A 124635-nucleotide genomic window follows, 5' to 3' on the forward strand; every position below is an offset into this window, starting at 1 on the left:
GGTAGAGGTATCTTATGAAGTAATGAAACCCAACTGGCATATCACAAAAATCTGTGACGGCAATCGTCCCAAACATTATGGTGTCCTGAAATGGGGAGCTGATATGGAAGGCACTGTATAAATTTCAAGAAAGAATGCTGAAGAAGCCAGAACATCTGGTGTACTGCCGCTTCTTTTTTTCCAGTTCAACCACTGGTTTGTACTCACAAAAGATGGAAATAAGCAGACCACTAAGGCAAAGTTAAGGAATTAGACAAATAAACCAAATAAAAATGAAATAGTCATTGTCAATAAGCATTTTCTGAAGTCTAAATACCAAGAGAATTTCACCAAAATATACATGAGAATCCATTCTGCTTATTCACAATTTTTTTTGGACACCGCTTAGTGTGCATCTTTTATGTGTTGCCACCACCTGTGGCATCACTTGTGGGAACTGAGCGCCCCATAACAGAAAGTCATGTCATTGTAATACAAATCTAAAATGGTAGTATCAAAGAAAAACAAAATGTCAGTGCTGAAAGAGCAAAAAATATCAAGAAACAAAACACAAAGAAAACAGATGTAAAATCTTATTCATTGAGGGTTGAAACACCAAAAATATTACATTAGAAGGACAACAAAAATGTATAATGGTCAAGAAAAAATTATTAAAGCCACCTAAATTGTGGCACAGTTAAATATTTCCAGGTACTGTTTACAATAACTATATATAACACGATTTTCATAAATGTAATCAAGTGAAATCCTTATGTGCTCTAAATTACCACAATATTCTGAAAAATCTAAATCAGCTGCAGTGGCAATTCCTGATCATCTCTTGAAACGTTTCTCAGATACTTTTTAAAATAGACATTTTTTAACTTTGTTTGCTTTTTGTCTCCTCGGTGTAATGTCAGCAATCTTGAATAGCTCAGTCCATCGTCAGTAAATCGTTTTTAGGCCAATGATGGAACCACTAATGATGTAATGGGATTGTGAGAATAGAATGGAAAAGTTCTATAACTGAATTCATAAACCAAACTAGGACTGAGGCAAAATGTTGTTCAAAAGGAGTGGTGACTCTGTAGCTAAGTAGCTGGTGTTTGGAAGGTTGCCGGTTCAAAACCTTTTACTCCCGGAATGGATCCTACTTCTTTGGGCCCTTGAACAAGACCCTTAATCTGACAATTGCTCCAGTACATACATAGCTGACTCGGCGCTTGGGACCCCCCAAAAGGTCATGCGAAAAAAGACAATTACACTTCTGGTATTAACAAAGTATATCAAATCAAAAAAGGATGCATTGATTTTAAGAATTTTACTAGAATTAATAAATTACAAGCTACCTACAACATACGTTGTATCATTGAAAACAGATCAGTTATTGCTCATTTGGAAATCAGGAAAAGGAATGCCCTCAATATGAAGAAATCACTCAGAGATATTGAAATATCACAAAGGCAGGCAATGTTGCAGTATGTTTAACTGATTAAAAATAAAACTGAATAGACATCTACCAAATTATATAACAATGTTTTTTTTTAACTGTTTCTCCCAAAGCAATTTGTATGCACTATTTGAAAACGAACAGCGTCAGGTTGGGTGTGAAGTTATACTGGCGCTGTTTGAGTCAGATCAGAAGCTGAATAAGCTGAAAAAGCTCCTGTTCTGACAGAAATCAAGTGCATGTGTGTACTGTATAATATTAACAAAAAGAGCAGCTTACTACTGAAAACGGCAAATATAGGAGTGAGTGGGGATCGAACCAGTACTCTTGATTACACTTGATTTGCGTCTGTACTTGCACTGTTACTTAGAGAGCCAGATCGGGGGGAGGGGTGATGTTAGAGCGGGTGAGCTCATTCAGTGCTGCAGAAACAACGCGCATGTTGATTTTTTTTTTCTTTCAGTACATGTGCCTTCCCTGTTTGTTTGTATATCTCTGCCTGTCTGTCTCTGTATTACGCAGTGCTCTGTCTGTCTGTGTGTTATGGATCTTGAAAAAAATAAGTTATAAGGACAGTTGTTCATGTTAATTGCAGTCTCAATTGTTAAAAAAATATTTTAAAAGGAGCATCCCACATGAAAATATAACAATCTCATTACCTGACAGTCCATACCAATTTACAAATTTTATGTCCGTTTGAGGTAAAAAAAGAAGTAACACTTTATCCCTAGCGGGGAATTGAACTCATGTTTGTGAGGCAGAGAAAAGCTACTTGGTCTGAGAGGCAAATCTTAGCACGCTACACCACGGAAGCTGTTATATGGGGTGTGAAGCTTTTGTGGAAGTGTTTATTTGATCTTAGGAACTCGGGCTTTACACATTCTATAGTTTATGCCTACATTTTGTAACATTTATTACTAAAATATGAAAAAGTTTCTGTTTTAGCAATGTATTTACACAGATTACTGTAGAAACGGAACACGCATGAAATGCATGTATTCCAAATAGCGATCTATTATTTCTATTCTAAAACTCCAGCAGTTCAGTCACTCCCAGGTAATCAAACAAGGCATGAGCTGGGAAAACTTAGTGAACGTTCTGCGACGGTGGGGGATGGAATAGACGGCTGCTCGCTGCTCCTCTTAATCGCCACATTTAGAAGACAAAAGAGAGGTGAGAACGGTTTTAAGGTGGGCCGGATCTACGAGTTTTTTCGTAGACTCTGGTAATTCTAGTGTTAACCTAGCTTCCACTACTCTTTCCCATAACTTCATGCTGTGGCTCATCAATTTCATTCCCCTGTTATTAATGAATGTCAGAAACCTTTGCAGTCATGTCAGGAGGCCAGATAGTGGGCAAAGTGAACAACAAAATGTACTGAAAGATGACTAAGAGATGTTTAAGTAATCAGCAGATGTCCTGTAAACAACCAGAATGGCCAAGTGTTATATGCACAGATATTTCAAGGGTGATGGCTCAACTCAAAAGAAGAACCAGAATATAATGTAATAGACCTTTATTTTATACAAGTCATTTGGGTGTAAACCAACGAACCAACCAGAGTAAATGTATGCATTGAATGACGCTGTATGTAAATTCAATCTCTCTCTCTCTCTCTCTTTATATATATATATATATATATATATATATATATATATATATATATATATATATACAATCCAACGTCTGTCCATCTGTATGTCTGTCCAACTTTTACCAGAGAACTACTTACCGGATTTAGATCGGGTTTTTTTCTATAATTTGCATGAACATTCCAGTTGATGTTGTGACTTCTGTCATCACGTTTAGTATCATAGTTCGCTTACAGGAGTGATTTATTCACACTAATCCAAGACTGAGGCTGCGGGCAGAGGGGAGGGGGAAGTGTGACGTCAGGAGTAGGGAGCCGGTCAGGGCCCTCATCACTCATGAGCCAGCCTCCATTCAAGTCGGTCAACAGTACCGCTCACCACGTTTTGGACCATACCCTCACCTCTGATTAGCTAGTGATACCAGTTTGTTTATTGATTTTTAAAGTTTGTCCTTTTTCACTACTACACGGGCGGAAGGGACAACTAGTAGTTTATAAAATGAACCTCTATTCTTTTTTTCATCGATCTTCCTCTAAGGCATTTTACTGAGGTGTATTTAAAAGATACAATGAACAGCTTTTCTCTTCCCTGATTACTGATTTGTCCTGTTAGAGGATGTTTCTTTCTTTAATAAGATGTTAAATTTCTACCACAATTTTTACCTTGCTGTTTGGCTTTGTTGTTGAAGCAGTAATAGATTTGCCATTTTTGATTCTTTTCAGTTCTTCTCTCCTGGTTTCCCAACATAACAGATATAACCTACTTAGGAATAAAGTTAGCTATGCTAAAGATTTGAAGGATGTTGTTTATCCACCAAAGTATAGAACAAACTGAAATCACCACTGTATTTATAGGATCATTTAATTTGATGTTATTGAAATGATGATAGTGGTCACCAGCCACACCCAAAAAGCGTAACATAAAAAATGAAAAACAAAAAGGAATGAAAAAATAAATGAAATGAATTGAATAAGGCAGGGACTAAGAGATGAGAACATAAAGCAAAGACAGCAGTCAGAATCAGGGTAACCTGAAAGAACTTGCACTAAATCCTGATCACTGTATATGCATAATTCAGTGTCGATTACTAAATTCAAAACCCAAAAGATTCCTATACGGTATCGTTTACACAAACCCTAATATGTAACCTTAAGTTGGAATCAAAATAATGCTTCACAGTTTACAAACACTAAAAGTCAGAAACAAAAGAAAGCATTTGCTATTTGTTTTGGTGTTTATCTACAATCTTGGACACTGGTAACATGTATGCCGGCTTTTGAATCATTGCCTTGATGATGTCATGTAGCTCATCCACGACTGTGTCCTTAGCAATGGGCCATCTTGTCATGGCAATTGAATAATGGAGCCCATAAGCAACAAAAGAAAAAACATGAAAATAAAAAATGAAAAGACTTAAAACAAAGCCAAAAATGAAAAGTGATGACAAATGACAAATCAATAATAATAAAAAAGTAAAATTCATAATAATAATAAAACATGATAAAACCAGAGTACTAGGAAACAACAAAAGATTAGCGTAAAATAAAAAGAACGAAACACATTAATAACAGTGTATCATTGACATGAATTGAAAAGTAAGTGACAGAGAAGGAATCTTTAGTATGGTAAAGCATTTTAAAAGTGAACATCAGCTTGCATACCTGGTCCAAACAGTACTGATACTACCCACTGCCCGCCTGCCCACTTTGATTCAGTTCAGTAAGATACTTACGGTACACTGTGAGGATAATGATGACAACCACCAGAACAGCACATGGGAGCAGCAGCAGCAGCTTACACAGGCAGCGTATGTTAACTGGATTGTCAGAAGGTTCTGGAGCTGTTGAGATAAGGATGGGTTGAAAATAAGAGATCTGCAGGGAAACACTTCACTATATCTAATATGGAGAGCCATGATCTGCTGTGCTTTCATTGGATTATCCAGCTCATTCACAGTATTCACTAGTTATCTGGATAATTAGAAGTATTTTCTCAGATGTGGATGAGACATATATTGGAGTGATTCACTTCCATTTGGTTCTTTAAAAAGTTATAGTTATAATTACGAACTATGACACATTCCCAATAGTTGCCAACTTTAATTTTCATATCAATAATCAGTGAGACCCAAAAGCAAAAGAATTCATGAACCTCTTGCACTCTTTTGATCTCAGCCAACATGCTAGTCAGCCAACACACAAAGCAGGGCACACTTTGGATTTACTGATTACTAAAGGACTAAAAGTTGATGTGATGCAGATCATTGATATTGATTTATCAGACCATTTTCTCTTACTATTTAATATAGAAACAATGATAGAAAAAAATTAATAGGGAGCATATTGTTAAAAAAAAAACTTCTTTGATTCATCTGCAGCTTCAAAGATTACAAACATTTTAAACAACCAGTCTGTTTGTAGGTGCTTACTACAATAGTGAAAATAATGTAAATAGTAAGGTGGAAAATTTTAATACTAAGGTGAGAGCTGCTGCTAACATAGTCGTTCCTGAAAAGACAGTTAAAAAATCTTCTAGCACTATTGTACTATGGAAGACCCAAAGAGTGTCTGATCTAAAGAGAACATGCTGGAGAGCTGAGCGTAAATGGAGAAAAACTAAACTGATTATACAGTCTGAGATATTGAAGGCTAAAATAACAGAATACAACAACATAGTTCGTCTTGAAAGGCGGTGCTGTTTCTCTAAGATTATAAATAACAATGCTAGTAATCCGAGAGTCTTATTCTCTACAATTGATCGTCTGCTAAACCCAGGTCACTCAATGCCTCCATAAAACTACTAGTTAAATCTGTGAGGCTTTTGCTATATTTTTTAATCACAAAATTAATGATATAAGAAATAATATAGTACATCTCCCCAATACTAAACCTCTTAAACCTCCATTTTAAACAAATTAAATTCTCTATTCACCAGAATAGACTTACCTGATTTACATAAAATAATTTCTCAACTGAGACCCTCAATCTGCGTCCTTGACCCAATACCAACAAGATTTTTCAGAAAAGTATCCGGCATGCTAATTGATAGTATTCTTGACGTAGTAAACTCATCATTAGATACGGGGGGTCTTCCCAGACTGTCTTAAGAATGTTGTAGTTAAACCCTTGCTCAAGAAAAATAATCTTGACTCCTCTGCTTTTGAAAATTTTAGAACTATTTCTAACCTACCTTTCTTAAGTAAAATCCTAGAGAAGACAGTCATTATACATCTCAATGATCACCTCAATAAATGTGCTATTGTTTATAAGTTTCAATTAGGTTTCAGAACAAATCACAGTACAGAAACTGCACTCGTTAAAGTAGTAAACGACTTGTGGGTAAATGCAGAAAGAGGCCGTTTATCTGTTCTCATCCTCTTAGATCTGAGTGCCGCATTTGACACCATTGATCACAATGTTCTTAGAAATTGCCTTAGTCAATGGGTGGGCCTCTCTGGCAGTGTCTTAAATTGGTTTGAGTCTTACCTGGCAGGTAGAAAATTCTTTGTTAGTTGTGGTAATTATACTTCAGAGATATATGATATTCTATATGGTGTTCCACAAGGATCTCTCCTGGGTCTGCTGCTCTTTTCTATCTCCATGCTTCCATTAGGTCAGATTATCTCAAGGCATAAAGTGAGTTACCACAGCTATGCTGATGACACACAAATGCATTTATCAATAGCACCTGATGACCCCAACTCTCTTGATTCACTGACACAATGTCTTACTTGTGTTGCGGAGTGGATGAGTAGTAATTTTCTCAAACTAAATAAAGAGAAAACAGAAATCTTAGTGATTGGAAAAAATAGATATAATGAGGGTATTAGAAATAAACTTGATTCATTAAGATTAGAAGTCAAGACAGATGTAATGAATTTAGGGGTAATTATTGACTGACATAAATTTTAAATCGCATATTAATCAGATTACAAGGCAGCATATTTTCACTTAAGAAATATAGCAAAAGTTAGATCCCTTATAACTTTTCAAGATGCTGAAAAATGAGTTCATGCTTTTGTTGTTAGTCAACTAGATTATTGCAACACACTCCTCTCAGGACAACCCAAAAAAGACTTCAATCGGTTACAATGAGTGCAAAATGCAGATGCCAGAATCTAAACTAGGAAAAGAAAATCCGCGCACATCTCTCCAGTTTTGATGTCACTACACTGGTTACCTGTGCCATTTACAATTGACTGTAAAATACTGCTTATGGTTTACAAAGCCTTAAATAATCTGCTCCATCCTATATTTCAGAATGTCTGACACCTTACACTCCAAATCGTAACCTTAGACCTTCAAATGAGTGTCTGCTTAGAATTCCAAGAGCTAAACTTAAAAGAAGTGGTGAGGCAGCCTTCTGCTGTTATGCACCTAAAATCTGATAGAAATTCACCAGGCTAATACAGTGGAGCACTTTAAAACACTGCTAAAAACCTCATTATTTTAACATGGCTTTCTCATAGCTTTATTTTAGTTTAACCCTGATATTCTGTATATGTATTTAAGTATCTTTTTTTTGTGGCTCCTCAATCCGTACTAATCCCTACTTTCTCTACTGTTCTCTTTCCGTTTTTCTGTGGTAGTGGTCAGCGCCACCACCACCCAATCAAAGCACCATGTAGTCCCTACACTGATGGATTGAAGGCCAGAGGTCCACATGACCATCATCATCTATTTCTTCCACATGAAGCCTAAAAAACAATCTTATTTTTATATTTTTCTTTTTTATTTCCTCATCTTGTAAAGCAGTTTGAGCTACGTCATTTGAATGAAAATGTGCTATATACAATAAATAAATGTTTTTATTGTTGTTGTAGTTGCAACTGCCAAATTTTATATGATGGTGTTGTGCATACATGCCAGTCAGTGCCACCCCTAGCCAAAATGGGGTCTTAAGTGGCCAGGTGTTTTTACTGTGTTATTTGGTATTTAGAGTAGTATCACCAGAGCACTTGATAGTGGCTGCTGTTTGCAAGCTTAAAGCGATAATGCCTGCCATTGCCATATTAAAAAACATGCTAAATATTACTTACATTTCTCAAATCTTAGATAACCATTTCTAAAACTGAACTGACTGATTTGTGTTGTGGACTTTGCTTTCTGGTTCTTTCTAAATAAATCTTTAAAAGTGTTTCCCACTTGACCCTGATATGCTTCTATTTGAAAACCTTTTTTACACATTTGACCCCTCTTCTGTATCATTTTTTTTTAATTTTACAATTTTGAAAGACTCACCAATTTAGTATTTTCATATTTTCTTTGCAGTTTTTAGCCTATCAGGTGGTGTTTGGTGTTGTTAAAATGAATACTTTCCAGATTAGGAAGTATAATTAGCTTTTGTTTATTGCCTGATGCGTCTCAGTATCTGTTCCCCTGTGACCACCTGCACAAACCGAGAGGAGCGTTAAGGGCATCGGTCCAACATTTTCATTTCAAGTGGGTTAGTAAACAAGTTTTTCTTTCCCTCTATTTCAGTTACACATTATTATTTTTGCTATTTATTTGGTGAAAGTGATTAAATGTTTATTGATTTGGGGAAGGCCTATGATAGCGTGCCATGTCAAGAAGTCTGGAGGAGCATGAGAGAGAATGGAGTACCTGAGAAGTATGTGAGGATTGTCCAGGATATGTTTGAGGGAGTGAGGACTCGAGTTAAAATCAGTGTTGGGGTAACAGACAAGATCCAGATAGAGAAGGTCTGCACCAGGGATCTTCTTTAAGTCCTTACCTCTTTGATCTGGTTATGGATGCACTAAGTCATGGGATAGAAAACTAATCTCCTGGTGCAGGCTTTTTGCTGAAGACAATGAGTTGTGGAGCACCAGAAAAGAGGAAGTAGACAGGAAATTGGAAGAATGGAGAAGGGTTTAGAAGATAAATAGGAATATATGACGTTTAATGAGGATCAGTACTCAGACGTTAGCCTGCAGGGAGAGCTATCAAAAAGAGTGGATACATTTGAATATCTAGGATAAGTGGTAGAAAAAAGATGGAGAATTAGATACAGAGATAACCCATAGAGTGCAGGGTGGATGGAACAATTGTAAGAAGGTATGAAAGTACTGTGTAATTGCATAATTATGGCAATAGTTAAAGGTAAGGTTTTTAAGACAGTTGTAAGAGCAAAAATGATGTACACAGTTGAGACATGGGCAGTAAAGGAAGCGCAGGAGAAGAACATGGATATGAAAGAAATGCGAATGTGGAAATGGATGTGTGAAGTTACAAAAAGGACAGAATAAGAAATGAGACAATCAGAGGAAAAACAAAAGTGGGGGCAATACAGTTAGGTCCATAAATATTTGGACAGAGACAACTTTTTTCTAATTTTGGTTCTGTACATTACCACAATGAATTTTAAATGAAACAACTCAGATGCAGTTGAAGTGCAGACTTTCAGCTTTAATTCAGTGGGGTGAACAAAACGATTGCATAAAAATGTGAGGCAACTTAAGCATTTTTTAACACAATCCCTTCATTTCAGGGGCTCAAAAGTAATTGGACAATTGACTCAAAGGCTATTTCATGGGCAGATGTGGGCAAGTCCGTCGTTATGTCATTATCAATTAAGCAGATAAAGGCCTGATGTGCCTTTCAAACAATCGTCAAATAGCTGCCATGATTGTCGGACAGTATAGGAAGTGGCTCCACCTGGGGACTTTTTTTGTAAGGCTGAAGCCCGAAATTCGAAATTACGCACCTATGTTGTAATCGCATGAACAGACGGGACACGATTATGACGTTGTAACTGGTAATGATGCCTAAATTCCCTTTGTGCAGCAGTCACACTATCACCATTCTTATAAAAGGTTTTTACAGCAAATGCTCATTGCGCACCACTCCACTGCTCCTTTATAACTACTGGCAAGGGGTTCTAAATGAGGTCGCATTGGTCCCAAGCAACTGCTGACACCCCAGGGTCGCCAACATCTAGTTCCAAAATTACCCATTCCCCCGCGCCACCTTACAAGGAAAGGAGGTTGAAGTGGTTTGGACATGGGATGAAGAGAGACAAGGAATATGTGAACAAAAGAGTGAGGGAAATGGAAGTACAGGGGAAGAGAACGTGAAGGAAGCCAGAGTGGAGGTGGATGGATACAGTAAAAGAAGATCTGAAGGAAAAGAGTTTGAATGGGGATGAGGTGCAGGACTGAGATGTTTGGGGAAAGTTGATCAAGCACATCAACCCCACATAGAGGTGGGCAAAAGATAAAAAGAAAGAAGAAAATTTGATGTAAGTGATTATTAGTTCCCTGCAATGGACTGTCACCCTGTCCACATTTAGTTCTTGCTGCTGGGGTAGACTCTGGCTCCCCAACCTTTAATCGGAATATGTACTTATGAGAACATAATATAATGCATTATATTATTTGGTGCTGCAGAAGTAAAAGTAAGTAAAACTATTAATTAACAAACGAAGATGTTTAATAACCTATGTCATGATTCACATCTTTACTAGAAATGAGTACACTTGTGAAATAAATAAATAAATAAATATAGGAGCCCCCCCCCCCAACTACCTTACGTTTCTATTCTAGCATTTGTAAGAATGTTGAATCCAAATTTCCTGATTACCAGTTCTTTTTAACAATGGATGATTTTTATTCAAATTCGAAAGAAAATGTTATTTCATGAAGCAATACAATAAGATATTTGTATGTCCTTAAAGAAACTAACTTAACACATTCCAATTCAAAAACATGAGCTTTAAATAGGTACAGAGAAGAATGAAGGTGCTAATGATCACTGACATCATGTGAAGGCTGAACTGAACCACAAAACAGCCGTATAGAGGGAATAAAACTGGCAAAGGAACAACCATACTCAAAAGAAGACCTGGTGATAGATGTGATGGTTTAACCTTCTCTTCTTACACAATGATTAGACACAAGGTGCTCATCCTTTACCATCCAAGTGTCTCCTAAGCAGACAGGGCTTTCCAGAAGAGCTTGATTATAAACTACAGTATGTTGATCTAAATAAGCTGTTGATCCAAATTAAATTAACTTACCGGTATCCTTCTGTTGTCCTCCAGGCTTTTTCTGACAGGGATAGTCCAGATTTGCAGAGATGTCTTCATCATCTTCGGCCATGTTGCAGTTATCCGTCTGCGTAACCACTGCTATCTAAATAAAGCCCACCACCAGTGGTGGGGAAAGTGGAAGTCTCTGTTCTGTGTTTGTTTCCGTTCTGTCTTCCATTATTATCATCATTATCATTATTTATATAGAAATTAAAGTTTCAGACACCTATGCAGAAACATTGCTCTCAACTTCATTTAAAGTTGCTGGAATCTGTTTCAGAAATGCAGAATAAAGTTGCCAGTTTACTTTCACTGACTATCGCTACCAAAATAAAATGTTCAATAATTTCTGTTATTCTCCACAATAACAAGGATTTCATACATATAATCAGAGTTACTCACTTGCTTGTTCTATCATTCAATTTTCTCAGTTCAGTTGTGTCAGACAGTCTCCTTCCTCTTTTCTTTAAATTCCAACCGGTGCCTTCAAGATTCAGATTTAGGTTTCCAAAAGAGCAACAGATGTAATAACTCTTTAATTTGTGGAGCTACAAGCATTTAATTTCTGTTACTTGTAGGGATGCTGCTGAATGTTAACTTCTGCATTATTATTTTGTGAACTCTTGAAAGTAATTATTCTTTATTTTGGTCTTGAGTGTGTGTTTATACAATAACATTGGTTGTTAAATGTTGTGTCTTTGTTTTACTTATTGGATCTCTGGAACAATGTCTTCTGTTTTGTACTTCCTGCTGCAAACAAATTTCCCTCTGGGATAAGTAGTACTAGGGTGTTGTACCGTGTTAGTCATTATGAATATAGTGAGCAGTCAAGCAAAATGACACCTTTTATTGGCTAACTAAATACTGTAGATTACAATATGCAAGCTTTCGAGGCAACTCAGGCCCCTTCTTCATGTACATCTTGCCTGAAGAAGGGGCCCGAGTTGCCTCGAAAGCTTGCATATTGTAATCTTTTTAGTTAGCCAATAAAAGATGTAATTTTGCTTGACCTCTGGGATAATAAAGTCTACCTAATCCTAAACCTATTCTGAAGACTTTTTGCCAAACTGTCCTCACTCCTGTCAAGCTCTACTGCTCCAGTGTTTATAGGCTCAGGCACTGGACTTTATACAACACTCAACAGTCTGGTTGCTCTGTTCTGCACCTTCTCTTGTGCTGTTAAGTTCTTCTTATATTATGAGGACCACATCTGTGCTCAGCATTCTGGATGGGGTTAATTCTTGATTCACGCTGCACTGATTGCATCATCCAGTTTTTGTCTTTGTTCATCTCTGTACAATTCTTGCTTGTGAAAAGTGATGACAGCACAGATACTCAAAAGTCTTTTCTGACAACTCTCCATTAGGTGGCTCTATTCAATATTTTTATAATTCTTTTATATTGTATAGGCATTGATATTTATTTATATTATACCACATCTGCCACAAATCTACCAAACTCTGAATTTTGCCCATCTCCTTATGACTTAGCTGACATTATGACACCTGCAAATTAGCCTACTTTAGTATCATGCATACATTTAACTGTAAGAAATTTAAAAACCTTTGTAACAAAGGCGCTATATAGGCGCCCAACCCGACACAGATAGACACGGAGGCACGTATAAAATGCACAAAGACTTGTGACCCACAGGCAATACACAGTCCACAAGCACAAGTACCACAAAACCAACAGTTTCTCCCTTTTACCACCACTCCTCCTCAAGGTTCGTCTCCTTGCTCCCAACTCTGGCTCCTCGAGTGATGGTGGCTGGCCCTTTTTATAGCCCACCCAGAAGCATTCCAGGTGCTTGACCACCTGGTCCTAATTGCACTTCCGGGTGGGGCTGAAGATTCGTCCAGCCAGGCTGTTGAAACCAGACAGCCCCCCCTAGCAGCCACCCCGGGCCCCAACCAGGCTGTGGAGGACTCCATCTCCCATGGAGCCCTGCGGGAGGTTGGGGAATCACCGTTGGTCAGGGAGGCTGCCACCAAGCGACCTGGGGGAGGTACATAAGCAGCAGGGGCGTCCCTGCCGGGCATGGGACTCGGCTGTCCGCCACACCTTATATATAAAGTATATATATATATATATATATAAAGTATATATATATATATATATATATATATATATATATGGGGGATGGGGGAACGGAAATATTTGGGACAATACCTCCCCAGGAACATGAGAGAGCGACCCCCTTGAATTACTTTGGGGTCACAGGATTGGAGCTTGGAAGTTCAACCCTGCTGGGGGCCATGGCCGCCACCAGGGTGCGCCTGGACAGTGGCGGAACCCTGGACTGCAACACTTCCGACATACCTAGAAGTGCTGCTGGATGATCGTCAGAGGGTACCTGGAGTGCTTCCGGGTACAGTATAAAGGAAGCCCCCTCACCCTTTTCAGGAAGCCAGGAAGACTTGCCGAGGAGGAGTGGAGGAGAGAAAGAAAGAGAGAAAAAGTAGAAAAGTATTGTGCTGTGCTTAATTGGACTGTGTTATACCTGTGGGAAATGTGTTTCCGACAAGTGGAAGAAAAATAAGTGTGCCTCTTGTGTCTGTCTATGTTGGATTGGGTGGCTCGTACGCCCCCAGCTAGAGTCACTATATATATATATATATATATTGTAATAAAAAACAAACCACAGCATAAAGGTTTGAGGTTGTTTAGGCCCCGTATACTATAAAGAAAAAAAGGTTTTGCAGTCAGTGTTTTCAACAAGTACAACAGACGGAACAAAGATGGCTGTACGGACAATTTATAAGGGGGGACTGCCAGTGAAGTAAAGTGATGCTGGGAGAACCGTGGTGATGGATGGAAAGATGACGTCATCAGGAGGGGACCAAAGGTTAGAAGGGAATCTGGAAATGATTGGTTTCAGTAGTCGTCTGGGGGAAGTTATGGCGGTGGTGCTTCATTCTTTCTGCAGAAATATAAAGAGAGAGGTTAGTACCCCGCCGTTGTCCCCTGGTATGACTTATCACGGTGCGTGTCGGGTCCTTAAGCTGCTCCCCATGTGCTTGTGCATGACAATATATATGTATATATATGTATATATATATATATATACAGTAATCCCTCCTCCATCGTGGGGGTTGCGTTCCAGAGCCACCCGCAATATAAGAAAGAGAGAGAGAGAGAGAGAGAAACAAAAGTACGTTGGGTAGCTTCTCAGCCATCTGCCAATAGCGTCCCTTGTATGAAATCAACAGGGCAAACCAACTGAGGAAGCATGTACCAATGATTGAACGTATAAAAAGGCGAAGCAAGGATATTAAAACATTCGCTCAATTGAGGTCGCCCTTTTGAAGCTCACCTTTTTGTGCGCACCTTTATTGAAGGATACCCTGATGAGATCACCGCCAAGATTGACTGAAAAAGAGCTTTAAGTAGCGCTTTAGTGCCAATTTGCAGGAGTTCAGTTTTGTTGCAATTTAATTTATAAGAGTTCTGCTTCAGACCCGGGTTCGCTTCCCGGGTCCTTCCTGCGTGGAGTTTGCATGTTCTCCCCGTGTCTGTGTGGGTTTCCTCCGGGTACTCCGGTTGCCACCCACAGTCCAAAGACATGCAAGTTAGGTGCATTGGCAATCCTAAATTGGCCCTAGTGTGTGCTTGGTGTGTGGGTGTTTGTGTGTGTGTGTGTGTGTACACACTGCAGTGGGCTTGGCGCCTTGCTCCAGCAGACTCCCATGACCCTGTAGTTAGTATATAGTGGGTTGGATAATAGATGGATGGATGGAGTTCTCCTCCATCCAGGTTTTAATTTCACTGAGGCAAGTTGTGAGCTGAGAAAACTCTGATGAAGTTGCACTTTTGACATTTAAATAGGGTTGAGTATCATCTACATAAAAATGATAACCCAGTCCATAGCTACAAATAATATGGCCAAGGGGAAGCATATAAATACAGAAGAGAAGAGGGCAGAGGACAGAGCCCTGAGGAACTCCTTGTGTGACTGGCGCCGAGCTGGGTCTGCTGTTGAGTCCACTACAACTCCTAAATTCTTCTCATAAGGTGTGCTCTCGTTTTTTCAGACCTCCCATTGTGTATTCAATCCTAACTTTTACTTCATACATGTAATACTTTACATTTACTGACATTAAATTTCATCTGCCACAAATCTGACCAAGCCTGTATGCTGTCAAAGTCCTTCTGTAATGATATAACGGATTCCAAATTATCTGCCAATTCACATCCCTTAGTATCATCTGCAAACTTAACCAGCTTGTTGCTTATATCCCTATCCAAATCATTTATATATATTAAAAATAGCAGCGGCCCTAGCACTGACCCCTTCTGGACACCACTCTTAACATCGGCCAGTTCTGATGAGGTTCCTCGCACCATCACCCTCTGCTTCCTGTGTCTGAGTCAATTCTGCACCCATCTAAAAACATCACCCTGAACTCCCACTTCTTTTAATTTGATGCCCAATCTCTCATGTGGCACCTTATCAAATGCTTTCTGAAAGTCCAGATAAATAATATCATATGCTCCACTTTGATCGTATCCTTTTGTTGCCTCCTCATAGAATTCCAGCATGTTAGTAAAACACGACCTCCCTCTTCTGAACTCATGCTGATCATTTAGAATAACCCCTGTCCTTGCCAGGTGTTGCTCAATCTTATTTGTAATATTTCCTTCCATTAATTTTTCTGTGATACACATTAAGCTTACTGGCCTATAGTTGCTTATCTGCACTGTCACCCTTTTTATATAATGGGAGATATTTGCCATTTTCCAGTCCTACAGAATCTCTCCAGTGCACAGTGACTTCCTAAAAATATGTGTCAAGGGTTTATATATGTACTCACTAGCCTCCTTAAGAACTCGAGGGTAAGAATTATATGGTCCGGGTGATTTGTTCGGTTTCAGGCTATTTAAGCTGAGCAGCACTTCTCCCTCTACAATTTTAAAATCCCTCAGTACCTCCTCAGTAGTCCTGGTTACCTCTGGGAGGTTATCCGCTTTCTCACTTGTGAAGACCTCAGAAAAACACATGTTTAGGGCATCCACTATTTCACTTTCTGTATCTTTTAATTCCCCTTCACTATTTCTGATGCACTTGACCTCCTCCTTGATTGTTCTTTTACCACTAAAATACTGAAAGAATCTCTTAGGGTCGTCTTTCACCTTATCTGCTATATTCTTCTTCAACTTTCTTTTAGCCTACCTGATATCCTCATACGCCTTACGATTCACGTTGGAGTTATGAGTTGTGTACGCTTTATACAGCTCTTTTTTTACTTTGCAGCTTCTTTTATAACTCATTAACAACCCACTGCAGAGTTTTTTTTTTAATTTACTATTTATTCCAAATTTAGGTATGTACCTGTCGTGCATTACATGTAAAACATTATATGTAAACCTGTTCCACTGCTCCTCGACTGTCTCCACACTTAAAAGATTATCCCAGTGTATCCTCCTTAGACTTTGTGGCATCTGCTCAAAATTTAAATTTGAACAATTTCAGTCTTTGCATCTGCACGGTTATAAAACACTGTGAACTGTATTATATTATGGTCACTTGACCCTAGTGGTTCAATCACCTCTACACCCTCAATGCTATCCTGATTATTACAAAATACTAAATCCAGACAGGCTTCACCCTGCATTGGTGCTTTAACATAATGTGTTAAAAAGCAGTCATTGATTACTTCTAAAAACTCTTGTGCTCCGTCATTTGCAACGTTATGCCAGTTAACATTTGGATAGTTAAAAGGCTCTCATGACTATAATATCCCCCATGTAAATTTACCTTTTCAATATTACTTAAAGATGTGTGTTTAAATTACTGTCTGCATTGGGTGGTCTATAACAAACTGCTAAAATAAAACCTCTTTCCCTAATGCTTTCCAGGCAAAGCCATGCGTCCTCTCTGAGATGTGGCTCATCGTCCAAGTGAAGAGGACTTGCATTTAAATTCTGTTTGATATAAACAGCAACCCCCACCTCCTTTTCTGTTCTTTCTATCCTTCCTAAAAATGTGTATCCCTCTGTTATACTCATCCCCATCTTTATGTTATTGCTATAATATCATAATTATGCTCTGCTACATACAACTCCAACTCACTTATCTTATTTTTGATACTTCTAGTATTAAGACAAGCTATTTTTAATGTGTTACTCCTTTTACATTGTAAACTGGAAGGCTGATCGCACCCTCAGAGGACACAGATGCCCTTGGGAAAACCCCTGAAACAGCTGACAGTATACCTTCACATTGCTCCTTATCCTTCTTACTTGCGCTATAACGCGCGGTACTCCGCTTACTTAAAAGCCTTGTACAGTGCCTGTCAGTTTTGAAATTGATTGTTTGCTTTTCTCTAGGGATGCCAATACGAGTAAACATCCCGCACAGAGCTTTGGCTACAGTGGAGGAGTTGGCCTTTTTTAAAGCAGCCACCTCTGGATATCGTGTTGCATAGTCAACCAACACCAGCATATATTGATACCCACTTTCAGTCTTAGGCAAAGTATCTATCTATCTATCTATCTATCTATCTATCTATCTATCTATCTATCTATCTATCTATCTATCTATCTATCTATCTATCTATCTATCTATCTATCTATCTATCTACAATATCTAATCCCACCCTCTGAAAGGGGATTTCCAAAATAGGCATAGGACAAAGGAGAGCCCAAGGATGCTTATAAGCGGAGATGATCTGGCAGTCAGGACATGAAGTACTGAACCGTTCAACATCTTTTCTTATATTCAGCCAATAAAATCGTTTTGATAACCGATCTCTGGCCTTATCAGCCCCCAGGTGTCCTCCCAAGATGTGAGAGTGGGCCAGCTGCAAAAGAATTTCCCTATGCACTTCAGGTACAACTAGTTGTTCAATAAATTCCCCCATTAAATGGTCTGAAATCACTCTGAAAAGGCAACTGTCTTTTTGTAGAAAGTGTGGAGTTTTCAAGCCCCCGGTACCGCGCTCTTGGTATAGGAGTCACTAGCAGTGCGAGCCTGTTTAAATGCATATTCTAATGAGCCATCAGCATGCTGCAAGCGCACAAAATCTGACTGCTCGCTAGTACTTGGTTTGAGTTTGGAGGCATTTGCAATCTGGGAGGATGTAGAAGGGCCTCCCTGCCACTCTAGGAAATTGGGGGGGGGGGGTGTCTCCCTTAGTCTCGCTGGAGAGATCAGGTTCAATATCTAATTGGGGCTCTAGATTATCCCCAGCAACCACAAGTTCTCCTTCTTCTTCCCCCCAACTAAGCTCAACAGGCAACTCGATGATCGGTGCGCGACATTCAGCAATTAGTCTAGGAAAAAGGACATTTCTTCTGCCTATCAGTAATGGCCAGGGGCAGGTGTTCGAAACAGCAGACCAAACTTTAAAGTGACAACCCTTATAAGTCAAAGGAAGAAGCAATGTCTGATAGTCTTTAACATCTCCATGTACACAATGAATCTTTACAGTCTCAGTGTTACTAAGGCATCCGTCCTGAAGACAGTCCCATCTGACAACACAAAGGTCACTGCCTGAGTCCAATAACGCCGACAGCTTGCGGCCCCCCAACTTCACCGATGTCAATAACCCATCTTTTTTTTTAGATGAATAAGGAATATGTGAGCAACAAACCTCCGCCAATCCAATTTCTATCGATTGTGCTAGAAACAGGTGACATTCCTTTGCCAAGTGACCGGGTTGATCACACCGGAAACATCTTCGTTGAGCTCCACTGCCGATATATTCTCGGCGACGTCCATGGCCTCGGCCACCTCCCGCCTCTCCTGAAACGGGCACTTCATTAATAACTGCGTTCCCCGGAGGCCTTCCTGATGACATCCGATTGTCAGGTCCTGAAGCTTGGCGATGTTCTAGTCTTCGGTCAAATTGACGAGAATGCCCTGGGCACTCTCTTGAAGGTTGTGACATAGTATACGGGGCACCACTGCACCGCTTTTTCTCCAAGCGGTCTGAGAACCTTCTAAACGTTGAGACACAATCGTCAATGATTCAACAATATGACGAAGAAACTCATCTCGGAGAAGTGCAGGTATCCCGGCCAGTACTATGTTCATGACAACCTTTTCTATGACTCGCTCCATCTCGTCCCCCTCAAACCAGCAATGTACTTTATGAATCAAAATCTTGTATTTGCGCCCGGATGGGACTGTCCATATCCAGTTTCCAGTCATTAAGTGCAAAACCTTTAGCCAAAAAGGAAGTGGTCTTACGCAAAAGAACTTGGTCTTTCTGGAAATTATAATTGCCAAGCTTATCACGAGGTACATTCCATAAGGAAAGTAAGGCGTCCCCAGACAAAAAAGGGGTGATGATAACAGCCCACTGTTGTTTTTCCCATCCCAACAAAGTCACCACTTGCTCAAAAGCCAAAAGAAACATCTCTGGGTCATCGGAAGGACCCATCTTCGTCAGCACATTCTTAGAATTTTCAGGAAGTGGAGGCAGAAGAATATTCTGACTATTATTATGAAGTGGGACATTCTGATGAGGAATTGGATCATCCTCTGGATCGTAAGGAAGCGCAACATTCTGAGTGATTTGAAATAACTCCTCGGCATCCATCTGTGCACCCACTCCTGGTAGCACTTGTCACGCTTGGGTCATAGATTTGCACAGAAACACAGGAGGTTGTAGAAAAAAACAGGAACTTTATTCAAACACTGCAAACAAACATTTGTCTCTTTTTCAAAAGTTTAAATGTTGCTCCATGACAAGTCAGAGATGACAGTTCCGCCTGGAGCACAGAATGTCAGTGAGAGAGAGAGAGAGAGAGAAAAGCAAACAATCAATCAATTCTAAAACTGACAGGCACTGTACAAGGCTTTTAAGTAAGCGGAGTACAGTGTGAGAGGTTTATTGCACGTTATAGCGCAAGTAAGAAGTGTAAGGAGCAATGTGAAGGTAGACTGTCAGCTGTTTCAGGGGTTTTCCTAGGGGCGTCTGTGTCCTCTGAGGGTATGATCAGCCCTCCAGCTTACAACATTTAAACATTGGATGTCAGAATTTGCATTACTATGCATTTTTATTTTTACACTATTGTTTGTTCCACCATGTATAAACATGGCCTATCCTAAACTCCCTGCCCCCCCACCCATTCCCTAGTTTAAATAATCCTTGACTAACCTACTCATACACCTCCCCAATACATTGGTGCCACTCTAGGTTAGATGAATCTTGCTGCGGCAGAACAGGTCCCATCTATTCCCAAAGGAGTTCCAGTGCTCCATAAACCTATACCCTTCTACTTAGAACCAAGATTTGAGCCATGCCTTAAGCCTTCTAATCTCCTCAGTCTTACCTGGACTGGCACGTGGCACAGGTAAAACTTCATTGAAGACTACCTTGTCAGATCTGTTCCTCAGCCTGGCACCTAACTCTTTGAATTTGGATCGCAGAACTGACAGACTATCCTTATGTATTTCATTTGTCCCAACATGGTCAATGACAACTAGATCCACTTCGGCTCTGGCCAAGAGCCTATCCACCCTTCCAGGAAGGTTCTCCATCTGTGTGCCCAGAAAGCAACACAAAGGGTGAGACTCTCTGTCTCTGGAGCAAACCTTTGCTTCGATCCCCCTAATGATTCAGTCCCCAACTATCGCTACCACTGTCCTTCTGGGAACTGATTTGGAGGTGGCCTGTTGGGGCTCCTCATCCCTGCCTACCACTTCAGAATCATCAGAGACACTGTCCAGGTCCACAAGGACCTGAAAATGGTTTGACACTTCCAATTCTGGGGTTGAAGCTCCAGACAATATACACCCTTTACCTTGTGACTGTGACCCACTTATCTCTGTCTGTCTGATCCGGAATCTCCTCCCGTGCCATTTTAGGGGTGCATGCTATCTCTCTAAAGGACACCTGGGCCAGGTTCATCAATTCTCTACTACAACACAGGCCAGCTAGCTCTTCCTCCAGTTCAGCGACCCTGAGCTCGAGATGCTGGATCAGCTGTTATCTCTTGCAGATGTAGGCCTTATAGACGACTGGCTCCTCAAAGCCGTCATCTAAATAGTCCAACAGGACTGGCCTCGTTATTAAACTTTGATTTAGGATTACAAACACTGCCTTAACGTTTTCCTTTTTTTAATTAAAATTAAATTATTTAAGTTTAAATAGTAAAACTAAAAATATTTAAGCCAAAGAAATTGGATTATAGAACTGCTACCACTATTGTACTCCTTCTGGCCCCTTAAGTTTCTGTACTATTCTGTATATTTTGTCTGCATAGACTCTCTAAATTGAAACACTGTAGCTTGTAACTCTTTCAGAGTTCTCAGAGGTCTGTTGGTGGCCTCCCTCACTAGTCTTCTTCAGTTTTTGTGGATAGCCTGGTCTAGGAGATTTACAGCTGTGCCATGTTCTTTCAGTTTCTTAATAAAGAATTTACCTGGATATTCAGTGGCTTGGAGACCTTCTTGCTTCCATCCACTGACCTATGATGTTCAATCACCTTTATACACAGTTGCTTGGAGTCTTCTTTTATCCTCATTGTGTAGGTTAGGCCACCCTACTGAATCACCATGAGTTGCTCTTTCACATACAGTCAGGTGCAGACAATTAAAACTCCAAACAGGTGATCTCCATCGAACTAACAATGGAACTTCTAAAACCAAAGGCCTGCACCAGTGATGATTTAGGGGTGTCAAATTAAAGGGGCTGAATACTTATGTGATCAATTATTTTGTAGACGATTTTTCATCTGAATCAGTCCCACTCCCATGTGGTGTCCCCCAGGGTTCCATTTTGGGGCCACTACTTTTTTCAATTTACATCCTGCCTTTAGGTGCAATTTTTAGAAAACATGCAATCTCGTATCACCTATATGCTGATGACTGCCAAATTTATTTCTCCCTCAAGTCAACTGACTCTAAACCTCTTCTCAACTGCTTATCTGACATTAAGGACTGGCTGGCTGTAAACTTCCTTCACCTGAACGATTCAAAAACCGAGGTCATTGTTTTTAGTCCCGACCGCAAACAGACCCTACCCCTTGGCCTCGACTTTCTTCCCATTCCAGTAACTTCGTCTGTTTCCAATCTTGGAATCAAAATGGATATGGTCCTGAAAATGGATGCTCAAGTCAACAGCACAGTAAAATCCTGCTTTTTTCCATCTCAGGCGAATTGCCAAACTCAAACCAATTCTGCCTTACCACCTCCTGGAATCAGTAATCCATGCATTCATTACGTCCCGGCTCGACTATTCTAATTCCTGCCTATATGGTATTAGTAAAGCCACTCTTTCGAGACTCCAATTGGTTCAAAATGTGGCTGCAAGGCTTTTAACTGGAAGCAGCAGAAGCCAACACATTACACCGATTTTAAAAACCCTACACTGGCTGCCGGTTAGCTTCAGAATTGATTTTAAGATATTCCTCTTAACCTATAAGGCACTAAATGGTCTAGCCCCTGCCTACTTGAGTGTCTTGCTCCATCGTCACAATCCCCCTCATGTTCTTAGATCCGCAGATCAGCTGCCCCTAACCGTTCCCAAGGCACATTTTAAAGCTCGTGGTGAAAGGGCTTTTTCTGTCTGTGCACCCAGACTCTGGAACTCCTTACCTTTAGTGGTTAGGCAAGCCGCTTCAGTCGCCACTTTCAAATCAAACCTAAAAACACACTTCTTCACATTGGCTTTTAATTCTTAACCTGTCTTATTTCCACTTGCTTTTTGCTATTTCTCTGTTTTATTGGGTCCCCTGACCTGTTTTTTAGTGTCTCTGTTTTAATTCTCTCTTAATGTTTGTTTTTAATATTTTGCTTTTAGTCTTGCTTGTTTTAACTGTACAGCGCTTCGGTCAGTTGTAATGCTGTGTTTTTAAGCGCTTAACAAATAAAAATGGTATGGTATGGTGTTTATATTTGTAATTAATTTAGAGCATTAATTTATGTTTCTTTATATTACACAGTGGACTTTAAAATGTGAACATGGCATGATGTTTGTTTTATGATATCACCTTTTTCCAAAGATACTGTTTAAATGAAGATCAAATCTTGATATGTCCATATGTTTTAAAAGAGAAAAAGTTACTCTTTCAACATGACTGTATGTGATACAGTAAATAAGTTTAACTCTTTACTTTGACTTGTTCTTGAAACTTGTGCAGAAACCCCTACATTATACAGTAAGTGGCAAATACTAACAATAAAAGGCATATTTAGGAAACTTCTTTGCAATTTGAAATGAAAATGCTTCTCTCTGTTAACATTTTAGGTAAATAATGATACTTAATTGTAAAGCTCTTTACCCTAACTATAATTAACCACCAAATAATCAAATTACATACACATAGTGTATATTACAAATATGAAATTGCAAGAACACCATAAACAATAACTATAGTTTAAACATTTTATAAAGAATATACTCATTAACTAATTAAAGTGAAACAAGAGAAATAATTAAGTGATTGAAATGCATAATAAAATCAAGCACACCTGTAAAGAAATCTTAGATGTAACTAGTATAAAAAAAAAAGAATTACCAATTTTCTGTAAATATAAAATAAAGTAAATAAAAAAGTGCATCTTGGTTTGTCATTTTATGAAATTTAAAATTAAAAGTGTTCTTCCGTACTGAATTGATCTGCCATACTCTTTCATGTTGTCGTTCTCTGCTATAACTAGAACGAATACAAGTAATTTTAGTGTTGAAGTCGAAACACTAAATTATTTTTGGTTAATGTTATTTTTTAAGCATAGCCTTCATGCTACTGGAATGGTTAACTCAACAATGAAACATCCAGAGGTGGCGCTGGAATCCAAATATTGGAATCTCCTTTAAGCATCAATGCTTGCCATCTTTAGCTTCTGGCCGTGGACATCTGCTTGACAAGAGAAGAAATACAAAAAGTATGAAATAATACCATACTGTAAGTTAATGTCATAACTGAAACACTGAAATGGATAAAGATAAATAGTTGATGAGCAAAGGAAGTATTTGACAACACCTCTACAACAATTGTCATTCATCTGTCCAGAGGTTTCCTAAGGGCAAAAAGGAATCCCAACAACCAGAAACAATTTAAGTTTCATATTTCAGCAGACACATAGGAGTAGCACTACTACTACTAAATCTAATAATATATAACTAATAATATTAAAAATAATGAGAAGTAGTAAGAAAAAAACAAGTTATTGAGAAAAAAACTGTTAGAGAACAGGATTTGACTGGAATTCTTTAGCATTTCTTAGCCTTAAAAAGGGAGCAGAAATGATGGCCTCATTAAAACACCTTACTGCAAATGGTCCCATGTAAATGTGTACGAAAATATTCCCAAGTGCTAAAAATGAAGACCTCAGATATAATAAATGCTCAATAATGTTAAAACGTGTGAGCAAAATGATCAAGCAAGGAAAACAAATGCTCTGGAGGGCAAAAGCAAAAGTTGTAAAAAAAAAAAAAAAAGATGTCTTGACTGTTACAGTAAGTCTTTTTTAAAGGAAATATAGCTATCAAGACATCACTCACCAACAAACAAAAACACACACTCATACCAGATAAGGTGAAAAAGTAGAGCAATCACTGTAGTGGTGTCAAATTAGAAACCAATAGACCACATGACAAAATAATAATAATAATAATAATACATAATAATAATAATAATTTTTTTTTAATAGGTGCCTTTCTTAACCCTCAAGGTCACCTTACAATGAAATTAAACAACTTTAATAAAATAAAAACAAAGAACGATAAAATAAAAAAGCAATAAGGTACAGAGGTAGTAGCAAACATACAAAGATAACAGGCAGTAACAGCTTTAAATTCATAGTTCATATGCCAATTTGAAAAGATAAGTTTTGATAAAATGTGTTATTGAGTCAAGTTGACGGATATGAGAGGGAAGAGAATTCCAGAGTTGAGGAGCACAATGAGAGACGCTCGAGCTCCCATAGAACAGAGTTTGATGTGCGGTACAGAAAGTAGAGCTGCAGATGAGGATCTGAGTGAGCGAGAGGAGTGCAAGTCTGTAGGAGATCAGTGAGGTTGTGGAGAGCTTTAAATGTTAAGAGCGGTATTGTGTATTGTATTCTGTAGTTAACAAGGAGCCAGTGAAGTTGAGAGAGAATATGTGTAATATGTTCAGTGGATTTAGAACAGCAGGTTATTATCCTGGCAGCAGAATTTTGAAGAAGTTGTAAGCGATGGATACGTTTTTGTGGGATGTCAGATAGAATAGCATTACAGTAATCTATACGTGAGATGACTCGGGCATTAAACAATACTTCAGTACTGTGTTGCGTAAGAACAGGACAAAGTCTGGAAATGCTTCAGAGGTGGAAGAAGGCAGTCTGAGAAATGTTACTTATATGGGAAGATAAAGAGACAGTACTGTTTAGAATGACGCCTGGGCTCTTAACCTGGGAAGAGATGTTTGTGTTAATATTGTTAAATAAAATAGAAGACTGGTTAACCTTAGCACGAGTGGATTTAGAACCAATGAGGAGCACCTCAGTTTTATTGCTATTTAATCGGAGAAAATTGTGAGACATGCCATAAGAGTATCTGGAGGGAAAACAGAAGGGGATTTAATGGATACAAATAGCTGTGTGTTATCAGCATAGCAATGAAATTTAATGCCATGGTGCCGAAAGATATTACCTATTGGGAAAATATAAATGAGAAAAAGAAGTGGCCCTCAAACAGAACCCTTTGGACAAAGTGGTTCACTTAAGAAATATAGCAAAAACTTACATCCCTTATAACTTTGCAAGATGTTGAAAAATTAGTTCACGCTTTTGTTTTTAGTCGACTAGATTACTGTAACGCACTCCTCTCAGGACCACCCAAAAAAACACATCAATCGGTTGCAACTATTGCAGAATGCAGCTGCCAGAAACTTATCTAGGAAAAGAAAATCCGAGCACATCTCTCCATTTTTAAGGTCACTATACTGGTTACCTGTGCCATTCAGAATTGACTTTAAAATACTGCTTATGGTTTACAAAGCCTTAAATAATTTTGCTCCATCTTATATTTCGGAATGCCTTTCACCTTAAACTCCAAATCATAACCTTAGATCTTCAAATAAGTGTCTGCTTATTTTTCCAAGAACTAAACTTAAAATAAGAGGTGAGGCAGCCTTCTGCTGTTATGCACCTAAAATCTGGAACAGCTTACCAATAGAAATTTGCCAGGCTAATACAGTGGAGCACTTTAAAAAACTGCTAAAAACTCATTATTTTAATATGGCTTTCTCATAGCTTCATTTTAGTGTAACCCTGAAATTCTGTATATGCATTTAATTATCATTTTTATCATATATGCACAATTTGTACTATCCCCTACTTTCTCTGCTGCTCTTTTTCTGGTTTTCTGTGGTCGCGATCTGCACCACCATCACCTGATCAAAGCACCATACAGTCCCTACATTGAAAGATTGAAGGCCAGAGGTCCACATGACCATCATCATCTAATTTCTTCCACGTAAAGCCTGAAAACCATGAAGACTGATTGAGATCATTTATGTTAGGTAGAATGCCCAGTGGGGGCTGGGTGGTCTCGAAACTTCTGCAGATTGTTTTTTTTTTTTATCTCCAGCCCTCTAGAGTTTTGTTTTTTTTCTGTTGTCCTGGCCATCAGACCTTACTTTATTACTTTGTTACTTAGTATTTCCAAATCTTATTTTTATATTTTTCTTTTTTTTTCTTCATTTTGTAAAGCACTTTGAGCCACATCATTTGTATGAAAATGTGCTATATAAATAAATGAAGTTGTTGTTAAAACGCACAATAAAGAAACTATAAAAACACAGTATGTAAATAATCAGCAGCAAAGCATGACAATAATGCCCTAATTAAATAGTTTAAAGGTACTGAGGTTTAGGATGCCAGTAAAAAACTATTGTAGGTATCACCAAAGGGTAACAAGTTTGTTAGGCACAGTGGAAGCGCTAGCAGTAGGCTTACAGGAACACAGGGTTAAAAGAGTGATGAGGGTCTGGCATGGTGCTAGCCTTAGCCATTGTTCTTTTAGGGGTAAATCAGTTGTGATGGCCACCTAGCCTTTTTAAAAACATGCAACAATTTTCAGGGCCATTGTGTAGCATGTCTTACTGTACCCTCAAGTCTTTCATAATATATAATAACCAGGTTACCTGAGAAGTGAATATGTGTAAAAATTCACTGACAGGGAAAACAGACAGCCAATGCTTACAGAAGAAAGCTTGTAATAGTGGGCAGCCACCAAATGGCGTTTTACCTCAAATTGTGCTAACAGTAAACTGAACAACATATTTTGTGTCTGTTTTGTAATCCTCCCTTGTGTGCAATTAAAACATTTACATATGTGGAGATCTGAATCTATTTTTATCACTTCCAATAGGAAGTTTCAACATGAGCCGCTGTCATAACAATAGCTTGGTATTTTTCAAGATGATAGTACATGATGATGATGATGGTATATTGTCACTGGAACATTCACAGTAAGTTGCACTTAATATGAGCAGGGTACTCACTTTGGAGATTTCATTTCTTTGTAGGCAGACAAACTGGCACAGATGTTTCCTGTTGAAGCCGCAGTCAGACTGTCAGTCTTTATCCTTAAATGGAAGAAAAGAGCTTTCACATTAAGGTTGGTCTCTTACACCAAATTAATTAAAGCAAACTTACTGTATATTAAGCATTTGAGCTCGCATAAATGACCTAAAGTACCATGGCACATTTTATGACAAAGTACATAAATACACCCCAAATTAATTGTTACTGTAAGTAAATGGAGTGAGGGTCCATTATTAAAGGGTAATTTTTAGGGAATATTATGTTAGTCACTGGTAACTCCACATACTATTTGTCTTTAAGGAGGTGGAATACCAGATAATAATGAACAAAAGTTTAGAAAATAAGTATAAACATGAAATTCTGTGTGCATTCTGTTTCACACTGCCACAATTCAGAAGAGAACTTAATTCAGAAAAGTGCAACATCCTTCACAATAGGTTGGGTGAATGAGACTGACTACAGGGTGCTGCATGATGAATGTTACACCAGATTATCTAGAAACACAGGGTGATCTACCACAGCAGTGCAGTGACATGCAGCTTTACTTATTTATTGCACCTGATGACCCTGACACACTGGACTCTCTGATCCAATGTCTGTCTTGCATTTCTGAATTAATGAGTAATCATTCCTCAATCTAAATAAGAAGAAAACAAAAATCTTTGTTGTTGTTAAAAATGGAAATAGTGAGGGTAATCAAAATAAACCTGATACCTTAGCATTAAAAATAAAGGTGGAAATAAAAAATGTAGGTGTTATCATGGACTCTGACCTAAACATCAAATCACACTTTAACCATATTACTACAACTGTGATTTTACATTTAAGAAACATTGCAAAAAATGACATCTCTTATAATATTATTAGACACTTAACAGGATGACCTAAGAAAGACATTAATTGGTTGTTAAGTACAGTAGTTCAGAATGGAGCAGCAAGAAATTGAATCACATAAAGAAGACCTGAACACATTTCACCAGTCTTTTCATTGTTACATTTCTTACCTATGTCTTTTAGAATTGATATTAAAATACTACTAATGGTATATACAGCTTTAAATAATCTTGTTCCTTCCTGTATTTTGGAAGAACCCCCCACCCACCCCCCCTCATTCCTAGTCATAATCTTAAATCTTCAAATGGTGGTTTTCTTATTATTCCAACAGCTAAAAATAAGAGAAGTGGTGAGGTGGCATTTTGCGGATATGGTAAAAATCTGGAATACTTTACCAATAGAGATATGCAAGGTTAATACTGTAGAACATTTAAAAATACTTCTAAAAATCTATTTTTTATAATTTGTCTTTACCATAGCTGCTTATACTGTAGTTGCACTTCTAATAGATTAAATATGCATTGAAATATCATATACTACATGAATTTGCAGCCATTGTTAATTTCTACTTTTCTCTGCTTTCTTGTCCATTTTTTCAAAATGAATCCACCACCTGTTTAAAGCACTGCACTGCTACATGTGATGTTGAAGTAAAAGCAGATCCTTCAACTGTAAACAAGACACACAGCACAAATCTTACAGGATGATGCTTAAAAAACATTGCAAACTACTACAGTACTTTTATGTTAGGTAGAATACCCAGTTAGGGGTGGGAGATCTTTGGGCCTTGAACCACAACTGATTGCGCTTTTTTCATCTTGCCAACTGGAGTTTTTATTTTTCTGTCTTCCTTATCTGACGACAGCATTGGACTTGTCATTAAAGACTTAAAACTGCATCTACAAATAAAAACTAAATCTTTTCTATCACACCTGTCTGTATTATTTATTCTTACCTACTATTTTTTGTATGTTATTTATTCATTCTTATTCTTATCTATTTTGTTTTCAATTTTTTCTTTGACATCTTGTAAACTACTCTGAGCACAGGCAATTAAAAACAGGTTTAAGAACGACTTGTACTTAAGAATGGGCTGACATAAAGTCCATTACATCAAAAATTTGCAAATTGGTTTGCAATAACGAATGCACGCAATGCAGTAATTTGTGATACATATGAAAACACTGAGCAGCTTCTGGCTTCAGCAGTTCGTCAGCTCAATGGAGAAAGTCATTTCTATAACATTGTGTTAAGTGTGTAACTTAGTATTTGGCCTAAATGTTTCACTTATTTAAACTTATGACCATGCCACCAAAGTGTAAATCTGATGCAACAGCTGGCGATCTATCAAAAAAAAGGAAAACCGTCTTGTCTGAAAATAAAGTGGAAATAATAAAGCGATTGGAAAGAGGGGAAATGCCATCAGTCATTTGAAAAGTGTTTGGCCATAGCTGATCAACAATTGGAACAATTTTAGAGGATAAAGATTTTCTCGTTTTCTCATCAGCACAGTACCAAATGTGCTTACTTTTATTACTATTATTATTATCCATCCATTTATCCATTATCCAATCCGCTATATCCTAACTACAGGGTCACGGGGGTCTGCTGGAGCCAATCCCAGCCAACACAGGGCGCAAGGCAGGAAACAATCCCCAGGCAGGGCGCCAGCCCACCACAGATTACTATTATTATGTATTTCATTATTATATTTAAATTTTTTATTATATTTGGAAGTGTTTCTTAAGTATTTTATATGCAAAGAAAGGTAAAATATACTAAGAGAATTATTTGACTAATAAAAACTGTACATACCTAACCCGATTTACCTATAAATTCGATTTAAAAGCAGACTTAGGAACCAGTCTTATTTATAACCCAAGGACTGCCCTTATCTCAATAACAGAATTATGTTTTCCTTAACATTACTTGATGCACAAATATTTAAATGTTATTCTAACTTATTAGTTTGTCTTATAAAAGATTTTTATTGCTTATCTTAGCTTGCCTTTTATATTACTGAATAAACTAATTAGACTGAAATTGCTGGATTTCAAAATTCTAATAAAGGCAACATTTTGGTTGTAGTTGTGATAATTACATATTCTTATGATGAAAATTAAGCAACCTTTGACTCCATTGTTGGTTTTAAGTCATGGCACAGGTGAGTCACAACCAAATTCACTAGATTAAAACATAATAAAGCACACTTGGCTAAAGATCTTTATGCTGACAATACGTTTGCATGCTCTAAACAATCACACCTCAAACACATTCTTCCAAGCAACACAACACTTCCACTAAGTAAAAGTTAGCAAATAAGTTGAAAGAAGCCTGTTGAACTTCCAGAATCACCCATTAATATCTTAGGTTGAAAACACCCCAACTACTAACAATGACAACATCTAAGGCAACATGGGGAATGGGACCTCTAATTAAGAATCTCCAAAAATGAATAGAGATCAGTCATCAACAATTAAGCTAACAAATGTAAATTGCACATATCTAACTAAAATAAAACAATTTAAGGTATATATAGGACAAAGCCGAAACTGTGAACAATGTCATCAAGCACCTGCTTATCTAGGTCATATAGAGTAGTTAGTTAATGCAAAATATTTCAGTAAAATAGCTTTGCTAATTAATGAGATAGCTTTGGATTTGAGATTTGACCTTATAGTTCAAAACTCTCACAAAAAAATGTACTGTGATATTTTATATCCCATTACTCTCTTATCATCTCATTTTACTCACTACAAAAAATCCTTGCCTACTCTAAAATCTTTGCTTTAAATTTCACATTCATCGGCCACATCTCACTCCCAATTCACTAAACTATTCCCCACAAAGCTTTCAGAAGAAAGTTTAAAAATTTCAAGTGATCTAAACAGCAGAACTTCCCTACTTTCTCCAAAACTCTCCATGCTAATATCTAAATTTACGCTTACCACATCAGTATTCTGGACCCCTGTCACACACTTTTTACAAAGGCTGCACTCACCCTCTGCAGCATGCCCTTCACACTGCTACATCTTTTATGAACCCACTTCTGACAATCCACACAGCAGATAACTTTTCTCTCGACACCTCTACCACGCATGCTATGCTGCATGGTTATGCATCCATATCTCCTACCCCATTGCCTCTAACCATCACCTTAGTTTGTCCTGCATTTACCTTGAGGCATTTTTCTTCCAAAATACCTTTCCATCCTTTCTTTTCTCTAGTTATCACCTCAATCAAAAAGCAAAATATTCAGAATATATCCCTGGTGAAGCCCCACTTTCAACTCTAAACTTTCACTATATACTCATAATAATAATACATTGCATTTATATAGCGCTTTTCTCACTACTCAAAGCACTTAGCAATTGCAGGTTAAGGGCCTTGCTCAAGGGCCCAACAGAGCAGAGTCCCCTTTGGCATTTACAGGATTCGAACCGGCAACCTTCTGATTGCCAGTGCAGATCCCTAGCCTCAGAGCCACCACTCCTCCACCACTCATGTGTTTTCTAACCAACAATTACACTTTTTCAACCAATGCCATTACTGCAAACAGCAACCATTCATCTACAGTTAATTTTGTTAATTTCGGCTGCACTATCTTTCACAACACCCTGCTAAGTTAATTTTTCAGGTCTATCAATGTACTATGTAGCTCCTTTCTCTTTGTCTGGTGCTTCATCTGAATTCTATAAAAATGAGATCCATTGTTCCTATCCCTGACACGAAACCAAGCTCCACTTTTCCAACTTTCACCTGATCCATAATACTTTTTTTATTAGCACTTATCTCCTTCATTACCTGTCCAGGCATTTAATTTCTGGAGTGATCCACACTTTAATGTATCATCATTTTCATTCTTTACATATATATCTTTTAGAATTTTACCCTCACACACAATCATACAGCATAAGTCTGTCAACTATTCAGCTTTAAGACCTTCTATTGCCTTCAATATTTCCAACACCTCTCCAGCTGGATCTACTACTTTACATATCTTCATCTTCTCCAGTGCCTTTATAACCTTCTTTTTCAAAGGCATACACCTCTTTTCTCACAACAAAATTATTATGTTATCATTCACTAATTTTTCACATAATTCTTCCTTAATCCCTACATTCGTTTAAAGAAGTGATTTGTGTATTATTCACTAATGTAGTTAATAAACTTAAAAAAAATATATGTTCAAGCCATATTGGCCAAAATGTACTGGTTTAGTTAAAGGCCCACTACTGAATGAAATATAGCAGTGAGAACATTAGAAAAATATCTGACAACAGGCCATTCAGCCCAACAAACCTCACCAGTCCTATTCGCCTAATTTCCACAAAATAACAGCAAGTCAAGTTCTGAAAGTCCCTAAAGTACTACTCTCTACCACACTCCTTGTTAATTTAATCCATGTGTCTATGTTTCTGTGTGAAGAATTACTTTCTCACATTTTGCCAAAATAGCCCCTTACAAGTTTTGAGCTGTGGCAAATATTCATGAGCTCGTTTTAAAGTAACAGCCGGGATGCATGGTACCAATTCCTTTCATAATTTTAAACTAAAAAGTTTCAACTGCTTTAATCTTTCCTCATAACTCATACCCTGAAGTACTGGAATCAGTCTAGTCGTTCATCTATGGACTTGTTGTGATTCGTTCTGTAGTTGGGTGGCCTCAGTAATGACTTGTAGAGCTTATGCATAACCTCCCTTGTCTTTTATTCTACAAATCATATATAACTGCACACATTAGGGTGCTATATAATCAAACATTCTGTTAGCCATTTTAATGGTTTCTGAACACTGTCTGGAGTTTTATAGTGAGAAGTCCACTGCGACTCCTATATCCTTCTCCTTTTTACTTGTTACGTATATACTTTACATTTACTTACTTTAAATTTCATCTGCTACAAATCTATGCAAGCCTATGTGCTGTGTCCAAGTACCTCTGTAATGATTCAATGGATTCCAGATTATATGCCAGAACTCCTAGCTTGGTTGTCATCAGCAAACTTAACCAACTTGTTGTTTATATTCCTATCCAGATCATTTATACATATTAAAATTAACAGCAGCCCTAGCACTAAAGCCAGAGGGATATCAGTTAACATCTTTTCTAACAACAGTCCTAAACATACATGAATTTTTATTGATGTTAGCAAAATACAAACTTAGAAAAATAAGCACTGATGCTAGTTCATTAGTTCAATATGAACAGCAACCTTGTTATTGATTAAGGTGGATTACCATATAGGAGTGTCTGCGCTGCTTTATACAGGTTAAGCACTATTCAATTGATTTTATTTAATGTAAGTAAGCTTTTATCTTATACATATAGTAAATATTAAATATACAGTTATCTGTAATTATGATAGCATATTAGGAAGTATGCACTTCGGCATATCCTTGCTTATGTGGTGTATGCAATATTACAGTCAGATACTCCTTTAATATGAATCTGAAATATGAGGAATAATAAGCCTGTAGCTTGCAATACCAAAAAATTAGTGCGTGAGTGAGTGAGTGAAAGAGACTTACCTCAGACATTTTGGTATGTAATCTTGATTTTTCAACATGTCAATAAAGTCAATTATTGACTCTTCACCAAGCATTCCAGACAAATATATCTCTGTAGGTTTATATGTTGGTATTATCACTTTAGATATTCCCAAAAGAATATATTCAGAGATATCAGAGAGCAAAAGTCTTAAGAAAAAAACAAACAAAAAAGGTCAAATTTGCAAAGATCTCTACCACAATTTCATAGTAAATTAACTTTGTTTCTTTAGAAACCTCATGCCATCCATCTAATACAAATAGTTACATAACAAAAAATAATAAAGTGACCTTCAGTGAAAAGACTTTTTAAACATTAGAAATTCTTATTTATGTAAATGACTAAAATGGCTGCTAGAATGAAATTAGAGCCCAGTTATGCATCACCTATATGAAATAAGCAAGAAAAACAGCAAATCCTGAAAATGACAGTAACAAGACCAGAATATCAGCTACCTGATTTGGATGTTGACAGACCTGGATGATTATACATTACATACAGGAATTCTGAAAGATGAAGGTATTGACCTGGTATACAAGTTGAATGCCATGTTTAATTATATTGTGTTAAACCAAACTACTCAAGTGTTCTGTCTTGTTTACAAATAAAACCTCATACTGTACATTAATAAAACTAAGATGTAAAAGATAATTAATGTTTCTGGTTTTTCCAAAATAGATAGATTATTACCACAGCTCATCCATAAATTAAAAAATGTAACATGAGATTCTCAAACCCATTTAATTCAATTCAGGGCTGCAGGGATGGCCGGACTAACCCCAAGACCCCAATGTTTCCTATGAAGAAAATTTTTAAAAGTGTATTTTTTAATGTTTTACAAATGAACAAATGTATAGTCATATCTGTTTGTTATTACAGAACAAAGGATTTCTTCCAGTTTCACCTAATTGATGACATAGGTTTGAACGTATGAAAAGTTGAGAAGGTTCTAACTGTCCTAGTAACTAACTCTTCACAGTCTATAGGATGATTTGCTACTTTTTACTTTTTTTGCTACCTGTTTCGCACAATGGCTCAAGCACAATAAGAAATGGATTCAAATAAAAAATATATATGTTGAGTATATATTTATACGGGGCGGCACGGTGGCGCAGTGGGTAGCGCTGCTGCCTCGCAGTTGGGAGACCTGGGGACCTGGGTTCGCTTCCCGGGTCCGCCCTGCGTGGAGTTTGCATGTTCTCCCCGTGTCTGCGTGGGTTTCCTCCGGGCGCTCCGGTTTCCTCCCACAGTCCAAAGACATGCAGGTTAGGTGGATTGGCGATTCTAAATTGGCCCTAGTGTGTGCTTGGTGTGTGGGTGTGTTTGTGTGTGTCCTGCGGTGGGTTGGCACCCTGCCCGGGATTGTTTCCTGCCTTGTGCCCTGTGTTGGCTGGGATTGGCTCCAGCAGACCCCTGTGTTCGGATTCAGCGGGTTGGAAAATGGATGGATGGATATATTTATACTGAATTTTTTGCTGAGTGACTTTAAAAGAAATGCACAACCATACAAACAGGGCACTAGGCACACACCCCATTCACATGTGGTTAATATGGTGTGACTAATCAACCTAACCTTGCATGTCTTTAGGGATGTTAATAAATGTACTTAACAAATTGCTTGAGCAGGCCTATAATTTTCATCTACTCTGGAATAACTTGCAGCATTTCAATAATCTATAATGTATGTGGGGAAACCTAGAAACAACTATTAAAATATCCATAAGTGATGAAGTTCACTTTAGTATGGTTGGCACTTTTGAAGTTGCCAAATTTACTTTACTGCATTTTTATTCCAGAACTTCAGGAAATTTGAAACTTGGCTTGTGTCAAGTATATACAATACTACATTTGAATATATTGTATGAAAAAATGGAAAAAAAGTCTTAATTGGCATAAGCCATCCTAATTTGGGGTGTTTATAAGAAATGTAAAGGGTTACTCCATGAGGCATAAGTACATAACAAACAAGAGTAGCTGCTTCAAATATTTGAAATACTAAAATGTGTGCTTCAATATAAAGTCTAAATATTCTTGATTGTAATAGAAATGTGTCATTTTACATCCTCTCATAGAGGTGCACAAAGGGCTAGATCCTAAGTAAAGGATTAAAAATCTAAAAATGATCATATTCATAATAACTGGCCTTGGAATAGTCTAAAATTATACCCCACATGCTTTATGTTTGAGATGTGTTATTTTTAACCTTCTAGGAGTAACTCTAAGAAGACTAGGGCCACTGGTAAAGAAATATCAAAAATACTACAGTACACCACATTTGTGATCAGCAACCTTGAAATATCATTAGATGACACTTCACAATCCTTACTATCAATCCTCGTAGTTTTATCAAAAGGAGAAACATTAGCCATTCATATTCTATTAGGCTGTTAACCCCTGGGCTTGGTTGATGTGAAATGCACAACTTCAAGTCTGATCACTGCCAAACACACCTATTGATTTACTTTTCAATCATAGGGGTGTAATTTCCTGTGCAAGACATGGTTGAAAAATGTCCTAAAAATTAGGGTTTTTTGGGTCTAGAGGGACAAAAATAGAGGGGAACCCTAAAGAGATCAATTTCCTGCAAAACTAGACATCAAGACAAGTTGAATGGTATATCATATGTGGGATTTTTCTCATACCGGTGAGTACGGAGTTGAAGACAAAAAGAACTGAAGTGATTCTAAAGTGTTCAAAGTAAAGTAAAGTAATTTATATGACCAGAAAAAATTTGGTCTATTATGGTGCTGCCACAAATCACGCTGCTGGGATGTTGCAAGGCCCTGGGTAACTGATAGAAACAGGCCAGATATAGCACAAATTTAATGCAGCATACCTATTAATTTTCTTATAAATGTCATATTGGTTTTATATCTGGTCACACAGTGTTTTTCTGTGACCATACTATATTCATCACTATTGATTTTAGTGCTGTACAGTTGTATTAACTATTTTACATTTCCTTTAAACAATATTAATTGCATGAATTATACATTTGTCCTTTCCTTTACATTAAAATTACTTATAAAATGAAAATTTGTATATCTGTATCATACCATCTCCGGTTTCCTCCCACAGTCCAAAGACATGCAGGTTAGGTGGATTGGTGATTCTAAATTGGCCCTAGTGTGTGCTTGGTGTGTGGGTGTGTTTGTGTGTGTCCTGCGGTGGGTTGGCACCCTGCCCGGGATTGGTTCCTGCCTTGTGCCCTGTGTTGGCTGGGATTGGCTCCAGCAGACCCCCATGACCCTGTGTTTGGATTCAGCGGGTTGGACAATGGATTGATGGATGTATCATACCATATCACTCCACATACTATTAGACCATCATATAAAAATGAGCTATATTGGTTTTATGGTTGAAGATTTGTGGCATGTTTGCTGTGCATCTGTACGACACTTTCATTCAGGAAAATGGAGACAAGTTACATTATGATTTTTTAAGAAAAGATAATGCAGAGAAATTTTATATTGAAAAAGTGATACTTTATACATAGCGTGATGAATGAAATATAAGGATGATGTGAACTTAATACAATTTTGAATGTTTAAAAATATTCAGCCTAACTGATAAAAAAGTGATCTACAGTCATTATTTTTTATTTCATAAATGCATGTATTCTGAAGCTTTGTTGACTTGAATTGGTATGTGTGAACATTTCTACCTCACTTTATTTACTTATGCAACAGAACAGGTCCTTCAACCGATCTGAAAAAATATGATTTACTAACTAATTAAATAAAGGTTTTACAAATACCAAATTTGTTATATTTGTACCATGCCAATCATTTTTAAAGAAAAGTGTAGATTAGTGTTTTGGTTTGATAAAATATGCCACATGAAGCAACAGTATTTGTTTATAAAAGTTTCATTACAAGGAGAAATTTTGTATTGACAAATTTACTATTATAAATTCAATAAATGTAATGACAATGGTTTCTGTTACAGCAGAATATACCCAAGCTATGGAAAAATATCACTGTTGACTCAGCACGAATAATAACTTTTTCTTCATTCCTCCTTACCTTATTGAAGAACCATGATCCTCCTGTTTCAAAGAAATCCAGTTTTTCTTGTCAAAATCCTCCTCATCACCAAAACGGTGAAATAATTCCCAGCTCATAGTTTTCATTTCACTGTCTGAGGTCAGGAAAGTGCACATATTTTGCAGTGTTGCATTATTTAGAATCCTGCAGCCTATGCTAATGCAAGAGAACAATGGTGTTGTTAAAGCAAACAAAAAAAAATCTTGCAAAATGTCTCCTTATAATTTCACCTTGTAGTACATTCTGTAGAAATGATAGCTTCAGTCAGACATGAATGTAAGACTCTGATCTGTAATTATGTATTTTTAAAATGTTTTGATGAGTTTATATCAAAAGCAATATATACTGAATTGTGTTTGTTCTTTAACTTATTACATAGAGCATTGATGTCTACAAGCTGCATACAATTATAAGGTCCAGGCAATAAATTGAATGTTAAAGCAATGTACAGAAAAGAACAGGTGAACAGAAATAATATTGTCAACTTTATATAATGTTCACCTCCTGTATATTTTGTCCATGGGGGATCCTTTTACCGAGCTATGCAAATGTTTGGACTGACTAAGGAATGCTGTCACTCCTGGCTTGCTTTGCACATACGGCTTGAAATGGGCCAGTATGCTGTATCAGCAATTCATTGTTTCTGCTTTGGTGACTGGAGTATTGTGGCACATCACTATCTGACTTCCAAAAGGACACCCCAGTTCTTTGCCATACTGCATGTATTTTACCACTGAATCAAAAAAAAAAAAAAAAAATCAACCACCCACCAACCACACCTGGCTCTTTGAAATTTCTACACTGTATATAAGTGCACTCATTAATCCAATCTGGTTTGAACTTGCATGTATTTTATACCACATCACAAGGAGTAAGAAGAAGCTGAGAGAATCAGGAGCACTGTGTATACACAAAAGGGGGCCATTTGCTAATCATGGTTTCTGTCAGTTTCGTCTAACTTTCCTTCATACACTTCAAAGCTCTTTTTCCACGCAGCTCACCACCTTGTCTCTTTTTCCTGTGCAAGGCAGCTGCCCTTGTTCACTCAGTGCTGGCCACATTTCTTAGCACGATTAAAGTTATAGTTTGATTTGTGGACTGCTGAGCCAAAAACAAACAATGCAGTGGAAAAGCATAGCCTACTTGACACAGCATTATTTCAAAAAGTGTTTATTACTATAAGCACAAGTTGGCTAATTTTCTTTTTTGTACGTCACCAAATTTCAGTCACATCAGTCAAAGTTTTTGAGATTTTGAGGTACATAGTTTTCCAATTTGGGAAGTGGGGGGTTTACGCCTATATATTAATATGTATTGAAATATCCTTTCTTAGTAGATTCCTGTGTCCTTGATGTGCCATCCTGCTAAATTGCAGCTTTTTAATTAAACGGGAAATAGTGTTTTTGTTGATGAGTGAGTAAATGAATTTTGTATTATATACTGTCACACACATATGCATGAAGGACAGCTTAAAGGCTCATGTGATGGTAATTTCCCACTGGAGCACAGGACAGTGCTGTTTACTAGCTTCCTCCCTCTACAGACTATAATATATATATAATTTGTCAAGATCAAAAAAAAAAAAAACCAGCCTTCAGTTATCTGTATATCAATTACCAACTTATCCAAGGAACAAATTAATGTCGTCTACTAATATTTAGCTACTTCATTGCATAGCCGAAAGAATATTTGGGAACAGTAAACAACAAATGCTTACATCAAATTATTTCTGGCAAAGGGACAACAGTCAGTACTGAAGAAAGGGTACACTTAACTTTACCATATTACTTGATTTGTGCAAAATTTGAAACCAAAACCGCATTTCATTGATGTAAGTAACTTTAGGTGATCTACATCCATTAATAATACTAAAATTAGAGATTAGGGACTAGAGGGAGATTAGAGATTTTAATTATCATGCACACTGCAAGAGGATAAAATGCTGTAGGATAAAATGTGCAGAATTGTTAAAGGGAATGGACATCCTTACAGTACTTCATAAATACCAAGTCCAAAGACAGAAACATAACATGTACCAACCTTAGGTATTTTGGAACGTGGTTTTCATTCTTTAGAATTTGAAAAAAATCATTCAATGTCTTTTCACCAAGTGCTCCAGAAAGAATGATGTTTTGGGGTCTATATTTAATGATTTTGTTATGGCACTTGTCCATCACCTCAGGTGAATACATGCTAATGACTGATAAACTAAGGCAAAGAGAAAAAAAAGAGAAGAAATGGACAAGGTCATATTTTCCTTTTATTCAATTATACATTGAGTAATTTCCAAATTAGATTCAACTGCCTTAACTGAGAAAAGCAACAAAAATAATACTCAGACTTTTTCTTCTTCTTTCTTCGGGCTCTGCGGTTAGGGGTTACCACAGTAGATCGTGTTTTTCCATATCTTTTGTCCTCTGCATCTTGCTCTGTTACACCCATCACCTGCATGTCCACTCTCACCATATCCATAAACCTTCCCTTAGGCCTTCCTCTTTTCCTCTTGCATGGTAGCTTTATTCTTAGCATCCTTCTCCCAATATACTCAGCATCTCTCCTCTGCACATGTCCAAACCAACACAATCTCGCCTCTCTGACTTTGTCTCCCAATCGTCCAACCTGAGCTGACCCTCTAATGTACTCATTTCTAATCCTGTCCATCCTTGTCACACACAATGCAAATCTTAAAATCTTTAACACTGCCACCTCCAGCTCTGTCTCCTGCTTTACGGTCAGTGCCACCATCTCCAACTCATATAACAAAGCTGGTCTCACAACAGTCCTGTGTATACTCTCTTTCACTCTTGATGATACCCGCCTGTCACTAATTACTCCTGACAGTCTTCTCCACCCATTCCACCCTGCCTGCACTCTCTTCTTCACCTCTCTTCCACAATCCTTGTTACTCTGTAATGTGGACCCCAAACTCATCCACCTTCTCCAATACCCTGCATCCTCACCATTCCACTGAATTTCCTCTCATTCACATTTTTTCTGTCTAGTTCCTAATGACCTTCATTCCTCTTCTCTCAAGAGCATATCTCCACCTCTCCAGTGTCTTCTCAACCTGCTCCCTACTATCACTACTGATCACAATGTCATCAGCAAACATTATAGTCCAAAGGGACTCCTGTCTAATCTCATCTGTCAGCCTGTCCATCACCTTTGCAAATAAGAAAGTGCTCAGAGCTGATCCCTGATAATCCCACCTCCACATTGAATGCATCTGTCACTCCTACTGCAGACCTCACCACTGTCACATTTCCCTCATACATATCCTGTACAACTCTTACATACTTCTGTGCCACTCCTGACTTCCTCATACAATACCACAACTCCTCTCTAGTCACCCTGTCATATGCTTTCTCCAGGTCCACAAAGACACAATGCAATTCCTTCTATACTTCTCCATCAACACCCTCAGAGAAAACATTGCATCTGTGGTGCTCTTTCCTGGCATGAAACCCTACTATTGCTCACCAATAATCACCTCACTTCTTAACCTAGCTTCCACTACTCTTTCCCATAACTTCATGCTGTGGCGCATCAATTTTATCCCCCTGTAGTTACTATAGTTGTGCACATCCCCCTTATTCTTAAAAATCAGTACCCAGTATGCTTCTTCCCCACTCCTAAGGCATCCTCTCACTTTCCAAGATTGCATTAAACAATCTGTTGAGAACTTCCACTGCCAACTGTCCTAAACTCCTCCATGCTTCCACATAGGTATGTCATCTGGACCAATGGCCTTTCCATTCTTCATTCGCTTCATAGCTGTCCTTACTTCCTCCTTGCTAATCCATTGCACTTCCTGATTCACTATCAAATACTCAGACTGCTCAATCAAAAAAGCATCAGGTTTCATAATTGCAGGGACTGGAATTTGTGTACATTTTTTTAACTTTTTTTTTCATTTTTGGAATCTGTGAGATATTTGAATAATTTCTATTTTATTAGTACTAGTCATATTGTTCATGTTGTTATGCCGGTGATGATTATGAGACTTACTTGACATATTAGACTTGGAACATTGGCGCAAATCTGAATGAGCAGCCAATAATGGGAGTGCATAACCTGATAATATATAATTTAATCTATATTTTATTTTAATCCATTAATATAAGAGGGTGTGATAATAAAATGTATGGAGCATTGTGTTGCATTATTTTGCAAATTCACATCTGTTTTTCATTGGTTCTTCATGTTGTATGCTTATTATAACTTAAGTGTGCACATTCTTCCAGGAATCACAGGTGACCTAATGGACTGGCAACTGTGACAAGCTTTGTAAAACTATGTGTCATTATTATGATTTACTTTATGGTAAGACAGAATTTCTGACATAATTAAAATGTTAATGTTAGACTAAGAGTTTCAGAAACATCCATCCATCCATCCATTTTCCAACCCGCTGAATCTGAACACAGGGTCACGGGGGTCTGCTGGAGCCAATCCCAGCCAACACAGGGCACAAGGCAGGAATCAATCCCGGGCAGGGTGCCAACCCACCGCAGAGTTTCAGAAACAGAAGAATATAATTTTGTTTTTGACCTTTGTTACTTGTTTAGAATTTTGCAATGTTCTTTGGCATTTATTAAACTCCTAATTTAACTGTGACAATGGTTTTCATGGTCAAATCAGTAATTAGAATAGTAACTGTAGCTTAAGGCTGAGAGTGTGATCCTAGTGTTTTACTTAAAATAAGAAAATCCCTTTTTATTTAACATGGCATGGTGAATTGCCTCTACATTCTCAAGACTTGTGACTATCAGCCCACATCTATTGCCAGCCTCTAAGTTAAAGCAAAATAATTTGTTATAAACTTGACAGGAATCAAATCTGAACAGTCTTGGTTTATTCCCAGTAGATTTTGACTCACTTTTAACAGTTTATTTCAAATAAAGATAGTTGAAGAATACATGGATGGTGAAAATTCCATTTGAGATGGGACATTGTCAAACTCCAAATGTATTTTTGTCATATTAGCATGACTCTTGCAAAAGTAAAAGTATCCTTGGGTGGCATTTCAAAATAGTCCATAGTACTAGGGTGTTGTACTGTGTTAGCCATTATGAATGTAGTGAAATGTCAAGCAAAATGACACCTTTTATTGGCTAACTAAAAAGGTTACAATATGCAAGCTTTTGAGGCAACTCAGGCCCTTTCTTCAGGCAAGATGTAATACAGAAATTGGAGTTCCCTGTGTTTATATACACACTAGGACAAGAAACAACATTGGTAAATCTTTATAGAATAGAATAGAATGCCTTTTATTGTCACTATACACATGTACAATGAGATTAAAGCAGCTCCTTTCAGTGAAGACATATATGTAGAACACAACAAGTAAATAAAATAAACAAATGGTGCAAAAAGTTGCAAAAAAAAGTTCTGCAACGCTATATACAAATGGAAAGAATAATAACTAAATCGACTTATTGCACATAATTTAAATATTGCACAATAATGATGATCATGTTCAGTGAGTAGTAGATATTGGACCTGAGAGTAATGATATTGTACAGTATGCAGATATTACACAGTGTGGTGCCCGGCGGGTGTCCATGCCTGGCCGGGACGCCTAGGAGGAGTGGAGGAGGGCTTGTGCCTCCTCCAGGACATGAGGGGGCGTCCTCCCTGGTGGCTTTGGGGACCACGGGTACGGAGCTTAGAAGCTCAACCCTGTAGGGGCCCGTGGTCACCGCCAGGGGGCGCCCCGATGCCTTGGGAACATTGGCCCTCAGTACTTCCGCCACACCGGGAAGTGCTGGGGGGAAGAGACTTGAGGGCACCTGGTGGACTTCCGGCTTCTCCTTGGGAGCTTCCGCCACACAGGGGTGTGGCTACGGAAGTCCTGAGGATGCACCTGGAGCCCATCCGGGGCACATAAAAGGGGCCGCCTCCCTCCAGTCAGGAGCGAGAGTCGGGAGGAAGAAGATGAAGCGTGGTGGAGAGGAGTGGAGGCGGACCAGAGACTTGAAAGGCATTGTGTTGTGGCCAGGACTTTGAAGGGGTGATTGGTGCTTTGTGCACTGGGTTTGTGCACTTTATTGAATTATTATGTTTAATAAACGTGTGGTGGACTATAATATGGTGTCCGTCTGTGTGTGTCCGGGGTTCTTATCACAACAGTTATTATCAGTACCATTTAGATATTGGATATTGCACAGTTGATGGATAGAAGGAAGTCCAGGGGTTGGGGGTTAGACTGTGTAATCAGTGCAAGTGTGAGTTTAGAATGGTTATGGCTTTTGGGAAAAAACTGTTCTTGAGTCTGTTTGTCCTTGTTGTGATGCACCTATAGCGCCTCCCTGAGGGCAGCAGGTCAAATAGATCACAGCCAGGGTGGGAGCTGTCCTTAATGATGTTTTTTGCTCTGCTGAGGCATCGGGAGATGTAAATGTCCATCAAGGAGGGGAGAGGGCAGCCTATGATCTTCTGTGCTGCCTTTACTACTCGCTGAAGCCTCTCACTGTCTGCCATGGTGCAGCTGCCGTACCATACTGTGATACAGTACGTCAGCAGGCTCTCGATGGACGAGCGGTAGAAGGTCAGTAGCAGGTTGGAGTCCAGGTTGTGCTTTCTGAGGACCCTCAGGAAGTGTAACCACTGCTGAGCCTTCTTGATGACTGCTGTGATGTTGTCTGTCCAGGAGATGTCAGCGGAGATAAGGACACTAAGAAACCGGAAGGTATGGACCCTCTCCACACACTCGCCATTGATGTAGAGGGGGGCTAGGTCGTTGCTGTGCCTCCTGAAGTCGACAAGATCTCCTTGGTTTTTCTGGTGTTCAGAGCCAGATTGTTCTTCGAACACCAGGCTGCCAACTTCAGGACCTCCTCTCTGTAAGCTGTCTTGTCTCCCTTTGAGATGAGTCCGACCACTGTGGTGTCATCAGCAAACTTGATGATGAGGTTGTTGTTGTGGGCCGGACTGCAGTCGTAGGTGTAGAGACAGTACAGATGGGGGCTCGGCACACAGCCTTGCGGGGTACCGGTGTTTAGTGTGCGAATGGAGGAGTGGTGGGGGCCGAGTCTCACAGTCTGGAGCCGGTTGGTAAGAAAGTCTTTTATCCAGACACATGTGAGAGGGGGGATGCCAAGAGTGACCAGTTTGGTGATGAGAATGTCAGGAATGATTGTATTAAAAGCTGAGCTGTAATCTACAAACAGCATCCGGACATAGCTCTGCTGCTGCTCCAGATGGCTCAGCACAGAGTGGAGAGCTACAGTAATGGCGTCTTCTGTGGATCGGTTCATGCGATATGCGAATTGGTAGGGATCGAAGTCTTGGGGGAGATAGTCCTTGATGTGCTGGAGAACCAGTCTCTCGAAGCACTTCATGATTACCGGAGTGAGGGCCACAGGGAGATAATCATTTAGGCTAGTGATGGGAGACTTCTTCAGCACTGGAATAATTCTGGCTGATTTAAGGCAGGATGGAATGACTGCCTGGGCTAGGGAGAGGTTGAAGATTTTGGTAAAGATAAAGGTGAGCTGGTGGGCACACGCTCTGAGCACCCTACCAGGCACTCCATCTGGGCCAGCAGCCTTCTTGGGGTTCACTGCCAGGAGCACCCGTCTGACATCGTGCTCCTTTACAGTGAGTGGAGTAGTGCAGGAACCCGGTGAGGGTGGCAGCAGGGCTGGAGCAGGTGAGTGCTGCTGTTGTGATGATTCAAAGCGAGCAAAGAAGCAGTTTAGCTCCTCTGCTAGCTGCGCACTCATGAGACATATGACAGTGATTTCCCTGTGAAGTGTGAGCTAAGGAAGAACAAAAAAGTAAAAGACCTGACATTACAGACACCAGCAGAAGTCATTCAAGCATTTAAAGATGGAGAAAAGGCAGCAGTCTACTTGTTTAGAAATTTTCAAAATAAAAATGAAATAGTTGTCGCAATTAAGGACAACTGTCTAGAGCTAGTTGGACAGGACAATGTGAGGAAAGGGCAGGGCATCTTAAAAACAATTATAAGATATGTTAAAGTATGTGAGTGCTTTCATCACCAATTCAACAAGTCAACAGAGTAGACAGATATAGTACAATGATGCTTATTCATTAGAATTTTTTCTGCTGACATGAGCTGAGAACAATAATTGCAAAATATGCTTTCCTTGAAAGACCATTTGCTTGGTTTTGTTACCTATCAAAGTTTTTGTAGCAAGCCTGAAATAATAATTTCCAAACTTATACTCCAGATTGAGCACCTACTACGGTTTGGAGTACTAGTAGATTAATTTCATTGTGCAAATAAAATTATGCTTTTCCAGTCATTTTTTGTTATCACTGTATTATTATTAGGTACTATGCTTTGTATAGTTAGAATGACTAACTATGATTGTGAGACTGCCTTTTGTGTTAAGTCTCAAAAAATGATAGTAAAGATCGCATTAGCGCAAACAAAATGGAAATTATTACTTGGTGAAATAACGGAACAGCGAAAAGAGATCGAATATATTGTTCGGATTTAACACTAGAATTACCAGAGCCTACGAAAAAACTCGTAAATCCGTCCCACCTTAAATCGCGTCTTAAATCCGTTTGCACCTCTCCGCCAGAGTCCTTTGTCATCTAAATGTGCTGATAAAGCTACTAGCAGCCAGCTATTCCATCCCCCCACCGACTTAGAATGAACTTCTCCTAGCTCAAGCCTTGCCTTGATTTGATTACCTGGGATTGAAGTGGAGTTTTACAGTGGAAATAATTCTAGCGTTATTTGGAATACACGCATTTCATGTGTGTTCCATTTCTATAGTTGGCTGTGCAAACACATTTTTAAAACAGAAACGTTTTTCATATTCTAATAGTAAATGACAAAATGTAGGCATAAACTATATAACGTATGAAGCCTGAAGTCCATATATCAAAGAAACACTTTCACAAAAGGTACAAATAAAAGAACACGTGCGCCTTCATTCAAAAAAAAAAAAAAAAAAAAAGCCGCGTTAGCATACCACATTGACACACTTATTACAACCGCAGCAGTGGTGTAATGGTATCAGCGCCTGACTGGGAATCAGAGGGTGGCGAGTTCGATTCCGCACGGCTCCACTTCGAGAAATTAACTGCTCTTATTCTTACAATTTTAGAGTAACAATATAAATTTGATTTCAGTCTGTAACAGGCGGTGTAACTTATGATACTGGTAAAGGTTAGCTTTTTTTTTTTTTTTTTTTAATTCACTTTTCATTCTCGCAGTCACATTCAGAATCAATCCATACAACCCCATCTGACACAGCTGGTTTCACATAAATAAAAGTGTACTTTTATTCAAGACTATAACCGAAGAATAAAGAAAGCAAGTTACAGTTGGTGGTTGATACGACAGCGTGCGTGGTGCAATGTTAAGAACTGCTGATTTCCAATCCGTGCTATATAAAATCATCACATTCAAATATTAACAGTTCCCACACACCCAAGGTCCGCCATTCCTACATTTACAACATGTGTACTTGTTGCAGTGTACACACCTCTCTGTGCTATGGTTCCTATTACAGTGAATGAGCACCTGACACTGTACTTTCTTCCCTGGGGGAAGCTGAGGTCTTAGAACGGAAGTTTGTTGACGCTGTATCATCTTTTCTTTTTCCATCGCCTTTTCCTGTAAGAAGCGACGACGAAGTTCCTCTGCAAGGTGAGCCATGAACACTCTTCTTTCCTCAGCGGACCCCGTGCATGCCTTATACAGTACGTGTGCGTTCATCGCTGCTAGGTCAAGGATGTTGTACAACACAGCAACCGGCCACCTGCGTGTTCCTGTGCGCACTGAACAAGCACGCGCCTTCTGGTCCATGATGTCAACGCCACGCTGGGGAAAAAAGAAAGACAAATATATGTGACATTTTGAAGAAATCATTTTATCACCAGAAGAGCACCAGAATACTTCGTCACACTAATATTTTTTTCATTAGCATACCTTCATGTGGTTGTAGTCTGTGACCGTGTTTGTTTTTTTTTTTTTTTATCTTGCCCAATCTCCACATCATGGTGCATTGTGCTGAGAATGCAGACAGACTTCATCTTTTTGGGCACATACACTGTCAGCATGGCACTGGGAGATCTAAACACCAGCGTGGAGAATTGTTCGTGTACTGAACTGACTTTAGCTGCAGGTGGAAGTTCCCGTCGCACTTTATTCATGGTGCCAAGCAGAGTTGTATTGCGGTGCAGCAGTCTATTAGCCAGCGAAAGTGACGTGAAGAAGTTGTCTGTTGTTACGGTTCTGCCTTTGTCCAGAAATGGCTCCATAAACTTTATGACCACAGACTCGGAAAGTCTTTCTCCCGTGGGACGACTGGGATCTTTTCCTAAATAAGGAGTGGCATTGCACATGTACTTTGTCTCCAAATCTGCCGCAATCCAAAAAGGCAGAACCGTAACAACAGACAACTTCTTCACGTCACTTTCGCTGGCTAATAGACTGCTGCACCGCAATACAACTCTGCTTGGCACCATGAATAAAGTGCGACGGGAACGTCCACCTGCAGCTAAAGTCAGTTCAGTACACAAACAATTCTCCACGCTGGTGTTTAGATCTCCCAGTGCCATGCTGACAGTGTATGTGCCCAAAAAGATGAAGTCTGTCTGCATTCTCAGCACAATGCACCATGATGTGGAGATTGGGCAAGATAAAAAAAAAAAAAAAACAAACACGGTCACAGACTACAACCACATGAAGGTATGCTAATGAAAAAAATATTAGTGTGACGAAGTATTCTGGTGCTCTTCTGGTGATAAAATGATTTCTTCAAAATGTCGCATATATTTGTCTTTGTTTTTTCCCCAGCGTGGCGTTGACATCATGGACCAGAAGGCGCGTGCTTGTTCAGTGCGCACAGGAACACGCAGGTGGCCGGTTGCTGTGTTGTACAACATCCTTGACCTAGCAGCGATGAACGCACACGTACTGTATAAGGCATGCACGGGGTCCGCTGAGAAAAGAAGAGTGTTCATGGCTCACCTTGCAGAGGAACTTCGTCGTCGCTTCTTACAGGAAAAGGCGATGGAAAAAGAAAAGATGATACAGCATCAACAAGCTTCCGTTCTAAGACCTCAGCTTCCCCCAGGGAAGAAAGTACAGTGTCAGGTGCTCATTCACTGTAATAGGAACCATAGCACAGAGAGGTGTGTACACTGCAACAAGTACACATGTTGTAAATGTAGGAATGGCGGACCTTGGGTGTGTGGGAACTGTTAATATTTGAATGTGATGATTTTATATAACACGGATTGGAAATCAGCAGTTCTTAACATTGCACCACGCAAGCTGTCGTATCAACCACCAACTGTAACTTGCTTTCTTTATTCTTCGGTTATAGTCTTGAATAAAAGTGCACTTTTATTTATGTGAAACCAGCTGTGTCAGATGGGGTTGTATGGATTGATTCTGAATGTGACTGCGAGAATGAAAAGTGAATTAAAAAAAAAAAAAAAAAAAAAAAGCTAACCTTTACCAGTATCATAAGTTACACCGCCTGTTACAGACTGAAATCAAATTTATATTGTTATTCTAAAATTGTAAGAATAAGAGCAGTTAATTTCTCGAAGTGGAGCCGTGCGGAGTCGAACTCGCCACCCTCTGATTCCCAGTTAGGCGCTGATACCATTACACCACTGCGGCAGTTGTAGTAAGAGTGTCAATGTGGCATGCTAACGCGGCTTTTTTTTTTTTTTTTTTTTTTTTTGAATGAAGGCGCATGTGTTCTTTTATTTGTACCTTTTGTGAAAGTGTTTCTTTGATATATGGACTTCAGGCTTCATACGTTATATAGTTTATGCCTACATTTTGTCATTTACTATTAGAATATGAAAAACGTTTCTGTTTTAAAAATGTGTTTGCACAGCCAACTATAGAAATGGAACACACATGAAATGCGTGTATTCCAAATAACGCTAGAATTATTTCCACTGTAAAACTCCACTTCAATCCCAGGTAATCAAATCAAGGCAAGGCTTGAGCTAGGAGAGAAGTTCATTCTAAGTCGGTGGGGGGATGGAATAGCTGGCTGCTAGTAGCTTTATCAGCACATTTAGATGACAAAGGACTCTGGCGGAGAGGTGCAAACGGATTTAAGACGCGATTTAAGGTGGGACGGATTTACGAGTTTTTTCGTAGGCTCTGGTAATTCTAGTGTTAAATTTTATGTCGGAGTCTTCTAGATCATCTAATTCTTGTTGCCATCAGGGAAAAGTAGTGTTTCTTGCCAATGAAAAGGCGTATCCGCGAGAATTAAAAGATTTGTTGTTTGGTGAAAGTGAAATCCACATACGCTAGTGGCAGAGACGGGAAGTGGCTGGTGCATAGCGCAGGCTGGGGGAGTTGGCAAACGAAGTGAGCAGGGGGCAAAGCCCCCTAGTTGTATAACAATAAAATACGATAACTTCCTCATAGGCACTGTATCTAACATTTCAGTTTTTACTATGTTCAGTGACATCTTGTAGTTGCTGATGCAGCACCATATTGCTGGTGCAGAAAATGGTATTTGGCTGTGAATAGTATTTTATTTTGAATTCAAATTCAGTTTTGTCTTGTTTCTAAGTGTATCAGCTCTGTTACTGACCTTGATAACTTTTCTGCTTTATCATACAAAGAACATAGTTTAAAATCTTTGCTGCTCTTTATGACATTTGATCAACAGGGTATTTCTGTCTTCCTACATTAAGAAATGCGAGAAACCAAAAACCAAATATCAAGTCCACAAGCAAATCAAACAAATCACACTGGGCAAAACTGTTTTCAAAGGTTTTGCTTCATGAAGGGTTTTTGGCGATGATACACAGCTCCAAGTTGAACACAAATATATTTTCATATTGACTATTTGATGTAGGAAACATCAAATTAACTTTGATTTTAGCATGCTTAACTGATTAATGATGCTGACACTCTGTATTCATTCAAATAAGCTAAACATGTTTTGCTGCTAAATCTCATTTGTACTCAGCATTTAATGTTTCTTGTTTTAGTATCCACCAATAGACACCTCGTGCCTGCAAGTTTCTTCATCAAGCTCACTCTGATCTTCGCTCTAGTCTGGTTCTTGTGTTGCTGGTTTTTCAAGGATAGCCTGTGATCCACAATGACCCCAAGGTACATCGGGGAATCAGTAGCCTGAGTCTCATCAAGATGGTATATGTTGTGTTCTTTTCATTGACCTTCACACCCTCCATTTCCTGGATGGCTTTCTGGTGTCTATAGTTTGCTGTTGTGATGTATTCCTCACTGCACCAGATTGCAAAGTCATCACCACAAATCGAACTTTTGCACAACTTTTAACAAAAACAAGGAAATGTTTGGGGAAAAGCACTGCTCCATGATAAATATTCACTCCTCCAAGTTAAACATACATTATGTCTAATATAAACACCATACACTATTAGTAACATCTACTTTTACAGAATATTAAAATTGAAAATGAGTTTTACAATAGTACTTTCCATTACCAAAATTAATTTCTCCTCAACAGCAGGCTTAACAAAAACACTTAGCAAAATAGATACTCAATAAACAAAATTGTGGTAACTGCTTCTTTAAATTTACAAAGAAATCGGTTAACTCAATACCCAAAAGCTTCTGAATATTATGCCATTTTTAACAAACTTTTCATTGTTGTTTACATTTTTGTAATTGTTCTTATTAATGACAATAGCACTGATTGGCATGCAACTCAATTTTAAATAGCTAGTCAACTTGACAAAACATGTCAAGATTCTCATTCCTTGCAACATTCAGCATCACAGCACGAAAATGGTGGAGGACAATGGCATCCCTGATAAAAATGGGAAAAGAAATTAAGAATAAAATGTTATTTCCTAATCCCTGCTGATAATGAGTACACTATGTCATTGGTTCACAGAGCTTGTTTATGTGCTGCCATTTTTAAAATACTGTATATCTAATAAAATATACAACTTCTACTAAGTCATACCTTGTCTCAGAACTTTCAGCTTCATATTTAAGAATAATCTGGTTATGCTCATCAGATAGCTCATCATCATATTCAGTATAATCTTCAAAAAATTTCCAGCTCACATATTTCATTTTAATATCTGTATGCAAAAATTTGTAGATATTTTCCACTGATTCTTCAGTCAGGTTCCGAATCTGTAATCTAAGCATTGAGAACACAGACCTCATTCAAACTATTATATCTCACAAAATACAGGGTGTCCTATAATTATGTAATCATTTGGAAATAAAGTGAATATGCATTTGCTGTATCTTTATAGCCTCAAACTGTTTTCTGAGCAATGAAGTACAATGCCAGATTATTCTCCTATGAAACAGAAGTCAAGAGTTGGCTGCAGAATTTAACCATGAGCTAAGATTTGCTTTCTTATTTTTCTTATGATTCCATAATTATGGGACACTCTGTATAGTTAAAAATGTTCTGGTTTAAAGTTATGAATTTGGAAAAATACAGAATTTAAAACATAAAGAAAAACAATTCAATATAATGTCATAATTACCTGACATTTTTAGGAGTGTAATCTTCATTTTTCAGAATTTCAAAAAATGATTTCATTGTTTCTTCACCAAATTCACCAGAAAGACTGAAATCTGCAGGTTTATTTTTTGGAACTATTATTTTACAGAGATTTATCATATTCAGTTCATTGAGACCAGACAACGACAACCTAGCATTGAAAAATATACAAAAAACAGTATATTGGGTATTTGTATAGCAAATGATGAAATCTATCAAAAGGATTTACTTAAAGCTCGTCAGGATGCCTTCTGAGCTGAACAAAGAAAGCAGTTGATGGAGCAGGAAAGGACAACCAACTAGTAAAATCTATACTGGACAGCTGTGCTCAATCCTAGCAGAACCTCTTATACAATTTCCCACTTCTTATATATAAACATCTATGCATGTAAGTCTGTGTGTCTGTCTGTCCAGCCTGAATGTGCGAGGCTACAGCATGAAGCTCAAAGAGCCGGCAAGGTGGCCCCAAGTTAACAAAGTCGGAAGAAGATGTACGAGGCTACAGTATGAAGCTTAAAGAAAGTGCCAAAGTGAAACAGCCAAGGAAAGACAAACGAGAGGGAAACTTGCTTAGCCGCTGACAGACGAAGGGGGGGCAGGCATGTCTGCAAAACGAAGCTGCCGACTCTGCATTTCAATTTTTTTTTCTGACGATTTCAATAGTTTTTAGGAGTCTGGGCTTTTTACAGCACAGGCTTACACATCTGCTAGGATATAAAGTCTCATTTAAATTAACAAAAATAAAACAAAAAAGTAGACCAGTTTCCTGTACTAGTACCAACTTACCATATACAACATGTTTTCATGACAGTTTTTTTCATGTGTTTCCACTCTGAAAGTTTACACTGAACATCTTTTAAAGAACAAAGTATATGGTAACTAATGACAACATACTAAAGTCTCTCTGCATGAAATAATGAAGCAAAGCCAGTTGTACTGGAAGGGATTTTTTAGCTGCAACAGATTGAGAGACTCTGAAAACAAGCAAATTTAACCCACAAAGAAATACTGTGGAAAAGTGTGGTCCGTGGCGAGCCTTTTAAATAAATAATCGCCAGACTCGCATCTTTGTGTGGGAGGTGTGGTAGCGTGGCAAGAGCAGTTCCTGTGCACAATGTAAGACTGGACAGCCCTGGACTTAGTGCACAGGTGCAGGATCACCCACGACCCTAATTGGCGTCGAGACCTGCTGATTACCACAGCTGTGCCATGTTCCCGTTTAAAAAGAGAAGTGCCAGCACAAGTTGGGGGAGAAAAAAAACAGAGGTTAAAGGGAGAAGGAGAGAAAGAGAGACAAAGGCAGGAGGTGGAAGGAGCTGGTATGGGCGTTTGATAGCGAGCTAAAAACAGCGGGCTCAAGAGAAAGAAAGCAGGCAGTTGGGGAGTGAGTCCCTGGAGAAGAGTGAGTGGCCGACATTTGGGAGCCGTTGAAATGGGTTGCTCTAGGTGAGCAGCAGCAAGGAGCGGGAGAGACTGGGAGTTTGGACAGCTCACCGCAGAACACCGGGAAGGCAGTGGAGGTTGAGGAGGCTTGGGAGGAGACCTCCAACATAAGCGCTTATGACCATTGGGGACCCAAGCCTAGGTCTGGAGAGGGAGCCTTACCGTAGCCATGGGACAGCAGGGACCCGGAAATGTGGAAGGTCAGCTGCATCTGTCAGTAGGGTGACTCCTATGCTGTAAGGCCCATAGGGGATAAGCAGGGGAGCCGCCAGTGAAAAGGATACATGCACATGGCTTTTAGAAAAACATAGTTTCCTGCCTGAATTTTAACCTTGTTTTACTTGATTTATTGATTTGGTCATTTTAACCTCCATGGAACACTTCATTTTATGGATTATTAGTGCACTGCACTTCTGAACACTTGTGATTTTTGAACTGGCTTTAATAAAAGCACTTGAGCACTTTTCGCCATCTCCTAGTTTCTTGTGTGTTTTGTTCCGATCTGCCAAGCTCATCTCGGTTACAGTATGGTGTTGGGTTCAAGAGGCTCCCAAAAATGAAGGGGGAGCAAGGAGCCAACCTGCACCGTCACAAATACTAAAACACACACAAATATTATATATAAAGGAATGTTGAACCATTACAGTGAAATTTCCAGTTTCTGATGGTCAAACTTTGAATAGTTCAAGACTGTTAATATATATACTTTAGAGACACAAAAAGTGATGAACCCCACTATACAGAAGGATATAGTGACTATTGATTGCTTAGAGCTAGTACTGTATATTTGAAAAGCAAAGATAAAATTTCCAGTATTGAGAGAGACTTTTTTTTATATCTTTGTAAACTGTGCAGCATACATAAAGTCAGCTCACAGGGACTATTTGTAGTTGCCATTGTTTTGTCATTTGATTATTTTTGTGAGCCCCACACTTGTTTATGTTTATTTATAATAAAAGATTCCTTTTTTTGCCTCTTGATATTCTGGTAAAATTGTCTATAGCCTGCAGTCTACATCACAATATATGCTGTAGGTCTTGTAAAAAGGTAGAATAAAGGAGTCAGAAATTTTACCCATAAGGTTCCAAGCTCTGGACTGATCTACAAGTAAATGAAAAAGTAAAAATAACACATGGCTTCTTGATGAATATGATTAAGTGAGAAATACACATTGAAAGCAGGTATGATTATTAAGATAATTACATAATTAACATTCCATTAAAGAAACTGTGAATGAAAAATTTCAGTATTTAAGAATAGCAATGTTCTATGTGCAAGTCAGAAATTGTTAATAAATGGTTGACAAAGCCGTACACGATGGCTGATTCAATCATCATAACACTTTGAAAATCACTTATTGCTCATTCTGGAGTAGCATTTGGAATGTTATTTTAAAGACCATCTTTAAGATCCTAAACAATGAAATTTTTCTAGGAAAAATGTCTCTCTCTAATACTAAGAAAATGTTTCTTTTATTCTGTCAGTTACCAGTTTCTGGAAATATAAAACAGACCAAAATAGTTTCAACATTTAAATCTATGCTGAAGACTACTTCATTTTGATAGGCCTACTTTTATTCTCTCAGCCACATTCACGATCCCAACACAAAAGACGGTGTATGTAAGGATGGTGTATGTGCCCAAAACATTAACATTTATATGTTACTTACATAAAAGCCAGATCAAATGTTATTTACCTTGAGTTATTTACTTACTGTACTTCCTACAGCGTAAAGTCACAAGTAGATTGCAGAGGGCATGCTCAAAAAATACGTGAAATGCCATGAAAAGTGCCTGCTGACACTTTAGTACGCAAGCAATGGTACGAGAATGCAGTTAGACTTTTTTTGGGGGCACATACACCGTCCAGATCTAAACACTAGCGCGGAGAGTCGCTTGCGTACTGAAGAGTCTATAGCTGCAGGTGGAAGCTGCCGTCGCTGTATTTTGTATGTAAGAGCCAGATCGAATGTTATTTACCTTTATTTATTTACTTACTTCCTACAGTGTAAAGTCACAAGTAGAGTGCAGAGCTTCCCATGTACATATACAAAGTACAGCGATGGCAAAAGTGCATTCTTGCTTCAATGTAGAACTGTTGTCATGATCTGAGTTGACCTCTGTTATAACACGTCTATTTGAAAACAGCATTGTCAAATATGGGGTCGGGTGGGGGGTGATGTGGTTGGGGACGGGTGTTGGGATCGTGAATGCGGCTGAGAGAATAAAACTGAATAAAAAAAAAAGCAAAGCTAACCTTTACAAGTGTCATAAATTACACCAGCTGTTACAGACTGGAATCGAATGTATGTTTTTATTCTAAAATAGTAAGAATACATGCAGCTCACTTCTCAAAACGGACTCATCCGTGATTGAATCCGTGAAGTTTTGATTACCAGTCAACAGTTGATACCGTTGCGCCACCGAAGCGATTGTAGCAAATGCGTGTCAATGTCACACCCTAATGTGGGTTCTTTTTCTGCAGTTATATTCTTGAATAGAAGTGCACTTGTTCTGTTACATTTGTTCCTTTTGTGAAAGTGTTTCTTTGATATTTGGACTTCAGGCTTCACACATTATACACTTCATGTCTACATTTTGTCAATTATTACTAAAACATGAAAAACGTTTCTGTATTAACGATGTGTTTACAAAGATCGTTGTAGACACGGAACACACATGAAATGCAAGTTTTCCAAATAACAATACAGTATTTACTGCATAAAAGGTGTCATTTTGCTTGACTTCTCACTCTATACAACTGGAAGCAACTGACACGCAGGTAAACAGACTTGAGCTGAGAAAACTGTGTGGGATGGGGGGATGTGATAGCAGGCTGATTGCTGTTTGCTGCTTATCGACACATTTACAGGACAAAAGACGCTGACGGAGAGGTGAGAAGCGATTTAAGGTGGGACAGAGTTTTTTCGTAGGCTCTGGTAATTCTAGTGTTAAGCTACTGCTGAGGCTGTTCAAATTCTTAGTAATAAGCAGATAAGTCCTTCTCATTCGGTTTCTTGTTTTGGAAACCAGAGATGACTATTAGAGTTAATACACCTTTTACCTAGTTATTTGAGACTAGGGACTAGAAGTCAATTCAACAATGATGGCCATGTCATTTGAACTTAGCTATACTTGCAAATTCCTTTCATATTTACAATTTTATTATGAAAAAATACAAAAAAATATTTTGTTTGTTTTTTAGCTTGAGGACTAAAACCCTGCATTGACTTGTAGTCCGTGAAAAATGTCTGTAATTGTCAGTTAATTGGTTATCGGCTTTCTTGTTGTTAAGGACACTCATCTAACTTAAATTTGTCCAGTTAAGCCATTTTCTCCCCTTTTCTCTATTAAGCAGAAATGCCATAAAGTATGGATGAACAAACCAACCAAATTTCACATTCAGGTAGATAAATGCAAACAGTGTGTCTTACCTACTGTACATTCTTGTTTGTACTTTATTTTTACAGAAAGTAGTATCACTGCTACAAATTCATTTATGTTTTTTTTTTTTTTTTTTTTTACAACTGAGTTATAGTTATTTATCACTAATTAATTATACTGATGCGCTGAAAAAGTGTAAAGGACAACAGCTTGTAATGCATAAACATATTTGTTGGCTGAAAGAAAGCAATTATAATATTTTGGTTCCAAGATATTTTAATGAAAAATATGTGTTTGTTCCCACCTTTCTAACCAGATTAATTTGATTCATACTATACATAGGGAATTTGGTAACATTCTAAAAATGTGTAGGAAAAAATACATTTGAATTTTAAGTGAATTATACTTTACCTTGATTCGGCGACACCTGCTTCATACTTGAGTGTGACAGTTGGTTTAAAAATAACATCATCATAAGTAAAGTCTAATGTATGAAAGCACATTAATTCCCAGCTGTTATTCCTCAGTGTTATCTCTGTAGTTAAAATGGTGCAGATATATTTTGCTGATGTTTCAGGCAGTTCCCAGATAAGTAACCTATAATAAGAGAAAAATACAAAATCCACTGATGTCATTAAAAATAAATCTCTGGGGTTTTAAAATGTTGTCTCTGCTTAAGTAAAAAAAAAAAAAAAGCCAAGATTCAGCCAACTTTCTGGCACTAACAGTAATGGCAGTGAATTTTACATTCACAGTGTCCCAGTTAAACGTGTGTCCAGTGGAACTTATATGTGTGTAAATCAGAGATCGTGGGTCCTTCCTTCTGACAGCATTGCGATGTTCCTGTAAACATGTTGCGAGTCTTTTAGATGTTTGTCCAACATATACCACTGGGCAAGCATTGCATGGAATGCTGTGAACTGTGTTTCTTGCCTTTGTGGTCGACTTTTTGCTTTATTAGATTTTGTTAATGGCTCTATTTCCTGCTATAAAAATGACATCCTTATATCTTGAGTTTTGCAGAGAATTTGATTTATCTGTTTCATTTTTTTGCAGTTAAAATGTGCATACTGGTAGAATTGGGGTGTGGTGACATAATTTATTGCTGAAATGGATACCAGCTCACTAATAGCTGAATAAATAATGTGAATAACCAGAATACAATTAATAATTCTCATCTACAATCATCACATAAGATAGACCTGACTAGGACAACAGAGGTATGACAGTTTGATGACCAAGTGAGAGAGGCCAGATTGTGATGGTTTGGACACATGCAGAGGAGAGATGAGAGATGCATCAAAAAAAGAATGTTGAGGATGGAACTGCCAGGCATGAGGAAAAGAAGAAGACTAGAGAGGAGGTTTATGGATGTGGGGATGGAGGGCATGAAGGCAGCCAGTGTTACTGAAAAAAAGATGTAAAAGACACGGATAGATGGAGACTGACGATCTGCTGTGGCAACCCCTAAATGGAAGCAGCTGAAAGAAGACCACATAACAAGTACAGTAATCCCTCCTCCATCGCGGGGGTTGCGTTCCAGAGCCACCCGCGAAATAAGAAAATCCGCGAAGTAGAAACCATATGTTTATATGGTTATTTTTATATTGTCATGCTTGGGTCACAGATTTGCGCAGAAACACAGGAGGTTGTAGAGAGACAGGAACGTTATTCAAACACTGCAAACAAACATTTGTCTCTTTTTCAAAAGTTTAAACTGTGCTCCATGACAAGACAGAGATGACAGTTCCGTCTCACAATTAAAAGAATGCAAACATATCTTCCTCTTCAAAGGAGCAAACAAATCAATATGGCTGTTTGGCTTTTAAGTATGCGAAGCACCACGGCACAAAGCTGTTGAAGGCGGCAGCTCACACCCCCTCCGTCAGGAGCAGAGAGAGAGAGAGATAGATAGAGACAGATAAAAAAATCAATACGTGCCCTTCGTGTTTTTAAGTATGCGAAGCACCGTTCAGCATGTCGTTTCAGGAAGCAGCTGCAGCTGCACAAAAGATAGCAACGTGAAGATAATCTTTCAGCATTTTTAGACAAGCGTCCATATCGTCTAGGTGTGCGAACAGCCCCCCTGCTCACACCCCCCTACGTCAGCGCAAGAGAGAGAGAGAGAAAGTAAGTTGGGTAGCTTCTCAGCCATCTGCCAATAGCGTCCCTTGTATGAAATCAACTGGGCAAACCAACTGAGGAAGCATGTACCAGAAATTAAAAGACCCATTGTCCGCAGAAACCCGCGAAGCAGCGAAAAATCCGTGATATATATTTAAATATGCTTACATATAAAATCCGCGATGGAGTGAAGCCGCGAAAGGTGAAGCGCGATATAGCGAGGGATTACTGCATAGTGGAACCTCGGTTCACGAAAGTCTCAGTACACGTACAACTTGGTTTACAACCAAAAAGTTCACCAAACTTTTGCCTCGGTTCACGACCACACACTCGGTATACGAACAAGCCAGTTTCCCTTTCGGTTTGTGTGCGCTTATGATTTCCGCATGTGTTGCATTGTTCTCGGTCAGACGTGCGTGCGTGCTTTCGCTGTGAACTCTTTGTGCTCTGTTTCATTTCCCTTCCGGTTCATACACGCCAATTACTGTATTTAACCATGTGTTCAGCCTCTCCCTGTTCATTGTTCTCAGTCAGACGTGCGTGCTCTACCTGTGAACTCTTTGTGCTCTACAGTATTTCATGTGCTTTTGCAATTAACCATGGCTTCTAAGCTAGTGAAGAGTGGTGAGAAGAAAGTTTTGCAGAAAATTAAAATCGAAGTAAAGAAAGAAATTATTGAAAAGTATGAGCGTGGCGTTCGTGTTACTGATCTTGCTGCCGAGTACAAGAAGTCAAAACCTATGATTTTGACTATTCTAAAGCAGAAAGAATGTATTAAAGCAGCTGATGTTGCAAAAGGACTTACAGCATTAACCAGGCAGAGGCCTCAAGTGCTGGAAGAGGTGGAAAAACTGTTTACCAGTTTACTCATTTACCAATTTGAGAACCCTCTTGCTTTCAAGCAGCACAATGTAAACAAAGCCAGACTGCCAGTTCACAAGGACTTTGTTTTTGGAATGGCTGCACGAGGCTTTCGCTCCCACAAGCTAAACCGCTAAAAACACCAGAAACCTAAAAAATCACAAGAGAGAAAACACCTGAAGGAAAACATCCCTCCATCGCGGAGCCAGACTCTCCCTCAAAACTGTAACCTCCTGTCCACCCATTTTCTCCTCACTTCATGCCAGACCTTGACTCATGCAAGGTTAGTTTTCTTGGTGGTTTATGGTTAGTTTTTGTATTACGGATTTTTCAAATGTTAATTTTTTGGTTCGTAGTGTGAATTGTTGCAGTGTTACTTTTGTCTTTTTTCAAATGTTCATTTTTTTTTCCCTGTGCTTAAAACTCATTAAAAAAAAGTGTTTACAGCGAGTGGTTCATAGCGTGATTTGTTGCAATGTTACTTTTCTTGGTGGTTTATTAAATTACAGATTTTTCAAATGTTCCTTTTTTTCCCGTGCATAAAACTCATTAAAAAAAAGTGTTTATACAGCGATCGGTTGCAAGGCTATAGTGTAAACTGCTGCAATGTTACAGAGAGAGAGAGAGCGGGCTCGCGTGCTACTGAGAGTGAGAGAAAGAGAGAGGGCACATGCAGCTGAAAGAGAGCGAGCCTCCTCATGCAGCTGAGCAGGGAGCCTGGGTGTTTGTGTCAGTGTTATTCAATGTTTTTACATTAGTTTACTATTACACTGTGCATTCTATGGTGTAATTAACTATATTTGTGCTTAAAAATCTTTAAAAAAATATATTTACATACAGTTCGTACGGTCTGGAATGGATTCATTGTATTTACATACAATCCTATGGGGGAAATTGCTTCGGTTCACAACGAAATCGGTTTACGACCAGAGGTTTGGAACGAATTATGGTTGTGAACCGAGGTTCCACTGTAGGTGCCAGGAAAGTCAGGTCAGGTCAGGTTGGAGAGCATGCACTGATACAGTGCATTGCTGAACCCATCACAAGATGAAACAGCTCGGGATCCAAGTCAGATATGCGATCCAGTCCCACCCTCTGGAAATGATCATCTATCTGCTGCAGCCAGGTATTATGTGGGCATCCCCTTGGCCTGGTCCAGCTGCTCATGTTCTCAACAATGTGGATCCTGCGAACAGGATCACCCTTGGGGAACCACATAACATGGCCGTAGTGCTGTAACTGATGCTCTCTCACAATGGAGGTAACATGCCTCATTTAGGACTCTGGGAGCAAGTTTATTTTAATTAGACAGTATCTTCTTAACCAGCCTTTCATTTTAATGCACAGTATCAATGAATGAAAGATATGGGTTTTAAATAATACAAAAAGATATGCATAATAACAATAAATAATGCAAAAATAAATAAAGTAATTTTATTACCTCAGGTAATCAGGGTTATAGTCTTCATCTTTAAAGACTGTGATGATAGACTTCAAAATATCCTCATCAAACTCACCAGTTAGTATAATTTCTGAAGGTTTATATTTTGGGATTATTCTTTTGCAGATATTTATTACATTACATTCTGATTTCTGACAAAATGAGAAGCTGTGAAAAAAACAAAGCAAGACACACTGCTATATAAAGAATATTTTTCAAAAAAACCACAGTCTTAATATAAGCAGCTTGCAAAACACAGCAGAAAGTGTTAAACATTTTCCCAGCCTTTAATCTAATAATTTTTGAAACCTCTGGATGCTGGCCATTCATATTCCATACAAATTCCCCCTCAAAAATAAGATGTTGCCTAATTAAGATGTTCTGTCTTGTACTCACTGAATGGTGAATTTTTGCTTTGTTTTTGTGTTAGGTTTAGTTTTTTAATAGCTAAAATATATACTGCTTAGCAGTCTATGAAGTAATGCCTGCAATCACTATTATCAGTCTGCAAAAAAATACATATATGACTTGGACTTTTGCCCTATGAAACACTGATAAAGTTTTATTTCTTGAGATTTTCTTGCTGGATAGGCTGATTGGTTCAGTGTACTAAAAAGGGCTTCTAGTATTAATGAGGATTAGTAAGTTTTGACATTTATACTTGTCTTTTTTATTATTCCTTTGGCTTTGCTTTGCTTAAGAACATGAAAAAAATGTATTTTTGCCTTTACTCTTCTTTGATCCTGCTGTTATGTCATGTCATGTCATACTCATTTGCGCCTAAATCCTCAATTCAGCACAAGATTCAGTCTTCGATGATAAAAAAACTGCTTTTAAGATCTTGCATTAACTTTTGTTGGTGTGCAAACAGATGACAGCTTTGTGACACGGGCACGGCCTTACAACAAAGGGTCAAACATTCATGAATTCAACTGGGTTATGGTATCATCTTACAGATCAATAAATAAAAAATGAAACAGATGTACAGTATCATGTTTATCTATTAAATTCAAAGGTGTGGCATACAGTCAGGAATGGCATTTTTGTTACTTGGACATCTCAAACCATTTCATCATAAATAAAGCCATGCTTTGGAACCTATCTATTACATTCAGCCCATATATATCATAGAAAAGGTAGCACATACATTGGTTAGCCATTCAGGCAATATAACTCTTATTTCACATGATACATAAACCAACTGTGGGCCAAAGAGCAAAATAGATCCTTTAAAGAAAAAGAAAAGAATTTGAAAACGATATAGCTAATGATAACAGAAGTCCCTGACCCAGAACAATTGTTCTTAATCCAAACTGATGAGACATAATATTTAATAATGAATAAATTCAATAATAATGAGTTTTGGAAAATTAGAACTTTTTTTTATAATCATGGTCAATCTACTTAATCTTGATTAAGTGTCAGGGTAAAGTTTGTTCTCAAAACTTTGTTGTGACTATGAGAATGTTCAATAAATGTGCATATTTGAAAACAGGGTGACAAATACTGAGTTCATGAAATTAATAGGTTAGCTAATCATGCTGTTTCTCATAAAATTTCAACATACACCTGAAAAAACTCAGAAGGTAACAACATACTAATTATTTAAAGGATAGACTTGTAATAGCTGTCACACATGCAGTCTAATACCCAGAATTCACCAGCAATTTGTCAGGTCTAAAGTATGTGATGAACAAGGTTTCATGTAAATCCTTATGCAAAACTCTATCAGGTCAAGTCCCGAATCTGTAAATTTATGAACATTTAAAGTAAATTGTTGGATTATTCTGTGTATACCATATGCACTAACATTCATGTGATTTAACCAGTCATTAGAGACTAAGATTAAAGCTTGTGCAACTAATTTGATTGTTTCATTCAACTGTTTTTGTTATTTAATTTAAAATTATTCATGCATGGATTCTGAACTAATAGTGCATCTTTCTTTCCAAGTTGCCAGAAGCAGCTGTGCAATGTCTAATTCACATCTGGATCCTATCGGTGAAAGAAGCAGTGAGTTCAAGTGGGCATAACATCAGAGGTGTGTATGGTACAACTTGGAACAGAAAAATACAGTAAACTGTAAACTGTGCTTTACTTATGTTTTCATCCCTAATATTATTTATGTTTTAAACTCATCCTTCACATAATAAATTTACATAAATAGCTAAATAAATAAAACAAATAAATATTGCAATCAATTGTTACTGATCACCAACCAATTTCTTGGAGGCCTAAGGTACATTTCTATGATGGCTGACCCGAGAATTTCTGTTTTTTTTTGTGAAAAGAGAAACTAATAATATCCTGGTTGGCTTCCTATCAAGTTGTTGTTTCCAAATGGTACAATTAATAACAAGTTTTAGAGGAAAGCAGAATTAAACTATATCCTGTTAGTCAGAGCACTGAATAAATAAATAAAAAAAAATACTGAATGAGAACAAGAGTGGTTAATACTGCAGCCTAACAATTGGAAAGTGCGTAATTATGTTTCAAAAACTTTCATTCTAATTTCATAGTAACCCAGTTCAAATAAGGAATCATTTTTTTAAATGTTCAAATGTGACTAATTGTTCTGTTTGTTCTACTAAATTTCATATCAGGCTTATTGAGTTATAGATCTTTCACTCAAAAATGTAACTGGACAAACTGGAAAATGACACTTGTCTCTAATGCCACATGTAGTTAATTTATTCACACTTTAAAAAGCCTCAAGCATTTAGCTTAGTTTGGTTCTTATGGACAATGAGGTTTATGATTTTCAAAATATATAGCTATAGCACAAGGGTCACCCAGTTAGAAGGTGGAGACAGCAGTCTTATTATTTATAATAGTTAACTACTAGGAAATTCTTCCTCCTGCAAGAAAGCATGTAAGATAAAGGCCTAAGTACTCCACAGATTTGTTGTAGCAGCTTTCTACTACTCCCTCTGTACAATTTATCTGGGAATCTCTCTAAATCTTAACATTTAAATCTTGGTTAGTAGATATTTTCTGTTGAATTCTCAAAGCGATTAAACATAATGCAGTATATTCTCCTTAATTGAATTATTAAACAATCTAATTAAAATGCTTATTATTAAATTTATTCATAAAAATATTCATAATGTTTATTAAATTTTTTCTTATTTGTTGCTGTTGAATGTGTATTAGACAAGTTACCTTGTTTCACAACCATTCACTTTACTTTTCAGTGTGCTCCACGTTTCAGCATGACACGATCTATAATCAGATTCTTCCAGTGGGGAAAATTTCCAGCTCATGTTTTTCCCTTCTGTGCCTAAAAACAGGAGGCTGCAGATATCTTCTGCTGACGTGTCACTCAGACTGAAACCACGTATACTAATGAGAAGCAATACAATGACATTTTATTACAGTCTGTTATAATTCTAATAAAAGCATCATCTCTGAATCAATTTTTATAGATTCAACAATTTCTGTCTCTTTATACTTAAAATTGCATTCATATCTTTAAAATGGAATTCTCGTTAACATAAGTGTTTCCACATAATTTGACTCAAGATATAAAAACAAACGTTTCAAAATTTTAAACTTAAATTAAAAATCAGAAACTAAGCATAATATAATTACCTCAGGTGCTGTGGAACAAAATCTGTGTTTTTCAATATTTCAGTTACTGATTTTATTGACTTTTGTCCAAACTCGCCAGAAATGTTTATCTCTGAAGGTTTGTATTTTGGAACTATTATTTTGCAGATACCTGTCATAACAGTTTCTGAGAATCCAGAAACTGAGAACCTAAAAAAAAAACATGAACAGTATGATTACATAGTTGGAGGCAACTTAATCCACACATTCACTATTCCACTTCAAGTGTCGAAGTCTTAATATTGCCTATTTCTTTAAATCATTTTACTATGTTTTGAGTGGATTTTGGTATATCAGTCAAAAGGAAAAAAACAATACCATCTCAAAGATTTACTTACTTGTTGCTTTGCCTGTTCTCTACTACTCTCTTTGTTATATGGTATATTCAAAGATCTCTACAATATTTATAATCAAATACTCTTGTATTATATCTGACACAAGTAAATGAATGAAAAATACAGCAAATCATACTAAGATATCATACACATTCAAACAACTGCAGTGCCCAGTGGTTTGTAGCTTGGAATCTTGTGAACACAACATTATAATTATATAGAAAAGTTATATCATGTTTCTGTTGTTGTTTCTAATGTCACTAACCAGTCAAAGTCTACTGTGGCTGCAACATATAATCTTACCTTGATTCTGAAATGGCATTTTTAAGTTCCAGTTCAAAGTACGTTTTACCACCTTTATTTATTTCCCATTTCATAATTTTAATTTTATTGTCTACAGGGAGAATGACACATATATTTTCTGCTGAAGCTTCAGTCAGAGTTTTACTCCTTATCCTGTTGTAAGAAACACAGCTATTATAAGTAATATTTTAAGAGTGCTTCTGCTGTTATATCTTTCTTTCAACAATTACAATAAAATCAGATTTCAAAATAAAGAATATATTATGTAAAAAATAAGAACACATTTTATTTAATTTAATACACCCAAAAAATAATAGCATTGTTATTTTGTGTGAAAATCAATGCAAACTTTAGGAAAGAAAAATTAAAACTACATTTATTTTCATAGACGCAGGGGACCGGAGCCTATATTAACAGGACTGGGGCAAAGCCTGTGTACCAGTCTACCACAGGGCCCTCTCACACTTACACTCACAGAAGGTAATTTGGAAACTTCATATAACCTAACTTGTCTTTTGTGGGTGTAATAAGAAAGTCATACAGATATTCTGAGAACATGCAATTCCATGTGAGCTCTTCATTTGGGCACAGATTAAACAGATCTGTCTATTATGCAGATTTCCTCACAATATAACATCCTAGGCTACTGATACAGAGTTTCCAGACTCCAAAAAACTTGATTCATTATGGTCATGTTACATTTAGTTTCCTGTTATGTTCACTTTACTATAGATTCATGTACTTTTATGATTAGAGCAAAGTAAGCATTTCCAGGGATTTATTATATAAAATAAAAGGGGAAAAAAAACTTCTCTGCCTCTTGAATGGTAATGCCCGTACATTTTGATTTGTGGTGTTTGTTATACAAATAATTGTAATTACATTTTAACAGTCCTATTTTAATGGAGTACTCAATGTCAATCCATGCATACATAAACCCTGTACATATACTAGCCTACTAAATCTATTTTCTCAGGTGACACACCCTGTTCTACCAGCCCCAAACACAAGTCAGGGACAAAGTCTGGATGGTTAGCCAGTCCATCAGTGGGAACACTAATGCATAACCAATGTTCACTTTCACTGGTCCAGTCTAGAGTTTCCAATTAAACTGAAGCACACGGATTTAGGATATGAGCAGAAAACACGCTAAATCCACCAGGCAGTTGAATCCAATCGTTCTAGCAACTGCCACTAAAACAGCACAATGATCTTTTCACTAAATCTCAAGTGAGATCACTTTTTGCTGAATGTATCAGAACAGTTTAAAAACCTGACATCTACAATTACAAGAAGACAAAAATAGTCCAATTGAACATTGTTGACAATATAAACAGAATGTTTACTTTATCTGAGAGAATTAATATCATTAAAATAAAAAGCTTCCCAAAGCCCCAATATACTGTATTACCTTAGTCAGTAACTAAACCAGACTGCCTGCCTAACATAATGACTATGGTTAGGTTAAATCAAGATTTCATAAGGGTGAAAATAAAACAAGTTGTACGGGGTTCTCTACCTGCATCACTGCAATATTTTCTGTTCAGCTTTTTGTTTAAGTCTCAGTTTCTTCACTTCTAAAATTATTTGTGCTAGTCACTGATAAAGTGTAGGATAAAAATAATTTGCACAAATTTGAGAGTTCTCCATGTTTGAAAATGTGTGCTGTATAAATAAATGTTGTTCATCTGATTAAATTGCAAAATGTGTAAACATGGATGAAGTTGCATCGATTTTGAACAAGATCCACATTTTTAAAAAGTGGATTTCTGTCACACATACACAACTTTGAAGGCTTTTTTTCTGATAAAATTATAAAGCATTTCTGTAGAGGTGAAGTTAATGTGTTGAGGAAGGTGCTGAGCATATTTTGTAATTATTACATTTAGGGGAAAGGATTTTGTTATAATTTACATAAACATCTGTGATGCAAGGAATGTTGTCTGAACACATACTATATCATACTCAAACCCCCTTAATCTAAACAAATTATTATATTCTTCAGGGATTTGCAATCATTACTGATTTCTACTTTTCTCTTCTTCCTTTTCCAGTCTTTCTGTGGTGGTGTTTTACACCATCACCTGATCGGGGCACTGTGCAGCCATCTGTGATTCTTGTATGATGGCTGATGTCCTAGCTGTTCATGAGACCTACAGTGTCAAATCCTCCGGGACAAAGCCTGGAAACAATGAGGTGTTTGCACAGTGTAATTAAATTCTTACTTGCATGTCTCCCACAGATTAGTGGCTGTAATATAATGCAAACAAAAGACAATAGTTATAAACATAGACAGTGAACAAAACAACATACATTAATGCAACATCAGATGTTACATTCAGGAATGCAGCTGACAGTGTAAGTTGCTGCTGAAAAGCCTTTTGAGGTTTGGACAAAAGTGTCCCTGAATCTATTGTTATGATTGATAATAGTCCTTTTAAAATTTCCAGAAAATTTGGTCATGAGTACTCTATTTAGTTAATTTTCAAAGTACACATTGTGTTTAAAATGATAAAATATCCAACATCCAAGACTGTTATAATATCCTTTGATTTAGAAGACTGTGCAGTCTTGGAACAGTTTTTGCAGCAAGGTACATATATTTGACACTTTAGTCTTTGTTGATGGTTTCTTGTATTTAGCTTTTCCTTCTTTGAGTATCCAAGTCCAAGTTTAATCTCCTGTAGTCTTCATCTGTTACTGTTGCCTTTGCTTGTGGTATATTTTTCAGGAACTGCTGAACTTCAGTCTCCAGCAGATCTCTTATATTCTGCAGCCTTTTCTTAAGTTCACAGACTTTTTTACTGAGCTTTGCTATTTGGGTAGTTTTCACAAGTAGCTACTTAGAATTTTAGAAATCGTTTACCCATTTTATATCTGTTGTAGAACCTTATTTTGTAACCTTATGAAAAACCTATAAATGGGTACTAATTACCACTCACTAGCCAACACTCAGTGCTATCTGATTGCTATAGCCCAGTGGTAGTCAACCTGGTCCCTACCGCCCACTAGTGGGCGTTCCAGCTTTCATGGTGGGCGGTAGCGGTGTAACCAAACGGCGCTGCAATTACATACTAATCGACTAATTTAACTATAGTAAGTTGTTTTATAAAGATTTATTCTGCCAAACTTTGCGAAAATCCGACATAAAGTACTTGGTAAGTAATTATTATTATATGCTTTAACTTGCTGTAACTCTGCTTTATCAATTTTATAAAGTAAAGTTAGTTCGCTACTATATAAATCACCATTACTGTGGAACCGGTGGGCGGTTAGAAAATTTTACTACTAACAGAGATACAAAAGTGGGCGGTAGGTATAAAAAGGTTGACTACCCCTACTATAGCCTAAGCAAATTATCTTTGATGCCCCCCCTTAACTGACCTGAGCCTTAATTTACCAGCAATGGTTAAGTAATGGGAAGGTGGAACAGCACTAAAAATAAAAACAAAGACATGAAACAAACACACTTATTCTATTTTCTGAATTTCTGATGCACCTTCTTTCAGCTGAAATTAATTTCTTCTCTAAGGCTCCTTAAATAACATCCAAGCACTATTAGATTAACTACCCCCAATTAGTAGCTTATCAGCTCCACTTGGTCACTCCAGATTGACCTACATTTGCATTTATTAGACAGTAAATTGTTAGGATATGAGAGTGCCATAATAGCACAGAGGGTGTGAGACCATCTAAAAGCTCTACAAGCCACTAAAGCCATCCCAGCCTGCCTCGAATATGTTTCACCCCAGTCACCATGACTCCCAGCTCCATAGGGAGCCTTCAAGCCCATTCAGATCCAAAATGACGAACAGGCTTTGAAAGTTCAAGAATAACTTGATTATCATAAAATATACAAAAATATAAAAAAATCCCTTCAAGCCAGAAAGTAAACTCTAAAATCCCTCTGCCTTAAAGAATCTTTAAAAATAAGGATATTTATTTGAAACTCAGAAATGATACAGATACATGAAAAATAATTCAAACATAACCAAGGATACCATAAACCAGAGAATGAACTAGCCAATGAATAAACCCTGTCTAAAACACAATAAATATTAAATGAAAAATGGAAAGCTGAGAATATTTGGCAAACACATAACTATATGATCATCTGAATTTAATCCAAATCTATTCTTATAATTTACTCATTACTTAGTTGCTCATTTGCCCTATATGCACCTCCCGAGCTTTTCCACCATTACTACTTCACTGATATGTATTTATTTTTATAATTAAATATCAAAGAAGTAGGTTGGAATTACAAAATCTGAATAGATTCAACAATCAATTTTCACTGGATTTTTGAAAAATAAAGCAAAAAATTGTTGTTAGAATAATATTTGATTAAATAATATTAGAAATAAAATATTATTTTCTAGTTGCATCTGATATATATTTTATGTTGTGAAATATGTATATAGTACTTGAGGACAATATGAAATTAACAATGCTCATTCCAATGTTCCAATAGTTGTGGTGAAATTGTCAAACTTAAGAAAAATATGCTAAACATGCAAGTTGACCATGCAGTTAGTGACAAACACTATATGATTATGTACTAAATATCCATGATCATCTTCGTTTCATTAAACTTATATTCCTAAAAAATTTAAAAAAAAAAAGTTCCTAAACATAAAAGCAGAAAGTGCAGTTACCTCAAATGTTCAGTAGCATATCCTTCAGAATACAGTATTTCAATTGCAGACTTTATTGTATGCTCACCAAGCTCTCCAGATAATTCTATATTGATAGGTGTGAATTTTGCAATTATTATTTTGCAGATGTTTGATATTTTTACTTCATTGATGTTATCAACAGAAAAGCTTAAAAGGAAAACAATGCAATTAATTGTACATTTTAAAGTATTTCAGGAAAAAAATTGTTAATGGTTTATGTTATAAGTGCATAAAGCAATATTTTGATAGGGTGGTCCCAGACTAGAAAGGGGTTGGAAGTGAAAACACCTCCACCAGGTGGGCAGAAAGCAACAGTTGCAGCATTCACTGTGTTCCTATCTAGTTTGTTTGGCATGTGTAGGACCACTTACGAGCTGGGCATATACTCACAGTATAATGTAGTCTCAATGAAATGCATGGACTAAAAACAAAGAATTTTTTTGTTAAACTTTATCAGCCACAGTAATTCCTATTCCTTTTCCAAATGGTATTATGCATATATATATATATATATATATATATATATATATATATATATATATATATATATATATATACCTTTGTTAAGATCTAAAATATTCAAGGAAAGAGGGTCATTTAAGAGAAGCAGTCACTGTCAAGCAAATTATTAAGCATTAATTGTTTAATAATTTAGGAGTTTTAGTAGAATTCTAGCAGAAACCTATTAAATGTTTAGCAACAACAGTACAAAATTATTTTGTTACTGATAAAACAGATGAGGGTTACCTGGATTCAGACTGGTCAATGTTGTATTTCATGAAAAATCCACTTTCATGCTTCCCTGATTTCAGTTCCCAGTTAACATGTTTCATTTTGATTTCTTCCGCCAGAATATTCCAGATTCTTTCTGCTGATTCATGACTTAGATTACTATTCTTTATCCTTAATAAAAAAAAAGTTCTTTCTATACATGAAATAGCTCAGACAAAAAACAGAAATTGGTTTTACAGTAGAAGAATAAAAAAAATAAAGATAAAAAAAAGTTTACTTGTTTATGTTTCACTCTGCTTCTCTTGCTGAGGGTTCTCGTGGTAATATGCACTATTGGATTGCTAAAGCCACATTATAACAGCAAATGGTTTTTGCCAATTTTTCATATAAAATTATCTGACACTCCCAAACCAGACAAGAGGCACAATCCTTCCATGGCATGTCCCTAGGTACGTTTCTGGCTCCTCTTTCAGTGGCCTGTGCCTGATACCATGAAGATGTGCCCAATGGGATTTTTTATTATATGCTAAAACTGTCTTAACTGACTGAGGTAAAATGAGGTCCACGGTTGGTTGGCGTCTTTGGGTGGGGCGTGGTAGCGTGGTCTGAGTGGCTACAGTAGAGGATCCAGCATGCACACTTCATGCACACATGCAGGATTGCCCATGTCCCTCATTAGCACTGGAGCTGTGATTGCCACAGCTTGCACCTCACCTCCCTTTAAAAAGGTAAGTACAAGTGTTAGTAGAGAAAAGGAAAACAAGGGAGAGAACAAAAGTTAAACAGAGACATTGAGAAAGAAAGGCAGGAATGAGAGACAGCCAGTGTAAGACAGGTGAAAGTAGGCACACAGGAATAGAGCCCCAGAGAGGGGCGTACTGTATGTGGCCAGCGCTTAAGAGGGTGCTGAGTGACTGCTCCTATTGAGTGACAAGGGAGCAGGAGTGACCATTGAGCTCAGGGTGTGCTATCGCCGGGAGAAGCCAGTGAATGACGGTGGTGGAAGTGCAGTGCACCCCCTGCTGGGAGGAGCCAGGAATCAGCAGTGGTACAAGTGGAACAGGGCTCGATAGTTCCATGTGGAATGCCATGGGATAGGTAGCGAGGACATGGGACAGGATAAATGGTTGTCTGTGGCTGCTAGTGCACTTCTCCTTAGACTTCCATGTCTGAAAAGGGCAAGTCGAGGAGATGTCAGTTTTAAAGGGGCACCATGGCTCAGAATTTGAAAGGGCAGTTTCCTGCCTGTGCGTTTTTCACCTTGTTTTAATTAATTCTTATTTATTGAATTTTAACCTCCACAGCCACTTCTTTTCATTGGATTATTTATTTATTATGGAAGGAACACTTCACCTTTTGAACACTGCAACTTTTGAACACTGATTTGTTTTGATTGTTTTCATAAAAGCATTGAGCACTTTAACACCAATTCCTTGCTGTATGCGTGTTGTGTCCTCATCTGCTAGGTTCATCCCTTGGGTATGTTATTGGCGGTAGCGGGTTTAAGAGGCTTCCCACGGGAACCAGTAGCGTGGAGCTGTCCTGCACTGTCACACTGACTCCTTTAGAATCTGGAAAGCAATGATTCTACTCGGAGGTCCTTTGGGAGAGTAAGCCAGATAAACACTGTTCCACAGCTAGGATAGAATTCATGTGCCAAATTCTGAATGTGAAATTCAACTTTTATTTGGAGTCTCCTTTCCAGGATCCTTGTGGTCTTGCTACTACAGAGTTTTTTCATAATCACTGTGGTCTCAATCACAGATATATACACAGCCAACCTGGAATGACTTTTCTATTTGTTCCATGGATCTAGCCCTACTGCTTCTTGTTTCACAACTTCCTGGATATTTGAGACTTCCTCACTACCTCTGCAACCCAGGTAGTGGTTTCTATATCCTGTCTGCTAACTGTCCCTTCTTTTGCTGGTGGTGAAATGAACTGGTGCATCTGAACTGCTCCAAGTCTACTGATGTTCATCATCTTGGAAAGCATCTTGTGACTGCTTAGACTTTCCATGCTGGGCCTTCCTCCTAGGATACTACAGCAGTATTCATCCAAAAACCATGAAGAAACAATGATTTTGGAAGACTGGTTTCATCTAGTCCTAGAACCTTATTACTAAGATTCTTCAGTATTTGTTAATTTGCATAAAAAACAGTAGAACTGTAATAAAGGCATCTGACAAAAATGCATGATAAGAATATTATTGTAAAGCATCATGGAAAACCATAATTAGACCAATTAAAAAGTTACTGTTGTTTTACATGAAGACAAATATCTAGTGTATTAAATGTAAAATATAGTATTATTAGATAGAGAGTAAAGAGCTGTATTGAACAATAAATAAAAGACAATTTAAAAATTACCTCAGATGTTTGAGAGTGAAATCAGTATTTCCCATTATTTCCATGATAAATGCTACAATTTGTTCACTTTGTTCGCCATCCAGTTCAACTACTTCAGGCTTAAAGTTTGGAATAACCATTTTGCAGATGTTCTTCAAATTATAAGTGCAAACACCAGAGAATGTAATACTTCAAAAGAAAAAAAAAGTATAAATATATTTAAACATCCATCCATTCATTTTCTAAACTAGTTTATCCATAGCAAGATTATGGGGCAGCTGAAGCTATCCCAGCAATCACCTGGCACAAGGTAGGGACAAACATCTAGATAGGGCATCTTTCCATCACACACACATTAGGGTATGTGTGTGTATGTGATTCAATACATGTGAATGTGCATATATGATTCAATATATACACCAGAATTCTATTATAGCTGTACTCAAATATTTTTTTTTCTAAAAGGCATCTCCTTTGTGGCCAACTATTACTTTTCATCAGATGTTCCATGTTCACAAAAAAAGCCCACTGCTCATTCTTACATTTGCATAAATCACCAGGTCTTTGGAAACATTGCGAGCGAGCATCCTTGCAGTGCTGTTTCCTTTAGACTCAGCTCAGTCCATCCACAATGTGCCATCTCAGGTGTTCTCCCTTCCCCACAAATTGATGCTGGTGGTGAACTTTATATTCCTAGTTGTGTGAAAAAATTGCACTTCACACAAGGTGTGAAGGTGAATTTATACACTTTTTTAGGTAATTCAAATAACTGAAGCACAAATGGTTATCAAATTAGTGTAGTCTTTTTATTACATGCATTGAGGAAATATGAGTGATTATAAATGCTATATATATATATTTATATATTGTGGCAGGTGGCTGGGGGCTGTGCCCAGCCAGGATGCCTAGAAGGACCGGGAGAGGGACTACGCCTTCTCTGGCCCACGAGAGGGCAGCCACCCTGGTTTGTATGGGTGCCACCGCCAGGTGAAGCCCTGAATGTCAGCACTTCTGCTACACCTGGAGGTGCTGGCAGAAGAAATACCAGGGACACCCAGAGTGCTTCCGGGTGCTCATGCAGCACTTCTGCCACACCAGAAAGTGCAGCAGGAAGCTTCTCAGGAGGCAACTGGAGCACGTCTGGGTGGACATAAAAGGGGCCGCCTCCCTCCATTCATCAGTTGGAGTTGGGTGGAAGAGGACAAAGCTCGGAGGAGAGGAGTGGAGGCGGTGAAGAGAGGACGGGAGTTTAAGAGGCCTGGACTGAGGGTGTGTGGTGCAGGGGCACTGGATTGTGTGTGGGACACTTTCTGTAAATACTACTGTAAATAAACTGTGTGTGGTGGACTGAGAACGATGTCTGTCTGTCTGTGTCGAGGCTGGCTACCACAAAATATATATATATATATATATATATATATATATATATATATATATATATATATTGGCGCAGGTGGCTGGGGGGGCAACCCGGCCAGGATGCCCCGGAGGACCGGAAGAGGGCTTACGCCTTTCCCAGACCACGTTGGGGCGACCGCCCTGGTACCTAGGGGGACCACGGGTACAGAGCTTTGAAGCTCAACCCTGTAGGGGCCCGTGGTCCCTGCCAGGGGGTGCCCCAATGCCTTTGGAGCCCTGTACCTCAGGACTTCCGCCACACCTGGAAGTGGGTGGGGAGTGCTGGTGGAAGATTGTCAGGAGGCACCTGGAGCACATCCGGATGATTATAAAAGGGGCCGCCTCCTTCAGTTCATTGGCTTGAGTCGGGAGTGGAGAAGGACGGAGCTTGGGAGGAGAGGAAAGGAGGCGGCCTGAAGAGTGAGGCATTGGACTGTTGGCCTGGACTTTGGGGACTTTAGGGGTTTGTGGTGCACTTGTTGTTGTAAATAATGTATAATAAACGTGTTGTGGGTGACTTGAATGTGTCCGCCTGTCTGTGTCCAGGCTGGCTTCCACAATATATTATATATATATATATATATATATATATATATATATATATATATATATATATATATATATACACACACACACACACACACTCATATATACAGTGCATCCGGAAAGTATTCACAGCGCTTCACTTTTTCCACATTTTGTTATGTCATGGATTAAATTCATTTTTTACCTCAGAATTCTACACACAACACCCCATAATGACAACGTGAAAAAAGTCTACTTGCAGCCTTTGCTCAATACTTTGTCGATGCACCTTTGGCAGCAATTACAGCCTCAAGTCTTTTTGAATATGATGCCACAAGCTTGGCACACCTATCCTTGGCCAGTTTCGCCCATTCCTCTTTGCAGCACCTCTCAAGCTCCATTAGGTTGGATGGGAAGCGTCGGTGCACAGTCATTTTAAGATCTCTCCAGAGATGTTCAATCGGATTCAAGTCTGGGCTCTGGCTGGGCCACTCAAGGATATTCACAGAGTTGTCCTGAAGCCACTCCTTTGATATCTTGGCTGTGTGCTTAGGGTCGTTGTCCTGCTGAAAGATGAACCGTCACCCCAGTCTGAGGTCAAGAGCGCTCTGGAGCAGGTTTTCATCCAGGATGTCTCTGTACATTGCTGCAGTCATCTTTCCCTTTATCCTGACTGGTCTCCCAGTTCCTGCGGCTGAAAAACATCCCTACAGCATGATGCTGCCACCACCATGCTTCACAGTAGGGATAGTATTGGCCTGGTGATGAGTGGTGCCTGATTTCCTCCAAACGTGACGCCTGGCATTCACACCAAAGAGTTCAGAATTTTCATTCTCATGGTCTGAGAGTCCTTCAGGTGCCTTTTGGCAAACTCCAGGTGGGCTGCCATGTGCCTTTTACTAAGGAGTGGCTTCCGTCTGGCCACTCTACCATACAGGCCTGATTGGTGGATTGCTGCAGAGATGGTTGTCCTTCTGGAAGGTTCTCCTCTCTCCACTGAGGACCTCTGGAGCTCTGACAGAGTGACCATCGGGTTCTTGGTCACCTCCCAGACTAAGGCCCTTCTCCCCCGATCGCTCAGTTTAGATGGCCGGCCAGCTCTAGGTAGAGTCATGGTGGTTTCGAACTTCTTCCACTTACGGATGATGGAGGCCACTGTGCTCATTGGGACCTTCAAAGCAGCAGAAATTTTTCGGTAACCTTCCCCAGATTTGTGCCTCGAGACAATCCTGTCTCGGAGGTCTACAGACAATTCCTTTGACTTCATGCTTGGTTTGTGCTCTGACATGAACTGTCAACTGTGGGACCTTATATAGACAGGTGTGTGCCTTTCCAAAGCATGTCCAACCAACTGAATTTACCACAGGTGGACTCCAATGAAGCTGCAGAAACATCTCAAGGATGATCAGGGGAAACAGGATGCACCTGAGCTCAATTTTGAGCTTAATGGCAAAGGCCATGAATACTTATGTACATGTGCTTTCTCAGTTTTTTTATTTTTAATAAATTTGCAAAAATCTCAAGTAAACTTTTTTCACATTGTCATTATGGGTTGTTGTGTGTAGAATTCTGAGGAAACAAATGAATTTAATTCATTTTGGAATAAGGCTGTAACATAACAAAATGTGAAAAAAGTGATGCGCTGTGAATACTTTCCGGATGCACTGTATATATATATATATATATATATATATATATATATATATATACACACAGTACTGTGCAAAAGTTTTAGACAGGTGTGAAAAATTTTAACAAAGAATGCTTTCAGAAATGGAAGTGTTAATCATTTATTTTCAATCAACAAAATGTAGTGAATGAACAAAAGAGAAATCTAAATGAAATCAATATTTGGTATGACCACCCTTTGCTTTCAAAACAGCATCAATTCTTCTAGGTACACTTGCATACAGTTTTTGAAGGAACTCGGCTGGTAGGTTGTTCCAAACATCTTGGAGAACTAACCACAGATCTTCTGTGGATGTTGGCTTCCTCACATCCTTCTGTCTCTTCATGTAATCCCAGACACACTCGATGATGTTGAGATCAGGGCTCTGTGGGGACCATACCATCACTTCCAGGACTTCTTGTTCTTCTTTACGCTGAAGATAGTTCTTAATGACTTTGGCTGTATGTTTGGGGTCGTTGTCCTGCTGTAGAATAAATTTGGGGCCAATCATACGCCTCCCTGATGGTATTGCATGATGGATAAGTATCTTCCTGTATTACTCAGCATTGAGCACACCATTAATCCTGACCAAATCTCCAACTCCATTTGCAGAAATGCAGCCCCAAACGTTCAAGGAACCTCCACCATGCTTCACTGTTGCCTGCAGACACTCATTATTGTACTGCTCTTCAGCCCTTCGAGAAACAAACTGCCTTCTGCTACAGCCAAATATTTCAAATTTTGACTCATCAGTCCAGAGCACCTGCTGCCATTTTTCTGCACCCCAGTTCCTATGTTTTCGTGCATACTTGAGTCGCTTGGCCTTGTTTCCACGTCGGAGGTATGGCTTTTTGGCTGCAACTCTTCCATGAAGACCACTTCTGGCCAGACTTCTCCGGACAGTAGATGGGTGTACCTGGGTCCCACAGGTTTCTGCCAGTTCTGAGCTGATGGCACTGCTGGACATCTTCTGGTTTCGAAGGGTAATAAGCTTGATGTGTCTTTCATCTGCTGCACTAAGTTTCCTTGGCCGACCACTGCGTCTATGATCCTCAACGTTGCCCGTTTCTTTGTGCTTCTTCAAAAGAGCTTGAACAGCACATCTTGAAACCCCAGTCTGCTTTGAAATCTTTATCTGGGAGAGACCTAGCTGATGCAGTAGAACTACCTTGTGTCTTGTTGCTGTGCTCAATCTTGCCATGACATGAAACTGTCTTCCACAACCTCACCTTGGTAACAGAGTCTGGCTGTTCCTCACCCAGTTTGAAGCCTCCTACACAGCTGTTTCTGTTTCAGTTCATGACTGTGTTTCAACCTACGTGTGACATTGATGATCATTAGCACCTGTTTGGTAGAATTGGTTGATCAGACACCTGACTATAATCCTACAAAGTCCCTGACTTTGTGCAAGTGTACCTATAAGAATTGATGCTGGTTTGAAGGCAAAAGGTAGTAACACCAAATATTGATTTGATTTAGATTTTTCTTTTGTTCACTCACTTTGCATTTTGTAAATTGATAACAATAAACAATCATTATTTATATTTCTGACAGCATTCTTTGTTTACAACATTTTTTCACACCTGCCAAAAACTTTTGCACAGTACTGTATATACACACATACAGTATATACATATATATCTATATCTATACATATACATGCCAGTGCCAATCCTGCCACCAACCCCGAAATTTTCCCTGCAAGTTGGAGGACCTGCTTGGATGCAGATTAACGTTATACCCAGGACAGAGAAATTGCAGGTAATTGGCCTTGGTCGGGGGCCTAACGGAGTAGAGTTTAGGCAGTGGTATATTTCTGCATAGTCTAATATAGCAAAGGGAACCGGACTATGACAGCAGAGAGGTGTAATGGCCTTTTAAAAATATGTAATAGTAGCATAGCGTAACAGATATGCTTGGGCCGTCAAACCAGCCTTTCGGGTGTACATCGCTATGGGGCTGGCCCAAAAAAAACAGCCTGCTTTGTTATGAAGTGCTAAAAAAATTATGTAATAATTTGTACTCAATATGCACGATGTGCATCATTTACTACATCCCAGTATATTCGTTGTATCCCCCAGTCTTACTGTCAAGGATACAGAGTACAGAGAAAGTTTTTTTTTGAATGTGCTAATCAACATACAAATTTGGAGAGATGAATATTCTTGTTCAAAGAATTAAAATGAGACCAGAAGGAGTGTGAGGGAAAACCAAATTAAATTTGTTGGGAAATGTGATTGTCCATTAGCAGAAAGATTCCATTCCAGATTGGGTGGAAGGTATAAGCCCAGTAGTAAAGCTCTAGGTCTAACAGAAACACACTCTGCCTGCCTGAGTGCTTAATGCTAGGACTACTACAGTTTCAAAGAAAATGAGAATGGAGGGATCTAATTTCAGAACAATATTTGATTCAGGAAGAAAGAGGGTGCATAGAACAGACAAAATTAATGTAGGAAACAATATTCATTTTTCTAATGGCTAACCAACCACGAGAGGGAGATAACATTAAGAGGTGAGGGATTCTTTAGCATCCTTAAAGACACAGCAATAGTTAGAGATAATAATATCTGGAATATGATTACAAATACCACTACCAAGGTATCCAAATGTCTTTCTTATTGCTATAGACCGAAGTAGATTAGATTGTTAGTAGTAGCATTATAAAACAGGATTGCAGCTTGGGACCAAATAATTGTGTAGCCCAAAACAGCTTCATATGATCTAAACAAATTATGATCTGAGGGTGCATTACTAAGAATGAGGAAAATGTTGTCAAGATAGAGAAATATTTTGGGGTAGGGTGCCCAATATACAGTACCAGTTATTTGATCATTTTTAGTGTGGTTCATTGTGCCTTTCTGGCAGCTTTAGAGATGCAAGCTCCTTTATGTTCCTTCAATATACCTGTGCTGCTTTCACCAGCAGATGACACTGGGAGCCTATTTATGCACTTAAAGGACAAATTTTCAACTCAAAAGTTAATTCTTCATAATCATGGTATGTATTGACTTGCCACATAAAAATATTCTAAAGCATACTGTTTCATTTATACATTTTTAATAATACCTTGTTTGTTGGTGGCACCGCTGCCACCTCCATAGACTGCATCCATTAAATTACATTGTCATGACAACATCTAAATAAATGTCATTGGTATTTAGTACTTTGTTTCCTAATTTTTCATAACCTATTTCTCATAACTGAATTATTTCTAGTTTCTCTGAAAAAAGTGCTTTGATGGTGACATAATCACACATATGTTTGAACTGACCTCTTGAAAAATTGTTAGTTTAAATTCTGACCAAAAAAAAACCAAAAACAAAAAAACGGAATGTTGTGTCATACTGACATCTGATTGTGCTGTCCATGATTATTATAACATGCATTGATTAATACAGTGTACCAAAACCAAATACAAAATTTCCTTGAATACACAAATGTTTATATAAATTAAATCGCTGAACTGATTCACTTATTTAAAATTAAATGTATTTATTTTAAATATTTTTTATTTTATATATTTTTATATAAAATATATTTTTTAATCATATTTTATATATTTTTTTGTTTATTTTTTATTTATCAGTTATTTTACTTGTCATGTGAATATGAGACAGCCTTATCCATTGTCTTTGCCTTCTTTATCCACTGCTACAATTATACATGGCATATACCACATTGTGTCAGAAAATAACAGAATGCCCAGTCCTTATGAGCTAAAAATGATATTCAGAAATTTCTAGTGGTGTACCGTGCACCACTACCTGAAATTGTTAAAACAAATCCTTTATTATAAAATTTACAACAATTGCCTTTTTTGTCACCTTCAAAATACATTTTTGTCCATTCCTGGGAACACTTCCTGTTTTCATCCTTTGAGACCATGTCTACAGCCTAATACGTTTTTCCTGAATTTCTTCCACGGTATCAAATGTTCCACCCTTCAGTCTCAGTTTTAATGTTAGGAACAAAAAGAAGTCTACAGGAAACAAACTCTTTAAGAAGTCTGTCAATATCAAAAAGCATAATAATTATTGTGGGTTGGAGAAAAAAAAAATCACCCAAGTCATGTGCACAAGTGAAAAATTAATAAATTCCCAAAATATAAACTTGATGAACTCAGCACTATGCCACTTGGCAGACTGATTAACGAGACTGTAGGACTTCAATACCTAGTGATAACTAAACCTTACTCCAGTGCCATTGACTGATTTTGTGAATTTTTGAGTCTCCCCATATGTTTTTATTGCTTATTGTTTTCTTTATATACTTATTCATTCATTCATATTAGTTAAACTGCATACAACATATAATATGTTTTAAGAAGAAAACTGTCATTTTCACCCATCAAAGCTGAAAGGTGAATTGTCAGTAGACTGGACCCAAGTGCAGCACATTTGGGCACAACTTGTGACTCTTTGCATCTGTGGTGGATATTAATGCAAGAAAACTTTCAAAGAATTACTAAATAAAGTGGCAAATTTAATTTGAGATGCTCTCAGTTCTTCATACTGCCATACCTCTGCATATGAAGAGTCTGCTGTAAATGTGGCACTTCATTCCCAAAGATCACAATCTATGTTTTGTTTGAATGAGTAAACCTAATTAATAACTTTCACCATTCTTTGTCTGTAGAAATGTATTAGGTCTATAATATGATGATGTAATCTTGGTTCTAGGTTCCTTAACCTACACAAAGTTATTATTAACAGCACATTTAAAATTGAAATTAACTTTGAATGATTGCATAATAATCTTTTTTATATTCCATGGCTGCAGATGTTTCCTACAGCCCATGGTAAGAGAATGTGTTTTTTTTTATTCATTTAGGGCTAAATGCTGTAGATTGTACACAAAACATAAATAAAACCAAGACAAAAAAGTGGCACTCAAATCATCATTGTGTTGACTAGCAGAATGAAGCATGCTACTTTTGTGCTCTTCTATGTCAGTCGTTGACTGGAAGTTTAAATGGTTGCTTGAGAGGAGCCACCTGCATATATTCATCCAGTGAACGGCGGTTGGTGACTGAGGGCGGGTGGTCACACAGCATTTGCAGTGACAGAGCAAGCTGAATATGGGCATGTAAAATGTGTGAAATAGAAAGCGATTTGCGTGCCGCCTTTCTTTGTGCTTGTTGTAATTCAGACGCCTGAAATCGTAATGTGCTGGTCAATAAAACCTTTATTGTATGGACAGAAAAATCAGAAGCAAGTAACGTTTCAGTTTATTTCTCAGGTATCTGCATTTTGTTGACAGTAATTCACCTGACACTTCGCACAGGAGAAATCATTTTTACTTTCTCAGTATACTACTCATGAATAAAATTCAACTTCGAGATTTTGATGAATCTTAACGTTTTAGACCTCCCGGAGTCCAAAAATACAATTTTTGGAATTATGTCTGTGTGTGTGTGTGTCTCTGTGTGTGTAAACATAACTCAAAAATGCAACAAGATAGATGGATGAAATTTAGCATGTGGTTGTTATACCAAAATTGTAGATCTGTATTAACTTTTGTGCCAAATCCATCATCCGGAAGTGGTACTTTACCTGAATACATACTCGATTTTTTTTTATTCATGCAGCTGCAGAGTCTGATTTATTGAACTTAACTTTTATAATAATTGTTCAATATATTCTTAATTTGATTTGATTTGTTGTTGATGGTTCTTTAACACTAGAATTACCAGAGCCCACGAAAAAACTCGTAGATCCAGCCCACCTTAAATCCGTTCGCACCTCTCCCTCAGTGTCTTTTGTCCTGTAAATGTGCCGATTAAGACAAGCAGCAAGCAGCCTGCTATTCCATCCCCCACCGCCACAGACCGGGCACAAAGTTCTCCCAGCTCATGCCTTGTTTGATTATCTGGGAGTGAACTGCTGGAGTTTTAGAGTAGAAATAATAGATCATTATTTGGAAAACATGCATTTCATGTGTGTTCCGTTTCTATAATAATCTGTGTAAACACATTGCTAAAACAGAAATGTTTGTCATATTTTAGTGGTAAATGACAAAATGTAGGAATAAACTATATAATGTGTGAAGCCTGAAGTCCAAAGATCAAATAAACACTTTCACAAAAGGTTCAAGGACAATACAACAGCTTCCGTGGCGTAGCAGTAAGATTTGCTGATTTGTAATCAAGAGTCCCCGGTTTGATCCCGTCTACCTCCTGTATTTGCCGTTTTCAGTAGTGAGGTGCTCTTATTGTTAATATTTTACAGTACACACATACATTTGATTTGCGTCTGTAAAAGACGGTGTAAATTTATAGGACTTGTGAAAGTTATCTTTTTTTCACTTTTATTCTCTCCATCATGATCACGATACATACTACCGCCCTAGGGACCTGACGCTGTTAGTTTTTATTTCAAACTGGGAGTAACTGTAGATGTGAGTGGTGTTTTGAGGCAATGGAACTGGACATTCTCTGATCTGGAGAGATAAAAGCTGACACACAAACGCTGGTGAATCTGCCTTCTTTGTTCTCACTGTCACTTGATTTTTTTTTACTCAGTTTTATTGAGTGTTCCTGCTCACACTGAATTAATATGCACCTTATGGTTTATGATGTCAAAAAGAAAAAAAATACAGAGACATAGGTATATATGATATTTGGAATTATTCATTTTATGACCTGTATAGTACATTTCGGAAAACATTGTGGCAGGGATGCAACATTATTCATATTAATTCGCATAACACCGCTTGGTTTTTTTCCCCGATCTTGCCAGTCCCCACATGTTGCTGTTTCTTTTGTACTCCAGGTACAGGTACAATTGGTCAGTGCAGATTTGTTCAGCACAAATGACATAGAAAATATTTTAAAAATTATAAAATTGTATAAAATTGTTCATATTCAGTATCTGGTTTTGATGATGCTTGTTTTAATCAGACAAAAACAAAACCAGATCGAAAACCATGCTCCACTAAACATTAAACTCATATCCAAATCCGTTAGGTGTACAGTTCTATCTGACTGTGACACAAAACTAAACTCCATAGGAGCTCTATGCCATAATTACTAAAACTAAAACTGAAACTAATAGATATAAAAAAAAAACCAGAAATGTCTTTGTGAAATAAAAACTAAATTAAAACTAAAAATACACGATGAAGGAAAACTATAATTAAACTTATAGTTAAATTAAAAGTTCCAAGTAAGGTCAGAAAAAATATAGAAATAAAAACTAATATAAAAAGGCAAAACTATAATAACCTTGGTTCAAGCTACAGAATAATAATAGAAATGTTCAAAAACAACAAAAATAAAATAAAAACTTTTCTAACATCAACCAAGAACTTGCAAAAAATTAACAAAAATACTGAGTCTTTGTAACAATCGTCAATTGATATTTGGGTTTTCACTATACTACATCCATATTTTAGGACAAACTGGGCACTGACCATTCTGCTATGCTTTATTGGCACACCTGGCCTATTAAAGCATCAGATTTAACAGACATGCAGATACACAAAATAAATCCCCACTTGCATTCCAAACTAAGTGACTGAACTACAGCTTGTACTAGGAATCTGTCAGTACTTCATCTGATAACAAAAGTGTAAATCAGATGTTGAAGGACCTCTTTGCAGACTTCTGCTACAGACTTCTTGAAGCGCAGAATGGGCTCAAGCCAGAACAAAGACCTGTAAATCAATTAATGACAAAGGAACTGGACGGACAGAAGAACTTGCCTATGAGGAGACATTGATTTTATAACTGGAAGTGACTTTAATCCAATCAGGAGAAAGCTGTACATTCTCTTAAAACTTGTTGCACCAACCTGAAGATTCTCTCTGGCTCTGTCAGGTGGCTGGTTCTCTTAAGTAAACTCTGTAGAAACTTTAATGGGATTATATATTGGCCCTTTGCTCAGGGTTCCTCCTGAGCACATTCATCAAAAACCAATATCGAAAACCAATTTCTCTTTGTGGTTCTGAAACTGATAATATTTTTTCTCTTTGTGGACCATAAAGATAACATCCAGTCTGCCAAGCTAAAGCTGCATGCCTGTAGTAGGATGAGATGTAGCCATTACTTCAAGAAGGGAACTTCAGCATCTAAACTCTTAAGCCAGAATGACTAATGCTTTTCCCTAAGAAGATGCAGATGACACACCAAAGGGCTTAACAGCAGAAGACGAGCTGAGAAAGCAGCATTACCAAACACAACAAAGTATCATGCAATAAAGAGAAAGAGTGAACTCCAATGGAAGAAGAATCACTTACTTGAACCCAGAGCAAGAACTCCATACAATATCAGACATCACTGTATCATAAAACTAATTATCTGTGCCAAGATAAATTAGAAGTCTAAATAGCAAGTAAGCTGAGTGTCATTATGAACAATGCTGCACATTCTCCCAGTGACACACTAAGTCAGAGTATTTTCAGCCAAAAAATGATTTAGCAGGAGTGTATCAAGACATGCTACTGTACAGTGTCCATTTTAGGACATCCTCCTCCCTTGTAAAAAACTCCATCCTTCCTACTACCTTCGACAAAATATTCCTCCTCCCTGCGAGGAATCCCCAGTCACCCCTCCTCCCTCCTCCCTCCTCTCTCCTCCCTCCTCTCTCCTCCCTCCTCCATCCGCTCTCAGTTCTCCGCTGTCCGTTTTCCGCCATCCACCCTCCTATCTCCGTCATCCGCCTTCAGCTCTCCATCAAACCCCACACTCCCACCGCCCCCTCATCGACATTTTCGTTAATGAAGTGACGTAATACTTCAGCTCCACCTTCTTCACAAGTTCATTAACCATGCCGCCCGCATACAAACTTAAAAGGTTTAAATAAAACAGAAATATATACCTTTATTTTTAACTTCCTTAACTTGTGGAGAGTGTATCCTGTAGCAAAGCCCTAACTTTTTTCACGAAAGCCCCTTTCAGTCAATAAGCCTAAAAAACAGGTGTAAAGATATTGACAACAAGCAACACAAACCCACCAAGACATGGAATCGTTTAAATCAAGGCGCTGTGCTACCTTATTCCAGATTGGTCCTAAGGCGTTCGTATTTTTCAAAGCAGTTCTGGTTTCCATCTGCATCTGTAGCTGAATTGAAAAACACCATCCCATACTATTAGTTAACGATTAACACATTTCTATATGTATTGTAAGCATACAATACAACTGATAATATGTTGCGCTTATTTATCTGGTGTACCGACATTTTTGCGTGGTTTGTGCCCTTCAGAATGAAAAAAGTTTGCATTTACCTTTTTAATAAAAGGCGAGCTTTTAAGCCTGAAAAATCACACCGTAAATGCACACGTTTAATTGCACACGTGTTAATATGTATGCTTAAACAATATTAAAAGACACTCAACAATTAACGTCATTTACTTTCGTTCCCACGTTTGAGTCGTGCTGTAAATTCTTACTGTGAAATATAATTGACAAATAATTTGGTTAATGAACTTGTGAAGAAGGTGGAGCTGAAGTATTACGTCACTTCATTAACGAAAATGTCGATGAGGGGGCGGGGGGGAGTGTGGGGTTTGATGGAGAGCTGAAGGCGGATGACGGAGATAGGAGGGTGGATGGCGGAAAACGGACATCGGAGAACTGAGAGCGGACGGAGGAGGGAGGAGAGAGGAGGGAAGAGGGAGGAGGGGTGACTGGGGATTCCTCACAGGGAGGAGGAATATTTTGTCGAAGGTAGTAGGAAGGATGGAGTTTTTTCGGAGGGAGGAGGATGTCCTAAAATGGACACTGTACTACTGGGGCTCCTTTATATCAACAGCATCATATCTGCATAATATCTCACTGTGACTGTGACAGCCAAGTGAGAACTTTTCTTTCTTTTGATATTTTCTTGCTTTGTAGTAATTCCAATGTGTGTTCAGACCAAAGTGTTTGTGTATATTTATTTGTTTACGTATTTATCTACCTATTTATGTATGTTTGTATGTATTTATTTAAAGAGCTTCTGTAAAATGACAAATTTCCCTTGGGGACAAATAAAGTCAGTCTGTCTGTCCATCCGTCCGTCCATCTATCTATTTAAAACAGCCAGCATCTATATGTTATATGTTTGTCTATGTCTATGTCCTGTCTTGTATATCTATATATTGTGACAGCAGATGGTGCTATACCAGAACTTAACCTGACACAGACAGACGCAGGAGGCACACTAATAAAATCACAAATATTTTTGTTTTTCTTCACTCGTGGAGAATGTCTTCCCCATTCCCATGAGCCCACAACACAGTCTAAACACCAAACACAATACTTTCTCTATTCCTTTTCATCTTCTCTTCTCCTCGGCAAGCTTCATCTCCCTCCTCCCAACTCTGGCTCCCCGAGTGGTGTCTGCTAGCTCCTTTTATATGAGTCACCCGAAAGTGCTCCAGGTGCTCATTGCCCTACTTCCGGGTGTGGCGGAAGAAACGTCCACACAAGCTCAGGAGCAGCAGCAGAGCCCCCTGGCAACACTGATGGATCCCAACAGGGCTGTAGATAACTCTATCTCCCATGAAGCCCTGCGGGAGTCCAAGGCACCACTGCAACCCATGGGGGCTGTCATCTAGCATTCCTGGGGAGGTACTGTTCTGCCCACGCTTGCTCCCTCAGTCCTCTCAGTGAAGAGGTGTCCCGGCCGGGCAAGGACCCCAGCCATCTGTGACAATATACAATTTGCAATTGTCATATTTCTGTAATCCTTGTGTTTATAAATAAATTGTATTATTCTGTTTCTTAAAATGGGTGGGCTTCAATTACTTTATTTAAGTCTAAAGGCTGGAGACCCACCTCCTATAACAGAGAAATGTAAGGTAAATAAAGCAGGATTTTTGCTGAATTATTTAATTAGTTACTGCCATTGCTGAAGGAAAAACTGATAATTATTTAACCAAGTTAAATCTTTCCTCCTTTCCCTTATTACAATGACTCTGGGTGGGCAAGTTAAGATTCATCGATCCATTCCTTCAATGTGCAGAATTCCATGGGGTGGTTTAACTGTGAGAATACACAATAATTTAAAAATGTTTTATTTTTTTTTAATTAATTTGGGAATGATTTGATCACTGTCATTGCATCTGTAACACTGGAATATAAATATAACCATGGCATGAGTTAAGATTATCCTTCAGTTGGATCAAAATAAACAACAATCTCAAGCATTAGTTAATTTCAGTTTCCTAAGTAGGCCAAGTGCTAGGTCAGTTTTGATTTCAACTTATTTTTTTAATTTGACTTTAATTATGTGGTTTGCCACAGTACTTTGGTAGCTCGTTATATTTTTTGATTTCCAAATTTTTATTCTTGCCTGACTGAATACAGTTCTGCTTTTCATTGTTATCTCCTGGACCTGCATCACTCACAATATATGCAGTCCGTCTCATCCCATTAAACAGAAGGCTGAACCTTGTTTTGGGCACACAAAATGTCAGAGGATTATTGTAAATGATCCGCCTGGTGTGGTGGAAGTGCTGCCAAACAGGGCTTGGCAAATGTTCAGGCACCCCTGGCGGTAGCCATGGGCCCCAGCATGCTTGATCTTCAATGCTCCAAACCCGTGACCCCTCTGCAAGCCAGGGGCCTACCCTCTAGCATTTTGGGGGAGATAGTGTCCTGAAAAAGCTCTCACCCCTAGTTCTTCCATTGTCGGGGTGTCCCGGCCAGGTAAGGCCCTGGTCGTCTGCCACAACATAGTCAGAACATAAGGTTCAGAAACTTTTCCAAAATATCAAGTGACGTAAATTAGTAGCTGTAAAATTTCCTATTAAATTGATTTTAAATGTTTACCAGAAAAGATTAAATTAAGCAATTTATCAATAAGAAATGATGTATCACAAGCGCTAACTTTTGGTCATTTTTGCTATAAAAGCTTGTAACATGGTAGCTTGCCCATGAAATACTTCAAGCAAATACTATACTGCTCCCTTTCTTAGCTGGCAAAGTATAGAAATGCATGAATACTACAAACCTGAAATAAGTACTGATTATTATTGTTGAAGAAGAAGGTAAGAAGGCAAAGATGTCAACACATTTATGGAGAACAAGCATTGATCAGAAATAGTACTAACATAAAAGAGCTTAATATAAAGAAATTATGGAAAGTAAAACATTACAATTCTGCGGTGGGTTGGCGCCCTGCCCGGGATTGGTTCCCTGCCTTGCGCCCAGTGTTGGCTGGGATTGGCTCCAGTAGACACCCGTGACCCTGTGTTCGGATTCAGCGGGTTGGAAAATGGATGGATGGAAAACATTACAATTGAAGTTTTGGCAATTGTTAAGATAGAGTTTACCAAACCCAGACAAAAATAAATAACAACTGACCTCAAATAGGCTATTGCCAAAAATTAGGGACAGCAATTACAGCAATTAAGACTGAGATAGAGAAGATCAGGAGATTGCATAAAGTGTACATTACCTTAACTGTGAACTACCACCATAATAGCGAAGTATCATATCATCTTCTTTATTTTGAGATAACTGCCATACACTTTTTTTCATGATGTTGTCTGTAAACTCAATGCAGCAAACTTCCTTCACAGAAGCCTCAGATGTGTTCTTGCTGTGTAATCTGAAGCTAAAGAAAGTAAGAGTTAAAAATAATAATAATACATTAAATATTACAACACAAGGCTCTTCAGAATTACTGAATCCATCTGTAACTCCACAAAATACCTTAGCCCAAAAACATTGTGTATGCTAAGGAAGTATGATCACAAAGAGTAAATGTGTTTGAAGACAATGAAAATTTGATGCAGAGTCATCATGATGGATGATAATGGATACTTTGTGATTTTTCTTGTTATATTTATGTGGTATCTTTCTAGCATGGTAGTATGGTAGCACAGTGATTAGTGTATTTCTTCAGAATTCTGGGTTTAAATCCCAAGTAAATCACTGTTTGGACTTTGTAGATTTCTCCTTCTTCTTTGTGGACTTTGGGATATAAGGTTATTGCTTTGTGCCCAGTGCTCCTCTGCTCTCCCAAAAGCCTGAATTGCAATAAATAGGTTTAAGAAATGTATTTTGATTTCTCTCACTTTCACCAAAATCTTGAAACTGAGTGAAAACTACATTTCATAAAATTTAAAAGTGTACAGTCTATAGTGTTGTATATTTACAGTACATTTTTAAATGTATTTACAAATATGTTTGTCATAAACTGGTCCCAATTTTAGTATGCAATAAATTCCCGGTGTGACTCTTTAAATGTTAAGAAACATTTCCAAGAAGAACCTGCTAGGTATTGTGTTGCTTTTTCAAGAAATGTTAAAATGTTATTAACAGATTATACTTTGTTCTCAAACTAATTTGAAATTTTGTATGTTTTATTTATTTACTTAGTAGATGTGACTTTATTTAATAAACACCTGAAATCATAGTGTTCTGTTGCAATGCTGTCCCCTAGACAAACTGGAACTCTAAGTGGAATCTTCTTCTTGGCCACCAACAACAAAAACTCCCCAACTCGCACCTCTCTGAACCCACTACATTAGTATTTCTTATAACAGCTGTAATTTGTACAATGCATATATAAATAAACAATAATTGAAAAGCATACAAGTCCCACAATGTGCAAGTTCCGAATAGGTGCAGGTATGCACATGCATACATCACTCCAAGGTTGACTGGGATGCTTGGCTGATCGTGCAGTCACATGCAAATGTGAGTGAGTCAGTCAGGAGCCTCATTCACACCTCAATGAGGGTGGAGGATAGAACCAGCACCCAATCTGGGCTATAGAGTGAGCCTGCATGGCAGGGGAAGGACAAGAAAATAAACAAAGAAAAGAACAATGAGGAATGGACAGAAACAGAACAGAGTCAGTGCAAAATAGGAGGGGAGGCAGGAAGATGGGAAAATGAGCCGCATGAGCAGAGCATGTGGCTAGGCCCTCAAGAGGGGGGGACAAAAGGGCTGCTCCTACTGAGCACCCTTAAGAAGCAGAAGCAACTAAGTGCAAAGGGATGCTTCCTTTCTGGCACCTGGTTTTACGGATTATTTAATTATTTATGCACTAATTTGAAAGCACTGCACTTTTGATACTGTTTTATTAAAAAACAAAGCACTGAACACTTTTCACCAAACCCGTGCTGACTGTGTGTGTCCTCATTTGCCTGGCTCATCTCAGTTTACGACTATCAATGGTTCCAGGTTCAAGAGGCTTAGGACACACCAGGAAGCATGGAGTTGACCCAGACCATCACAGACATACTGGATTTTTTGGAACCATACTTTCTATTTCAATGTGTTTCTTTTCACACTCATTTTTCTTTCATAGAGAGACATGATTTTTGTATTCCTTTTTAAAGTTGCCCAAGATGCTTGTAACTGTTTGCAACAAGTCAGGTTTCAATAAAACCCACGCTATACCTTCAAATCTTAGCATTTCTTATGTCCTATTTATAATAAAAATAAATGCAAACATGTATTAACAGACAGACAGATATTTTTAATCTAGTAACCTTACAAAGAACACTATAATAAAGCTTCTACCAATATTACTTACCTCAGATTTTTGGGTGTGTACTTTTCAACTTTCAGTATATCAATGACAGATTTCACTGTCTCTTCTCCAATCTCACCTGACAGTTGAATGTCTGAAGGTTTACATTTTGGGATTATCATTTTACAGATGCACAGCGTAGATAATTCTGAAAGACCAGAAACTGAAAACCTATATTGGAAATAAAAACTAATTAAAAATACCAGATAAAGAAAACAAAAATGTTGAAAACACATCCATATCTGCATTTCATTACAATTATAGCTTTACCTGTGATTGGGTTTTCAATCTTTTCTATACAACAATTCAAATGATTAAAAAAATGTTTCAGAGACAATGGTGGCTATGACCAAGCCCAACCAGTACTGCAAGACTTCACATTTACTTATTTGATTAAAGGACAAAGAATGTTCAACTAGAAATTAATTAAGTAGACACCCTATTTCATCTGATAAATGAAGAAGCATTAACTATATAAAACAGATATGTTTAAAAATACAGACAGCATAAACTTCCTTATAAACCTGTCTTTTGACTCTTCTGTAAACTATTTTCTATTTTCACTGTTCCTTTATTTATAGCAGGTCTTAGTGCGCTTGATAATTGTCATTATAATTAAAAGCACAACCTGTATAAATGTCAGTAAAGCAGCAGACCACTGCTGAGCAGGCAATAAAGAAGAGAAAAGGAAAAAAGTGTTGTGTATATAACTGAGATTCCAATTGGTTACAAAGAATATACTTTTAGATTCACACCCGGTCAAAGACAGATGAAAGAATCAAATTACAAAAACTGTAAAGTATCTGTATACTAAATACAAGATACTTAGATTTTTGCTGTTAAATACCTCAAATTGCTGGAAGTAATTATTTTAGCATGGATATGCAGAATCAAGGGAGGCACAAGATATAAACACTGTGCCAAAGCCATGAATTACTGTTTAATCAAAGACAATAACAACAAGAACATGACAATTAGATCAACAACTTTATAATATGTAGGATTAATTTGTATAGTATTTTCACATTAAAAAACATGATCTATGAACATCATGCAATTCTTATTACAAGTCAAAAACAAATATATGAAAGTACTTTTTCAGGTCCAGGGGGGTATTTTCCGTACGTCGCTTAAACAATCCGAGATCAGATGCCTCTTCTTGGATGAGTTAATGCCAGTGAAACTCATCCAGATAAGTCAGTTTTTCAAACGCAGCTGTGTAGTAGATTAGTCGAGCTGGATCTAATCATCCGAGATGAACGCGCGTGCCCACGCTGATTGAAAAGCCCATATATATTGAGTCTAGAAAACATGATCAGCAAGTCTTTGATAGGCTGTAACAAAATGACGAAAGAACGGGCGCATTTTTTTTTCCACACAAGCGGAGCAAGACCTTTCATTCGAAGGACATGAAGAATTTCAAGAGTTAATATGCACAAAGGGTAACACTGCAAAAGCAGCTCAAACCAGAAAAGACGGCTGGCAAAAAGTGGCAGACAAATGAAATGCATGTGCATTGTACTTACTGAAAGCAGCATTTCATTTCCTATGTGTCAGATTAATTATTATTTAATATGTCATAATTCCAGATCAAACGTGAGCACAAGGAGAACATGGGAACAGGTTAAAGTGAAGTACAAGAATATACTTCAAACTGGTAAATATTGGTATATAACTGTTTAAAGAATTGATGACATAAAGAATCATATATAATGTAAAGAACATTAACTTTAAAGCTAATAAGAAGGCAGACAAGCAAAAAACAGGTGGAGGTCCACGCGGTCCAAACCTAACCCCTGCAAAAGAGTTGGCTCTCCAGCAAAATGCCCATTGCCCTGTTTCTGAGGGCATTCCACGGGGAAGCTCCTCCTCAGAACCAGTGGCAGGATGCAGTGGTCACTTCATTTCAGGTAAAGGATGGTCATTGCATATATTTGTCCTCAATGTGTGCCATTGGTATGTTCCATATAGCCCTCTTTTTTGCTGGGTCAGTTGCAGGGAATGTCATATCCCTAGAACCTGTGTCTGACCAACGAGATATTGACGAAGGTCAAATATTTGATGAAGACACTATGTCTGATTATTCATCAGGAGGAGAGGTACATTTTCCAAATAATGTTTGATCAAACTCCACTGTGATCAGTCCCATGTGCCCCAATCACATTTGGAAACCCTGGGTAATGAGACTGTTAGGCTGATTGTGAGATTCTTTATGGAATACCTGCAATGGCATGAAACGCATCTTTTGTCTGCACACGCAGGTGTCCAGGAAACACTATGAAAAACCGAAGGAAATATTTCAGAGCCAAACAGACTTTACGAATTGCCTGGCATATTGCACTTTTAGTTAGATTTTCCGCATCGCCTACAGTATATAAAAAAGTGCCGCTTGTAAAAATCCTCAAAGCAATGCATACTGTCGGTGTGGTTGTGACAGCCCGACTTCGCCGGGTTTGACTTCAAACATACGGAGCTAATAAATCTTTGAGGTACAATATTCCCCCTCGACTAAAGTGGTATCTTTCGTACAGAATTTCCTCCGGGAGCAATAAAGGATCTTGCCGATAGCGCAAAACCCTCTCTATATGAAATTCTCTTCGTATAATTTGCACACCAATATCAATTGGTCGCTCATTCATGAACGGCAAAGCCATGACTGGATGATTTCCACGAACCGTCACTGATCACGTGTGTAAACTAATCCTTGTTTATGTAGAACAAACCTGCTCCGAGCAGGTTTGAAGATTTGGGTGTGTTGCTATGACAACACTTCCAGCAAGAGTTTCAAAAAACCGACAGATCCAGGATCAGGCCAAATCGTCAACAATTACATCCGGCTAAGCGAGTAATCCACGTACGAAAAATACCCTCCAGGACTATTACAGAAAACTCAGGATAATGCAGTAGCCTTTGCAATCATCTCAATTAACTTAGGATTCTGCGATATATTCTGGGACAAAGAGCGTCCTCAGTTAAGGAGCAGAGGAAAAGATTTCAAACATAACACATTTACAAAGAATTATAAGGAAAACCTTTTGTTGACTTGAATTTTTTGTGAAACATTATTCATGATCATAACCACTGATCTATTAGTTGAAAGATAATTTAATTTAGGTAAGAGAGAAATTATTAATTTATTGATTAACAGATCTTTGAATTGAAATAAACTTACTTATGACCTTCTTTGTTGTCACATTCCTCCCACATTTCTTCAGGTCTATTGTTTTAAAGAAAATTGAATAAATTAATGGAATGAAAATTTATCTAATGAAAATGAAGACAAGTCAGAAATATATAGTAACATTCACATCAAAATGTACATCCTGGTGTGACAATTTGTAATACAGACAACACTTATCCTTACATTCTGTGTGAGAACAAGGAAGTTGTTTACATCCACAAATGGGGAATAAAGGTTTTTAAATGAAATTTTGGCTTTATATAAACATAGGTATTCTGTTAGATGAGAAAGGCAACCAGTCATAACACATACACCACAGAAACCTCCAGCACAATAGTACACAGGCACTACTTTCTTATTTGATCGTGTAAACTGAGCTTGAAAGGCAAATTATATCTATGGGATTTGATATTTAAATAATGGCAGGGTTTACCATATTTGTAAAGGTCAAACAAACAAAAAAAGTCTTACATGCTTGCAATAACTAATGCATGTATAATTACAATTTATTACGATAGAAAATTAACCCAGGCTCATGTTATCTGATGTTTTTTTTTTCTCTCTAAAGCTAACATTTTGGGCTATTACAAGAAACACGGAGAAGCAAGGAAAACCTCACAATGGCAAGTTTGTCACAAAAAGTGACTTGGTTAGGAATCAAATACAAGTTACTATTATCCTGCCTTGCATGCTAAGAGAAATAGATTTTACATTAAACTTCATTCTCTTACTTAACCAAGCTCTCCACTTGCAAATCCCCCGACTCCACTGTGCAAAATATATAATACTGTAAACAAATGTGAGTTGGGTGGTGGCCGAAGGCGGGGACCTTGGCGGTCCGATCCTCGGCTACAGAAGCTGGCTCTTGGGACATGGAATGTCACCTCTCTGAAGGGGAAGGAGCCTGAGCTAGTGCGCGAAGTTGAGAGGTTCCGGCTAGATATAGTCGGACTCACCTCGACGCACAGCTTGGACTCTGGAACCAATCTCCTTGAGAGGGGCTGGACTCTGTACCACTCTGGAGTTGCCCCTGGTGAGAGGCGCCGAGCAGGTGTGGGTATACTTATTGCTCCCCAACTTGGAGCCTGTACATTGGGGTTTACCCCAGTAGACGAGAGGGTAGCCTCCCTTCGCCTTCGGGTGGAGGGACAGGTCCTAACTGTTGTTTGTGCGTATGCACCGAACAGCAGTTCGGAGTACCTACCCTTTTTGGAGTCCCTGGAGGGGGTGCTAGAGGGCATACCTTCTGGGGACTCCCTCGTTCTGCTGGGAGACTTCAATGCTCATGTGGGCAATGACAGTGAGACCTGGAAGGGCGTGATTGGGAGGAATGGCCCCCCCGATCTGAACCCGAGCGGTGTTTTGTTATTGGACTTCTGTGCTCGTCACGGATTGTCCATAACGAACACCATGTTCAAGCATAGGGGTGTTCATATGTGCACTTGGCACCAGGACACCCTAGGCCTCAGTTCGATGATCGACTTTGTGGTCGTGTCGTCGGACTTGCGGCCACATGTCTTGGACACTCGGGTGAAGAGAGGGGCGGAGCTGTCAACTGATCACCACCTGATGGTGAGTTGGCTTCGATGGTGGGGGAGGATGCCGGTCAGGCGTGGTAGGCCCAAACGTGTTGTGAGGGTCTGCTGGGAACGTCTGGCAGAGCCCCCTGTAAGAAGCAGCTTCAACTCCCACCTCCGGCAGAACTTCGACCACATCCCAAGGGAGGTGGGGGACATTGAGTCCGAATGGGCCATGTTCCGTGCCTCTATTGTTGAGGCAGCTGACCGGAGCTGTGGCCGGTGCCTGTCGTGGCGGCAATCCCCGAACCCGTTGGTGGACACCTGCGGTGAAGGATGCCGTCAAGCTGAAGAAGGAGTCCTACAGGACCCTTTTGTCCTGTGGGACCCTGGAGGCAGCTGATAGGTACCGGCAGGCCAAGCGGAATGCGGCTTTGGTGATTGCTGAGGCAAAAACTCGGGCGTGGGAGGAGTTTGGGGAGGCCATGGAGAACGACTTTCGGACGGCTTCGAGGAGATTCTGGTCCACCATCCGGCGTCTCAGGAAGGGGAAGCAGTGCAGTGTCAACACTGTATATGGTGGGGATGGTGCGCTGCTGACCTCGACTCGGGACGTTGTGGGTCGGTGGGGGGAGTACTTCGAAGACCTCCTCAATCCCATTAACATGCCTTCCAATGAGGAAGCAGAGCCTGGGGACTCAGAAGTGGGCTCCCCCATCTCTGGGACTGAGGTCACCGAGGTGGTCAAAAAACTCCTTGGTGGCAGGGCCCCGGGGGTGGATGAGATACACCCGGAGTTCCTCAAGGCTCTGGATGTTGTAGGACTGTCTTGGTTGACACGCCTCTGCAACATCGCATGGACATCAGGGACAGTGCCTCTGGATTGGCAGACCGGGGTGGTGGTCCCCCTCTTTAAGGAGGGGGATCGGAGGGTGTGTTCCAACTACAGAGGGATCACACTCCTCAGCCTCCCTGGAAAAGTCTATTCAGGGGTCCTGGAGAGGAGGGTCCGTCGGATAGTTGAGCCTCGGATTCAGGAGGAACAGTGTGGTTTTCGTCCTGGTCGCGGAACAGTGGACCAGCTCTATACCCTTAGCAGGGTCCTGGAGGGTGCATGGGAGTTTGCCCAACCAGTCTACATGTGTTTTGTGGACTTGGAAAAGGCATTCGACCGTGTCCCTCGGGGAATCCTGTGGGGGGTACTCCGAGAGTATGGGGTACCGGCCCCACTGATAAGGGCTGTTCAGTCCCTGTACGATCGGTGCCAGAGCTTGGTCCGCATTGCCGGCAGTAAGTTGAACCCGTTTCCAGTGAGAGTTGGACTCCGCCAGGGCTGCCCTTTGTCACCGATTCTGTTCATAACTTTTATGGACAGAATTTCTAGGCGCAGCCAGGGCGTTGAGGGGGTCCGGTTTGGTGGGCTCAGGATTGAGTCACTGCTTTTTGCAGATGATGTTGTCCTGTTTGCTTCATCAGGCCGTGATCTTCAGCTCTCTCTGGATCGGTTCGCAGCCGAGTGTGAAGCGGCTGGGATGAGAATCAGCACCTCCAAATCCGAGACCATGGTCCTCAGCCGGAAAAGGGTGGAGTGCCCTCTCAGGGTTGGTAGCGAGATCCTGCCCCAAGTGGAGGAGTTCAAGTATCTCGGGGTCTTGTACACGAGTGAGGGAAGAATGGAGCGTGAGATCGACAGGCGGATCAGTGCGGCATCCGTAGTAATGCGGGCTCTGCATCGGTCTGTCGTGGTGAAAAAGGAGCTGAGCCGCAAGGCAAAGCTCTCAATTTACCAGTCGATCTATGTTCCTACCCTCACCTATGGTCATGAGCTATGGGTAGTGACCGAAAGAACGAGATTGCGAATACAAGCGGCTGAAATGAGTTTCCTCCGCAGGGTGTCTGGGCTTTCCCTTAAAGATAGGGTGAGAAGCTCAGTCATCCGGGAGGGGCTCAGAGTAGAGCCGCTGCTCCTCCGCATCGAGAGGAGTCAGATGAGGTGGCTCGGGCATCTGATCAGGATGCCTCCTGGACGCCTCCCTGGTGAGGTGTTCCGGGCACGTCTAACCGGGAGGAGGCCCCGGGGAAGACCCAGGACATGCTGGAGGGACTATGTCTCTCGACTGGCCTGGGAACGCCTTGGGATTCTCCCGGAAGAGCTAGAAGAAGTGGCTGGGGAGAGGGAAGTCTGGGCATCTCTGCTCAAGCTGCTGCCCCCACGACCCGACCTCGGATAAGCGGGAGACAATGGATGGATGGATGGACAAATGTGAGTCACTTGTATGCTTTGTTAAGCAGCTATAAAGTGATCATTATAAGAACTGAAATGTATGCAATTGTGTTGTTATGACTAATAATGTCACCTATTACGGTTTGTAATCATAATTATAAATTATAATATGAAAATGCCCTATGATAGTTCAAGATCCTGTAGAGAGCTGATTAGTGCATTGTACCCGCTGTTGATAGAACAGGCCATAGCTTCCTATGACTCCGACAAAGGCAAAATAAGATCAAATTCAACAATTAGTTATTTTATTATTGAAAATTTAATGGCCATTGTAAAATCATTTCAGTTACTTTTTTTCGTCAAATTATATATTCATATATACAAGATAGCCTGTATAGATTGTGACATTTAAGGAGGAAGCACCCCACTTGAGTTCATGAACGAATTTTCATATCACACTATGGAAGGTATTTCCATAACCTCAATCTGCAATCTTACTTGTATCAACTTACTCCAACAGTAGCAGGCGGATACATTATAACTATCATTTCTGTTGTACTACTTGCCTTTGATTGTGGTTATCTGCATGTTGAGATGTAGCTGTATTTATCTGTGTTCATTGTTTTATTAATTTAAGCTGTTTTGAATGTGAACCTAAAATTTTGTCAGGGCTTATTACCTCAACACCAAAAAAAAAAATGATAGAAAGCAATTAAAAGTAGTAACTTGTTCACTGATAACACTGACTCATTCACATTACACAGCTTGATGATTCCAATAAAATGTGGAGTAGGGATGGGATTGTTACCAATTTTTACAATAAACCAAGGTTATTATACTGCTTCATATTTTTAATTATCATGATTACCATATTTTCATAAAACATTTGCTAAAACGTAATTAATTGCGCATGTGTAGCATGTAAAATGGGCATCTAGCACTATAATTTAACAATGGTGGAAGACAGTGACACTATTTCAGAGCTCTTTCAATCACCAAAGAGAACTAACACCCTTTTCGGGAAAGAGTTAGTTTTGGCTCCAGTCAAAAGTAATTGTTATTGGAATAATTAGTTATATATTTAAAATTTGATGTGAATAAAAGCACATGTTGCATAACTAATTACAACTGTCATTCAAACAAAAACACCACCATGGACATCAAAAACATCCATGGTAGATGCCTCTGTGGTGAAAACAGAACTCTGTGATTCTTGTGGAGACCAGCATTGAAGACAAACTGAAGTGCTGTGGCAACAAAGAGCAGTGGGATAAACACATCTGGACCTGTTTTCATAAAAAAACATCTGACTCTTCCAGCAACATCCATCCCTTGTGAAGCCATTCTTTCAAGGTCCAGAAAGATGATCAGTAATAAAGTTGCCTTAGTCGAGGCGAGATATGACCAGACCAGACTGACAGACAGATCAATCTTTATTTGTCCACTTGGGAAATTTGGCTTTTTACAGAAGCTCTTTAAATAAATACAGTCCCCAGAAGTAGAATAAACCATTTTCTTAAATACAAATGATAGTTCTCCTATCTGTACTATTCCTAACCTATCCACCACTTACATAAACGCAATTCCAGTCACTAATACATTTACCATGTCCTCCTGTGTCTTAACAATGAAATTGAGCACAAATTCCACCTGATTCATTTAATATTTAATAACTAATTTCCCTGAACCTTCAATCAATCCATTGTTAGTATTGTTAGCCATAACAACAACTGAAGTCGGCAGTCAAATATTTAGTCTCGTTATACATATGAAACAAGATGCATATTTTATTTTGAAATATCTTTATCAATTCTAATAATAACTGTGATATTAATTATAAGAGATCAAGGGGGGATATTAATGATAATAGAGTATTATGGAGAGAGAGAGAGAGAGAGAGCGGTGTCATTGTCTGTATTATTAAAGCAATTTTTTTTTTACTTTATACAGCATTTTGCTCTCTACTAGCCAACATTTGTAACAATAACGTATTGATGATCCACAAAGATTCATGTCACCTGACAATTCTGTCAAGCTTTTGAAACCCATTTCCTAAAATTGGAATTAGCATTGCATGCAGCTAAAGAGAAATAGAATTGGAATTGAACTGTAATGTCGTAAACCAGAACTGAATTGAAATAAATTCCACAGCATTCATCTTTATAAAATAATTTGACTTGATTTGCTAAATAGTCTACAGTACATTAAATATTATGAATCACGTAAGTCACAAACATATAAAAGAAATACATTAGTAATGTATGTTTTATACATTATGCATGTAAATTTAACAAATCACTGTCATAAATAAAAAGTAAAATATGAAATTTGATTGTATCTTTTGCATGTGTCACTCAGCACATTAATGCCCTTAACAATATTTTCTTAAATTAGATTAAAACAATGTTTCCCAGAATTCCATGCATGGTGAAGATTCATAACCTATGAGTATAAATGAAAGCCAATTAGGGCTCATGTTGAAGGTATGAGATTGAAGATTTTCTGTGAGTTTGATTGGAAAGATTTTAATCGACTTTGGATTGCTTTTTGTGTATGATATTGGACTGTTTTGAGGATCTGATTTGTGTATGAACTTTGGTTAGCAATATTAACACACTGATTTGGGATCCCTATTAAACTGGAAATGGATGAGAAATCTGTCATTTCTGAGAAGTCCTTTGTGAAGGATTATTTTGGTAAACCAACTCAAACAACTTCAAGTAACCACAAATTAGCCTGTAAGCATTGTGATATACTTGTTTATGGATCCAACTGAACTACATCAAACTTTAAATGGCATCTTCAGGTGAGTACTTGTACTGGTTGTGGACCAAGCACTTTAAAAACATTTACACATGAACAAAACTTCTACACAATAATCATACATAAACGATTTTATCCATTGCTAATAAATGTAGAGGTTTGGTTGTCTACCAATGTAAAACAAAAATTGCTTCTGTTTATGTTGTTGCATGTATAAAATTATCCATGGGACAAGAAGATTCAATAGAATCAATAAGTAATATCAATGAACATGTCTGGCACTTGTATTCCACTTTCTCATCTTTGTCACGTGTGGAAATCAGCTCCAGACACACACAGGCACGGAGTCACAAATGCAAAATATACCCTTTCAATTTTCCCTGTGAGGCAGCTCTGTTTCTCACTTCCCAGCACAATATATAGTACACAGCACTTAATACTGCTCTTTTTCTTTTCTTCTTCTTATCTCTCTCTTTTACCACCTTCACTCCACAACACAAGCTCTGTCCTCCACCTCCTGACTCCAGCTCTCTGAAGGGAGTGAGGAGACCTCGTTTATAGTGCCACCTGGAGGTCTTCTTCCGGCAGCACTCTTGAGTATGGTGGAAGTGCTGTAAGGATCCTTGGAAGTACTCCATGTTTTTCCAGATCCTCTTCCGGCAACACTTCCAGTTCCACTTTCAATACTTGGTGTTTGTAAGGCACCGTAAATAAATATCACATGTATGCACCTACATGTAATCCCAAATAAATGCTCAGAAACAGCAAAAAACGGAATTTGGCAGAATATCACTGAATTGAATTCCACTTCCTGAAACTCCAATTCAATTCCAACTCAGTTTCCTGTAGTTGTTGAATTACAATTCCATTTCCCTGCTTGAATTGGAATCGTTGAGTTCATTCCTGTACTGACACCAAACCTAGTGGAGTTCAAATGAAACCCAAGCACAGTTCAACATCTCAAGCTAGCATGTGTGGTTCAAATTACACACAGAGCATGGTTCACTATGCTGACATGCGCAGATGAAACACAGTTCTGTGAATGAGGTGTTGAAACATTGAGGTGAGGTGCATAGCCAGAATACAGCGTGAAACAACGATTTGAAGCTCCAGGTGGTACGGGGATGAGGGTTGGTCGTTGCTGGACATGCGTTTTTAGTCATTATGGTGCGTATTTGAGATGGATTTATTTATAGTAATGTTCTTTATTTATTGTGCTTCTGTAAAACCCAAAATTTCTCCTGGGGACAAATAAAATGCTGTCTATCTATGGAATGAAAAGGAGGCAGGGAATAAATGTTGAAGTATAGAGTATTGATAGGCAGAATGAGCCTTTATGAAGCGTCAACACTGTGCTATAAATTATTGTGAGTTTACCAAACATTTGACACCCATCCAACTAGTGATATTTTGTAATGTTTATTAACATTATACTCAATATAGTTCAGTGACAGACTGTGAAACAATATTCCAATATTGCAGTACTGTATATTAATTCTGACACTGTCAAACATGGCATTCCATTGTCAAGAATGAGAACATTCTGGGTATGTCTGTCAATTGCCTCCAGTTTTTAAATCCTAGCTTACTGGTGGCCAGGAGTTTGTTAGTCTTGGCCACAGCAGGTCCAACTCAGCGCCAGTCAAACAAGGAGTTCCACAAAGCTCTGTCCTCAGTTCTATGTCCTTCTGTATCTATAAGTTTCCCCTTGGCCAGATTATTTGCAGCTGTGGACTGGGTTATCATTTTTATGAAGGTGATACTCCACTCTATTTCAGTGTTAAAAGTGAAACTTCATCAGAACCTTCTCAGCTCACAACTTACCTGAGTAAAACTAAAACTTGGATGGAGCATAACATAAAAAACTGAACTCCTTCAAATAGGCACTAAAGCCTAACTTTAATAAATGAGCTCCTTTTCAATCACTCTTGACAATGATCTCGTCAGACCTTTTCCTACTGCAAGTAATCTTGGTGTCATTTTTGACTTCTCCATAAACCATTAAGAAATTTTATTACTTCCACCTCCATAACGTATACCATGTTCCTTCATTCCTCTACTATTCTAATGCTGAGAAACTTGCCAATGCTTTTATTACATCCCACATCAATTATTGGAAATCCCTGCTGGCAGATGCCCCTTCTAATCTTCTATCACAGCTCTAATTGATTCAAAACTTTGCTGTAAGAGTCCTTAAACAGACCTACAACAGCGAGCACATAAGCCCCACCCTGCTTTGCCTTCACTACCTCCCTGTGTCTTTCAGGATTGAATATAAAATTCTATTAATAACCTATAAAGCTTTAAATGGACTTGCATCGGACTACATCCTTCTCCATCACTACACTCTTGATCAGGGGTAGGCAACGTCGGTCCTGGAGTGCCACAGTATGTGCAGGTTTTTGTTCCAACCCAGTTCCTTAACGAGAACTCAATTATTGCTGATGAAGCACATATTGCTTAAGTGACATTTTAATGCTTCATTTTAGTGGTCTCGCTTGTTAAGGTTCTCCAACCTTAATTGCTTATTTCAATCTTAAACTGCTGCATTCAGTGTTTTAATTGCTCCTTATTAGCAATAAGATGTAAAAGACAAAGCAGCCAGCAGTTCTCCAGCTAGCTTTTTTCCAATTACATCTGTGTGTGTTCATCATGCACGGTTTGATTTAATAAAACACTTAATAGAAAAATGTGACAGACTGAAAATGATCTGTTTTAGGCTTCAAATCATTTGGATGATATCCTTGGAAAGGAAAAAAATCTACGATATAAAAGCCTTACATTGCACAGACTAACAAGCCATAAAATTAAATAAGGTCTGAGACTGGCAATGATTGGTTTCTAATTAAGCAATTGGGTTGAATGAAAACCTGTAGCCACTGCGGCTCACCAGGACCGACATTGCCTACCCCTGTTTTACATCTTATTGCTAATAAGGAGCAATTAAAACACTGAATGCAGCAGTTTAAGATTGAAATAAGCAATTAAGGTTGGAGAACCTTAACAAGCGAGACCACTAAAATGAAGCATTAAAATGTCACTTAAGCAATATGTGCTTCATCAGCAATAATTGAGTTCTCGTTAAGGAACTGGGTTGGAACAAAAACCTGCACATACTGTGGCACTCCAGGACTGACGTTGCCTACCCCTGCTCTTGATCATCCACTAAGGTCCTCTGATTCTGGTAATCTTTTTGAGCCCCACACTAACCTGCACTCTATGGATAACACGGCCTTCCGCTCCACAGCACCCAGACTTTGGACTTTGGGAAAGGTGCTATATAAAAAAAAAATAGTAGTAGTAGATTAGGATTAGTAGTAGTAGTACTGACAATTTGTGATGCTGTTGTGACTGTGTTGCATTTTCTTTGTGTGAAACTTACTGTCTAAAATATAATATTAAGAGTTTAACTACAAAACATACTAAACTTCATATTTAAGTGTGTGGAGGCACTGGTGTTGTACTGAATGTACATTTTAGAAAAACAAACTACTGTTCAGCTGCTTAAGTGTTTGTTTTCGCTTCTGAGTGCAATCCAGCACTTCCCTTTTAAGACAAATCACTATAAATAGTTCAGCCAATTTACTCCTTCCAAACATCCAGGATGACTGTGCAAATCTTCATTGTTAGCAGCGTCAGATGGGAGCTTCATTTACTTTGATTGAGTTGTTGGACTATTTACTGTAAGAGGGCTTATCTTAGTTCTTAACTCAAGACAGAAATGCACACAGGTGCCTACCGTTAAAAATGCATTCTGTCCTAAATAACAGCTCATGAGCTTTTTTGATACTTCCTAAATGGAAATGTTTCTCATTCTATCAATATATTTTGACAATATTTTATTTTAATTTAATCTGAATTAACTTAAATACATTACTGGTGTTCAGTGCTCTTGTAGATATGTAACATTTGGTGAGAAAAAAACAAAAATGTAACAAAACATATTTAGTCCAGTGTGTTTCATTGATAATCAACAAAAGTCACTGTCTGAAAAGTTATGCTTTTTATTTTTACATTTGGCAATGGAGAGTTTCAGTATGCAGTACATTTAGTAAAGTATGAAAAAGAACATTTTTTGTATTTTTGATTGCATTTGATCACAGTGTAATGCGTATCATTGTGGCTGTAAACCGAGAGGCAGCAAATGAGAGCTGAAACAATGGGAAACAAGACACCTCCTTATTCTGATGTCCAGGCTCTTCTAATAAATATTCCCATCTTGTGCTTTTTCATCATTGCCGCTTTACTATTATTATTACTGAATACGTACAAAAAGAAAATGTGTCTTCTTTAGTGTGTGTGGCAGATAGGGTGATAAAGCCTTGAGTAAAAATCACCAGTTGTTGATGACCTGTAACAAGTGACAGCAGGTGCCTGCTTTGGATAACATGACTGGTAAGGACAGGGAAACATTAAATTTGTCAGTAGCTGGGATTGTGTAACTGTAAGATGGCTTAAGAATGCAGAAAGGAAAACACCTCAGTCTTTCAATAATTCTATTTACATAAATGATTTATTTAGCTGTGCTGCAGTTCAGATGACTTCTTAATTACTAATGCCTCCCTAGCCAGTAACAACAGGCATTCCACAAAGAATGGATTTTGTTGGCAAAATTAGACGCTTTTTTGAAAGTCTGGATCAAAATTTGCTTACCAGTAGCTCCTTCTTGTCAGTACTTGATCTTTATGTCCACCTTTGCATGACTCATCAAAGTATCTTTAAAAATTTGTTGTCTTATTAACATTAGCTTATGCCAAGGGTGGGCAAAGTCATTCCTGGAGGTCCGCAGTGTCTGCAGGTTTTTGTTCCAACCCAATTGCTTAGTAAGAAGCACTTATTGCTCTAGAAACATTTCTGCTTCATTTTAGTTGTCTCCCTCATTAAGATTTTGAACACTTATTGCTTATTTAAGTCTTAAACAGCTGCATTCTTGGTTTTTAATTGTTCCTTATTAGCAATAAGATACAAATGACAAAAGAAACCAGCAGTTATCCATTTTGCTTGTTACCCTTTACACTTGTGTGTATTTATCGTGCACTATTTGGTTTAATTAAATACTTGGAAGGAAAGAGAAGAGAAAAAAGTGAAGGACTGAGATATACCCATCCGTTTTACACTTCAAAGTATTTGGATGATATCCTTAGAATGGAAAAAAAAAATCTAGGATATGAGAATGACTTGACATAGCAGAGCAAGCACTAGCAAGCCATGAAATGTAATTATTGGCAAGGATTGTTTTCTAATTAAGCAACTGGGTTGGAACAAAAACCCTCCAGGAATGACTTTGCCCACCCCGGCTTATGCTATGTGTTTATGGTTCTGTGTGTGGGAAAAAAAAAAAACTTCCAAATAGTGCAATATTTACTCTTAACAAGTTTCCGACTGTGTCCCCGTGTTCTTTATGAATGTTTTATAGTAACTGTCTCAATTCACTGTACTAATTCCCTTCATAATTTTAAACACTTCAATCATGTATCCCCTTGATCTCTTTTTTCTTAAAATTAAAAGGCTAAGCTCTTTTAAACCTTCCTCATAACTTATCCCTTATAGCCATGGAATCAACCTAATCACTGTTCTCTGGATTTTTTTCAGCAATGCTGTGTCTTTTTTGTAACCTGGACAGCAAAACTGTACACAGTACTCCAGAAAAGGTCTAACAAGTGCGTTATAAAGCTTCAGCATAACCTCCTTGGAACTTATACTCTACACCAGTGTTTCTTAACCACTTATGTGCTGCGAGAAATCATCAGGTGTCCTGTGGAAGATTATCCAGTTTCACCTGATTGGTACTCTAAGGGCCCATTTATACTTCACGCTCAGAACGCGTACGTGCCCGCATCATGGCCGCCACGCGTTCTGAGCGTTCATTTGATGCATCCTCTGAGCAGGTCCTCAGAAATTAACGCGACACGTGTGTGAGTTGCAGTACCAGCAAAAAGTCAGGGGGTGCAGTGTGCTAAAAGTTGGAATGTGTCGTCAGAGTCTCTGTTTACTATCTACATGTGACAGAAAGCCGCTTTGCGGATCCTACGAGATCGGTGTGTGCGCTTCGATATTTGATAAATAGTTTGATGTGGTGAAGCAAAATGGCGACATACAGATGTATTCGTGGTGTTTTTATATTCAAGCGTCGCATATTCCCAATCATAATGACACAATAAGTTTTAAAATTCTCACATACCGTCTTCTGTGCCATCTTTTTTTCTAGGGCTTCCTCTGCTCCTGACAGCAGCGAATCACCAGCAATAGGTCGCCATACTGAGCACATTAAATGTATGATATTCCAACTCTTTGCACATTTAGAATCCTTAGATTTATACTTGATATCACTTTCATGATGAAAAGCATTAAAGTATGTATATTATATTATACAGATAAATAGGTAATTTCATTTAAATAATGAATACTGTTAACAATTACACACATGGGGGTGACACAGTGGCAAAGCATTAGTGCTGCTGTCTTGCAGGGAGTCATGTCGCTGATATTCCCTGCCTGGAGTTTACATGTTTTCCTGCTGGGTTTCCTCAGTGTGCTCCGGTTTCCTTCCTAAGATATGCAGATTTGGGGATTTGGTGCCGCTAAAATGACGCCTGCGTTTATGTGTGTGCTTGTATTCATCTTGCGATGAGCCGAGGCCTCGTCCAGGGATTGTTTCTCACTCATGCCCAGTGCTTGCTGGAATGGACACATCCCTGGATTTAATCAATAAACATCCTTTTCAGAGATATTGCGGTAAGGTGTCATTGAAATTTAATGGGTGTTCTAGGCAATTCACAAACAGAGAAGCTGAACCTGTTCTCACCGTGATAATATCTTGCACTGCTACCTGGCGGATTCCTCCAGATTTACGTAAAGTACGCGTGCAAGTATAAACACTACAACGCTTGCGTAGCAGGAGTGTCCACTGCAGCATGTGTCGCGTCACGTGAAGTACAACCCCGGCCTAAGGATGCCTGTTTGTTCTGCCTGTCACTAGAGGGCAGTACAACTTCTTGCTCTAATTAAGTGGGTTGCCAACCGCCAGTAAAACAGAAGAAGACGAAGAAGAAATCCCAAAGTATATAGTCATGCTGCGCGTGAGACAAGGCCGTGAACAGACTGAGAAACAGGCAGCGTTAATGAGGAAAACCACCAAGACGAGTGAGAAAGCACTTAAAGCTAACTACCAAGTTGCTGAACTCATCGTTAAATCAAAAAAGCCACACCTTAGCAGAGACATTAATACCCCCTGCCTGCAAAATTATCTTAAAAGAAATGATCGGCCCTGGTGCTATTAAAGAAATACACCAAGTCCCTCTCTCAAATAATACAATTTCCAGACATACTGAAGACATGTCTGCTGACATTGAAAAGATAGTTTTGGAAAAGTTGCACATTAGTGGCAAATTTACATTGCAAATCGATGAATCTATGGATATCAGTGGACATGCACAACTTATGGTAAATATGCACTTTGTACATGGAGCCAACATCAGAGAAAACTTTCTGTTTTGCAAGGAATTGTGTCAGAGTACCTTGAACAAGAAGGACTGAAGTGGCAAAACTGCGTAAGTGTTTGCACCGATGGAGCAGCTGCCATGCTCGGGCACACCAAAGGATTTGTAAGCAGAGTAAAGGAGCAACATCCAGATGTCATTGCGACGCATTGTTTTCTGCATCCGGAAACACTCATTGCCAAGACATTGCTGGCAAACCTAGCTGCTGTACTGGAAGATGTTGTGCACATGATAAACTTTGTAAAGACGAGACCTTTAAAAAGTCGCATTTTTGCATCACTGAGTGAGGAAATGGGGGCACAACATAAAGTGTTATTGCTCCACATGGAGGTCCTGTGGCTGTCCCGTGGCAAAGTTTTAGCCCATGTGTATGAGCTGCGGGAGGAACTCAAAGTGTTTTTGCAAATCAGAAGTATGATGACGCTAAGTTGCTCTCAAGTGACGAGTGGTGTGCAAGACTGGCATATCTGGCAGATATATTTCAACATCTGAATGACCTGAACACACAAATGCAAGGCCGAAATAAAAACCTGCTCACAAGTACAGATACAATAAAGGGATTTTTTTCAAAGGTGCAGCTCTGGAAACAACATGTCAAAAGTGCTAACCTTAACATGTTCCCAAGCACCCAGAAATGGCAGGGTGTCAACAGTGCTGCACTGTGTGAGACAATAGGTAAACATCTGCAAAGTCTTGAGCAGAAGTTGTCATGTTATTTCCCATCACTTTCCACTGATTGCCTTGACTGGGTTAGGAACCCATACAGCTCAAGTGCAGTTGGAAAGGACATGACTTTGCAGGAGCATGAAGAAATAACTGAACTGCGACAAAATCGTGGTCTAAAACTGAGCTTTGCTGATCTACCTTTGGACAGTTTTTGGCTGACTGCTGCCAAGGACTTCCCCATTCTAGCAAACAAAGCTATTTCAGTTCTGCTCCCTTTCTCCACAACCTGTCTATGCAAGGTGGGCTTTTCAAAGCATGACTGCTATAAAGACGAAAAAAAGAGAGAGACTCAGAGCTGTTGAGGAAGATCTTCGTGTGGGTCTTTCTTCAATTACTGCAAGAATATCAGCTTTGTGTTCAACTAAACAGGCCCAGGTTTCACACTGAATAAGTGAATTGAGAGTAGATTTTCATTATATTTCAATAAATATACTTTTTGTGACATTTTTGTTTGGTGGTGTGCCTTGTGATTTTTCTAATGTGAAATATGTGGCTCAAAAAGGTTGGGAAACACTGCTCTACACATCATGTTATATAACCAAACATTCACTTGTTTTTTTTTTCCTTTGAAACTTGTTTTATCAACTGTTTTTATTTCTTACTAACCACAAATTTTGGAATGTAGCTATCCTGCATTATATGCAAAACATTTTTAAACCTGTTCAACTGCTCCTCAACTGTATCCACACTTAAATGCCTATCCCAGTCCATCCACCATAGGCCACATCCACTCAAAATTGGCTCTACAAAAATTCAACTTAAAGTTTTAGTCTTTGCATCCACACTCTTCCAAAACACTGAGAACTGTACTATATCATAGTCACTTGACCCTGTGGTGCAATCACCTCTACACCCTCAGTTCTATCGTGATTATTAAAAAACACTGAATCTAGACGGCTTCCCCTCACGTTGCTGCTTTAAAGTTCTCTGTTAAAAAATAGTCATTGATTGCATCTATAAACTTCTGCTCTTGTACTCCGTTATTTGCAAGGTTGGCCCAGTTAATATTTGAGTAGTTAAAGTCCCCCATGACTATAATATCACCCTGTGAACTTGCATTTTTCATATTACTAAAAAGATGTGCATTGAAATTACTGTCTGCATTGGAGGGGTCTATAACATACACCTAAAAAAAGTACACTTTCCCTAATGCTTTCCGGTTCAATCCAGATTTCCGGTTCAATCCAGATTTCCTCACTAATGCTCACTAACTAAAGTACTGAGGCTTCGAAAAATTGCAGAAAACGCAGTTCATGGCACTGGTTGTTTAATTGTAGAATCCCTGAAGCCTACGAAAATAATCGTAATCCCAGGCCACCTTAAATTCATTTGCACCTCTCCATTGGCATCTTTTGTTTTTCAAATGTATCGATTAGCACAAGCAGCAAGCAGCCTGCTATCCCACCACCCCCAAAAGCTCAACTCAGACAAAAAGTTCTCCCAGCTCAAGTCTGTTTATCTGGATGTGAGGTGCCTGGATCAAGCACTTCAATGCATTACACAAACCAGTCTGTGAAAAATTTGAGCTTGTTATAGATCCATGCAGTATCCCTGCATTCAAAAGGAAAGAATACAAAAGGATCCAAAAAACTACAATCCAATTATGTGCTTGTTTACCACCTGTAAGTCATGAACTGCTGTCATATCATCACAAATAGGACGTATTAACTGTAGCTTAGTAACAATGCACTTCTCAATAAAAAAAGATACAGAAAAGCATTGGGAGGTTACAAAAACCAGTTCCTCATAAACAAGATAGTTGTATTAATGGCAAAGAAGCTAAAGAGAAACCCGAACATGGTGTGGATAGACTATAGAGAAAAGCACTTGACAATGTCCCACATTTGGGGATTCACAAAGTAATGTCAATCTTCAGTTTGTCTGGTTTTAAGGCAGTTCATGAAGGCCTTGATGAGCGATTGGAGGATGGTGATAGACCTTACAATGAAGAAAATATCACTACACAGGAAATCACCATTAACCTAGCCATCAAATGTTTTCTTTAGAATTAAAACCAACATTTCTACCTGTACACTGGTAGTATTTACAGAACGTTGCAAAATAGGATGAAGGAGATGGCATGTAATATATATTAAATATCATTCTTACTGGATCAGTTGCATAAAATGGACTATGCTATAGCCACAAGCTTCTTCGAGCTTTGCCAAACTTTGGTCCTTTCACATCACTTCTACAGACAACTTTTTTTTTTCCTAAACCGGCATGCTCCATTTCTCTGTTAGATCACTAGATAAACAAAGTTTATATATAGATAAGAGTATTTATTCACTTGTCTGTGGTACAATTGTAAAATAAATAAACAAATAAATAAAAATCTACAGAACTTGAACATTACTAAATCAATTTACCTTTACCTAGAATGTATTCATTATATTGTGTTGTATTGTATGGTACTGTATCGTATTAAGATGGAGAAGTAGCCCAAATCTTCCCTTGCGCAGCTGCATTGGTTTTGGGCAATCATCCCTGACATATAAACTGAAGGTGCCAAATTAAAAACTTGAAGTAGGGAAACTAATTTTTAAACAAAAACTGTATGTATTTCAAACAAGCCGACATCCTGGTTAAGTTAATAAAAGCATAAAATCCAAACAATGTTTATTTGCAATTAGAGTTTACTTCCTGTGACTACTACTTTTGAAAATGAGTAACCTTGAAAACTGAAAGCTGAAATTTTGGGTTAAACTCGAAATTCACAAGTCTTTTTAAAGTACTGTATATGTACTATGTGTCAAAACTTCTCAGGATTGGTGTGGTTGTTGTTGCTATCGGCTTTAAAACTTTGAACTTTAAAAGCTTAAAGCTGAATAGTTGAAATCAACTATCAAAAAAAAACACAGGAAGGCAGTTGTGTTGGAAAGTTAGATATCCCCTTAAGTAAATGTTTTTAATATATAATTTGTAAATTATGCTTTCAATATATATCATTTATCTTTTTCAATAAAATGTCATTGATTATGCCTTTAACTTGAAGACAGGCTAGACAAAGACTAAAACAAAAAAACAACAAATCTCAAGGAATTCCAAAAGAAATAAAAAGGGGAAGAAAAACTGCAATTTCGTAATATGGGGGAACAGTAGTGGGGAAAAAAACCAATTCATCCACGTTCTAAACCCAATTATTCAGAACAATGTCATAAGGAAACTGTAGCCCATCCTGACAAACATCAAGTGCAAAGCAAGAACAATTCCTGAACAAGGTGTTTCATATGTACACAACCTCATACACACACAAACACAGACAAAGAGAGAAAGACAGAAATTATTTTAGCAAGGGCAATCCACAGAATTGTTTGAACAACAACAACAATGAAAACTTACCTACAATCATCAAAATTCATTTGAACTATATTTAGGAAAAAATGTAAGGAACTGAAAAAAAGCAGAAGGAATTTTATTAATAATAATTAAAGGGAACACCAATGGACTTAGAACATGTTATTGGCATAATATGCTTTGTAGACAGAGTTACTCAGAAAGAGGCAATTAAAGCAGAACAAAAAAGTTAGACATGGAGATTAGATTTAGACAAGGGGGCTTTGCCCCCTGCTCGCTTCGCTCACCTACCCCCGGCTTTTTGAACCCGTGCCCGCTGGGCAGCCGTAGTTTCAGACGCGCGTTGTAGGACCTTGCGTTGTTTTGAATCCGTGCTTGCCCTGCTTCTGCGGTTTGAGACGCGCGTTGTAGGCGTATATCTGTCAGTCGAGCTTGTTTGGTTTGAACCCGTGCCTGCTTTGCCTCCGCAGTTTTAGACGGTGGGTCGCGTTCGCCGTTTTGTATGATCCCAAGCAGCACATTATTCCTAACTTCACTCCGCAGTAGTGCCATGCACAATATGGCGGTGACGCCTGCGCCTTCACTACGCAGTATCGCCACTCACAATATGGCAGCAACGCCTGCGCCTTCTGTATTATGTCGGGTTTAACATGCTGTGTAGGCGCCTTTGCCTTTCGTACTTTCCCGCGACTTCCGACGCGCGATGTAGGCACCTGCACCTTCCGGGTCTGCCTCTGCTGTGTGGTGTGGACGTTTAACTGTCGTTTTTTCTGCTTTTATATTCTGTATCTTGCTGTGCATGTGTTTCGTGCCTAGGTTTGTTTGAAGCTGTTGCATTCCAGTTTTCATCATCTGTAACCTGCTCTCCATGTGTTTGGCCCCGTTCTTTAACCTCTTTATGACGTTTTACTTTGTTTCCTACTCTGTGTTTTATTTCTGACCTCGCTTTATCCTGCTTGCGGCATGTCAGACGGTTCCGTATTATGTCGGGTTTTACCATGCTGTGTAGGCCCCTTTGCCTTTTGTACTTTCCCGCGACTTCCGACACACGATGTAGGTGCCTGCACCTTCCGGGTCTGCCTCCGCTGTGTGGTGTGGACGTTTAACTGTCGTTTTTTCTGCTTTTATATTCTGTATCTCACTGTGTATGTGTTTCGTGCCTAGGTTTGTTTGAAGCTGTTGCATTCCAGTTTTCATCATCTGTAACCTGCTCTCCATGTGTTTGGCCCCGTTCTTTAACCTCTTTATGACATTTTACTTTGTTTCCTACTCTGTGTTTTATTTATGACCTTGCTTTATCCTGCTTGCGGCATGTCAGACGGTTCGTAGTCTCTCCCATTTCGCTCTGGGCCGGGGGGGCTTTGTGTGGCGCCTGCGCAGGTTCGTAATCTCTCCCGTTTCACTCTGGGGAGGGGGGCTTTGTGTGGCGCCTGCGCACTATGTCTCCTGCGTCCACGGGCAGGTCCCTGCGTCCATATCCGGTTTACCATTCTCGGTTAATAATATGGATTCTTTATTTGATTTTTGTACAGATGAACATAGAAAATTGTACTCAATCTGTCCAGTCAGGTACATGAAACATACTGTAGTATAGCTCATCCACATATAATACAAGTGCAAGGCAGTGCAAATACAGAACACTTACATTATTAGGTAACATAATAACATACTAATACTGAAAAGAAAACTGCAAACATTTTTTAGTGAGTTTGCCTATATGTGCTGAAATGCCAGGGGATCATTCATCATATATATTATGTCTGTGGGATTCGGAGAAGAGCTACAGTATGAGCAGCCAGAAAAGGACAACATAGGTACAGTCTACATACATGTTAAAGCATAATATAAAAAAAAAAAGTGAGTCCTGTCCGTTGCAAGAGATGGACATCTGAGACGGTGCTCTGCTAATATCTACCCAAGATATCCTGTATTTAGTCAACCTGGGAGTATTTAATTGCAAGTGTATTATAAGCATGAGCAGGAGACCAAGGGATCAGAAAGAGAAGGAAAAGGTAGCTAAAGGTACATCAAAGTCTAAGCTAGACTCAAGTCCACATTACGGCCTGCCACAGACTAATTTGTAAGAGACAGGCAAAGAGGATTAATCAGCCAGGACTTCACGCTGCAGTATCTGCCCTAGCTGACAGCAAATGTGAAAGCAAAATTGTGAGTGAGGTGGACAACAAGAATTTGCTGATCTCAGGTGGGATATTGAAACCGAGTATGACCACTTTATCTCCACTTTCAACTACTGCCAACACCCTCTGCGAATCAACGTGACTCTGTGTTCAGAGTAGAGTGGAGATGGAAACAAGCTATCTGAGCTGAAGGCACTAATTACTGCACTCAGGTTTGGGGTTGAGGGGAAAAACCAATATAAAGGAAGAAATACACAAGAGAATAGACAGAATTGACATCACAATGGACTGCAGAATAGACAAGCTCCTTCAGGATATAAAAGATCAGAAGGTACAGTGCATCCGGAAAGTATTCACAGCGCATCACTTTTTTCACATTTTGTTATGTTACAGCCTTATTCCAAAATGGATTAAATTCATTTTTTTCCTCAGAATTCTACACACAACACCCCATAATGACAATGTGACAAAAGTTTACTTGAGGTTTTTGCAAATTTATTAAAAATAAAAAAATTGAGAAAGCACATGTACATAAGTATTCACAGCCTTTGTCGTGAACCTCGAAACTGAGCTCAGGTGTATCCTGTTTCCCCTGATCATCCTTGAGATGTTTCTGCAGCTTAATTGGAGTCCACCTGTGGTAAATTCAGTTGATTGGACATGATTTGGAAAGGCACACACATGTCTATATAAGATCCCACAGTTGACAGTTCATGTCAGAGCACAAACCAAGCATGAAGTCAAAGGAATTGTCTGTAGACTTCCGAGACAGGATTGTCTCGAGGCACAAATCTAGGGAAGGTTACAGAAAAATTTCTGCTGCTTTGAAGGTCCCAATGAGCACAGTGGCCTCCATCATCCGTAAGTGGAAGAAATTCGAAACCACCAGGACTCTTCCTAGAGCTGGCCGGCCATCTAAACTGAGTGATCGAGGGAGAAGGGCCTTAGTCAGGGAGGTGACCAAGAACCCGATGGTCACTCTATCAGAGCTCCAGAGGTCCTCTGTGGAGAGAGGAGAACCTTCCAGAAGGACAACCATCTCTGCAGCAATCCACCAATCAGGCCTGTATGGTAGAGTGGCCAGATGGAAGCCACTCCTTAGTAAAAGGCACATGGCAGCCCGCCTGGAGTTTGCCAAATGGCACCTGAAGGACTCTCAGACCATGAGAAAGAAAATTCTCTGGTCTGATGAGACAAAGATTGAACTCTTTGGTGTGAATGCCAGGCGTCACGTTTGGAGGAAACCTGGCACCATCCCTACAGTGAAGCATGGTGGTGGCAGCATCATGCTGTGGGGATGTTTTTCAGCGGCAGGAACTGGGAGACTAGTCAGGATAAAGGTAGAGATGACTGCAGCAATGTACAGAGACATCCTGGATGAAAACCTGCTCCAGAGTGCTCTTGACCTCAGACTGGGGCGATAGTTAATCTTTCAGCAGGACAACGACCCTAAGCACACAGCCAAGATATCAAAGGAGTGGCTTCAGGACAACTCTGTGAATGTCCTTGAGTGGCCCAGCCAGAGCCCAGACTTGAATCCGATTGAACATCTCTGGAGAGATCTTAAAATGTGCACCGACGCTTCCCATCCAACCTGATGGAGCTTGAGAGGTGCTGCAAAGAGGAATGGGCGAAACTGGCCAAGGATGGGTGTGCCAAGCTTGTGGCATCATATTCAACAAGACTTGAGGCTGTAATTGTTGCCAAAGGTGCATCAACAAAGTATTGAGCAAAGGCTGTGAATACTTATGTACATGTGATTTCTCAGTTTTTTTATTTTTAATAAAATTGCAAAAACCTCAAGTAAACTTTTTTCACGTTGTCATTATGGGGTGTTGTGTGTAGAATTCTGAGGAAAAAAATGAATTTAATCCATTTTGGAATAAGGCTGTAACATAACAAAATGTGGAAAAAGTGATGCGCTGTGAATACTTTCTGGATGCACTGTATATTGAAGCAATAAGTTTGATGTAAACCTTAAACAAAAATAGCAAGCACTGATGAAAACATACAGGAAAATTTGAGCATAATTGAGAATAAATTAAGAGTACTAGGTGATCACATAGAAGAAGTTAAGCAAATGTTTACAACTAATATTGAAGAAGGTCTCCTTGAACACCATGAAATTCCAAATCCACTGAAATTCACAGCTGAATTATTTTCTAAAATAAATGGAGAGAACTTTAAATCAGATACTGAAATTTAGACAGCTTATCAGATATGTGGTTTGAATGGCTTAAACCAGAGAAGACTGATTAGTCCGATTCAACAAGCTACAGCTTAAAGAAAACTTTTTTTTATTTTATTGTCATCATTCCATACAAATAGATCAATTTTTACAAAAAATAGGATTGAAAACAAATCAACCCCCACCCCTGAGAAAGAGAGCATAGCCAATGGAGTAAAACTTAAAGCTACTAAAAATAAATAAATTGATTTAAATAAGCGGATAAAGATAAAAGAAAAAGAAATGGGAAGAAAATCTGCTTCCTCAGTGCTTAAAGAGCTTATTCTAAAATATTATTGATTAGATCCTGCCAGGTTTTGAAAAATCTCTACACAGATCCTCTAAGTGAGAATTAGATTTTTTCCAATTTCAAATAATATAAAACATCAGTTACCCACTGACTTAAAAAAGGAGAGTTAGGATTCTTCCAGTTTAGCAAAATAAGTCTGTGTGCCAATAGTGTAGTAAAGGCAATCACAGTTTGTTTGTCCTTCTCCACTTTAAGCCCATCTGGAAGAACACCAAAAACAGCTGTTAATGGGTTAGGAGGGATTGTGATATGAAGGCTATCTGAAAGTCACTTAAAAATGTTTGTCCAGAATGATGTTAATTTGGTGCAGATCCAAACCATGTGACCCAATGAGGCTGGAACTTGATTGCAGCATTCGCAGGTTGGATCTTGCCCGGGAAACATTTTGGACATTTTTAAGTGAGACAGATGTGCTCGATATATAATTTTGAGTTGAATAATTGTGTGCTTTGTGCATATGGAGCCCGAGTGAATTGTCTACATTGCTACCTTCCACTCCTTTTCTGATATGTTGAGTGAGGGATTCTTTTCCCATTGTCCTCTTGGAAATTTGAAAGGGAGGGACTGTAAAATAATTCTATATATTGAAGAAATGCTGTCTGAGTCCTCGAAACTGAGCAATATTTTTTTCCTGCACAGAGGAAGGTGGAAGATGAGGAAAATCGGGCAGGTTCTGTTTAACAAAGTTTCTAATTTGAAGATAGTGAAAGAAATGTGTTGCTGGAAAGTTAAATTTGGAATGTAATTGTTCATAGGATGCAAAAATGTTGTCTATATGAAGATCTCTAAGTAATTTAATCCCAAATGTTTTCCAGATATTAAAAACTGCATATGTTTGCGAGGGTTGAAAAAGGTGGTTCTCATGCAGAGGTACCACAGATAAAAGATTCTCCATCTTAAAATGCTTCCTACACTGGTTCCATATTCTGAGTGAGTGAAGCACAATTGGGTTATTAGTATATAGGCGATAACTTGCATTTACAGGGGCACAAAGCAGGGAATATAAATAAGTACTGCAGGATTTTATTTCTATTGTGCACCAAGCCTGTGTATGTTCATCTATTTGTGTCCAGGTTTTCATAGTTTGTATGTTTGCTGCCCAGTAATAAAAATGAAAGTTAGGTAGAGCAATGCCACCTTCTGCCTTAGGTCTTTGTAGGGTCGCTTTTTGGATACATGGACGTTTTAAGTTCCAAATAAATGAGGTTATAGTTGAATCTAATTGCTTAAAAAATGATTTATTGATGTATATTGGAATGTTTTGAAATAAAAAGAGAAGCTTATGAAGGATATTCAGCTTAACAACATTAATTCTTCCAACTAGAGTGAGATGGAGGGTTGACCAGCTATGCAAATCTTGCTTAATTTTTTTCATACAGACGGGAAAATTTTGTTGATAAAGAGCTTTATGTTTACTTGTGATATTTACCCCTAGGTATTTAAACTGATATGTAATGATAAAAGGGAAGGTGTCCAATCTAATATTGTATGCTTGAGAATTCACTGGAAATAGCACACTTTAATTCAAATTAATTCTGAGACCAGAAATCTTTTAAAATTCTGTAAGAGCTATTAAGACTGGAGGCACAGTATTTTGTGGTCTGATATATACAGTACCATATCATCTGTATATAGAGAAATTTTCTGTTCAAGTCCTTCTCTGATAATCCCCTTTATATGATAAGCATTTAGAAAGTGAACTGCCAGTGGTTCAATGGTGATTGCAAAAAGTAGTGGTGACAGGGGGCATCCTTGCCTAGTTTAAAGTAGTCTGAACAAATGTTGTTAATACAAACTGAAGCTTCTGGATTGGTATACAGTAGTTTGATTCATGCACAAATGTTCGGGCCAAACCCAAATTTCTCTAATATAGTGAAAAGGCAGTTCCATTCAATCATATCAAATGCTCTTTCTGCATCCAACGATAATATCATCTCCGGGTTGTTTGACTTTGCAGGTGAATATATTACATTAAACAGGTGTCAAAGACTGGAAGCCAAGTGTCGGCCTTTAACAAATCCAGTTTGATCTTGTGATATTACAGAGGGCAGCACTTTCTCCATCCTTCTAGCTAGGACTTTGGAGAGTATCTTAACATCATTATTCAGAAGTGAAATTGGTCTGTATGATGCACACTGTAATAAGTCCTTATTTTATTTAGGAAAGACGGTGATTAATGCTTGGCGAAAAGTTTGAGGTAGAATTTGATTGTCTCTAGCTTCTGCAAATGTTGCAAATAAGATGGGAGCTAGGTGAGTGGAGAATTTCTTATAAAATTCAACAGGGTAGCCATCAGGGCCTGCTGCTTTTCCACTCTAATGTGACTTTATAGCATCTAGTAATTCTGATAGCACCAGAGGTTTATCCGATTCTTCTGCACTAAGAGTATCTATTTGTGGTATTTGTAATGCATCCAGAAATGCATTAGATTGTGTGTTGTCTTCTTTAAACTCAGCAGAATATAAGGATTTATAGTAGTCTCTAAATGTGTGCATTATATTTTTATGGTCAATGATTTTATCTCCGTTCGTGTTGGTGATTGCTGGGATTGCATTGCGAACTTCATGCTCCTGGATTTGTTCAGCTAAGAGCTCATTAGCTTTCTCTCCATTTTCATAGTAATGATGTCTTGATTTAAAAATGAGTTGTTCAAGTTCTTTGGTTGTTAAGAGGTTGAGCTCTGAATGCAGAGCCTGCCTTTTCTTATGAAGAGCCTCACTTGGACACCTGGTATGTTCTTGATCTGTTCTAGTAATTTCACTGGTTAGCTCTGATACTGTCTTGGTTTCTAATTTATTTCTGTGGGAAAGATATAAAATAATCTGTCCTCTTAAGAAGGCCTTTAGAGTTTCCCCAGAATATTACTGCAGAGACCTCTGAGGATGTATTTGTCTCTAGAAAGAAACTGATTTGTTTTGATATAAATTCTGTACAGTTCTCATCTGCTAATAGAAGTGGGTTAAGATGCCATCTGTGAGATGAGTATTGGGGCATAATGATTTTAGCTCCAAGATCAGAGCGGCATGGTCAGAAATAACAATAGCATCATACTGGCAAGTAGGGGTGTGTGATATTGGGGAAAAAAAAAAAATCTCGATATTTTCTAGGACTTTGACGATAACGATAATTCCAAGATAATGTAATGTATTATTTGAAATTACATTAAATTATATTTTTGTCATCTATAGCTTTACTTATCAGGTATTTTTGTATTTTTAAACATCATAATAAATAAGATCAATTTAACCTAAACTGCATTTTATAGAGGAAACACCAAATTACTCACCAATCGCAATATGAACCCTATGCCCAAAACAAGGTAGCCTCTTCCAGTTATTAATCCGTAGTGCACTGACAATGTTAGCCCCGCTGTCTGTTGTCATGCAAACCATGTGGTCTTCTCACAGTGACCATGATGCCAGCGCATCTTTCAGACCTTGCGCAATGATGTCGCCTGTGTGATCTTGTGGGAAGTAGGATGTTTGCAAACAGAAGCTTTGCAGTTGCCAGTTTTCGTCAATGAAATGCACCGTCAGGGAAAGGTATGGCTCGGATGTTCGGCTTGACTATAAATCTGTTGTGGCAAAATATGAAACCTTTTGCAGTTTATGCGTTGAGTTTGGCGACACGAATCATACAAATTAGGCAGAGCTGTTTGACTGAAATATTTTCGGCCAGGCAGTGTGTATCGTGGGTCAACTTCTTTGCAACTTTTCGCACCATTTGTTTATTTGTTTATTTACTTGTTGTGTTATACACATATGTCTGCACTGAAGGAGCTACTTTTAAACTCATTGTACATGTGTATAGTGACAATAAAAGTCATTCTATTCTAAAGTATTCAAAAGTTGTTTAAAACCATCTCTCTCAACCACTTGAATTGGCATCATATCTTTTGCAATGTAATTGGTGACGGCATTTGTTATGTCATGACATCTGTTGCTTTTCTTGTCGCAAGGCACTTTTTTGCATTTTGAGTCCGCTAAAGTTTGCTGAGTGTGTTTTTGTGCTTGTACCTTTGTTACTTTAGTCTTGTGCTGGACAGTTGACTCCTTAAGCTTTTCGTATTCTTTGTATTCTGTACGGTGGTTAGTTTGTAAACGGTGAAACAAGTTAGTTGTTGAGCTGTCTTTAACGGCAACCAATTTACCACATAGTTTGCAGATTGACGTCTTTTGAGCAACATCAGTCTTTTCAAAACCAAACCACTGCCATGTGAGTGAGAATGAACCACGTCTGGCAATTAACTCTGACGACGTAGATGGCGAGGCTGTTTTATCATCTGACGCTGTTTGTTCACTCATTTTGAGGCAAGGAGCGACGCGATGCAGCTTGCTGGACTTGCACACCTACGCAACTCGCTTTGCGCACGTGCAGTGGTCTATACTGTTGCATTAGTAAATGAACTCTGTTTCTTTTTTTTGCAAAGCGAGTTACATACTTGATAATTTAATCTCGCACATCGTTAAAACAGCAATTAAGATATAATTGTAAACGATGTATATCGCACACGCCTATTGGCAAGATTTAATCGTAGGCAAGAAATTATTATCTATAAAGAAATAATTAATTCTTGAGTAGCAATGATGCACTGGTGAGTAGAAGGAATATGTTCATGAGTTTGGGTTTAGAAACCTCAAGGGGTCTGATATGTTGTGGTCAGTTGTGTAATTGTCTTTGCAATGTTAGATGTCATCATCCCTGTGACAGGAGACCTATCTAAAAGTGGATTTAAAACAAAATAAAAGTCCCCAGCCATTATAATTTTATGAGTGTTCACATTGGGAATGGATGCAAATACATTTTGCATGAATTCCCTATCATCGACATTGGGTGCATAAACATTTATCAAAATCACTTTACTTTTAAATAAATTGTCCATGACAATCACACATATCCCTTCAGGATCAGATACTACATATGATACTACAAATGAGACTGTTCTATGTATGAGAATTCCCACACTTCTAGTTTTCTTTGTAAAGCTGGAATGGAACATTTGGCCAGTCCAGTCTTTTTGCAGACGGAACTGATCCTTGCTTAGTAAGTGGGTCTCCTGTAAAAATACTATTTTAGCGTTTAGACCTGTTAGGTGAGAGAATACTTTCTTTCTCTTTAATTCGTGATTCAGGCCTTTAACATTCCAGCTCACAAAGTTAACTGTCCCATCATGGAGACATTGATTCTGAATTTTTGATGTCATTTTGTAGTCTTAACTGGAAGTGAGACAGCTTTAACATTAATTTCCAATTTTCCCATGACTTATTGCCATGCAGCCTATTGTTACATTGGTAATTATAATTATAAGGATTAAAAGGATAGATTAGATATAGCTTGCCCTCTTTCTCTCCTCCCCTTATCCCCCCAGCCCCCCATTTTGCCTCCCCACGTGAGGCTGGACCCCACTTCACAAAGTTCCAGCCCTCTGACATACCTAGAGACAGAGCATGTACAAAACAAAACAAGCTCCCCAGCAGTGGCATTTGAGGATTAAAAAGCAGAGATATCTATTGCCAATAAAGTCTATATACTATAAGCATAAAATATAATCTTCAACAGTCTTGAGATATTAAGATAGTAAACCCAGGTAATGGTGTTAAAAAGTGGCCCTGGATAAGCATAGTAAACCCTAACGCAATAACAACAATAACAATAAACCAAGGGTATGATTAGTGCTGGGCGGTATACTGGTTCATACCAAAAAACGTTTTCTATTTTTGTTATGATATGGACTTTTCTTATACCGCAATACCGGTTTAAATAGCCTAAACAACGTTTGGGAACGTGGCGCAGTGGGAAACCATTTAAGGGGGGACCTTTTTCACTGCTGCATCGCTAAAAACGCATTAAACAAAGTATATGCGTTAGTGGAGGTATTGAACGGTGAAAATGGACAGAGAACATTCCGAAACTGAAGCAGACAATAAAGTTGAACATGATGACACAGAAGAACTTTTGCCGAAAAAAGGAACCGTGTCGGTTGTCTGGAGATACTTTGGTTTTAAAAGGTCGGATGTGGACCATTATGTTCAAATGTGTGAATACTGTTTCTATACTATTGGATAATACTGCAAGCCAAGTTGTACGTATTTTATTTTTATTTTTTCAATACTGTGTAATGTACCTGAGTACTGTGTAATAGTGTGATGACATGTTGAATTTATTCTCGACATTTCCACTTTAATCTCGACGCTTATGACGAGAATAAAGTCGACATGTTTACTTTATTCTCGACATTTCCACTTTAATCTCAACGCTTATGACGAGAATAAAGTCAAAATGTTTACTTTATGCTCAACATTTCTACTTTATTCTCACCGTTTATGTCAAGATTAAAGTCGACATGTTAATTTTATTCTCGTAATTTGTCATTAAAGTAGAACATCGTAAACTAAACTTCATCTTAAAATGAATATTTAATTTACTAGATTTTCTCAAACCCAGTCATAAGTTATGTAGCACATTAAATGCTTTGTGTTAAGTGTTCCCCGAGCCATGTTAATTGCTATGTGCTTTTTACACCGACTTCCTCTTGCTTTAAGAGGAGGTGCAGACAGCACACAGAATACATTAATTTCATGATATCCCTGTTCCCTGAACATTTAGAATGCTAAGATAAATACATATCATTTTCATGATGAAATGCATTAAAGCATGAATTAATCATGTGGGGGCACGGTGGCGTGCAAGGTGAACTGCTGCATCACAGTAAGAGTGTCCCGAGTTTTCCCTGCCTTGAATTTGCATGCTTTTTCTGTTGGGTTTACTCGGTGTGCTTCAGTTTTTTTCAAAGTCATGTAGGATGTGGGGTTTTGTTATGCTATATTGACCCTGCTAGTGTATGTATTGCTCGTATTCACCCTGCGATGTGCTGGCGCTCTGTTAAGGATTTCCTCCTGCCTCACACACAATGCTTGCTCGGATGGGTGCAACCCTGAATGGAAGGCATAATTAAACATGTATAACGAAGATTTTTTTAAAGTTCTGAA

At 38.4% G+C, this 124635-nt stretch overlaps 1 protein-coding gene across 2 annotated transcripts; it reads right to left on the reverse strand.

Annotated features, from left to right (window-relative positions):
- Positions 1 to 23507: 23507 nt before the first annotated feature.
- On the reverse strand, positions 23508 to 113064 carry LOC114651555 (uncharacterized). 2 transcript variants are annotated; one of them, XM_051927397.1, is made up of 19 exons: positions 113017 to 113064; positions 94937 to 94981; positions 91768 to 91935; positions 89677 to 89829; positions 73725 to 73892; positions 71371 to 71526; positions 70603 to 70770; positions 65945 to 66097; positions 65289 to 65456; positions 64860 to 65039; positions 61698 to 61865; positions 57683 to 57868; positions 52429 to 52596; positions 51888 to 52070; positions 40003 to 40170; positions 37942 to 38118; positions 33898 to 34065; positions 27493 to 27576; positions 23508 to 23859 (listed from the first exon to the last, which is right to left on the reverse strand). In XM_051927397.1, the coding sequence occupies exons 1-19, from the start codon at positions 113034 to 113036 to the stop codon at positions 23823 to 23825; spliced, it is 2718 nt and encodes a 905-aa protein (XP_051783357.1). In that variant the 5' UTR covers positions 113037 to 113064; the 3' UTR covers positions 23508 to 23822. The 2 variants fall into 2 exon arrangements, with proteins under 2 accessions (XP_051783357.1, XP_028657194.2); XM_028801361.2 differs by having other exon boundaries at positions 89677 to 89835.
- Positions 113065 to 124635: the final 11571 nt, after the last annotated feature.

Source organism: Erpetoichthys calabaricus, chromosome 5 (genome assembly GCF_900747795.2).
Source record: "Erpetoichthys calabaricus chromosome 5, fErpCal1.3, whole genome shotgun sequence".
NCBI lineage: Eukaryota > Metazoa > Chordata > Cladistia > Polypteriformes > Polypteridae > Erpetoichthys > Erpetoichthys calabaricus.

Bases quoted from the DNA above. Each gene is read 5' to 3' on its own strand.
- LOC114651555 (XM_028801361.2), bottom strand. From the start codon at position 113,036: ATGAATTTTGATGATTGTAG. The intron at 73,893-89,676 runs GTAATGTACACT...TTTCTTTTGAAG, and splicing joins GGTGGTAGTTCACAGTTAAG to TATTACATTCTCTGGTGTTT. The intron at 70,771-71,370 runs GTAACCCTCATC...TTTCCTTTTAAG, and splicing joins ATTGACCAGTCTGAATCCAG to CTTTTCTGTTGATAACATCA.